The 136,316-nt window shown below is 42.6% G+C and overlaps 1 protein-coding gene across 2 annotated transcripts; it reads right to left on the reverse strand.

Moving 5' to 3' along the window:
• Positions 1-18,274: 18,274 nt before the first annotated feature.
• Positions 18,275-98,293, reverse strand: GNPTAB (N-acetylglucosamine-1-phosphate transferase subunits alpha and beta). 2 transcript variants are annotated; one of them, XM_055394089.2, is made up of 21 exons: positions 98,049-98,293; positions 67,314-67,399; positions 59,343-59,462; positions 58,258-58,299; positions 55,867-56,072; positions 47,855-47,919; positions 47,453-47,587; positions 40,418-40,579; positions 39,642-39,821; positions 39,250-39,420; positions 37,625-37,748; positions 36,397-36,600; positions 34,673-35,754; positions 32,398-32,597; positions 31,958-32,177; positions 31,203-31,316; positions 27,990-28,075; positions 27,651-27,749; positions 23,768-23,935; positions 21,582-21,672; positions 18,275-19,674 (listed from the first exon to the last, which is right to left on the reverse strand). In XM_055394089.2, exons 3-21 carry the CDS (start codon positions 59,447-59,449, stop codon positions 19,597-19,599), a joined length of 3,534 nt encoding a protein of 1,177 aa, XP_055250064.2. In that variant the 5' UTR covers positions 59,450-59,462; positions 67,314-67,399; positions 98,049-98,293; the 3' UTR covers positions 18,275-19,596. The 2 variants fall into 2 exon arrangements, with proteins under 2 accessions (XP_055250064.2, XP_055250063.2); XM_055394088.2 differs by having other exon boundaries at positions 97,982-98,293.
• Between the last annotated feature and the right edge of the window lie 38,023 nt (positions 98,294-136,316).

The raw sequence follows: 136,316 nt of genomic DNA on the forward strand, positions 1-136,316 counted from the left end.
TTCTTGTCTGTGGACTTGTGGGCTGTTTTCAGACTACAGCCTATATAAACAATGCTACTGTGAATATTCTAATCTCCTGCCTATATGCTAAAGTTTTTACAGAGGATCTGGGTGTGAAGTTGTTTGGTAATAGGCTAGATGAAATAAGGCCAAATTGGTTTCCAATTTATACTCCCACCAACAGAATGAGTTTCCATTGTTCAGTGTACTCATCATCAGTTGGTATAGTCAGATTTCTTAATTTTGCCATTCTCAGAGGTGTAAAAGGATATTTCTTTAGGGTCTTCTTTTGCATTTCTCCAATCACTCATAAGATTAAGCTCTTGTTATGCTTATTGGCCATTTGCATTTCCTTTATCCTAAAATACCTATTTGAGTTTCCTGCTCATTTTTCAATTGGGTTATGTGTTTCTTATTGATTTGTAACTTTTTATATATTGGGTGAGTGTTAATAAATATTTGTGACTGCTTTCTGTATCTTTTATCCTGAAGCCATTAAAAAACAAAAGTTTGAAGGTTTTATTTTTCATTGTTAAGCCTTTATTCATATAGAATTTTTGTGCCTGACAGGTAGGATCCAATTACTTTGCCTCACTCCCCACTGTGGAAACCAATTTACCGAATAGTGCATCCTTTCCCTTTAACAGCTACATCATCTGTCAAGTTTCCATATGTCCTTGAGTCTGCTTCTCTAGCCGGTTCCACTGGATCAATTTGCCTATCTCTGTGCCATCATTCCAGCTTTATTAAAGGTTTGGCATCTAATAGGGCAAGTCACACCTTATTTTTTCCTTCAGGAGCATCCTGTGTATTCTTGAACTTTGCTTTTCAAGCAAATTTTATAATCAGTTTTCCAAGTTCCAGGAAATAACAAAACCAAACAACGTATTGGATTTTAACTGGAATGGCAATAAATCTATAGATCAATTTAGAGAGAACTTAATCTTTCTATTCTTGAATGTAGCATATTTTCCATTTATTTAGAACGTCTTAATATAATTCAATAAAGTTAAATTTTTTTCTCTGTGCAGAGTTTTCACTTTTATTGAATTTTTTATAAATAACTTATTTGTCTCTATTTTGCTCTAATTGTTCAGTGGCTCAGTCGTGTCTGACTCTTTGCGACCCCATGGACTGCAGCCTGCCAAGCTTCCCTGTCTTTCACCATCTTCCAGAGCTTGCTCAAACTCATGTCCATTGAGTCAGTGATGCCATCCAACCATCTCGTCCTCTGTCGTCCCGTTCTCCTCCTGCCTTCAGTATTTCCCAGCATCTAATATCCAATTTATTTCTGATATGGGTCTTATTTCTTTTAAAATCTGCATTTTAAAAGTTTATTTATCTGTTTATACACATTGTTCCAGAAAGGGATTAAGGTGGCTTAAAAGACTCCATAAAATACAGGAAGGAATTAGTAATAGAAGAACCAAGAATGAAGCATATGAAAAATTCTTATACAATCCTACTCCTTTACTCTGAGTGAACCGACCATAGATTTGGCTCTAAGGTTTTTAGCGGGTGGGGTCGCTAAGGGTCGGACACAACTGAGCGACTTCACTTTCACTTTTCACTTTCACACATTGGAGAAGGAAATGGCAACCCACTCCAGTGTTCTTGCCTGGAGAATCCCAGGGATGGGGAAGACTGGTGGGCTTCCGTCTATGGGGTCACACACAGTCGGACACGACTGAAGTGACTTAGCAGCAGCAGCAGAAAAAGAAACTTAATTACATCATTTGCAGTATCCGGAAAACAAAAACCAATTACTCATGCTGCTGCTGCTGCTGCTGCTAAGTCACTTCAGTCGTGTCCGACTCTGTGTGACCCCATAGATGGAAGCCCACCAGGCTGCCCCGTCCCTGGGATTCTCCAGGCAAGAACACATGCAGAGCAGTGTTATTCCTAATATTAAGACAGAGAAAAATTTCTCTTGAGAGGTTTTATAAAGAGGTCAGTGAATGATGTAATTAATAATCAGTGTTCTCAGTAGCAACCTAATGGGAGACCAAAAATTAATTTCATAGTGTTCTTTCTTCAATACAGGCTGATGGCATCAAATTACGTCAACTTATTCTTTTTTCTTCAGGGAAAGCAATTTTATCATGACTCCATAGAAGTCCTGAAACCCTAAAATTCTATTCAACACTTTCTGAATAGGCGAGTTTGTTCTTGGCAGTGCAAACATAGTTTATCAGATGTACGCAAGTTAGGAATCATTTCTTTAGACAACTGAATTAGACTACAAATCATTCATGCTATTCACATACTTCTGGTTTTTTCTTAACAGCCAAGCTTTTTTTTTTTTAATTTCCTCTGAAAAAGGAACCTTTCTTGTTTCCATTTGGTGCCACAGCTTGGGTGAAGGTTTCAGAGTGGTTAAAAAGTTGCCTCCTGGCTGGAGGCAGCGGCTCTGGCAGAGATCTCGGGACGGGGGAAGGCACAGGGGTCCCGCCAAGGCCACCAGATTCCGGAGATGCCTAGTCGCGCTGGCAGGAGAGCCTTTGGAAGAGATACTCGCCCAGCCCGGCCTGGGGGCGGCCAGCCTGCACAGGTTGGTCGAGTGGACGCCCATCTTGATGAGCTTGATGAACTCGGAGAGCTGGGTGTCTGTGTTCGCAGAACCCAGGACGTGTAGATCCTAGAGAGAGCCTGGTTCGGGCTCTTCTCGGGGGCCGTGGCGGCCTCCGTGGCTTCCAGAGCGGTGCTGCAGTCCTCCGGGGCCAGCACCTACCGGTCCTGGACCAGGGCGCGGCGACGCCACTGCTTCCGCGCCTTAAGGAAAAGCTCGGCACCCTTGCACTTCTCTTTGGCCAACATCCAGAAGAAGCGGCCCACACCTTCCAGAGCCACCTCGTTGCCTTCGAAGTAGAAGCTCCGAGAGGTAGGTGGACGAGGCCCAGAGGTGTGGCTGATGGCGGCCTCCTCCTTGGTGGAAGAATTGCTCCGGATCTGGGCGCTCACCGTTAGTTAGCGGTGAGGACTTCTCTCCACTGTGTCCTGTGAGGCTGGTCCTGGAAGCAAGGGATCTGGGGCTTATTCTTCTATCCAGCATCTTGCTAACCACTGTGTTACTTTTAATGATTTGTCTGTAGAGTTGAGGCTCATATCTGTGAATAGTGACTTTTTTGTTCCTTTCTAGTTCTTAAGCTTTTTTTTTTTCCTCTCCCTTTCAGCTCTTGATTAGGCTCTTCAGTAGAAATATGAATAAAGGTATCAACATTAGACATCCTTTCTAATTTTAAAGGGCATATTTCTAAAGTTTCTATTAACAATGATGCTACCAAAACCTACGTTAAATCCGTTTCACCTGCCATCACTAATCAAAGTCGTTTTGAGACTCACAGGTCTTCTTGGCTACACTTTTCCCAAACAGTAAGGTGTCTGCCTAAGTTGTTTTCAGGAATTTGGAGTCAGCTGGAAATAATTTGAGCTGAGCTGTTTAAGTCTGGACCACTGACCCGTCAACTAGGCATTCAAGAGTGGTTGCTTGGTGACATTTTTGACATCAGAGGAGTGAAAACTCTACCCTTAAAACTTTCAGAGGCCTGTAGCCTAGTTAACAGTTGCTCAGAACAGCAGATTCTACACCTTTTCCCAGTCATCTTTCTCCACACTCCCCATGCCTTGGACCACCCTGTGTTTTTATTCTTTATCCCATAAATAACCAAGCTTCTTGCCTTGCAGAGGCAGAGCTGAGACTGGTTTTCCTGTCTCGTAGCTTGGCTATCTTGTGTATAAATTCTCTCTTGGCTGCAAACCTTGGCATCTCAGTGTTTTGTCCTGCTGGACTTCAGGCATGAGAAACCTTGTTCAGTAACAGTACTGTTTGTGTAACTTTGGTAGTTGCCCTTTTTGAAAGCTTAGTTTCTATTTTCAGTTGCTAAGAGCTTTCTTGCTTGTCTATCACTTTTTTAAAATCATGAGTAAGTGTTGGATTTTATTATTTTTCTGTATCTATTAAAATGATCTTTTTAATTGATAATGTGGTGAACAAAATGTATATATAGTTTTCTAAGGTTAAACCAAATTTACATTCCTGTGGTAAACCCAAGTTGATCATGAGGTGCTAACTTTTTTAAGCACATTACTATATTTGGGTTGTTCAGTGTTTTCTGTCCGTTTTCATGACTAAGGTTGGCTTGTGATTTTCTTTTGTCTGTGCTTGTGCTCAGTCGTGTCTGACTCTGTGACCCTTTGGACTGTAGCCTGTCAGTCTCCTCTGTCCATGGGATTTTCCAGGCACGAATACTGGATGGGGTTGCCATTTCCTCCTCCAGGGTATCTTCCCTACCAAGGGATCAAATCCACATCTCCTGTGTTTCCTGCATTGCAGGCAGATTCTTTACCACTGAGCCATCCAGGAAGTTTGTAATTAAGACTATGCACAGAGCTTGCTGCCTCTTCAGGTCTTTGCTTAAATGTCACTGTTCATCTCAATAAGGCCTCTCTGCCCCCATTTTTAGATACTGTAGTTGTAAACTCTGCACTGTAATTCCTCTTCTTTCCCTAGACCTCTTTCCCAGGTACCTTTGTTAGCTCTTTTTAATGTAATAGTATATAGTTTAATAATTTACTTAATTGTTGGCATCCAGTCCCATCACTTCATGGCAAATAGATGGGGAAACAGTGGGACACTTACTCCTTGGGAGGAAAGTTATGATCAACCTAGACAGCATATTAAAAAGCAGAGACGTTACTTTGTCAACAAAGGTCCATCTAGTCAAGGCTATGGTTTTTCCAGTGGTCATGTATGGATGTGAGAGTTGGACTATAAAGAAAGCTGAGTGCAGAGGAATTGATGCTTTTGAACTATGGTGTTGGAGAAGACTCTTGAGAGTCCCTTGGACTGCAAGGCGATCCAACCAGTCCATCCTAAAGGAGATCAGTCCTGAGTGTTCATTGGGAGGACTGATGTTGAAGTTGAAACTCCAATACTTTGGCCACCTGATGTGAAGATGTGACTCATTTGAAAAGACCCTGATGCTGGGAAAGACTGAGGGCAGGAGGAGAAGGGGACGACAGAGGATGAGATGGTTGGATGGCATCACCAACTCAATGGACATGGGTTTGGGTGAACTCCAGGAGTGGTGATGGACAGGGAGGCCTGGCGGGCTGCGGTTCATGGGGTCGCCAAGAGTCGGACACGACTGAGTGACTGAACTGAACTGAACTGAATTCCCATTAGAATATAAATTCCAAAGGGCCAACAGAATTGTCTATAGTGCGAGGAAGAGATCTAATTTCATCTTTTTGCAGATGCCTATCCAGTTATCCCAAAATCATTGACTAAAATGTCAATCTTTGCCCCCAGTGACTAGTAACACTACCTTTATTAAACACACTCGATTTCCATAGAGTTGGGTCTATTTCTGGATATTGTTATATTACACTGGTTTATCTGTTTATGTATCAGTACCACACTGGATTATACAAATTCATGAGTATATTTTAATATCTCATAGGCTACTTTCTTCCCCTCAGAGCTATTCTTTTTCAGGGCTTTTTCTAACTCATATTGGGTTATTTTAAAAACATGAATTTTAGCATCATCTTGTCTCTCTCCAAAAGAGGGGGGAAACTTTGGATATTTTATTGGGATTGCATTAAAATTTGTAAATTAAGGAAAAATGACATTTTGATAATGTTGAAATGTCCTAAAAAGGAAAAGGGATGTCTTTCCACTAGTTCAAGTTTGCTTTTGCATCTTGATGAAGCATTTATAGTGTTTTGAATATAGATTTTAAATGTTTATTATTTAGGTTATTCCTAAATATTTCATCGTTTTTGTAGCTAGTATAACTCAGGTTTGTTTCCATTTCCATTATATTTTCTAACTTGTAATCATTTGTGTGTATGAAGACTTCTGATGTTTTTAAATTTTTTATTCTTAATTTTTATTGGCGTATAGTTGCTTTACAGTGTGTTAGTTTCTGCTGTGCAGCAAAGTGAATCTATATTATTTTTTATTTTTTTTCTTTTTTTGAAGACTTTTGAGTTTCGTGTGTTATTTTCATGTCCTTCTACCTTATAAAATTAATGTTTGAGCTTATTCACTGAGTCTCTAGAGTTCTCCAGATGTATTTTCATGTCATCTGTAAATAGAGATGATTTTACTTCTTTCTGATTTCCATGTCTCTGTTTTCTCTCATCTCAATTTCATTGGCTAAAGTCTTCTGTACAATGTTAAATAGTAGTGAAGGTGGTGGTCAGTTTTTCTTTGTTGTTTAACTTAGTAGGAATGCCTCAGGCATTTCTTCATTTTTTAAAAAATTTTAATTTCTTTTAACACCAAAAACATTTCGTACTGGGGTATAGCTGATTAACAATGTTGTGGTAGTTTCAGGTGAACAATGAAGGGACTCAGTCATATGATGACTTTACGGGTGAATGTTTTAAATGACTATTAGATTTTTGTCAAAAGATTTTTTTAAACATCCATAGAGATAATAATACATTTTTTTCCTTATACCATTATTTTGGTAAACTATATTAAAATGTTAATATTAATCTGTCTTTGCATTTCTGGAATGAATTCTACTTGGCTATGGTGTATTATTTTCTTGTAGTATTGGAGTCTGTTCAGAATTTCTGCATTAACATTCATAAGGGATGAAAATGAAAGTTGCTCAGTCATGTCCTACTCTCTGCGACCCCATGGACAGTACAGACTATTGTATTCTGCAGGCCAGAATACTGGAGTGGGTAGCCTTTCCTCTCTCCAGCAAATCTTCCTGACCCAGGAATCAGACCGGGGTCTCCTGCATTGCAGGCGGATTCTTTACCAACTGAGCTGTCAGGGAAGCCCAATGGCCAGTAATTGTCTTTTATGTTTGCCCTTAACAAGTTTTGATAATAATGTTATACTTGCTTTGTAAAAATAATTTAAAATTTTTGTTTTTCATTTTCTATGCTCTGAAACAACTTATTAGTATTGGGACTCTTTGGTGCCAAATGTTTGAAATTCTTTTGTGAAACTTTGTGAACCTGATGACATCATATATATAATGACTCAAAAAAATTATTTCTTATGTAACAGTACTGGGCAAGTGAACAGGTCCTTGGGGCAGATTCTATGGGGCAGTATCTATGTGGTCAGTCAGGGGCCCATGCTGGTGGAAACTGCAGTCTTCAACATGTGACTTACAAGTTTGCCTTGGAAGTGGTCGCCATCCCAGACATCTAGAAGGGGAAAAGAATATGGAGGTTGTTATGAGCAAGGCTTGGAAGTGGCACAGATTATTTCTGCTCATATTTTATTGGTTAGAGCTCAGTCACCTGGTCAACACCTAGCAGCTGGGAAGGCTGGCAAATGCTGCCAAGCTGAGGACCCAGGAAAGGATGAATGAGTATTTAGGTTAGTATCAATCACTGCTTCCTACTAAGAGGAATTCCAAAAAGAATCTTAGAAGTATAATATTATTCAAGGAGAAACTCCATAAAAATGGTTTAAAATGTGACATGAAAATCTAGGACAAAATTAAATTTGGCTCTGCCACTTATTTGGAGGAAATGGCAACCACACTCCAGAATTCTTGCCTGGAGAATCCCAAGGACAGAGGAGCCTGGCAGGCTACAGTCCATGGAGTCACAAGAGTTCGACACGACTTAGCAACTAAACCACTGCCACTTATTAACTGTGATACCATGGTCAAATGACTTTAAGCCTCCGTTTCTTTCTTCACTAACATAATGGCTGTTAATAATAGTATTTATCTCATAGAATTTTTTATTTTAAAAAGTGAAATAGGGGGACTTCCCTAATGGTCCAGTGGTTAAGATTCCATGCTTCTGCTGTCTCTGGTCAGGGAAGCTCCACATGCCACAGGCTGCGGAAAAAAAAGAAAAGAAAAGTGAAATGATGCATAAAAAATCTTAGTAGGCACTCAGCATATAGCAAATAGTAGATATAATATAGCAACACTGATAATATAATGGGTACTTGAGTCTCTGGTATACTATTTCCTGAATATCAAACACCAACACCAGAAATATTTAACATAAAAAATAAAATGTCTGTTTTTAAAATTAGAATATTTAATCAACAGATGGATATTTCTTTTAGATGTAAAATACAACAGTTCTTTCAATATGAGTTACTTAGATTATATAGAACGTCACAAGGAATTTCAGTCTTTGAGGAAGTATTTCTCAAAAAAGATCTAGAAGTTGGCAGCTATTTAATGAAAAGGAAAATTGCTTGCATAGTCTGGTTTGGAAGAACCCTATGGTAGTCACCCTGCTCTCACAATCTTAAAACTAGTTTTGCACACATTGTCCCATCCAATTCTACCTATGATTGGCAAGTTTATGTTGATTTGTATTAAGCTTAGTGAACTGACTCTTTGCACACCAAACAGAACAACTTCCTAGATATCCCTTTAACTGGGGAGTCCTTCTCCTCTAAGGCCCCCTAGGAGAGCTTCAGGACAGCTGCCAGGCCCCTCCCACTGTGTCTCTTCCTTGCTCGCCTTCACTGTACTTCAGGTTTTCCATTTCCCCATTACCCTGGCTCTTCCCTTTTCAGTCCTTCTATCACTTTGTTTTGTAAACAACATAACTTTCTCATGCTTTTGCTGCATCCCCCCCATAACTCCACTCACCAAAACAAAGGAGCCTCCTAAGAAGGTTTGAAAAGGACAAATTTATATATAACTAGTTGATATTTTTGCAATCACAGTTTAATAAAATAAAGCTTAATTTGGAAAATTGAACTTCTTGGCAGACATTCCAATCAGCCTTGATAATTGGCCTCTTAGTCACCCCTGTTCATTCACTGAGTACTATGACATCTGGCACAGTCTTCTCAGCTTGACTCTTTCCCTCTTACTTTAGCCTCTCAGTTCCTTAAATGGCCCCCTACCCCTGCACTCCACGCAAAGTCCTCCAACTCCTATGGCTGCACCTGAAGCAGTTCCACCTTCAAAATTCCTTTCAGATATCCTACCCTCAAACCAATTCCTTCTACCTTGCCAGCTCATTTAGTTTCATCTGTTCCCACTATAACCATTTGCCAGATTCACCAGAACTTCCAGTCCTTTACCTTTTTACTTTTCCTCTCTTCATGTCTCAGATTCAGATTCCATCATTTCACTTAGTCTCTTGCTAATAACTACCTCTGCTTCCACTGCATTTGTCTGGCAAAGTGTTGCTTCTGCAGAAATCCAGTTATCTTTTCTCTGTGCCTACCTCAGCTTGGGCATCTTAGAATAAACTTACCCAATGGGGCAAATGTGTAACATATAAATTTACAAGTTCTAGCTTCAACTGAGCCCTCAATATTGCCCCCAGATTCTTCCATTTCCCTCTAGCTTATTCAGTCTCTCCAGTAAGTCTTTTCTACTCTGTTTCATGTTCAACCCTACCACTTCCCTTCATGCTTAGTATTTGATCCTTTTCATATTTTTTTCCTGAGGAAATAGTTCAGACTGAAACCCCCAAAACTCCTGCCACCCAACTACAGCCTACCTGCATCTTGGCCATCCGTTCTTCCTCTTAGACTTTTCTGTGATCTGGGACTTCCTGGATGGCTCAGGGGTGAAGAATCCACCTGCATTGCAGGAGACACAGGAGTTGTGGGCTCAGTCCCTGGGTTAGGGAGATCCCCTGGAGGCAGAAATGGCAACCCACTCCAGTACTCTTGCCTGGGGAATCCCATGGACAGAGGAGCCTGGCAGCTACAGTCCATAGGGTCGCAGAGAGTCAGACATGACTGAAGCGACTTAGCATGCATGCCTGCCTGTGATCTGAATTTTATGGCATCTTGTCTTCCAAGAATCTTACATTATCCATTATTTCTCTTTTTCTCAGCTCAGTCCCTCCTGTTAACATTTGTTGTTGTTCAGTTGCTAAGTCATGTCTGACAATTTGTGACCCCACAGACTATAGCATGCCAGGCTCCTCTGTCCTCCATTATCTCCTGGAGTTTGCTCAGATTCATATCCATTGAGTTGGTAATGCTATCTAACCATCTCTTCCTCTGCTGCCCCCTTCTCCCTTTGCCTTCAATCTTTCCCAGCATCAAGGTCTTTTCCAGTGAGTTGACTCTTCATATCAGGTGGCCAAAGTATTGGAGCTTTAGCTTCAGCATCAGTCCTTCCAATGAATATTCAGGGTTGATTTCTTTTAGAATTGGCTGGTTTGATCGCCTTGCTGTCCAAGAGACTCTCAAGCATCTTCCCCAACACCACAGTTCAAAACCATCAGTTCTTTGGTTCTCAGCCACCAACTCTCACATCGGTAGGTGATTACTGGAAAAACCGTAGCATTGACTATATGGACCGTTGTTGGCAAAGTAATGTCTCTGCTTTTAATATGCTGTCTAGGTTGGTCATAGCTTTTCTTCCAAGAAGCAAGTGTCTTTTTATTTCATGGCTGCAATCACTGTGTGCAGTGATTTTGGAGCCCAAGAAAATAAAGTCTGCCTCTGCTTCCATTTTTCGCCCATCTATTTGCCATGAAGTGATGGGACCGGATGCCATGATCAATGTTGAGTTTCAAGTCAGCTTTTTCACTCTGCTCTTTCACCTTCACCAAGAGGCTCTTCAGTTCCTCTTAACATTTACAAATACTCAAATCTCTTATCTTAAAAAATTCCTGAGCCTTATTTCCAAACAAACTGCTGTGCTCCTATCTCTGTCTCTTATCTGCCAAAATTCTAGAAAGAATTATCTAAGCTTGTTGCCTCAGTTTCTTTTCCTCCCATGTGTGGTTTAAGCCACTTTAAGCCAACCTTGACCCCTCCTACTTGACCCCACCATTTGAAATGGTGTCCACTCAAATGACCTCCATGTTGCTGAATCCAGTGGACATCCTCTGGTCCTCACTCACTTGACTCTTAACAACAGTCAAAGAAAACTTCCACTCCTTTCTTCCCTCATGCTGTCTTTCTTTGATTTCCATAGTTATACATTCTCTTGTTACTCTTCTTTTGGAAACTTCTCAGGACATTACTAACTCTTCCTCCTCTAATGGACCTTGAGATGTTGGAGTTCCCCAGGAATTGGTTTTGTTTTTTTTCCTCTCAATTTGCACTATGCTAAATGTTTTCATATATGCATATGAGTTCAAATACCAGTTTTTCAAATTGTGTTTCATAGGCCAACCTGTACCAGGATCACTTGCAGAGGATGAAGTGGGGCGTGTGCTGGAGTGGGAGAAAGGAGTGTTAAAGTTCAGATTCCCGGACCCATCCACAGGCTACTAAACTGTGTGGGTGGAGACTGGGAATCTGCATTTCAAATTCATTCTCCAGGTTATTACCATGCTAACTAAAATTTGGAACCACTAATTTGATTTGTCGCATTAACAAGGGCAGCTCAACATCTCCATCTGCTGACTTATTAAAACCATTGCCTATTTTCTCAAATGTTAGGAAACTTAAAAATGTGGGGAAAAAACAAGAACAAGGGAGATGAAAGAATTATCTGCCTTGTGAATAATCAAGACTGGGTGATGTCATCTTTTGACTTTCCCAGCTCCAAATGAGATCTCGTCTATATTTGGGTTTCAATTTTTAATCCATATCCCACTGTTAATAAATATGTAAGAACTGGAATGACTGTTTCATCATATAGTCTCCTAAAATGGAGCTAGGCATTTAAAGGATTTTCAAAATTAGCTTTCCTGGAATTGGCTGATAAAAAAGCATTGTACTTTCCACGAAAAAATTTAACATGGGTCATTATAATTCTACCTAATATTTACTGTTAAATTATTCTAGTTACAAAGTATTCATTCTAAAACAACTTTTAGAAATTATTTATGAAGGAAGTGAAATTCACTCATAATCTCAGTACCAAGAGACAATACACAATTTTAAATTTTGGGTATTATTTCTTCTCTACATATATGCATTTTCCCCCAGATAAATTAAAAGTATGTTTTGACTTTTGTACCTACCAGTTCTCCAACTTTTTTCCTGGTTTTAATCATGTATTTTTACCTCTTTAAGATTTGGCAAAGAGTTCAGGATTTTATTGACTGATCGCACTTAACTAACAAGTTCAAGTCTCAGCGCTAATCTTAAAAGATTGTATATTGTTAATACTTCTCCATACATGTTGTTGTTGTTCAGTTGCTAATTTGTGTCTGACTGTTTGCGACCCCATGGACTGCAGCAGACCAGGCTTCCTCCTTCACTATCTCCCTGAATATCATTGCCCAATTATTCCCTCTAATTACCTGGATTTCTGACAAAATGTTTCCTCATTTTCTTTTTTCTCATTGTTGCAAATTTTATTATTGAAGTATAGTTGATTTGTAATATTGTGTTAGTTTCAGGTGTGTAGCATAGTGATTCAGTGTTTTTGCAGATTATATTCCATTATAGGTTATTACAAGATAATAGGTATTATTTCCTGTGCCACACAGTATATCCTTGTTGCTTATCTATTTATAGCAGTTTGTATCTATTAATTCCATACCCCTAATTTGTCCCTTTCCCCTCACTTCTTCCCTTTGGTACAAGTTTGTTCTTCGTATCTGTGAGTCAATTTCTGTTTTGCATATACATTCATTGGTACTTTTTTTTAGAGTCCACCTATAAGTGATATCATATAGTATTTGTTTTTCTGTCTGATTTATTCTCTTTTTGAGGGCACATCTTTTTTGGGGGGTGGAAGCCATGCTGCTAGGCTTGTAGGATCTAAATTCCCCAACCAGGGATTGAACCCTGGCCCATGACAGTGAAAGCATTGAGTCTCAACCACTGAACCACCAGGGAATTCCCTAGACCACATCTTCTTTTTTATGTTTATTTAATTTTGGCTTTGCTGGGTCTTCGTTGCTGCTCCGCCTTTCCTCTAGTTGCAGAGAGCAGGGGCTACTCTCTAGTTGTGGTGCTCGGGCTTCTCATTGCGATGGCTTCTGTTGTTGAAGAACACAGGCCGTAGCGTGGACTGGCTTCAGTAGTTGCAGCTTTGGGGCTCTAGAGCACAGGCTCAGTAGTTGTGATGCACGGGCTTAGTTGCTTTTTGGCATGTGGGATATTCCTGGACCAGGGATCAAACCCTGCACTGGCAGGTGGATTCTTTACCACTGAGCCACTGGGGAAGCATCTTCTTTATCCAGGTGTCTGTTGATGGGCACTTGGGTTGCTTCCATTTTTTTTTTTTTTTACCATTGTAAACAGTACTGCTATGCACATTTTGATGCCTATATCAATTTGAATTAGTGTTTTCATTTTTTTCTGGGTGTATACTGAGGAGTATAATTGCTGGATCATATGGTATTTTGATTTTCAGATTTTTGAGGAACTTCCATACTGTTTTCCATAAGGGCTACACCAGTTTACATTCCTACCAACAGTGTATGAGGGCTCCCTTTTCTACAAAATCAAAATTTTGTTATTTGTAGACTTTTTAATAGCTATTCTGACAGGTGTGAGGTGATATCTCATTGTGCTTTTGATTTGCACATCTCTAATAATTAGTGATGTTGAGCATTTTTTCATGTGCCTATTGGCAATCTGAATGTCTTCTTTGGAAAAATGTCTATTCATATCTTCCCATTTTCTTGATTGGATTGTTTTTTTTTATATTGTATATTTTGGATACTGACCTTTTGTCAGTCACATCATTTGCAAACATTCTCTCCTGTTCAATTTTGAATGGTTTCCTTGGCTGTGCAAAAGTTTGTTTGGTTTTGCTTTCATTTCTTTTGCCTTAGGAGACTGATCCAAGATAACACGGCTACAATTTGTGTCAAAGAGTGTTCTGCCTGAGGCTTCCCCAGTGGTCCAGTGGTTAAGGCTCCATGGTGCCAAGGCAGGGGGCTAGGGTTTGATCCCTGGTCAGGGAGCTAAGATTACGCATGCCACAAGGCACAGACAGTGTTGGTGTTAGGAGTTGTCTGTGTTGTCTTTCAGGAGTTTTATGGGTTCAGGCTTCACATTCAGGTTTTTAAACCATTTCATTTTTGCATATGGTGTAAGAGAATGTGCTAATCTCATTGTTTAGTTTTGACACCTGTAAGTCTGTTTCTGTTTTGTAGATAGGTTCATTTGTGTCATATTTTAGATTCTACATTTAAGTGAATATCATATTGTATTTGTCTTTCCCCTTCTGACTTACTTCACTTATTATGACAATCTTTAAGTCCATAAAAGATCTACAGTTTCTATTCCCTTCCTCCACGTTTTTTTCATATCGTATTTTATATCTTCATGCTTAGACTAGACTTATTGTAGTTTATGTATTTACGGTTTATTGTAGTTATGGTTGCTTTTTTATTTTTAAAAATGTTTAAATCTGTGTACTGACTTATTTAAGTGATCTTCAATCCTTACTACATATATCTCTTTCCTACTAGGATTTTTTCCCTTTCCAGAGAAGACCCTTCAATACTTCTTTCAGGGTAGGCTCAATATTGCTGATTACTTTGTTTTTGCCTGTCTGAGAAATTCTTTATCTCTCCATCTAGCCTAAAAGATAATCTTGCTGGGTAGAGTATTCTTGGTTGCAGATTTTTCCATTTTAGTCTTTGAATGTTTTGTTACTCTCTTTTGACCTTCAAAGTTTCTGCAGAATAATCAGCTGATAGCCTTATGTGACTCTCCTTGTGTATGCCTCTCTCCCTCTCTTGCTGCCTTTAGAATTCTCTTTAACTTTTGCCATTTAAATTATATGTCTTGGTGTGGGTCTGTTCATCTTTTGGGGGACCCTCTGTGCTTTTTGTACCTAAATGTTTCCTTCTTTAGGTTTGGGAATTTTTCAACCGAAAGTTCTTCAAATACATTTTCAATTTCCATCTCTCTTCTCCTTTTGGAGTCCCTTATAATGTGGATATTGACATATTTTATACTATCCCATAGATCTCTTATGTTGCTGTGGTTTTTTTGTTTTTAATCTGTGCCTTTCTGCCGGCTGTTTCAATTGGGTGATTTCCATTATTCAATCTTTCAGATCACTTATGTGTTCTTCTGCATTATTTAGTTGTCTATCATTACTTTGAGTGCTTTTTATCCCAGAAATTGAATTATCTGTTTTTTATTAAGTTTTAAGTTTCCAGTTTTTTGTTAAAATTATCTGTATTTAGATTGATTCTCCTAATTCAGTTAGCATTTTTATTAAAAACATCTTGAATTCATTGTGTGGTAGACTGATTATCACTGTTGCATTATTTTTTCAGGGGTTTTCTCTCTTTTGAGTAATCCCTCTGCCTTATCATTTTACTTACCTTTCTCCATTTCTATGAATTTAGGTTAAACAGTTATCTGTTGTCTTGATGGGATGTTTTTATTTGGGAGCATCCCTGGGTAGACTTCCTGTGCCCAATGTCTTTGGTGTGAGGGCTGGATTTGACATAGATGCCAGCCACGTCTTTCCTTGATGTTGTACTGTCTACTTGATAGGGAGTGTGGCTGGTGTTGGCAGAGCTAGAGCCTGCACAGATGAGGTAGACGTCCTCTCTGCTCAGTGGCAGGGGTGGGGGTCTGTTCCCAAGTGACTGGAGTGGGTGTCCTGAGGGTCAGACTTGAGCTGGCTCTGCTCCATTTAAGGGTGTGTTTTTCCTTCTCCCTGCACTGGGATCTTTGCCCAAAGGAGGGTACAGCTGATGTGAGTATAGCTCACAGAGGCCCCATGTGCTGCCCGCAGCTCTGCTCAAATGTAGCCCAAGGTTGCATCTTCTCCCCTACTCTGGTTGTCACCGATCTAGAGCAAGGTTATGGTGTGGAATGGGCAGGGCTAGAGCATTTGCTTGGCTGGGGCTTGTGGTATTCTGGTTGTGGGAATTGAAGCAGCTGGGCCACTGTCAGAAGTGTGGCTTGCATCTATGATGCTGTTTCAGTAAGTGCCAGTGGCCTCCACCTACCTGGCCCATACCATAATCCCTGGACCACTTCTGCATCCTAGATCAAGTCTTTTCCCAGGACCTGGCTGCCCTAGGCCCAGTACCAACTGGTGGTGTGGAGTGAGAGGCTGGGATGGTCATTCAGCTCAGATTAGGGAGCACGGTGGGACAGCAGCCATTAGGGCAGACACCACTGGGTCTGGGGACAAGCCAGTGCCCTTGTACTTCTCAGGAGTGGAGTCTAGTTTACTTCTCGCCTCTGCATGAGATGCCTAGCTTGTGGCTCGACCCACACACTCCCCAGGAAGGGCATGTGTCTGCCCTTGTGATCACCCCTTCCCTTCTTTGTGAGTCCCATCCCAGGGCAACAGGTCTCTACCCGAAGCTTTCTTTTCTGTTCCACCCCACCATGTGGGCATCCTTCTTGCATCCTTGGTGTATAGGAATTATTCTGCCAATTCTGTTTTCCATGAGAATTGTTCCACACATAGATGTATTTTTCATGTGTTTGTGGGGGGAGGTGAGCTCCACATCTTCTTACTCCATCTTGATCCCCCTCCCTCTTATTTAGTCAGTGGGGCTGTAGAATCTTGTCAAGGTCATTTGAAAGCCTAAACATTATATCCCTTATTCCTTTAGTCATAGTCATAGCTAGTCTTATAGAAAATTTCTTAGTAGATCAGCTATTGATGATGGAACCTGGAGGTACAAGGAGTTTAACAGGTAAGGAAAGCACAGGTAAAGCAATAAGAATAGTATCTATAAGAGAACAGAGGCATAAAAGTACACAACGTTTTGGAAAATGAGACGTGTGTGGCCAGGGCAGGGAAGGAAAAGGCAGGAGGAAGATCAAGAACTTGAGACTAATTGTGCACCATTTTGGATCACTTATTACATGACAGCTACTGTATCCTGTATTGATATATTGATGCTTTCCATACATTTCTTTGAATCCTTTCAATAATGAAAAAATTATAAGGTCCACTGTATTCTTGCTTTCAAATATGGCAGCTTGCCTTCAACTTGACTCAATAGTCTAGAAACCTGGTTGTCTACATGTACCCAATCTCTGTTCCATGAAACTGGAGTGGTGTGTTTTTATTAGCCCAACACCCCTCCCCTCCTTTTGGTAAAAGTCTGCATATTCTGGCCACAGATGTGTGGACAGAACCTAGAGTAAGCCAATCACAGTAACTCATCTCCACCAGGGTTTTCACTACCTAAGTCAGAGAGGAAGTTTCCTGTCTCTCGGGTAGATGGGGGCCAGGAACTGCCACTTCTCCACCGTGGGGAGAAATGCTAACATGCAGAGAGGGGCAGGGATAGGCAGTACTGAGCCATGGTTCTTCAGGGTATGTCTCCTATACCCCTCTTTTCCTTAAGCAACTTGTTAGATTTGTGCATTTAGCACATAAAATGTGTTCAGTAGCAGAGCTGTTATCAAGGCAGATGGGAAAGAGGAGCAATTAGACTGATAAGAAGCCCTTCACCTCCCCTGTCTTCTTGTCTCTAGGATTTACTTTAAAATATACCAATGAAGAAAAATAGCAGAGCAAACAAATTGGCAAAAATGTTGAAAAGTTATTATCCTAGACTCTCAATTATTTCTTAGTCTCAATGGACCATGCTTTATTTATTTTTTTAATTGGAGGATAATTGCTTTACTGTGCTTTCTTTAAAAAGACTATCATGCAGTTTCCTTTTTTGGTCCTACTGATGTGAATTACACCAATTTTCAAGTGTTGGCCAACCTGCATTTACTAATGTTTCATTTGGAATTCTTATGAGGTAGACTGCCCTATGGTTTTCCTTTCTTGTTAAAATTCTTGAAGACACGTGACCGCCCATCACTTCTGAGGTTCCTTTGTTCTACTGATTCTACTGAATCATTAGATAAATGATTCTATACTGTAATTCTGTTATCCATTTCATTATCTATTAAGCTCCAAATAAAGTGTGGATTATGTTCACCTAACCAGAAATCTCCATCACATCCAAATGTTCATTTCTTGAACTTTTCAAGAATTCTTCACTTTAAGAATGATACCTAGATAACCCCTAAATTTTTACCACATAAATCCTATTTAGAACTTATTTTCCCCCATATAATGACATTCTCCAGGTAGTAATACTACCAACCTGTCCTTACACTATTTTCCACTTAATTTCAATTGTAGAAACTTAACTTCCACTTAATGTTTAGTCGCTAAGTCATGTCCAGCTCTTTTCTAACCCGATGGACTACAGCCCACCAGGCTCCTCTGACCCTGCTATTTTCCAGGCAAGAATACTGGAGTGAGTTGCCATTTTCTTCTTCAGGGGTTCTTTCCCACCCAGGAATCAAACCTGTGTCTCCTGCATTGCAGGCGGATTCTTTACCACTGAGCCACCTGGGAAGTTCCTGACATGCCATATAAGCACTCAGCTGATTGCTGAATCTAGATAACAAACTCACTCTTAAAAGATTAAAAATTAAAGCATCAGATAAAATTTAAGGTTTTATGAGACTTTTGAAATACGTACCTCTTACAGCACAAACACAAGTTATTTACACGTTCTTTTTACAAAATGTGTATGCCATTTTGAAAGAATACTGTTAAGATCATGATCTAAAATACCTGTCAAGAGTTCAAAAAGGACCCATGGAATCTGGTCTTCATAAATCCACAGTACAGTGACATAAAACACGGCTGAACGTCAAGGTTTACTTACACATAAGAATACTAATTCTGTTTCATGGCCTATGGCCTGGTTTTGTACAGCTGCAAGTTAGACATGGTTTTGACATTTTAAAAAGATTATTAAAACAAAAGCTAGACTAAGCAAAGACTATGCAACAGAGACCCATGTGGCTGGCAAATATTTACTCTGTGGCGTTTTAAAGAAAAAGTTTCCTGACCCTGCATTACATGAAGCTGATTGAAAGACAGCTACTGGAATATACTGATGAGTATTTAAAAAAAGACACCACTGTTATGTGCCAGTACCATCAGCACTACTCATTTCTAACATGAGGCACTTCTTTCTGAATATGTACATCTTCACAACATAATTACATCTAGCAAGTAGCTCTGCTACTGAACTCTAGCCCTTTGTAATCAGGTCTCCACATAAAATCACAGTATTCTTAGGGGCTGAAGAAAACAAGCACAAATATCAGATGTCTGTCATTGAGTTCATAAGTCATGGTAAGTAGGTTAAGATCACATAGTCTTCAATGTTAATAAAATTTATAATTTAGATATTGTCAATAGGATGTGTCACTGCTGCATTATTTAAATAATATCTATAAAAACATGTTACACATCCTAATTAATTGTTTTTGAAAGGAAGAATAACTTAGTTAACTTAGTAGTTACTTTAAAAATGAGAAATGGAAAAAAAGAACCCCTCCCCCCCCAAAAAAAAAAGGTAAAACCACAGCAAAAAGCTTTGGAATGCAAAAGACTGGGGACTCTTAGCAACAGCACTCAAGGTGGCTTAGGCGTCTCATTTTAGCTAGCTGCTCAGTTCCCATAGCAACCTCTGTCTCTCATCCGTGAGCCACTTCATTTAAAGAATGACAGACAGGTCCATGAGCAAATGTTTTAGAAGTAAAACCAGAGCTGCTCAACACGCCAGTCTTCTCTGTGTGGGGTAAGCAGTTCCTGGTCAGCAGGCTATGTTCACACCAGAAAACAAGTACTGTACTGGGTGTTTTCCCTTCTGCAGGCCAAGCTGGCTGAGCATCACATCATGAAGACATCTCTGATGCCGAGTTTTCAAATGCTCAGTGAATGCTGAGGTAGATTTTCTGATGGAAATCTTTTATACCCTGATTCGATCAGGACTCGCTTCTTTGTGTATCCTCCTCCTGGGAAATATCTTCCGCTTAAGTGCAATTAACTAAAGGATGAAAGACAGAAGATAAACTGTAATTCTCCAGGTTGACAAACTTTTTCTTGCTGAGGGTCATATGACCTTAATCTTTTCCCCAGTCCTTATACATAAAGAACAGATGGCAAACAAGGCTCCATCATTCCTCCCCTCAAAACAAAACAATGGCTTTTTATATGGTTCATATTATTTTTTCCCAAGTTTCTTTTTCTTTAAGACCTATAAAAACTACATATTTTTATATAATAATTACCACATGTATTTATTTTCAAGATGTCTGTCAAGTCTTTCCACTGAAGGACATTGACTCTTCTTCACCCATTAAGATACTGTCTCTGGGTTTGAAAACAACTACATGTGTAAGCTAGAATTTTAATTTTTTTTTTTTTAAGAATTCTATCACCATTGTTTTCCTGTACTTAGTAACCATATCAACAATCATTGGGCATTACCTGTATTTTCAAGTTTATGAATAGGCTGAAATGAAGAAGTTCATCTATGACTTAGTAGATTAGAACTTGGAATAAATACTTCTAACAGAAACAGTTTATCCATGATACATCTGAAATAGAAAATCTGACCACTGTTAGAAGAAAGTTTCAGTGAGAAAAATGTGTTCTTTATGGTTTCAATTTCTAATCTTCCATCTTGAGGTGAGAGCTGGGTGGTGCCCAAGCATGGACTACAGTGGTCTGGATGAGCTGGATTCTTAGGCAGAGGAAGGGGCAGCCTTGGCTTGTTTGTGAGTATGGCAGAAGGTAAGGAATTTGATTCAAGTTGGTAAAGAACAAAGTGCCAGGGAGGAGAGAGGATTTATTCTTCCTTTCCCCCTCCTCCTGCTGGTATAAACAACAGTGAGCAAAGACCCTCTTGTTCCTTCCACAGCCTCCAGCTGCTCCTTTTAGCAAGCACACAGCTGACCCACAGGCTCCTCACTGCACTCTGTTCTAAAAGCAGGCACAGCATAAGATTTCTTCCTAAGATTTTTACTTACCATCATGTTACAATGGCAACAGGATCAAGAGTGACGTTTCTATTCCCTGGGAGGTGGACAAAGGTGAAAGTGCTTGCCTGCCAGACCTTTCTTTCCCGAGTTTCCTTCCATCCGCAGCAGGAAGCCTGGGAGTGTTTATCCTAAAGCTCTCAGTTCTCAGGCTGCCGCTGCCTCCTCAGTGTAAGTAAACTCAGTGAAAACATCCCACCATGAAAGCCAGATAATCCTCACTCCAGAATCACCAGGAAGGAGGTTGAGGTGAGTTCACCTGCCTGGCACAGGTCAGGTCAGCCCAACACTAGTCCCCTTTCCTTGAATCCTTTTTCTTCTGTCTGAGAATTTCACATCTGCTGTGGACTGAAGAGGATTCTCTTATTCCTCTTTTGACCTCACAAATCTCCCTCTTACTTCCGGACTGTCACGTGAAGGAGGCTGTGTGCTTGCCTGCCTGGGGAAGAAATGCCAGCAATTCAAGGACGAAACATAAATGGGAGAGGATGACCTGGTGCACAAACCAGGCACCATCGACAGAACTAGGGGAGGCCTGCAGATAAAGACACTGTAGTCTCTTTTAGAAAGAAAGAAAATTGGAGACCCATAAAAAATTAGTATCAGATGCAGATTCTGGGTGGTTTTTTTGGTTTAAAATAGTTTGACTTGTAGACCTCAGGCTAAAAGCTGAAAGCTGAAAAGCTCTATCTATTGAACTCCACGAACAAAGAATATTGGTAATATGTTTAGAAGATATACTTAAAAAGGCAATTATGACTGCTGCCTGAATATTATGAAATATTTGACATATGAGCTATGAGCCAATAGGAGAAATAAACATTTTCTTGTTATGAATTTATATCATTTTCGTTAAAAAAAAAAAAAATAGATGCCAAGAAATTGACATCCACATAAAATTGATAAAACTTACCTGTTCAGCAAAAAATGAGAATACAGTAAACATAATCAATGTTGCTAGCACACAATGAGTCCAGAACTTCAATTTGTCTCGATATGCCCTCCTGTTCAGAGAAAAAAGAAAGCAAATATGTAGTTCTGTGTAGGGTTTAACTATCATTAGCTAGTAAAACTAACTATATAGTATTTACTAGTTTAGCAAATTATACTAGCTTAACAAAATGTTGTGGAACACAAAAACAAGGTCTGAAGGCAATTCTAAAATGTTAACATAATTATACATTTCCCATGTGAGTTCAGATTTTTCATTGTTATAGTAAATATTTGAATCAGTAATAGTTCCAGCCAGCTTGGCAAGGCTGGTCACCACACAGTGGCTTGAGCACCTAGCGTCCCCCCTCAACACTGCTGGACTGTTAAAATGCCTCTAACAGGGCTCAAGTGAACTGCTTGCACTTCAGCTTAGTGGAAGTATCACCTGGCAGCTGCAAGCAGAATTTTGGGCCATGTCTCAAGTTTCATAGGTATTGAGCTTAGAACTGCTCTTTCTCGACCCTAACAGAAGTTTTTGGAGCTAAGATCTTCATGTCTGCTGTTCAAACTGATGTCAGAGTGTGTGCGATTTGACTGTCATATTGAATTAGGGCTTCCCCGGTGGTTCAGTAGGTAAAGAATCTGCCTGCAATGCGGAAGACCTGGGCTCGATCCCTGGATTGGGAAGATCCCTTGGAGGAGGGCATGGCAACCCACTCCAGTATTCTTGCCTAGAGGATCCCCATGGACAGAGAAGCCTGGTGGGCTGCAGTCCGTGGGGTCACAAAAAATCAGACATGACTGAGCGACTAAGCACAGCACAGCACATTTATTCATGCAATCACCCAGTAAACACTTCCTGGATAGACAGGTGATGAGGAGAGGTCCCTGCTCTAAAGCACCTGTGAACCTGGGGAGGGTCTGATGTGCAGATAACCAGCCACCACACAAGGCAGACAGAAATATCTATTATCAAAAGCAGTCTTGCAGAGAAACAGTGAAATGAGGAGTGCGTCAAACAGATGGTGACACTTCATTTAAGCCTTGAAGTGGGGCAGGAAAGCCTGTGGATGAGAAAGGAGAGGAGCATGAGCAGAATGGCAACCTAGGTCCTGCAGAGCCGAGTCCAGTCTGGCCTGGAGGACACAGGGATGCGCAGCCAAGAAACAGCAGGTGGGTGTGGACTGCAGTTGTTCTGGAAAACCACACACTGTGGGTTGGACACAACGCTCTAATGGGAAGGGGGATGATATATAGTGTGTGTGTGTGTGTGTGTGTGTGCGCGCGCACACATGTGTCACAATCGGGATGGCTATTTGAAGGATGGATGTCACAAGCAGGTGACCAGAGGCAGGCAGTCCAGTTAGTCCAGGCAAAGGAAAGAATGAGGGCTGGATGAGGGCAGCGAGGATGGAAGGAACCAAGCAACATAAGAGACACTGAGGATGGAGTCAGACTAGGTGACAGGATGTTAAGGATAAAGGTGGCGCGGGGGCGCATGGGGAAGTATGGCAGGTTTCTCGTCTGTAATTTGGAAATAATAATTTTTTATGAAGATTAAATAAATGCTTAGCATAAGGCTTATAAGATATGCTAACAGCCTCTGCTGAGTTCCAGAGTCATTCACAGCCATCTGGTAGGGGGTGTCTCTATCCCAAGTCACATATCAAAATGGTACCCTCCCCTATACTGTTCTTCCTCCTGTGTTTCCTTTTTTTTACATTTATTTATTTCAATTGGAGGCTAATTACTTTACATTATTGTATTGGTTTTGCCATACATTGACGTGAATCTGCCGCGGGTGTACATGTGTTCCCCCTGTGTTTCCTACATTAAGAGGATCAACAACCAGCTCAGAGAGAAAATCACTCACTTCTATTCCTGTAACTCTCATCTCATCTGTGGCAGTCAGAGTAGCACTTTTCACTGTAAAGAGTAAATAAACTGCCCAGCACGGTGTCGGCTGTACAGCAGGAACTCAAGAAACAGGGAAGCCACTCTGACGGCAACGGTGATGAATAAGGCTCAGCAGATGGACTTGACCAGTTAGATCAATAAAAACTATACATGTCTTTTGACAAATAAATTAGAGAAAATAACACAGTAAAGAAACTTCATCGCTCTAAAAAAGAAAAATGTACACGTACATGAAACATGAACACTTACCATTCCCGCAGCTCATGCATATGAAGGAAACGGTTTCGATACTCCCTTGGCAGCTCAAACTGGGATGGGATGGGGAACATGGATTCGTAGAAGTCCCTGAGGACAGCCTTCACTGTCTGGGCATCTTTATGATTGTGGTCAATGTTGTCATTCAGACAGACAAACTTCCTGGAGACAACAGAGACCCAGGGTTGTTATTGGTTCTTATGAGGATGATCCTTACCTAACAAAACAAGAAGTATGGATTTGGAATATGTTTTAAATGGACTTATGTCCCAAGTTGTGGCATTTACTGATACTGATAATGATTATTTACTGATAATAGTCTGTAAAATTTTTCTTTAGATATTTCTCTCCTGTAAAACAAAAAGAACTAGGGATGATAGATAATTTTGAATATGCCTTCTAGCTATAGGAGTACATTATTTTAATTGCTGTTTGGGGTTGGCACGTGCTCAGTGTTAACTGACTGAAGCATTCTGTTAACATCCAGGGAAAAAACTAGTAAGTGCCTACAACTGAGTTCTCTGAACTGACAGAGTTACAACAGTCATGTAGATAGCTGAGACAGAGATGGTTCCTTTTAGCTACAGATTTTATGAGATTAATGACTTCTTAATATTGACACGTCTCCAACTAGGCTGTATGATTGAGTTTCAGCAAAAAGTAGATTACAGTGGTGCTTCCCAACTTGTTTCAAGCTCCTTCAAGCCAAAAGTCAATAAGGTGAGGGCCCATTAAGATGGTCGGTAGGGATAACACCACTTTTGAATTACATTTAAATTTTGCTTTTACAATTTCATTAAGTATAATAAAGTCCTCAGATCCTGCCACCAACAGGAAATACAGAAGACACAGGAATACATTAGATAACTAGGAGACAATCAGAAATATCCAAGGTTCAGGAAATCTACAGAATATGTAATCTGATTTCTTCATGTGCATGCATTTTAAGTTGCTTTAGTTGTGTTGGACTCTGTGACCCCATGGACTGCAGCCTGCCAGGCTCTTTTGTCCATGGGATTCTTCAGGCAAGAATACTGGAGTGGGTTTCCATGCCTTCCTCCAGGGGATCTTCCTGGCCCAGGGAGCGAACCCATGTCTCTTACGTCTCCTGCATTGGCAGACAGCTCTATACCAATGCACATGCAAAAATGTATATGGATTAAAAAAAAAGAGAGAGAGAGATGGGGGAACCTATAGGCATAAATGCAATTAATGTACCTGATACCATTTCAAGCCAACAAAGTTAAAAACATAAACGCTTACAAAAGACAACGGGGGAAAATGTGTACAGGGGCCAGATAGGTTATCATGTTAAGGAATAAATAATGGTATGGTTATTTTCAAAAAATCCTTTTAATTTAGAGATATATACTGAAAATTTTACAAAAAAAAAAAAGGATACAGTGACTGAAATTTACTTTAAAATAACTGGGAAGTGGTAGTGAAGGAGTGGGTGTGTTCAGATGAAACAAGATCAACTAGTTGCTTCTTACTGAAGATGAGTAAGTGAAAGTTCCTGGCCCTATCTCTTCTTTAAACTTGGGGAATGCTTTCGATTAAAGGATATTAAAGAGTTATGTCCACCAGATACAGTGCAGGAGCCCTGACTGTTTCCTAGACTAAAAACAAACAACAGCTGAAAAGGGCCTTGGGAGGCAACTCGGGAAATTTGAGTAAAGACCATCTATTTGATGGTATTATTTAGTTGGTGTTAAGGTTTTTGGATATGTGTGAACAGTCCTATGGTATAAACGAGAATGATTGTGTTTAGAAGACCTGTGCTGTGATAATGAGGGTAAATTAGGGTATCATTGTCTGCAACTGATTTTCAAATGGTCCAGCAAATGAAAAACCAAACCTGTGTGTTAATCTGTATAGAGAGAAGAAGCGAGATCAGACATAACAAAACACTAAAAATGTAAGAGTCTGAGTTTATTGTACTATTTTTTTCAGTCTTTTTGTATTTTCAAAATTTTTCCAACAGTTGGGAAAATGTAAAGAAGAAAAGTATGGGTATGAGACAAAGAGAAGGTGTGGATACAGGGTAACCAAAGCAGACCATGTTGGGTACCCAGCACACACTCCCTCTCTTTCCCAAGAGAACTTGCACTTGGCTCAGCATTTCTCCCCCTATGAATTGACTCAACCTCACCCGACCCAGAGTCAGCTTCTGACTAGTGTGAGTCCCCACTTCACAGAGACTGGTATGGAAATGGGGGAGGGAACAACACATGACACACAGGGAGGGATAGTCCCCTGCCGCCTCAGAACATGGCTGTGTCTGCAGGGATATAAGAACTGTGGCGCAGGCCTGCATCCCACCTTGGGATGGAGTGGCACAAGGAGGGCAGCAGAGCCCAGATAATACCGCCTATCCCGGATTCCCTGTTAATGCGATAAACCTGTGCTTAACACCAGTCAGTCAGAAGGCAGGTTTTCCACTCCTGACTTTAAAGTGAGCCTCAGAAAAGTAAAACAGAAGAGCTAAAAATGATAAAAATCTGTTCAGGGTCATGGGCGGGATCTGAGCCTAGTAGACAATGCTGGAAAAGCCTGTCTTGACTTGGATCTTCTTAGCAAAACCCGAACCCTTTAAGTTACATGAAGATGTCTGTGAATTTTCTCACCCAATGACTTTTAAACTAGCACAAGACATGAAAGTATAGGGTACAATTAAAAATACTATGTTCTCACTTAGTTTTACTACAGACAACCTATGACTGGGTGAGTACATTACCAGGATGGGGGAAGCAAAAAGCAAGTATCAAAATTGGCTCTTAGTTTTTAAAAAATGAGAGCAGGGCATTCTGAATAGGAAGAGCATATACAAAAAGCTGAGAACTGGGTGGTTCTTAATTATTATAACTTATTGTTTTCTTAGCTTGTGGGAAATGTTATTTTGTAGGAAATAAAATATTTTATGAATATACTATGTAAGTATTAAAAAACATTTTCATTTTTCTTAAAATTCTATAGCCCACCCCCCCCCAAAAAAAAAACAAGAATGAAATTTTAAAGAAAAATTCCCTGGTTTTAAAATGCCCGGAAATTTTACACTTCTGATCATGTATAATTAAAATCATAATGTAAATGAGGTGCAACGGAAAACTTCCAAAAGCATTTAAAAGAGTCAGATGAAAACATTCAACTTCACATACCAATGGTCTTTTCTCAAGAAACTAGTTCTATTTCCCATTGAAATTCAAGACTCAAAATGCAGATTTTAACCAATTTTATCAAACTAGGGCAACTGTTGGAGGCAAGGCTGGAAATTTTCAGGGCTATGTAAACCTGAACACCTCATTCATTCCCAAAGAATGACTGCAGTTTTCTGGATTAATTTTCACAACTATGGTAGCATTCCTTTTTCCTCAGAAGCTAATTTGAACTTTCCTTTGAATTGCAAAGACAGGTCTAAGCACCACAACAACTTCTCTGGAAGCCCCTATTTCTAAAAATAGAAATCTATTTTCTGTAACAGAAGTATTATTTTTTTTACTATAACAAAAAGAGAGAAATTGAAATTTCTAAGAGTCCCAGTCATGTGGCCTCACCTCCCCCACAACGCAGTTAACCCTCAGCCTCGCTGAACAGTCATGTTGCTGGACTCAGAGATACCCATGCCAATCCCTGTGCATGGGGGGGCTGATCTCAACTCACAACTCCCATGTCTTAATTCAAACATTACCAGCACCATTATAAGTTTCCATCTGCTCCAAACAAAACTAAGGCACTCCTTTCTCTCTGGTACTACTGCCTTTTTATTCACGTTTACTTGCATGATTAAAGATATTTTCAAAGTTATGGGAATTCTCTGTCCATTCTATTCAACTGTTCTATAAACCTAAAATGTTCTAAATTCAAAACAAAACAGTACCTGGGGTTTTTCCTTATATCATCCAACTGGCCAACTACATGAGAAACATTGGTACGAATCATCTTAAAAGCAATTTCTTCTTCTCCCATGATTTCAAACCTAATTATCAAAACATAATGAGTGCAAATATGTATATTAATATGTAAAACAAAATTTCAATAAGAAAGTTTTATAAAACTTTAAAGAACTCAACATTCTCAGGAGGACTTAATCTTTCCATATTACTAAAGAGAACAATCACATATAAATTTCAAAGAATGCTTAATAGACAAACTACGGTAAAATTATGAAAATACCACACATAATTATTCTTAAACAGAAAATGTATACAGTACTTACCTGTATTTGTTTTTGTCCTTATATGCTTTGTGGATTTTATCAGTTACTGGTTTACAGTTGGTTACTAGGCTTTTAGTGACTGGTGGCTGTGAGAAAACACAGACATTACATCAGGGCAAAGCTTGGGGTGAGGCAAGGGAAGCATTCATCTCAACTGCAAGTTTTAAGGGGGCATGAAAAGATGAACCAAGATGAATCAGTGATCAAGATGAGTATTTTAATGCAACATTTTTTAAAACTCAAATTGACATACTATGGCCCACATACTAATTGTCTATTTTTAAAATAAAGTTTTAATCACATATTACTATAGTCTTATGAGTTGTTTTAATTTTTTCAGAAAGAAAAGAAATTTCTAACAAACTGTAATGGACGGGTCTATAATGATACTCATAGGCTAAGCTATCATTCTTATAGTCTAATTAGAAAACACTTTATCCTGTGTGTAATCACAGGTAACTACAGAAATGAAGCCAACATCTGGCTAAGAGTTCACTCAAGTAATGTCAGCTAATGCTGCCATTATTACTAGAGCTTGTACTCCAAACAGCTTATTTGCATGAGCCTCAAGACTAACTTGTAACTGTGAGCAAAGCAGCCCCTAGTTAATTCTTAGCATTCAAAGGATATTTGCTGATTGTAAACCTTATGCCAGATTATTTGGTAAAATAATAAAATACTCTGCTAATAAATGAAGATGTATGTATTTCTTAAAGAAAAAAAACCCAACACGCTAAAATCCCTCAATAACCTTTCATCATGCCTATAAAAGGGCAAGATGAATAACTGCATAGATCATCTTCCTTAGAAAAGAATATGCTTCTGTAAGTTCTATATAAGTACAGGGGATTGGCAATTATACAGTCTTACTAGGAAGCCAAAGTTTATAGAGAAGGAAAGAAAGATAAGTGAAAAGATGGATATGGAAATAAAAGGTGGTGAAAAGACAAGCTTGGAGAGTGCCAAAGCAGGCTAGACCTGGGGTGATGTCAGTGGCCTCTAAGGCAACCTGTCAACACAATCTCAATGTGGTCCTGAGGACAGTGAAGACCAGAGAGGCCTGGTGCAGAGGAAAGGCTGAGGGAACATGGTTTAGGAGCCCAGCACACTTCCTCCTCGTGTCAATGCTCTGGGATTGCCCACCAAGAAGATACCAGAAGGGACAAATCAGGACAGTCTGGAACTCATGGCTCACTGTTTCCCTCCTGGGAAAAGGATGTACCCAGATCTTTCAGAGAACTTCAGTTATCTTGACACATAATAAAGGGTGTTTTTAAACCAGGACATTGACATCCAGATGATTCAGAGTTGATTATATTAGCTTTGTTGAGGGTAATTCCAAATTTGGGGAAAACAGAAAAAAACTATCACTGTTTCAAAGAATGTCTTTTAGTCTACACAACCTAATTTCTTTTTTTAAACTGTGATTCTGTTCTCTCAGGAAGCAGGGAAAACACCTACAATGATTACAAATGTACCTTTTTAATTTTTAAGAACACACTTGTAAAGAACTACTAACATGTGTAACAGTCTGGGTTTTACAGAGCACCTTTCACTGTACGGGCCTAACATCCCAGAGAAGCTGCTGCGCCTCACGAGACAAGCTGCTGATCTGTTATCAGCCAGGCCTCCCAAGAGCCCACAACCAGAGCCAGTCTCAGACTCTGGCTGCTGATTCTTGCCTGTTACTCCACTACAGCAAACTCCCTTAGGCTGACACCAGGTCTTACACCTTATCTCAGTTTTATTGATTTCATAGTTCTGAATATTTAGACAGCTGGTTTTCAGTGACACACATCTATATACCAACCCGTGTCATATGCTGGACTAACTAACCAACACACAACCAACTATACGTATAGTTTGTCCGCATATCCCAACAGCTGTCAAGGTGCCCCTCACATGTCTCCTCATGGGTGGGCTTCCCTGGGCTCTGAGAACATGAGTGAGAAACACCATCCCTGCTGTGTGCAGTGAGTGCTAAACGAATGACTGCCTTCTTTCAGAAATCAGACTTGTAACTGATTCATTACTCTTCTCTACATTCATTTGCAAACATTTTGTCTGCAGATAATTATAGGGCTTAAACATTTGCAAGGTGGTCAATTTTTAAAAACACATATTATTTTGGACTTCCCTGGTGGTCCAGTGGTTAAGATTCCCACGCTTCCAACACAGGGGACACAGGTTCGATGCCTGGTTGGGGAACTAAGATCCTGCATGCTATGTGGCCAAATAAAATTTTAAAAATTAGGAAAAAGAAAAGAACTACTTAGGTTTGAAAAAACGTTATTTTGATTATGAAAGTTATCTATTCACTACAGAAAATATGAAAATACTAGTGTGAAAAAACATATTAAGAACTACCAGTAAAAAAAATAAGCCAGATACAAAAGACTATATGATTTTAAAAGAAAACTACCTATGATTTAACCCACCACCTATTTTGTAAACATTTTTCCGTGTGTGTATATATATATGTATGTATATATGTATCAGTAAAATTAACTGTAAGCATCACATAAATGGCTGTATTACATCCTTGTTCCATCAATTCTAAATGCACTTTTTTTTTTTTACATTATCATTTCTTTGAAATTGGGATGCATGTTACAATCAACAAAGTCTTCCAACCATTTCAGCCAAGTGGCACTCTAATACACTTGTGTGCAGATCATCTATGGCCCCTACTGGTAAGATCCAGAACGTGCCATCATCAAAGCAACTTAGCTTTGAGGAAAGATGGGGTTCAATTTGATGAGCAGGTCAGAATACTGGAGTGCATAGCCTTTCTCTTCTCCAGGCGATCTTCCCGACCCAGGAATCGAACCAGGGTCTCCTGGATTGCAGGCAGATTCTTTACCAATTGAGCTATCAGGGGAGCCTGACTATTTCCTTGGTTAATGTTTAATAGGATTGCTCTCCTGAGCAATGACTATACTCCAGGGTTACCTTCTGCCATCCTTAGTAAATGGTTGTCTGCTTATAGAATATAAGCAACTAATCTCAATATCAGCTTAACATCCATTAGGGAGGAAAAAAAGATATTTCAAAGAAAAATATAAATTATTCTAGATTTTTGGTGCTACTGATTTCTACCAGAGACCTATAAATATAGAGCCAGCTTCTAGTTTTTGAAGTGCTATACAGAAATGATAGTAACACCCAATAAGGATGGACTCTGTTTTACATAAATGAACCCACATCACTCACCAGATTCGGATCATAGTACGCTTCCTGAGTTGGCGGGATGCCGTTTAGCTGAGTGATATTAGCAGGAAGCATTTTCGAACAATTTATTAACATGTGTTCCAGACCTGTTAAATCCTAACAAAGCAAAAATAAAAGGATAAACCTTCTACATACAAATAATGCTTGTGGTTTTAAAAATACGTTAAAGTCACCAAAGTGTAAGTGCTACCTTCAAAGACAGTTTGACTGTATGATTCTTAAAGACCCACTAAAAAGAGCAGAATGAGACAATACAAACAACTCATCTCTGCCTCAAAGCGGAACGAACAGGACCGGGAGGCCCACTGATACCAGGAGAGCCAGGGGACCAGCAAATGGTGTCCTGCAGCTGGAACCCTCTTGACGCTCTATTCCTGAGTGCCCCACTCCTGGGACCAGAGGAGGCCAAGGCAGAGGGGGCTCTGCAACACCACGGGTCTGGCTGAGGGCTCCACTCAGCCACATCTGAAGCCCCTGAATGAACCTGTCATGAGAATCTTAAATGCAGTTATGGTCTGCCTCTTCTCCACCCAACACCATAGCAATCCCTAATGAAAGTCTTAAAAAAAGTCATCCTAGTTATAAAACACAAACTTCAAAACTGATTTTAATCCTGGGATTAAAAATGGACTAGTTGTGAACACCATCATTTACTTGTGCTTGCATTAAAGAGAAAGTATCCAATTTAAAAGTTTTATTTAAAATGTCACAAAATTTAGGGGGGAGGATTACAATACCTGCAAACTTAAAGGCAAGTCATGAATTCTGGTGGCCAGCGTGCGGATTTCTCTGTCAGACAGGATGCCAGATTGGTCTGTGTCAACTTCATCAAAAACCTGAGATATGTTCAGCGGCTGAACTGCACTCATGAGATAATAAAAATAAGAGAAGGCAAACTGCATGTCCTCAGAGTGGCGCACTTTGTGAAATGACGTTTTGTCAAATTCTTCAGGGAACCTGTCCAAATGTAACACATTGTGAGATCTGGATACTTAACGATATATATGGTACCCGACACTTGTGGCATCAGAATCTTGCTTCCCTCCTGCTGAGATAATACTTTCAACACACTAGTCATCAAGTGTCAGAGACATAGATAGAGCATAGCGAGGATGTGAACTTCAAGCTGCCCTGGCTCTTAGCCCAAGCAGAAAATTCAGACATAAGCGAGACTTACATGTCCTGCAGTTCCTGCATGACGATACGGTCAATCATGTGAGGCATGTGTGCAGGGACTTTCCGAGATGTGAATCCAAACTTGCTGTTTAGAATTTTGTTCACGTATCGGAGGGAATCGGCGAATGTGTCTTTTAGCTGCCTCCCCGTGTGCTTGCTGTCAGTAAAGTAGGCCAGCTGTGTCTTCAGTGACTCTTCTTCCTGAAAGGAGAATTCCACCCAGCACAGTGTTACATTTACTGCACAAGTGTCCTGTGTTAACAAGAGACGGGGGTACTACTTCATGTCGCGTGGAAATAACTAGTCACTGTCGTGTGGGGAAAATGAAATGAGCACTAAACAGGTCTCCTTCTGCATCCTAAGACCAGGGCTGATCTGGTCAAGTTCAGTGAGAGTATCGCAGACAACAGCTGTTTATAGGGTTTTCTTCAGGGACTAGTCATTGACCATGAGATTTCACAGCCCATTTCAATGCAACATTTAGAAAATCGATTTACAGTCCATTTCAGAATGTTTTCAATATGAAGTTATTTCTACTGGTAAAATCAAAGCAGCAAGGACTTGAGTTTTGAAGCCACAGGCTAGAATACAAAATTGGTTTCACCATATAACAGTGTTAATATTATGAAATGTAATAAAAAACCACTAAGAGGTGAAACTGAATGGGCAAAGAATATTGGCAAAGAACCTGAACACACTTTACAGAAGATGAAATATTTTTCCTTCTCAAACTGATGAGAATATAGATTGATATTAACTGCTTTGGTTAGTCTGTGGGGAAACAAGCAGGTTTGCACATTGCTTGTCAAAGGAGGAAGGGGTGCAATATAAAAGGACACATTTTATACACACTAGACCCTCTAACCCAGCAATTCTACCTATAAAAATAAAGCTTCCCCAAGAGTAAGACATATGTACAAGAATATTTATTGCAACATTAGGTATCTGTAATTGCAGAACACTGGAAACAACTTACAGCTGTTAAAAAAACAATGGCAGTTTGCCCACATACTACCACATCAAAGGTGACTGCAGAGCAATGTAAGTATAACTTCACTGCTCCAAAACAAACTATATAGTTTATATATCTATAGGAAAATATTTGAAGAATACCCACCAAGCTGCACATTCAGTGACTGTCTCAAGTCAGGAGATTAAGGAAGGAAGGAGGAGGGGACCTTTTCCTTTTTTATTGCTTTTTTTTTTTTGCATCGCTGCAATTTTTACCACAAGTTTATAGTGCTGCAATTCAGAAAAAAGGAGGGTGGTGGTGGTGGTGAGGAAATCAACGCAGGCAAGAACTCTGCAGCCCCTCACTCAACCACTAGTAAATGCTACCGTGTCAGGGACAAAAACACCCTGGAGGCAGTGAAAGGAATGAAACTGCATCCCCTTCACCACTCTCCTCCAGCCGAACGTCTGCTCAGGCTGTGCTCTATTCATGACCCAACCTAGGCCACAAGGTTTTCCCTCGGTCTGCTGACTCCTCCCCTTTTCAAAGGTCCCACACTTCAGTGGATCCTTATCACACGGCCATAGTTCTGGCCTCCCAGCTTGCTCTTTGAGTCTCTAAGAGCACTGACCCTACTGACCATCCTGCACTCCTCGGTGTTAGCAGAGGGATGGCGCTCCTGAGATTCACAAAGGACCCCCGGGCATGGTGAAGGCTGTGGTACAGGAGGGAGAGCTCCAACTCTGAGGATCAGCTCACACTCATCTGCTGTCGTGACATAGGGAAAGCTAATGAATTTGTCTGTGTCTTAGGCTTTCCATTATTGGAAAAGTATGCGATCTGACTGCACAAGGTATGCAAAAGTTTTTGAAAGAACATGCCAAATGAAGAGAAGATACCATCACTGCTCTGCTAGGAACTCAGGGTATGCCCCTGGCTGATCTCTTACTCACTCACACAAAGGCTGCTTCCGAAACTGCAAAATGGGGACAACAATAGCCAAGACCCTTACAAGGCACTTTTATTGTTAGAATTATTGGGAAGACTCCTAGAGGAGGAAATGGCAACCCGCTCCGGTATTCTTGCCTGAGGAGAATTCTTGCCTGAGATCGCCATGGACAGAGGAGTCTGGTGGGCTACTGTCCGTGGGGTCACAAAGAGTTGGACACGACTGAAGCGATTTAGCCACATGTAAGAAAAGCGCTGAGTTCAGTGGCGGGCACAGGGAAGTTCTGAATAAACGGTAGCTATTACTTTATCACCACCACTAACAAGGTTACTATTTTCCTGAGCATGGGAAGGAATAAGGCTGCATGTAACTTACATCAAGCAGATCTTGGAAATACTTTTTCTTCTCCCATGGCAAAAAGCCCAGGTAACTGTCTGTGTATTGCTGCAGTTTTCTTCCAGGTACTACTTCTTTGCCACCACGGTAACTATTGGCATTTTCCTCTATTTTTTTCTCTTGTTCTTTCTCTGTGATTACCTTTTCCTGTGTGTCCTTGCTTTCCAGTGGGAAAGTCAGAGATGAAAGCTTTTCTCTTGACATATTTCTGCCTCCGACTTTTGGAGTCACAGTTATTGCCCTGAATCTTGCTTCCAGGGGTGGAATCTGGCTCTGGGAATGGTTGTTCACTGTCATTGTCACTGCTGGAAAAGGCGATGACCCCTGAAGTCTTTCAGATGTTCCTAAGTTGCTTTTGTGAACCTGTTTTGCCAATGGGGCCTCCAAACCGCCATTTCTTTGCTCTGTCGTTAGAGGATGATTTACCGTTAAATTTCCATTTTGTGGACTCATCAGAAAGGACCGCAGCAAGGCTGACTTGGACAGGTTGTATCCTTTCATGGTGATGTCTCCATGTTCTAGTTGCAAATCCAAGTTATTAAGGCTCAGCTGGGTCTCTTTTGGAAGGAGTGAAATATTGACCTGCGGAATTTCCACCTCCACTTGGAATCTTCTTGTTGTGTTCACATCATGTCTCTTGACCTTAGGGAAGCGTTTTTCTTCAGGGATATCCTCAAACAAGATTTCCGCCTCTGGAAGAAGTGTTGTGGAGCTCATCAAACTTTGGTAAGACTTCTGGGTTGTAGAATTCCGTTTGGGCTCCTCCCTCGTGTCAACCTCTACTACTATCTGGATTTTGAACTCCTCATCATTTTTACCTTGAAGTGTGAGATTAAAATGTATTGTGGTTGCGTTCATTCCACTGTGCATTAGGAGGTGGATGGTTTTCCACTTATTGGCAATAGAAGCATGTCGGATTATTGGGTTGTCACTATACGCACCTTCGATCCCCTTTTTGGCTATTTCTGCAAAGCTGAAATAAGGCAGGCATTCACCTTTTGGAATAACATAGTGAGTCTGGTTTGGGAGAAGAGTTACTTTATACAATTCATGAAAATGATCTAGAGGAAAAAACACAAACATGACTTTTAAAAAAAACTACACATTTTCCCCCTTTTCCTTTAATTCCTAGGGTTTGAGTTTTCACTTTCTATGAGTGATTTTAAGTGGACTTTAAAATAATCAGAAATTCTACCACAAAAGCTATTGGCTGAGGGCTCTTTTGTACTTTCTGAAGCTATCACTATCATTGACATGGAATGCTGGGGCTGGTTCACTACCAAGGTACGACACGATTCTGGACAGCAAATCCCAATGGTCAACTTCTATAAAAAAATAACTTTCTGACCAAAAGGACCTTCGTTAATAATCCAGCAACAAGATCCAGTATTCTATCATGCTTATTTAATCAACCACTGGTCTCTTTTTATTGTTCCCAATTAAACTTTCACTGGATATTTTCAACTAAGATAAATTTAAGAAAAAAAGCAGACTAGAGCAATAACAGGAATAGATGCAGCTTCAGTGTCTATGGCTTTCTAAAGATCTGTGTCCTTCTCTTGTAACTCACAATTCGTTTGGATTTCAGGCTAGGAAAGGGCTACCTAGAGAATAATTAAACAATAAAAGCGACCCAAATCCCCTCTATTTATCAAGTATTGTTATCCCCTTATTCTAAATATTTTTTATGGCAGTAAATATACCTTGCCCACAGTCGCCAGCATCGAACCCACAGGATAAGACATTGCAGGCTTGGTCACAGAACTTATCGGCCAACCAGGAATTTGCACATCCTTGGTTACAGTAAGAGACGCCGGTCATTCCAGCACCAAAATGCCAGGGCTGTCCGACTCCCATACTTCCGGTGCCCCCAGCTCCCGCGATATAGCGACTGGCACCACTGTTCCCTGGAGGAGGAGGAGAGAATCCTGTGGTGCTTACAGTCTCAGAGAAAAAGACAGCTCCTAGTTCTCAATCAAGACTGATGCATGAATTTCTACCAGGAAAGGTTCACCCTGTTCTTCAATAGAAGATTTTTATGTAGCTTAAAAAGAGACAGCCTGAAAAGGGGGTATCACCTGACAGTGGACTGGGTGTGGGGTGACCAGGCCTTGGCACTTAGAGCTGTGCAACTTACCAGCACAGGCCTTGGATATGCTCCCGGGGACACGTGTAGATGTGTCCGGAGAAGCAAATGATCCTGAACACTGTGACTCTGAGGACTAACAAGAGCACATCCTAATGCAGGCGCCAACCCCCTGCCTGAGTGTCACCGCTCTACGAGGGGCTGAGCTCTCCAGGCTTCACAGGCCCTCCTGCACGGCTGCATTCTCTGCCTGCAGCAGTGTGTATTTTTCAAAAGTGCCTCTGACGGATTGGACTGAAACACAAAGCTTTGCTTCTTCCAACACTCTTCACTTTCCCCCACCTGCTTCCTCACGTGGACTAGATGACAGTATCTGCTCTCTGTTCCTCTGGTGGCTGAGAAATTTAAGTGGATAATGGAGGATGCTTTCTAAGTTTACTTGCTTTATAAATTGAAAGGCAATAAATAAATGTAAAAACCTATTCCCTCGACAAGTCCAAATATAAGTGTACAAGACAGGAAGAGGTGCTAAGGGGACGAGATTGTTTATTTCTTCCACGTCTCTTTAGTCGTTCACTGACCTGGAGCAATCTGCTGACAGTCACTGGTCATGAACTACAAAAACCAGTGAGAGTGAGTGACTCCTGCTCTTGAGCTCACAAAATTAGGGGCAGGACTGATTTTCATATTTTTGAATAATAAAAGGCATTTGCAAGTGCAGGGTCAACATGGGAAAATGCCCCCAACAATGATAACATGAATAAACTAGGTCACGGGTCCAAGAATGATGACTAATGAAAAAAATTCCAACAACATAGACAAGTTACACCCGAACACATCCTCACCAGAGCAGTCACCACCGTCCCAATCACAGGCCGAATTATTACAAGCCTTGTCACAGTATCCGTCTTTAATCCAGGATCCAGGGCAGCCCTCAGCACAGTTGGGAACAGGCCATGTCAAATAAACCTATGATAAAGCCAGAGAGAAAATAAAGTGGTTTCTGACTTCTGACACTTATTAAGCTAGGATTCCTTAAATATTAAATATTCCTTAAATATTCCAAAGAATAGCAAGGAGAGATAAGAAAGCCTTCCTCAGCGATCAATGCAAAGAAATAGAGGAAAACAACAGAATAGGAAAAACAAGAGATCTCTTCAAGAAAATTAGAGATTCCAAGGGAACGTTTCATGCAAAGATGGGCTCAATAAAGGACAGAAATGGTATGGTCCTAACAGAAGCAGAAGATATTAAGAAGAGGTGGCAAGAATACACAGAAGAACTGTACAAAAAAGATCTTCACGACCAAGATAATTGCAATAACATGATCACTGACCTAGAGCCAGACATCTTGGAATGTGAAGTCAAGTGGGCCTTAGAAAGCATCACTACGAGCAAAGCTAGTGGAGGTGATGGAATTCCAGTTGAGCTATTTCAAATCTTGAAAGATGATGCTGTGAAAGTGCTGCACTCAATATGCCAGCAAATTTGGAAAACTCAGCAGTGGCCACAGGACTGGAAAAGGTCGGTCTTCATTCCAGTCCCAAAGAAAGGCAATGCCAAAGAATGCTCAAACTACCGCACAATTGCACTCATCTCACACGCTAGTAAAGTCATGCTCAAAATTCTCCAAGCCAGGCTTTAGCAGTATGTGAACCATGAACTCCCAGATGTTCAAGCAGGTTTTAGAAAAGGCAGAGGTACCAGTGATCAAATCGCCAACATCCGCTGGATCATGGAGAAAGCAAGAGAGTTCCAGAAAAACATCTATTTCTGCTTCATTGACTATGCCAAAGCCTTTGACTGTGTGGATCACAATAAACTGTGGAAAATTCTGAAGGAGATGGGAATACCAGACCACCTGACCTGCCTCTTGAGGAACTTGTATGCAGGTCAGGAAGCAAGTCAGAACTGTACATGGAACAACAGACTGGTTCCAAATAGGAAAAGGAGTACATCAAGGTTGTATATTGTCACCCTGCTTATTTAACTTATATGCAGAGTACATCATGAGGAACGCTGGGCTGGAAGAAGCACAAGCTGGAATCAAGATTGCTGGGAGAAATATCAATAACCTTAGATATGCAGATGACACCACCCTTATGGCAGAAAGTGAAGAGGAACTAAAAACTAAAAAGCCTCTTGATGAAAGTGACACTTCATCCATGTCTTTAAAGCATTACGTTGAGCTCAATTTGTCTTGGGTGTTTTGCTGACGTGGTGAGCACAATTTTGCTTTTCCCGCTGTTGCAGTAGCAGAAAACATACAGGGGGGTTTGGGTTGAGAACATAAAGAAGCAAAGTTCCTGCCGTAGGAACTTTTCTCACTCCCTGATTGTTACCTCTCCTGACCTTAGCACTCAAAAATGCTCATTTGGACCAATCTGAATGTGATACATACACCGATTTCCCTATGTCCCATCTACAACTTCTAAGTGACTCCTAGACCAGGCACCTATTAGCTACTCACCTTCTGACCTTTGGAATGACTGTAGAAATCATCTGGCCAGACATCCTTCCCGAACATGACATCATCATTCAGGTAAATGAACTTCTGGGACAGCCCTTCGATGCGATGAATGTGACTTTCAATAGCAGGTGAACTGAAGGTGGGTAAGTGGCTCAGATTTCGAAAAACATCCTTTTAATAGACACAAAGCAGACAAGACAGAAGAAGGGGAATGAGAAGGGCGTTTTGTTTTGTTTTTGGAGAGAAATTAGCAAAGGAGGTGAATGGAAGGATTAAAGGAAGGTGGAAGTGGAGGAGAGGAGAGCCAGGGGATGAAATGGGGGACCAGACAAACAAAAAAGGAAAAGATGGAACAGGAAACCGCAGCCTCGTGACACATGGCAAGTCTCTACCTGATGCGTGACTATCGTCACTCGGGGATTATCGAGGTTCAGCCAGGATGGAATCTGCCCGTTGGTGACAATGAAAATGTTCCGAACCCACGGTGCGTGCCTCTCGATAGATCGCAGCGAGTACCTCAGCTCTTCATTATCTTCAAAACGGCTGGCAGAGACATCTTCATCTTGCTTAGACTGAGGAAAGCATGGGGCACAGAAAGATATAAAATACCCCTAAGTCACACTGCCCCTCCTGACTGTCCCCTCTATGCTCAGGGAATGCCAGCAAATTTTCAAAGACTGCATCCAGCTTTTAAATTTAAAAAAAAAAATGCAGAACACTCAGCATATTTAACACAACAACACAAAAATAGCATATCTTTCACACACCTTTTTAAAGAAAAGGTTCTTGGCTCTGAATGTGGGTCATTTCAATTAGTATTAACCAACAGCAGTGACTGGGAATCAAGTCACTCTTCTGTAAGCCCTATTCCTTCTTCTAACATGTGCATGTGTGCTCACTCATGTCCAACTCTCCGCAATCCCGTGCACTGTAGCCCGCCAGGCTCCTCTGTCCATGGAATTCTCCAGGTAAGAATACTGGAATGGGTTGTCATTTCCTCCTCCAGAGGATCTTCCCAACTCAGGGATCGAACCCACATCTCCTGCATTGGTAGGCAGATTCTTTACCATGAGCCACCAGGGAAGCCCTCTTCTAATACAATGACTTATAAATCTTTAATAATCAAAATCCTCAGTTTGGATTCTAAAAGAATCTCTGCATTCCTTACCTGGCTGATGGCACTCAGATCCCATAATAAATATGCAGGACTTATGGTCAGTTCCTTTCCATTGATGGTCATATTCTTCTTCGTCTGCTTATTCAGTTCTTGGAAATCTTTGGGATTATTCAACTTTAGAAGTGCTACACTGGCCTCTGAATACAGCTGCAACTATAAAATAACAGGAGAGTTACATGTGGGAAAACTGAACAACAAAGAAGGCACCTTTAAATTCCCAGTTGATCCTTGATCTTAAATATAAATAACATGTTATTTATACTACATATTGTGTACTAACTATACTATGTGCTGTTTATTGTACCCATTAAATATATATTGCATATATTAAAAAGATTAAAAGTTTCATATATATATTTGAAACAGCAAGCCAATATCGTGGAGGGAAAACCTACACGGGCCAGACACATTTCCCAAATGAATGCAACAGACTAGCTATTTAGAAACAAGAGAGAGTTGGGGGCTGTGACAAATGGGACATCTCAGCCATTAGTCAATAGGGACAAAGGCAGATCTCTGGAGAGGCCGGAATCCCTAGTTATCACATGAAATCTCCCAGTTTTCAATGGTAGCTCATATAGTTTTGATTGTCATGCATACAAACAAAACACATCTGGTCACCAATCTGTGACCTCTGCTCTAGAATACCGCCCATCTTCCTACATTGGGGACAGTCCTGCCAGGTGATGGCACTGGAATGGTGGCAAGTGGAGAGCACCTCTGTCAGCAGGTGTCTCGCAGCACTTGTGCCCACACCTAGTCCTGGCAGGGCTGCTTGGAGTGCTTGCACAGGAAAACCACCTTGACGGGCAGTGTTTTCGAAGCAACCATAAATCCAAGCGGGAACATCACACACATCAACACATTTTACAAGCACACTTCCCCACCTCGACCAGAGTCCACACCACCCTTGATAAGATTGTTGTTGTTGTTGTTTTAATTCTGTATCATACAATTTCCTGTGAAGAGAGGCTTTCAGAACTGAAAAAGCAGGGAGAGGGTTGAAAACCACTCATCTAGGACAGCAACACCCTACTGGTGAACTTGCTTTCCTAATAGGGTCAATTTCTTTAATTTTTAGCCTTCTTAATTTATAAAACAGAGCAAGGGACTTTTCTGGTTGGTCCAGTGGCTAAGACTATGCTCCCAATGCAGGGGGCCCAGGATGGATCCCTGGTCAGGGAACTAGATCTCAGGTGCCACAACTAAGGTGCAGCCAAATTTAAAAAAATAAATAAAAAACAAAACAGAGAAAATACTTTGGGCTCACACTAAGCTTCCACATATGCTACATGACTATATTTAGGTCATCCTGCAAAGTTTCCTGAGTTTATGCAGGCCAAAAGTAGAGGACAGAGTTAGAATTTCATTTATATATCTTCCCCTTTGTATTATGTAGGCACTAGCTCTCACTGCAAATTGTGTGTGTGTGTGTTTGTGTGTGTGTGTGTGTGTGCTGTCCTCTTTACTGATCAACTTCTCTCACCTAACAGTATCTGGTATACACAAAGAACTCACCACAGACCTGCTCATACCGCTGTCACTGCTCTGCCTCACTCTGTAGGAGAGGGATGGGAGGCAGGCCATGCGGGGCAAGCGTCCTCTGTCTAAGTACCTAACAGTCTCCCTGTCCTCCCCCAGCCTCCCCTCCCACAGAGACACTCACAGAACCTCACAGGGCTCCCTGGAGTGCAAAAATCACTATTCCAGAATAAATAAATGTCGTACTTTAATATCCTAATTTAATTTTAAATTTATTGGGAAAGTGAAAGTCGCTCGGTCCTGTCCAACTCCTTGTGACCCCATGGAAGTGCATGGAATTCTCCAGGCCAGAATACTGGAGTGGGTAGCCTTTCCCTTCTCCAGGAGCTCTTCCCAACCCAGGGATAGAACCCAGGTCTTCCCCATTGCAGGCGGATTCTTTATCGGCTGAGCCACCAGGAAAGCCTAATTATGAAAGTGAAAGTACCCTTTATTAATCTCTTCTACTCAAGCTACTTTTATTCTAGAAAACTACTTTGAAATTTCACAGGGATTTGTCTAAGAGATGGAAAATTGGAAAAGAGATGAAAACTAAAGAGCTTAAAGGAACATTTGTATGTATGAAAAAAATTTTCTGTCAACCGTCTTGAGTGGTGTAAAGGATCCTCTGTTTGCCGCCAGGTGGCACCCTAATCCCAAATGCCTTAATTACTCTTCAGGGAAGAAACAGGAGGTGGTAAGGAAACTGCAGTGTGGTGAGTGCCTGAGGCTGGAGTTCTTAGCTTGGGAATCTGTGGGTCAACTGGTTCCATATATAACTTCTTACTCGAAATTACAAGTCAGTCTTAATTTTTTAAATTACAAGTTTGTCCAAGACAGAACAACTACACCCGCCCCCTGCAAACCCATAGCCAGACATGTAACATGACTGAGAAATGAAGTTTTGCTATTTTTTAAGCCACTGGGACTTTAGGATGTTTGTTACAATAACATTATCTAGAATGATGTGACTGATACACCTTTAGATGGCAGTGTGAGGTTAGGGAAAAAAATGTGCCAGCTAATGCAACTGAAAAACAAATTAGCTCTTTTTAGTAATTTCAGAACTCAAGCAACTAGGTCTTAATATGTCCTGGTGGTTTTCTAAAACTTGTATCGGTTTCAGAGGTGCCTATGTTTAATCTACCAAAATGCTCACATGAGGAACAAAATCAAAATAAAGGGTGCCTGAAAACGGTTTTGTTTGCAAAACAAACAAAATTGTGTATGCTTTAAAAGGTACACGAGATGGCTTCAGGGAAATCACTGGAAAAGAGGGCATTAGTACAAATATTACTACAATTTACTATGACCTTGAACATGTCGTGCCTTGAACAGAGGTTTGAGGGGTCAGAGTCCAAGTCAGATAGTATGCTGTTCCCACCTTGCCCACACTGTCCTTCCTGCAGAAACAAATTATCAATAACTGATCAGTCTTCGAGGATCCCATGTAGCCTCCTCCTCTTTGGAAACTTGTCTCTGATCCATGCAGATCTTTCTTGTCTCTAAAATGCCAACTCATCCTTGATAGCTAACCCCATACTATCCTGTTTTGCTACTTGACCACTACATATACATATGTATTGACTCCAAAATAACCTGAGGACAAGTGCATGTCCTCCATTTCTGCACACCCACTCAGCAACCAGCATCACTTAATTCAACCAAATGTGAGAATGCACTTGACAGCTTGGGGAAGATCTTCTGCCTGCTCTAACATATGTTAAAGTGAATAAAAACAAAACCCAAAAAAACAAATGAAAAATTCACCATGAATGAAAACGTCCAAAAAGAAAATGATTTAGAGGAAGCTGAAAATAAAGACCATGGATATATGCTGCTGCTAAGTCGCTTCAGTCATGTCCGACTCTGTGCGACCCCAGAGACGGCAGCCCATATATACTAGTATAAAATAAACTTTTTTAAAAAGACCTGATTTCTCAAAAGTTGAATTCTATGTCCATCACATAAAAAAAAAAATTCTACAGCAAAGTTAGAGGGTAATTAATCAGATCACAAAAGGACTCACATCTCAAGGTATCGGGTAAAAAGTTCATCTGAATTTTCTCTTAAGATGATAGGATTCTTCAGGCAAGAATAATGGAATGGGCAGCCATTCCCTTCTCCAGGGGATCTTCCCCACCCAGGGGTCAAACCTGGGTCTCCCCCATTGCAGGCAGATTCTTTACCATCTGAGCACACCAGGGAAGCCCTAAGATGTTACAGAGAAACCCAAATAAAATTCTTGGCCAACCCAGTATCTCAAACTAGAAAGTTTTCAATAGAGAAGACTGCTTGATTTGCAAGATTTTAGCCCACAGAAGAGTTTTCATGAATTCGAATCTATCACCTTGCAAACAAAACCATTTTCAACTAACTCCCACTTCCCCTGATGGGGGTAAGAAGGGAATCTTACCTTGTTTTTCACTAAACAAGATGATGAAGGCCAAGTTGTTGGCTGCATAAAATCATGACATCAAAAAACTAAAAGACTCCTTTGAACAATCACTCCACTAAAACGGTTCCCTTTACATCCCAGGACACTGTATAAGGCGGCTGTCAGAGTCTTGCTTCTTACTCATTCTCTCAACAAGGCCCCCTAAATGCCAGGCCCAGAGATGATCACTAGGATACAAGATGAGCAAGCAGGCAGTACCTGTCCTGAGATGCTCGCAGCCCGCTCAGGGTCTCTGGGACAGAACTGAGCCCTAGGTGGCTTTGGAGGTCACGGGCCTTAGCAAAGGCCACCTGGAGGGTCCTGGGAAGGCACAGTAGTTCAGCCGTTCAGGTCCTGAACAGGAACCAACATCTCAGCCCTTCCTCCCACATGCCACAGGGCACCTCCAATGTATTACCCCAAACTGAGCTTTCAGTTTCCTTCCCCAAATCTTACTTCTCCCATGAAGCTCTGAGTGTGGTTCATGTCATCATGTCTATCTTCACTGGTTCACATCTACTTCTCCTTTCATTTTTCCTTCCATGTCCTCCAGGAGCTAATAAGTCATTGGGTCAGGCTGAGGGTTTCTCAGATGGTTCTGGAACCATTCTCATCACTGGCACCGCTGCCAAGGCACTTGTGGAACCTGAATGTCTTGCTGGGCTGTGGCAGCAGTGGCTGGGCTGGTTTCACTCGGTTATCCTTGGCACAGTCCCTGGCACATAGCAGGTGTTTAATCAATGCTAAACTGGGAACCCAGGGGTTGGAAACTTCATTCTCAGGGTGCCCGCAATAGAACCAGGAAGTACGACCCAAGAAAAGACAGTGCCTTGGAGAACCAGGCTGGAATGCTGACACCACCATCTTTCTGTGCTTCCTCTTTCTCATTTTCCCTTGAGCCTCCAAAAATCAGAAGCCTTTATTCCTGAAGCCAATCACAGGTGCTGGCACTGTGACAATGAGCTGCAGTAAATACTGTGAATACCTGGCTGGACCCCCCAGGAGGTGCCAGCCTCCACAACAACAGGTCTGCGGAATCCAGATCAACCTCCAACCGGATGAATGGTGGAGGAGGGGGCGTCCCCGTGGACAGTGCCTGGGGTCCTACTGCCTAGTTCAATCCTGCCCCTCCCTGCCTCTCCTGGCACTCACCACTCCGCACTGCCCCCAACTAGCCTACCAAAGAGGTGACCACGACTCGGATCTTTTGGCAGGCCACACCCACCCAGCAGTAGATTTCCTGGTCAAAAGTACAGACAGTAAGTCTACACCTGTACAACTAACAGCTAGGAAGCCAAGAAGCCGAATAAATGCTGATCTATGGTTTTATCTGCCCAAATCAATACTAAAAATAATTCAGGGAAAGGAGGAATATAATTATTTATTTTAAGAAAAAAACTAAAGATTAAGAAATAATTCAACCCTCATCGGGCTGGGCAATACCGTATTTCCAGGTACCAGGAAGAATGGGGGATAATATGAAGAAAAGACAGAAATGCCAATCATATTACCAAGGTATTTACAAAGGTAATACAAAGTATCTTAAAACAGTGAGACACTTAAGGGGAAAGGAAACAAAGGGAACTTGGACAGGCAGATAGAAAACACGGTCCAGACATAAACTCAATAACCCCCTAGTCACAGCTCTCCCCGCCACTACCTCCACCTCCATCCTTTCACATCCCCATTGTTCAGTTCAGTTCAGTTGCTCAGTCATGTCCGACTCTTTGCGACCCCATGAATCACAGCATGCAAGGCCTCCCGGTCCATCACCAACTCCCGGAGTTCACTCAAACTCATGTCCATCGAGTCGGTGATGCCATCCAGCCATCTCATTCTCTGTCGTCCCCGTCTCCTCCCGCCCCCAATCCCTCCTAGCATCAGAGTCTTTTCCAGTGAGTCAACTCTTTGCATGAAGTGGTCAAAGGTTTGGAGTTTCAGCTTTAGCATCAGTCCTTCCAATGAACACCCAGGACTGATCACCTTTAGAATGGACTGGTTGGATCTCCTTGCAGTCCAAGGGACTCCCCATTGTTAAATGACATCTACAGGAGACAGAGGGAAGAAGCAGGAAGCTAAAAACAGTGGCAGAATTTAGAGAACATTTCTTTGTGAAATCAGGAGGAGTAGAGCCTAGCAAATTCTGAACCAAGACCTTTATGCCCTCCATCCTGAGGGAGGAAGCATTCATACTGTACAACCCAGGCTACTGCTGACAGAACAGCCAGCGCCCTGACAGAAGGTCGAAAGGATGGTACACCCACACAACCTGTGCCCGACGTCAATCAAACACATGGCTCTAAGGACAAGAAAGGTTAACACATGTCACAGCCTCCAAAATCAACTCTAACGGATGGGCTCGGTGTTTAAGTGTGAAGAGTTAACATGTACAAATACTATACACGTTTGTGGCTCAGCTAGCTATTAAGGAATGAAGGGCTTCCCATTATCAAATTTCCGAGTATCTGCAGCATTCCCCTGTGTGAGTGGAAGCTCTGAGTAGGTCCGCAGGTTGGGGCCTGTGTGTACCTACGAACACGTGCTGGATCTCCCCCACCCGCTCCTTCCACACTCACTGCCACCAGGACTTCCTTCTGTCCACTGCTACATTCTCAGCAGCTGGAACAGCACCTGACACACACAGACGTGCCTTTGTGAAACAAACGAATCCTTATTCTGCCTGGGAAACCTACAATCCAAATCAGACTCCTAAAATCTGGAATTAAGAGTAAAATTAAGAGTAAAAATCCCAGAATCTTCTACAAATAAAAAGCTGTCTTCATGACAGCATATGTGACAGAATGGAGAATCTCTTTGCTTCACTTGGGTTTTTTGGTTTATTTTTTGGCCACACCACCCAGTTTATCAAATCTTAGTTCCCCAACCAGGGATTGAACCTGCACCCTCAACAGTAAAAGCACAGAGTCCTAACCACTGGACCACCAGGGAATTCCCCCTCTGCTTCTTGTTGTCAGCTATACTATTAATATAACGGAAGGGGCTGCCAAGAAGAGGCATGCGTTAAATGGAATGTGCTATACTAATTGCTCTATTTTCTAAGCTCTTACCAGTTTTATTTTAGAAGAAAGATTTTCTGGCAATTTTGCTTTTAGTTGATTTGTTTCCTTGAATGTCGGTGGAAATCCACTCAGGAAAGCCAAATCTTGCATTAGCACTAGCCCAGGGACTTCCTTATCTGTCGTCTAAAATAAGAACAGGAAAAACAGCTCACTTTCCACATCATAAGGCTGGTGAAAACTTACAGCTGAGAAAACTAGGAAAGATCTATTACTGCATCACAGAAGCTTCAAAACAAGAATGTTATGATTATTTAAATCAATACTAGTACTGGAAAGCTAGGCTTTAGAGGAAAAGTAAACATTAAAAAGCCTCTCAAAGTAAAACAGCTTTATTTCTCACACTTTTATTCTAATGGATTGCAAAAGTACAGCTAATTTGAAGTAACATACCAAATAGCCCCTCCAAACTGTCTGTCTGCTGTTTCCTTTAAACATTCCAGCCTGGGCATCTTCAACTACAACAGAGAATACAATAAACAAGCATGATTTTAATGAATACTTAACCATGATGTCTGGCAGGACACTGTACAAGGCATTTTGAGAGCTGTCAAATTTTCCAGTAGTCATGTACAGATGTGAGAGTTGGACTACAAAGAAAGTTCTGTGCCAAAGAATTGGTGCTTTTCAACTGTGGTGTTAGAGAAGACTCTTGAGAGTCCCTTGGACTGCAAAGAAACCCATCCAGTCTATGCTAAAGGAAATCAGTCCTGAATATTCATTGGAAGGACTGATGCTAAAGCTGAAACTCCAATACTTTGGCCACCTGATGCGGAGAACTGACTCATGTGAAAAGACCCGACTCATGTGAAAAGACCCTGATGCTGGGCAAGATTGAGGGCAAGAGGAGAAGGGGATGACAGAGGATGAGATGGTTGGATGGCATCACCGACTGGATGCACATGAGTTTGAGTGAGCTCTGGGAGTTGGTGATGGACAGGGAAGCCTGGTGTGTTGCAGTCCATGGGGTCACAAAGACTCGGACATGACTGAGCGACTGAACTGAAGTGAAACCAGTATAATACATGGTCTCAAGAAAAGGTAGTTGGGGGAGACAAAATTAACCCATCCAACAAAAGGGAGTTACTGTAATCCACTGTAATTCTGCTGTACTGAAGGAGAGGCTCCCATGTGCAGAGGAAACAGAAATGATAGATTGACAGGAATCACAGAGGTAGGACCAAACATCAAACATCGACAAGTTTCATCTAAAAAACAAAATTGTTTGACCAGAGTAAAACATTTGGGAGTGGTGGGTACGAGGAAAAGAGGGCAACCAGAAGGGGCCCTTGAAAGCCAGGCCAGTGGCATTTATTGCTAGATGGACGGTGGGGAGCCACTGTAGGTCCTGGGGATTCCCCCAGAGTCACAGTGAACTCCTGTAATTCATCAGGTAATGTGATTAGAGCAGATTATGTTGGGGGTAGGGAGGGCTTCCCTGGTGGCTCAGAGGTTAAAGCTTCTGCCTCCAATGTGGGAGACCCAGGTTCGATCCCTGGGTCGGGAAGATCCCCTGGAGAAGGAAACGGTAACCCACTCCAGTATTCTTGCCTGGAGAATCCCATGGATGGAGAAGCCTGGTAGGCTACAGTCCACGGGGTCGCATAGAGTCGGACACGACTGAGCGACGGAACAGAACACAGAACAGGGAGGGTGATAGGCTTCCCAGGTGGCGCAGCGGTCAAGAATCCGCCTGCTAACACTGGAGACCTGGGTTCAATCCTTGGGCCAGGACAATCCCCTGGAATAGGAAATGGCAACCCACTCCAGTGTTCTTGCCTCGGAAATCCCCTGGACAGAGGAGCCTAGCAGGCTACAGTCCTTGGGGTCATCGAGAGTTATACATGACTGAGCAACTAAGCATGCACAAGCAAGGAAGGTGACGACACATGCCTACCAGGAGACAGGTGTCAAGCGATGGGGACAAATGATCAGCAAACCTGCTGACATTTGGGAATCACGGAAAAAAGGAGAGATCAGAAGGCTGTAATTCTCATTCTCAAAACGGACACAGAAAGCAGGGTCTACAGATTATAGCCTGCAAGATGGATGTCAACCCTGGGCAAGAGTCTCAAATGTACCATAAAAATATGGTTGGTGAGTACTGGAGAAAGTCTTCACGATATACTGTTTATCTTTAATGGAAGCAGTGAGTGCTAACAGCATGAGTTCATTACGGATAAATTTATCAGATACACACATCACTCTGTCCCCATCTGCCTCTCCCCGTTGATAAGGTGAATTCTATACTGGTAGATCATTTCATGGCAAACACACGTAGGAAAAGTGGAAACAGTGACAGATTTTATTTTCTTGGGCTCCAAAATCACTGCGGATGGTGACTGCAGCCATGAAATTAAAAGACGCTTGCTCTTTGGAAGGAAAGCTATGACAAATCTAGATGGCATATTAAAAAGTAGAGACATCACTTTGCAGCAAAGGTCCATATAGTCAAAGCTATGGTTTTTCCAGTAGTCATGTATGGATGTGAGTGTTGAATCATAAAAAAGGTTGATCACCACAGAACTGATGCTTTCAAATTGTGGTGCTAGAGAAGACTCTTGAGAGTCCCTTGGACTGCAAGGAGATAAAACCAGTCCATCCTAAAAGAAATCAACCCTGAATATTCACTGGAAGGACTCATACTGAAGCTGAAGCTCTAATGTTTTGGCCACCTGATGCAAAGAGCCGACTCATTGGAAAAGATCCTGATGCTGGGACAGATTGAAGGCAGGAAGAGAAGAGGGCAACAGAGGATGAGATGGTTGGATGGCATCACCGACTCTATGGACATGAGTTTCAGCAACCTCCGGGAGTTGATGATGGACAGGGAAGCCTGGCGTGCTGCAGTCCATGGGGTCACAAAGAGTCAAACATGACTTAGCAACTGAACAACAACAATACTGGTCGATCAGACAATTAGAAGAGTTACACAATATGTATTTGTTCATAATCTCAGGAAGGCAGCCAAACAACACCTCATGTCATCTTTATGAGTCTAACAGAGACTAGATCTCAAGTTAGGCAGGTTATAACCAATTCTGACCAGAGAGTATAAAATTATAAAAGCTACAGTCAACCCAGAGAGGGGTTTGGAGGTCTGCTATAGGTTCTGTCTTGTTCAACAATCCATCAAGGTTTTGGAAGATACAGAAGTGATGCTTCTGAAATGTGTGGGCTTACAGGAAGTCAACAGAGAAGTTATTACCCTGGGTAACAGACCAAGGGTTCGTTCCCCCAAATCCTTGACTGTTTAGACCCATCACTCGAATCTAGCAAAATAAAGTCTCCTGCAAACAAAGGTAAGATCTTTAACTGGGCAACAAAACAAAACCAAGTATAAATTAAAACGAATCTTTGAAGAAAAATCAAAATTAAAAAAAAATTAAATAAAATGGGTATTTGAGTTAGTAAATGTAAGTTTTTAAAAAAGAGGAGTTTTAGTTGACAGTGAGTTCAGGATGAGTCAGTAACGCTAAGGCCGTACTGAATTTCCTCCTAACGTTGTGCTTTCAAGCAGGAGAGGGCTTAAAATAAGAAGGGTGATATTCCCCAACACCACCCCATCAGGAAACCCTATTGAGTTGACCTTCAAAATGTCCAGAGTCTAACCACTTCTCACCACCACACTGATCCAAGCCCCTTTCCTTCTCACCTCAATTATCACAACCTTTGCCCCTCCTCAGTCTATTCCCACTATAGCAGCCAGACTGATTCTTCTGGAACATAAGTCAGATCACAAAACCCTTCAATGAGTGATTCCTCACCACACTCTGATTTAGAAGCAAAAGCCCGTCATGGCTACCCTCAGCCTGTGCCGTTTGGTGCCTGTTACTTCTCTGGGCTCATTGCTTGCTCTCTCCTCCTTGCTCACTCTATCCTAGCCACACTGGCCTCCCTGCTCTTCTTCAAACATGTCAGACAGACTCCTGCCTCAGGGGCTTTCCACTGGCTGTTCCACTCACCTTTTATATGGGGAATATATGAAGAAGCACGGCTTGCCCACATACTCATGTGGCAGGCTCTCTCACCTCCTTCAAATTTTCATCAAAAATCACCTCCTCGGGGAGTCTTCCCTACTCCCTCCCTAATTTCCCTGTCCTGTTTTTCTCTACAGCATTCATCTTCTACAAACTATAGGATTTAACCTGTATGCTGTATCAGTTGTCTGGTCCCTGTGCCAAGATGTAAATTTGATGAGGGCAGAGATTTCTGCCCATCTGTTCACTTCTGCATCTGGCATATAGTATGCACCTGATAAACAGTGAAGAAATAGTCCCGATATCTTTGAAGACTGAACCACATTGGAATAGTGTGGTTCCAGCTGAAACACTTTAAAGGTAATAGAAACCTAAAGTTCATTCTTACAGGAGCAAACTAGGGAGCAGTCAAGTACCTAAGAGACAGCTAAAGGAAAAAGAAGAAATGTTACACAGGACAGGGATTAGCTCCATAGGCTCCCAAGGGTACAAACTGAACCAGTGTGAGAAAGATATAAGGAAGCACTCTCTAGTTCCTCATAAAAATCAATGTAGTCCAGAGGCAGAATCAATTGTCACAGGAGGAAATTCGTTTCCTAAACATCAAAGGAGATAAGCTTGACTGGAAAACCCATTTTGCTGAGGAGATGCGGGTCCTAGCTGCAGGGCTGGACTGTGTGACTGCTGAAATCCTGTCCAATCGGCAGTCTAGGACACAACGGAAGTGGTAGGGTGATCAGGAGAAGGCAGAAATGACATATTTCAGAAGGAAAAAAAACAAAGCAAGAGATCTCAATGATTAACTGTAAAGAGGTTAAATGAGATTATCTTTAAAATGCCAAACATGGCTAAAATTTCTTAATCTAGATCAGGGTTTGGCAGTCCATGGTCCAAAATCTAGCCACTAATGGATTCAGCATGGCCCCAATCTAAAAACAACGTTAACATTTTTAAATCGCTGAATGTTTATACAAATACCTGCATGATATCTGGCATTTTGCCTCTTAGCCCACAAAGCCTAAACTATTTACTACCTGGTCATTTATGAAACAATTCTGCTATCCGTGATCTAGATACCTAAGCATGATAAAAGAGTGAGTTTGTGGCCTACGAAAAATGGAAGCTACATGGAGGTAGGAATGTGCCCTTTTTTCCTCTGTTGTTTGCCTAAAACAACCACCAAGTCAGAGCAGTGGCTCAACAAATATTTACTAAATGAGTCAATGTGATAAGCAGGACAGTCAAATAAAAACCCCAAGTGAAAATTAAAAAACAGTGTTTAAGAGACGATTATTTACTGTGAATCTTACCTATATCACACTTTACAATCTTTTTTTTGGGGCACATATGGGATCTCCGTTCCCTGACCAGTAATCAAACCCACACCCCCTGCATTGGAAGTGTGGAGTCTTAACCACTGGACTGACAGGGAAACCCCAAACTTTACAATCTTTTACATCTTTGACATGTCATAAAATGAGTAGAGGAAAACCCAAAATTCTCTCCATCGACTTTATAACTGAGTTATAATTGCTAACATAACATCATTCCTTTTTCTCTTCTAGTGAAGTGTTATCAGAGTAAACTGCCAATATCCACTGGATCACTGAAAAAGCAAGCAAAGTACAAAAAAACATCTACTTCTGCTTTACTGACTACTCCAAAGCCTTTAACTGTGTGGATCACAACAAACTGTGCAAAATTCTTAAAGAGATGTGAATGCCAGATCACCTGACCTGCCTCCTGAGAAACCTGTATGCAGGTCAAGAAGCAACACTTAGAACTGGATATGGAACAACAGACCAGTTCCAAATCAGGAAAGGAGTATGTCAAGGCTGCAAACTGTCACTCTGTTTATTTAACTTATATGCAGAGTACATCATGTGAAATGTCACACTGGATGAAGCACAAGCTAGAATCAATTGCCGGGAGAAATATCAATAACCTCATATATGCAGATGACACCACCCTTATGGCAGAAAGCGAAGAACTAAAGAGCTTCTTGATGAAGGTGAAAGAGGAGAGTAAAAAAGTTGGTTTAAAACTCAATATTAGGAAAACTAAGATTATGGCATCCAGTCCAATCACTTCATGGCAAACAGATGGGGAAAAAATAGAAACAGTGAGAGACTGTATTTTTTTGGGCTTCAAAATCACTGCAGGTGGTGACTGCACCCATGAAATTAAAAGACGCTTGTTCATTGGAAGGAAAGCCACGATCAACCTAGACAGCGTATTAAAACGCAGAGACATTATTTTGCCAACCAAGGTCCGTCTAGTCAAAGCTATGGTTTTTCCAGTAGTCATGTGTGGATGTGAGCGTTGGACTACAAGAAAGCTGTGTGCTGAAGAACTGATGCTTTTGAACTGTGGTGTTGGAGAAGACTCTTGAGAGTCCCTTGGACTGCAAGGAGATCTAGCCAGTCCATTCTAAAGGAAATCAGTCCTGAATATTCATTGGAAGGACTGATGCTGAGGCTGAAACTCCAATACTTTGGCCACCTGATGCGGAGAACCGGCTCATTGGAAAAGACCTTGGTGCTAGGAAAGACTGAAGGCAGGAGGAGAAGGGGCCGACAGAGGATGAGATGGTTGCATGGCATCACTGACTCGATGGATATGAGTTTGAGCAAGCTCTCGGAGTTGGTGATGGACAGGGAAGCCTGGGGTGCTACAGTCCATGGGGTCGCAAAGAGTTGAACATAACTGAACTGAAAGCTAAACTCAGCCAAACAATAAATCATGTAACTTGTTAAATTTGTCAAAAATCATCCTTTTACTTTCCCTGTATATTTAAAAATATAGTATAAATTTAAAAAATAAGTTTCTATACAAAATAGTTCAGAAACAGGTTGGTAATGTGAAGGGGGAGGTGTCTGCACTTGGACCTTTCAAATCGCAAATAATAAGCACCAGGAAATTAGCAGTATGCTAGACACTGTTCAGTACACAAACTGGTGAGGAGGTTTCTGCTCTGAAGAAATTATATGAGAACCCCATAAATTCCTATGCAGTCAAAAACTAAGTTGTGAGTTAGATTACAAGTACTACAGGGATACAGAAAAATAAAATCATTGTGAATGTACTAGTCCAGGATCCTCATGGAGACAGAACTGGAGATGGGGCTGGAAAGAACAGGAGACAGTGGGAATTCCCTGGTGGGCCAGTGGTGAGGACTCTGTGCTTTCAGTGCTGAGGGCCAGGGTTCGATCCCTGGTCACAGAACTAAGATCCCACAAGCCATATGGCACAGCCACACAGCCACACACACACACACACACACACACACACACACACATAACAGGAGATGGGCTGGGAGAGGAAGAAGAATGGGACAGGCAACCCCACATCGTGTGAAGACACTGACAGTTGTGAGGAGATGCAAGGAGGGCTGGGAAGCAAGGGATGACGGGCAGGACCAAGGCAATTAAACCTCGATCTGGACCACCAGCAAGACAGTTTGTATCCATGTAAAAAACAAATACAAACTACTATGATTCTCTCCAAAGAAAGAGCAACTGTAAACAGATTGGAAAATGCTGATTTTATCAGTTATGTGCTGGACAGATCTGAGAAGAACTGCAGAGGCAGACAGAGCACACAGGACTCTATTCCCGGAACTGAGTGAAGAAATTTGGTCTGCTGTAGAGGAAATCTGATTAAGTATGAAAGATAAGATTCTTGCAAAAAAAAGCGACTCACAGAATGCAGCTGATTACTGATTAGATTAAGAACAGGTCAAAGATAGTTCCAAAGATTTAAGCTGGGAGGTACAGCCTTGAAAGAATGAGAACCTGAGAACAGAACTGTAAAGGGAATGAGGCAGCATTCATCTTACACAAGTGAAAACAGAGCTTCCAGGGAGAGTGGCTCAGTGCCGAGGAAGAATAAGAGATGAGAGGAAGGATTACTGAAGGAGACACAGGCGTGGGGCTCCGCAGCCCAGTGGCCAGTTGGGAGGACGGGATCTCTAAGGATGTGGGTGCAGGTTTTATGCCAAGAATTACAAATTTAATGATATTATCTGGCCAAATCAACTGCATAACCAGACGTTTCAGAACACTCAGCATGAATGCTCCAAGTATGGTCAGTCCAAGCTGCAGAAGACAACCTCGTTGAGGAATTGCATGGTTTAAAAAAAAAAAAAAAAGCCTCCAGAATAACTCAGAGCCAAGGGAATATAGTAAACGTGAGTTCCAGGTTTCAGGACCTGACCTCAGCATTCAGGCTGGCATGTGTATTACATAGAATGAAATATATATAACCCCTTTCTCAAATACAATGGCAGCTCTTCTGTTTCCCTTGTTATATTTTTAGTTTATCAGGCATTTTAAAAAAACTTAATCAATTCTGTTCCATTCAAACTTTTGTTATCCCAGCATCCAATGATATCAAGACTTTAAAATACCCACAAGAAGATCTTACCGTTCTTAGTACTGTCGAAAACAACAACTGAGACATTAGTGGAAGGGTTTTTTGGTTTTGCAACGTTGAACACATCACTGGCAGAATGGAAAGAAGGATAAAGAGACGGCAGGTCCTTCAGTGTGATGTTGGCAGGCAGGGCTGGGTCCAGGACAAGCATTGGCACCTTAATGCAGTGCGTCAGCAAACACTCCAGAGGCTTCTCACTGGAACGACACGAACATGCTCACAACTACGTGCTTGAAAAATGTAAACAACGCTGAGAAGTCCACTGGTTACTTAACTACTAAATTTTACAGATGTTTCTTCTGTTTTATTTAAAAATCATAAATGCTCAATAAACAAGGAGTTCTATTTCAAGAATATAAACATTTAGTAAGTTAGCAAGTATGGTAGAAAATTATTAAACAAGTACAACTCAAAAGATAGAGCTTTCAAACTCCTATTAATAAAATAAGACTGCCACAAAATTTACTAACTCAAAGGTGTACAAGAAATTAAGCATTTCATTACTATTGTTTTCAACATTATCTGCAACTCCAGTAAAGCCCATTATTAGACAGATAAGAAAGTAGACAAATTCTGGTTAACAATGTCATCTTATCAGATACAGTTTACCAATTCCAACTAGAATACAACTGAGTACACTGAATATAACAGGACACAATGCAAACAAAAGCAAATGTGACAAGGTGTGATGAATTTACAAGAAATATCCCTGCCTAAACATAAGAAATACCTAGAATAACAGTCAATGGAATTCAGAAGGTAGGAGCTATGACCAATTAATAAACAATACATGAAATTGTGCAACCTCATCAATGGTCAAAGAAATGCAAAGAAAACGATGACCTTTAGCTTACTAAATTAGCACCCCTCAAAATATGAAAAGGCAATGTTCGTCCAAGTGTAGCATGCCTACCCTTCTCAAACTCTGCAGTGTCTCCAGATGAATTCCCCATTTCCTCTTTGCAAAAGCAATTTGCTAATATATACACATATATTATTTATACCTATGGCTTCCCTGGTGGCCCAGATGGTAAAGAATCTGCCTGCAATGCAGGAGACCTAGCTTTGATCCCTGGGTCAGAAAGATACCCTGGAGAAGGGAATGGCAACCCACTCCAGTGTTCTTGCCTGGAGAACTCCTGGACAGAGCAGCCTAATGGGCTACAGTCCATAGGGTCACAAAGAGTCAGACAAGACTGAGCGACTAACACACACACACACACACACCCTCCCCAACACTTAGATCAGACCCATGAAAACACACATATGCTTCTTCCTAAGTAGTTTATGTCCAGGAATGTAGTCCAAGTAGAAGAGAAACAAAAACAGGAAAAACAAACAAACCCTCACACAGAAAATGCCACAGACCCACATATAGCATCAATAATGAAAATACAGCAGTTCCCAACATTTAGCAAATTAGAGTATACTTTATGGAATATTATGTAACTATTAAAATGGGTAAGTAAGAAGTAGTAAGATAACATAGAAATATGTGTGATTACATAAAACAGAAAACAGAATACAAAACTGTACAGATTAGAAATTGTTTGCTATAAAAATGTGCATGAAAAGGAAATAAGGAAACGATCATAATTGTGGAGTGAGGGCCACAGAATTATGTGAGCTTGTTCTTTTCTTTCCTCTTGACCTTTCTGTAAAGGATGTTGCATCACAACTTTAAAAGTCATTTAAAAATAACAGTATTAGCAATAGATATTTATAAATAAATATTCATAATTAACATTAAGAGATGATTCAGAAGGCACTTCTGGATCACTTCTATGAATAACTCTTCTATTTTAAGTCTGATGGTTCAGTGGGCAAGTGGCAGTTAACAGATTTCCACTTGTTCGTGAGACAGTCTTGTGTTAAGGGCCTATTTAGTGTCAGGTACGAGTCCAATGAAGAGAAATAATCTGATTCTTGTCATTGGGTTAAATCTCCTTCCCAAATCCTTAGATATAAGACAAATGATTATGTTTGCTTTCAAAGATAAGGAAATATACATTGAACACATAATTAAACAATGGACATAGATTCTATAAATGAAAACACTAGGTATAAGTTAGAGTTGAATGGACCAAGAGAATAGCACATCAAGACAGATGAATAGAAAGGGCAAAGAAGAAAAACGTTACCTAATGCAACTAGAAACAATAAAGTTTTGGTTACCTACAACAAGAATAATCAGCGTTCTCAATCAACTCTGCCTTTGTGTTCTCATCTGATATAACCACTTAATTTAGGGAAGAGTGACTGAACAGGACCAACAGAGTAAGCAAAAAATACTGTGTAGCCAACCAAGCAAGGGAGAAAAATCTGGACACTTCACTTCACTCCTTTGATTTTTACTCTTGAGAGGAAAATCAAAATGCTTACCTCTTCTTGGTTGGTTCTGTTGTGTTCTTCCCAAGGATTTCTCTAGTGAAAGGAAACAGATTTCATTACACACGCATGGACAAGTATTAGCCTTACATGAGAATATGAGGGAACTTAACAACATTGATTTTCCTGGTTACTCCACAAGGACCAACCAGTAGGTTAAGAAGTACTGTACTGCGTATAATATTTATGCATAATAAATTCTACATTTTAATAAGATATGATCAACAAATATTATCATGTCCCATCCATAGTAACCAGGAAAATTTACTAAAAATATAAGCTTTTACATTTTACTAGTAAAGCTGGCATGAGGCTATCAAAGTCATTTTCATGCACAGAGAGAACAGAGAGACAGACAAATGTGTTACAGTATAACAGGGCCAAAGACCTGAAACTGGGGTGCACCCATAACATTTACAAAGACATGAACAGGGGAATTCTCAGTAAATACTCCTGAGGAATCAAAGGGGAAATTACATCAGCCAGAACTCTGGTTCAGAAGGTTCTCCAGAAACCCACTGTACTTTTCCCAGATAAAGTAAATAAAATGATCAAAATTCCATTAAAACAACTACCCAGGTTTCTAATTCCATAGTGTACTGTTTGATATTAAAAAGGGTAACAAATATACTTTTTACGACCTTTATCAAATGGAAGAAAAGTTATGTCTGCAGGTCTGTTTTATTTTCAAGGGACTAATCTAGCTGTCTTGCATAACAAAACCTTACTTCATGAAACTATCACACCTGGGACTCAGGCTAAATGAGAAGGAAGACCCGGGCTCCCTTGGGTGGCTCCTCCACCTTTAGGCCCTCAGAGATCCAGAGCACCACATTTGTGAGACAGTGGCTGCCTGGCAGGGTGAGGCCAGGATCTCGCCAAAGTGGCCAAGTCCTCGTTGGGCACCAAGAAACAAGGGTCGGATGCATGACTGCCAGAATCCTGTAACAGCATGAACTTGAGATGCAGATTCTTGTTTGAACAACAATGTGAAGCGTCATCTTACCTTCTGAAATGCATTGTTACTTATAACTGTAGAACGTGCTGTGTTCTGTTCTCTAACAATCCAATCAGTTTACCTCATTGCTTTCTGCTCCTCCTCCATCTGTTCTCTGACTTGCTGCAGCTCTTTCAGCAGTTCAAGATCTGTGCCATTCACCCAGGTGTAAACCACGTCAATCGGCATGGGCAGACAGAGCCTAGGGAAACCCATAAGTCCTCCAGCTTATACGCATTTTTCCAATATATTTGGATATAAGAAAAGCATGCAGGGATTAAGCTCAGAGGTTATGGAAGAATATCAACAAAAAGGTAATCCAACCATGGTGCATATCTCAGACTTGCATGTTTTGAAACTGGGGCTGGGGAAGTAATATTTACTGAGGACCTTCTCTGTGAGCTGCATTCTGCTAGACATTTGATGTAGTTTTGCATCATTTGATCATCACAACCACCCTGTAAAGAGGCTGCTGTCCTTTCCATTTTAAGACTGTAGAGGAGGTCTTGGAAGCTCAAAATGCTACATTCTCAGTTTAGCAAATGAGGAAGCTGGGATACAAATACAGCCAAACAAAGAAAAGAAATTAGAAGCTTAAACAAAATGACCCCCAAAAAAGTCAGCCAGCAGTCCACAATGCTGGGGCTTCCCTTGTGGCTTAGTTGGTAAAGAATCCACCTGCAATGAGGGAGACCTGGGTTCGATCCCTGTGTTGGGAAGATGCCCTGGAGAAGGGAAAGGCTACCCACTCCAGTATTCTGGCCTGGAGAATTCCATGGACTGTATAAGCCACTGGGTCAAAAAGAGTCAGACACAACTGAGCAACTTTCACTTTCACTTTCCACAACGGGGATCTACCATTTAATGTTACAGACTTCCCATTCTCTGTTGCCCCCAGGTTGGGCCCAATCTTGTTTGCTGGACTTTTTTTTCTTTTTTCATAGCAGTAATCTCCTAACATTAAATAATTGACACGCTACATATACTGGTAATTCATGTGTGCCTCCCCTAGAATGTTAAGCTCCAGGGCAGCAGGAATCTCACCTGCTTTATTCCCTAAAGTACCCTGCAGACTAGGATTTGTGCCTGGCAGGTAGGAGCTTGATGATTTACTTTAGACACTAGCATAGAAGACCTTCCCAAACCTGCTCGATTTTTCGCTTACTATCAATCATATCCCTGACCTAAGGAGTCAGTGAAGTGAAAGTCACTCAGTCATGTCTGACTCTTTGCGACTCCAGGGACTGTAGCCTGCCAGGCTCCTGTCCATGGAATTCTCCAAGCAAGAATACTGGAGTGGGTAGCCGTTCCCTTCTCCAGAGAATCTTCCCAACCCAGGGATCAAACCCAGGTCTCCCACATTGCAGGCGGATTCTTTACCATCTGAGCCACCAGGGAAGCCCAAATGTCAGGCAGTTTCTTCCTCCTTTCCTTCATCAGCTTACCAAGATCCCACCCATCTTTCAGAGCCTGCTCTGGAGCTACACTACAGAGCTCATGGTAACATAAGACATATTTTGGATGATTCTGTTTCAGGTTTGATCTTTTCCAAGGAACACTACACTTCAAGGGTTATTTTTTTTAGGGGGTATGAGGGTGGTTATTTTATTTTTAGGCCAAGGACCCAAGCTTACCCTCCTTTTTGTCTTCCTCACAGGTCAGGCACAGGATCAGGCCCACAGCGTACAAAGGGCTCCAAAGACTAAAACGTTTAACAATCTTTGTTTTGGCCACAGGTTAATAATCTCAGGGGGAAATAATGCCGTTTGGGGGATAAATCATTCAAATTATGGAAGGAAGAAAATAAGAGTGATAATCAATTCTAGCTTAAAAGAAGATGAGATGACTGGATGAAAGAAGTATTTATCCACTGATTGCATAACTGTTTCCTGAGCGCTAGTACGGGCCATGCCAGGCACTGTTCTAAGTGCTGGGGACTCAGCACAGACCAAAATGCATGCCTTCATGAAGCCTACATCCTAGAAAGGTGAAGACAGGAAATAAACCAAATAAATGAAGGCAGATGATGTTCAATGTTATGGAGCAGAAAAGGAGGATATACAGTGTGTCTAGGTCTTGTGTGTGGCGGGGGGGAGTCCGTTTTAAATAGGGAGATCAGAGATGGCTTTACTGGAAAGGTTGGCATTTCAGCAAAGAGGTAAAGGAAGAGAGGAAGCCGCCATGTGGGCAATTGGGCAAGCAGAGCCGAGAGAAGGGAAATGTCCTGTGCAAATGCCCCGAGGTAGCTGCTTATCTGGCATGGTTAAAGAATGAAAGGCCAGTGTGACAGAGACAAACAGGAGCAAAGGGAAGAACCTAAGAAGAGATGAGAGTCAAAGAGGTACCAGGGGACCCAGTTTCATGGGGAGAAATGTGGAGTCAATCACCTCATTTCATACTCAGGCACAAGTGACAGCTGAACATCTACGAGTCCTCCCATCAAGGTGCATCACTGCCTGCAGAATGAAATCTAAACTCCTTCATAATCCATACCTCGTGCTCGAGACGTGCTAGCTATATGCCCTTACTCAAACAGGGTAAGAGTTTGCAGGCTTCTGTACCTTGAACACACTTCCTCTGCTTAGAATATCCTTTCTCTCATGTTTCTTTTAACTACTTCCTCATTCTCCAAACGCCCTCTTCCCTCACCTTTCACAAAGAAAATGTACTGTTTAACAGGCAACTTCCACTGTACACCATACTCAAAGGAGTCCTTAGCATACCAGTTGTGCTATTTTTCCGTCTTCCACTACACTGAGCATCTCTAAGGCAGAAATCGTGTCATGCATTCTGTGCCCATCTTCATTAATTACCTCCTCTCTTTCCCATACACTCTCAGGCTCTCTCTCCCTACTGTCATGATATGCAAGCACTACCTTCTCTTGATTTTCTTCTGCATGTTTCTATGTGGATGGTTCCAAATGTCAACAGACATGAGAAGCACCTAAAGGACTTGCTGGACAGGTGGCGAGGCTCCATCTACAGAGTCTCTCATTGATTAGGTCTCGATTGGGGGCCCCAGAAACTGCATTCCTAACAAGTTCCCAGGTAATGCCAATGCTGCTGGTCCAGAAACTCACTTTGAGAACTACTGACTTATATGTAGATTACAGCTCACATTTTTTAAATTAAAACAAATAAATAAATAAAAGCCTTCCCCACTAAAATTTCACTTCTGTGTGAGGTCAATGAGTTCCTCCTGTTCAACACTATGTGCCTAGGAATAGTGCCTGAGACACAGTGGGGTTTAATATGCATTTATTCTCTAAATAACTATCAGTTCATTCCCTCAACATAAACAGTGGCGTCTTCTATTGAAAAAAAAAAAAAAGCTTCACATTACCCACATGTAAGTTAGGTCACAGGCGGTCTATGTATAGACAAAAAATTAACAACAACAACAAATCCCACTTAAGTGACATATTTTAGAAAGGCTTTTAAAAATGAAGGAGAAATATGCACATTCCAAAGTTTTCCTGTACAAGTAACTATCTGCTATTAAAGATTCTTTTAATAGTCAAGAAAGGATCTCAACAAGCTCAACCAAGGAAAGCAACATTAAATATATAATGCATTTACGTCCTGGCTCTTCTAGTAAAACCGTATTACATCAACCTAACTCTCTGGTGTTAAACTGACAACCCTAAGAAGATCCTGTGATCTGCCCCTGGCCAGTGAGTCAGTTGTTTTTCTACTTATTAGACATGGTCACAGTGAGTCTGAGGCTTTCATTCTAACCACAGACCACTATCTTAGTCTCCAGATGAGAAGGAAGTCTTTATCTTAGAGCTGAAGACTAAGTAAGTGATCTATGATTCAGAACCAAAGCCGTGGTGACAGCAATACCACTCTTATTTTAATCACTTTAGTTTAAATGAATATGAAGGCACTTAATAGTCTCTTGGTTCTACACTCCATAAAGCAGAGAAGAAAACTTAGAACATAAATAGCATCTGAGAACCAAAACTGGAAGAGATTTTACTCTTAATCTAATATCTGCATTGTAGAGATGACAAAACTGAGCCCCTAATTTAATACCTCACAATTAGTAGCAGTACATAATTTATATATTCACTTGATACTGGCATATAGAATGGGATTTTTTTTCATTCAGGGACAGTATTAAAAAGACACGCAGAAACACTAGCAAAACACTGAAAACTTCCTATAAAAATTATGGCTATTTTAAAACATACTAGAACATATGATGTTATGGTGTTTTACTTCAGTTGCTAAGTCATGTCTGACTCTTTGCAATCCCATGGACTGCAGCACACCAGGCCTCCCTGTCCCTCACTATCTGTCAGAGTTTGCCCGAGTTCATGTTCACTGAATTGGTGAGCTATCTAACCATCAACATCCATGTAATATTACCTTTTTTTGTCATCATCAAAATAGTTAATTTTGAAATATTCATAAAAATCAAACTACATTTTAATGCAACCTAAACTTAGGAGGGGCTTCCCTAGTTCCTCAGCAGTAAAGAATCTGCCTGCAATACAGGAGACTCATGTTTGAACCCTGGGTCAGGAAGATCCCCTGGAGAAGGAAATGGCAACCTACTCCAGTATTCTTGCCTGGGAAATCCCACGGACAGAGGAGCATCGTAGGCTACAGTCCTTGGGGGTCACAAAGAGTTAGCAACTAAACAACAACAAAATTATAAGAAGAAATACCGAGAACACACACGTACTCTTTAGAAAGACAACATGATTAAGAGAGCTGACCTCAGTATCCAGATTGTGTGAGCTAATTTTCCTTCTAAAAGTTTTCAGGCTCTGTCAAGGCTAAGAGGTATGCGTCAGTGCACAATCAGCATGCAGCACAGCATCACACAGAGTAGGCTGAGTACTCACAAATGTTGGGGTGAAAAAAGACAGCCATTTTGAGCTTTTCTTAGGACAATCAGCATTGTTTTAAAATAAAAACTGGAGAAGTAGAAAATTATGTCTCATTACGAATCCGTTAATGCAACAGATCTCATAGTGTGGTCACCAAAGCAGCAGTTTCAGTATCACCAGTGAACTTTTTAAGACATGAAAATTCTCTGTACCCCTGAGACCTACAGATGCATGAACTCTGGAGGTGGGGAGAAACTCCATTTTGTCAAGCCCTCTGTGGAATTCTGCTGCACACTGAAGCTTAAGAACTGCTATGTTAAGGAATGATTTTCAAACTTCTTAGGGGCCAGACACTTCACACTCTTAAAAATTCTTACGGAGCCCCAAAGTTTGTTTAAAGGTTGTAAATACCCACCCTTGCCATTTTCAAAAGTTAGTCAGACATTCAAAAAATATGAATTCATTTTAAAACAACAGTAAATCCCTTCATGTGCTGTTTTAAATGAAAACAGTAGTACTTTTCAAAAAACAAAACAAAAATTCAGTGAGAGGCATTGCTTTACATTTCTCCACATCTCTTTAATGACTTAGGAGAAGCAAGGAAGCGTCTCAATCTTCAGTATTCAATCTGTTCCCAGATGTTGTTTGGGTTGAAGAAAACTCAAGCTTACAGATACGCAGTTGGAAAGGGAAGGGGTATTTTAATAGCCTTTTCAAATAGTGGTGGAATTATCTGATACCACACCAAAGTAAGTGGTAGTTTCTTAAAAAATCAGCTGCAATGTATAATCTGAAACCATATTAATGAACTTTTTGTGCTTTTACATTAAAATCCATTCATCTTTCTTGCACACTGAATGGCTTTTATCTATGTAAAATTCTACAACATCAATACATTGGTTATCTGGAAAACAAAAGCTTACTGAGTTACGCAGCTCAGACAAATGGTGACGTATTTCCTTAATTTTCTTACATAATATTAACAAATGTGATTTTCTTGGATAATGCTGCAAATCTAATCAAAGAAGTCTTTATATAATATTGTGAAATATTAGGCTCATGGGGTGGAAACAAGTTTTCTTAAATTCTAATTTTCACTTGAAAGCTCAAATTTTATCATTGGCAATAATGACTTTGTTTCTTTCCTTTCAAACACAGGATTGCTTTGTTCACTGCAAAGAAAATACCTGCCAAATATAACCAAGCCTGAGTACTGACACTGTCATCTGTCCTTTCAAGTAATAACAATGGTGATCCATGACATAAACCAAGTTCAGGTTGCAACTCAGAACAACTGCATGAGGGCTTCTCCTCAAGACAGTCACCATGTGGTGCTTGAAGCATGCTTTCCATTGCATCCCACACAACATTAAGAAAATGTGTACTCAAAGGGTCAAGATATAATCAAATTAACGTTTCAGGAACACGCTTAAGCAAACTCGGCATTTTTCTGACCCCAGCAGATACGTGGTAATGGTATTGTAATTTTACCCACCGTGGCTTTCACACGATGAGTGCAAATGTCAATGCAATAAAAAAGGCAAATAACACCTCAGTGTTGTCATAAAAGTAGCTTTGGTTCTACTGCCCTAAGACCTGGGTTTTGGAAACTGCTGTTTTAAGAGCTCCTAAGAGAAAGATCTAGAGTTTCCCTACTTCCTCAGGTACTTGTTGATAAGCTATCTCCCCTACTTGCCTGCAAAACGCTTTATAGTAGAGCATCTAAAACAGAGTAGGGCTCAAAGATTCAACCTTAATTGAAGGAGCTAATTCATACACAGGATGCTTTAAGGACTGAAGAGTAAAGCTTTAAATGAACTCAAGGAATCCCACAGCGCTTCCTCGCTGAGATGTTCAGGACTATAATAGTGCATACATCTAAGTCTAATTGCCATAGCTTTTTTAAAAAACTACTTATTTGATAGGAACCACATAGGTACTCATAACAAGTGGATGGAGGCGCCAAGAAGTAATTCTAAACAGAAACAAGAGCTTCATATAAATTGCTGATGTAGTCTAGAGGCACTCCCAGAAGATGTTCAAGGTGCACCAATCAACACCAATTACTAGTTATACTTTTACTAGGTTTTCTGGTTCAGTGAAGGTAAAGAGGAGGACTCATGGAGTCTATTCTCCAGGGAAAATAAATAGCATCTAGAGAAATTACTGATTATGGTCTTTGATAGTTAGATAAATGTCCTCTAAGAGGTTAACTAGCTTTATTGGCTACCCCATGTTTGTTTGGTCACCCCCTGCTCCATGCCCTACAGTGACTAGCCTTGTGCCATTACAATGGAAAGGAGTCAACAAATACTGCATAAAGTAAGTCAAAAAGGAGACAATTCTGTTTTCCATTCTTTTTTTTTAGGTTAAAAGGACAGACACCAGAAGAATCCAAAACAAAAATTCATTTGCCATGGTTGCTCTGGGTCAGGGGAAATTCAGAATGAGACAGAGAGAGGCTTTACTTTTTACTTTTCTGTACTGCTTGAACTGTTTTCAACCACAGACATATATTGCTTTTATGATATAAAACAATGTAAGTAACAGTTTTACAGGCAAAACAGGAAAAGAGCCTGTGTGATTCATTTTAATTGCAAGAAGGGAAGGAGGATGTTGGAAAAGATTTCTTGCACTCTGAGGTCTGCCTCCTGAGGCAGGAAAAAATCTCCAAGGAAGAGGAAGGGTGAAGGCAGCATTCAGGAGTGGCTGCACCAAGAAGCTTGGCCTTAAGGAGAAAAAGACCCCAAGTGTGAGCTTCTTTGCTCCTCCCCATAGCGAGGCAGCAAGGTGTGGTGACCACAGGGGCATGTGAGGGTCCTGGTGGATGCCATAGCAGATGCCCTGGTTATCAACACAGTGATGGGCAAAACACTGGCTGGGGCTTAGAACTGGCTACAGAGTAGCCATCTGGCTTTCTCATCCTAGGGGGATGGAATTATCTTTACCTCACAGAAGTGGGTCAAGGACAGAGTGAGCTCATGTAACTTAAAGTACTCAATACTCAGCAAGGCAGGATTGCTCTTTGAGAATCAAATTTGTCATCCCTAGAAACGTGAGGATGGATTACAAGGTTCCGTCACGTGAGACAAGCTAAATCATACCTACAACTTGGAAAGACCCCTTCAACTGTTTCATATAAAGCATAAGTGATTTCACAACTTATCATTTGAGCCCAAATAAGCTACTCTCCAAAAGTGGTCTCTTCTCACCGATTCTGAAAGGACTTCCCAGCAATGTTGTCTCTGTAGGAATCAAACAAAACATGGTATTGATCCCGGCTCCATTCCAGAACCACCTAGGGAAAGAAAGAAAAAGAAACAATGTTTACTTTGCATCAAATATTGAGAGTATATAACTTTCATTTCATCTTAATTTCATTAAGGATTGCTAAAGGACTCCCAAGGCAATAGAAATAAAAGTAAAAATAAACAATTGGGACTTAATCAAACTTACACGTTTCTGCATAGCAAAGAAAACCATAAACAAAATAAAAAGATAACCTATGGACCGGGAGAAAGTATCCACAAATGATGTGACCAACAAGGGCTTAATTGCCAAAATTATGTATTTTGTTCATGCAACTCAACAACAAAAAACAATCCAATTGAAAAATAGGCAGAACTAAATAGATATTCCTCCAAAGAAGACATACAGATGGCCAACAGGCACACGAAAAGGTGTTCAACACTCCTAATTATTAGAGAAATGCAAATTAAAACTACAATGAGCTACCACCTCACACAGTCAGAATGGCCATCATTAACAAGTCTACAAATAACAAATGCTTGGGAGAGTGTGGAGAAAGGTGAACCCTCCTACACTGCTGGTGGGAATATAAGCTGGTGCAGCCACTATGGGAAAGAGTAGATTCCTCAGAAAAACAAGGAGCTTCCTCAAAAAACCAAAAATAGAACTGCCATATGATCCAGCAGTCCCACTCCTGGGCACATATCCAGACAAAAATATAATTAAAAAATAAACATGCACAGTTATGTTCACAACAGCACTATTTACAATAGCCAAGACTGGAAACAACCTAGTATCCATTAACAGATGCATGGATAGAAAAAATGCAGTTTTATATATATATATATACACCATGGAATACTACTCAGCAATAAAAAAAAAGAACAAAATAACGCCATTTGCAGCAACATGGATAGAACTAGGGATTTTCATACCAAGTAAGTCAGAAAAGGCAGGCAAATACTATATAACATCACATACATACACACACATATGTGGAATCTTAAATATGACACAAATGAACTTTCATGAAACAGAAATGGACTCACAGACATAGAGAACAGACCTGTGGTTGCCAACAGGGAGGGGGTGGGAGAGAGATGGAGTGGAAATTTGGGTTAGAGGATATAAATAGAACAGGTAAACAACGAAGTTTTTACTGTATAGTACAGGGAACTATAGTCAATATTCTATGATATGATAGATATGATATGATATGATATTCTATGATATAGTCAAAATTCTATGATATTCTAAGAATGTATATGTATACATATGTATAACTGAATCACTTTGCTGTACAGTAGAAATTAACATTGTAAATCAACTATATTTCAATTAAAAAATTTTTAATAAAGAATTGCTAAAGAAACAGGTAAAGCAATCAAAATTCATCTGTTCACTCAGTGCCTGCCCTATACTGTGCTTCATCCAAATGAATAAGCTACAATACAAGGATAGTTAGGGACAGACCTGGTGATCCAGTGGCTAAGACTGTGCTTCCAGTGTAGGGGGTCCATGGGTTCAATTCTTGGCTGGGGGGTCTAAGAGCCCACATACCGTGTGGCAAGGCCAAAAAATAAAATTAAAAAAAATTTAAAAGGATAGTTATATAATTATGTAAATTAAAGCTACAGCTTCTGGCCTGTGGAAGGGGAAGGGGAGTCAAAGGGATTTAGTGCATTGTGATATGAGGACTGGGTCTTGGAGAACAAGTTCACCAGGCAGGGAGAAAAGGTCAGTGCCAGGAGGGCATGTTCAAAGGTTGAGAGGCAGCAGTGGGGGTTGTTTGAGGGCAACTGTTCCGCTGGCTTTGGCTGGAGCACAGGCAGTACCTAAAGAGAGATGGGGATGGGAAAGGGAGCCAGGCCCTGAAGGTGACCTGCCATGTGTGCCCTGGGAAATGGGGGCAGTGGAGGACTTCAAGGAAGCTACATGGTCCATCCAAAACATGGGGAACTTTTCACAGCACAGAACATGAGTTACAACAGAAGGGATGGACAAGATACAGGGGATGGTGACCTCACAGCTGACCTTGCTCAACATTTCAGGAGAAAATGGAAAGCTTTAGATAAGAGCTCCCTCATTTGTGCACCCCAAATCTATAAACCTATCTGCACACGTGCCCCAGTTTCTTCTTCACTCCCTTTACCAGAGGAAGTGTCCCCCTTCCTTGCAAACACCCAATCTCTCTCTGGATCTCATCAACTCATCTTCTCAAGACCTTGCCTCCTTTCTCTTTCCCTCTCAATAGGATTATTCCCATTAGCATATCAGCATATTCCAGCATCTCAGGGAAACGATCCCTCCTCTCCAAACCCCCTCCATCTTAGTCACTCTACTCTGAACTTTCTCTTTAAGGGCAGCTATCTTCAGAGAGACATCTCCTATCCACCATCCAGCCATTGCAACACCACTTCCGCTCTCACCACTTCACTGTCCCCACCAAGGCTTCCACATTGTCAAACCCAATGACAATTTCTTGGTTGTGATCTTACTCAGCTCCTTTTCAGTCTCCTTTGCCAGCTCAATCCCATCTATCTGACCTTTTAATGTGCCCTTTCATTCTGCTCCTCTTCCAGGAAGGCCTTCGTTCTTGCCAAGGCTTCTTCTGGGGTCCTCCTCTACCAACCCTAGGACGTGGCCCTGATACACTAAGATGACTGTGGGAGCCCCGGTCACTTAGATTTCACTCCAGCCAACAGAAGAGGAGAGCGAGGGAAGACAAGTCCCTCTTTCAAGGAGACTTTCAGAAGCTGCACCTACCCCTTCCATTTTTATTGGCCAGAATGCAGTCACATGACAACATCTGGCTGCACTGAAGGCCCCGTGGACCTAAATGAGCTACAACTGCTGCTAGCTTCTTTTTGTGGCATTCAGACTTTTCAAGACCTGGCCTCTGTCTACCTTCACAACCTCACTTCACTGGGATGTTTCATAAACACCACAAAGTAACTCTCCCACTCAAAGCACTGATTTAAAAACAACTGATTTTAGGGACTTCCCTGGCAGTCTAGCAGTCAAGGCTCCGCACTGCCACCGCAGGGAGAATAGGTTCAACCCCAGATGTGGGAACTAAGATTCTGAATGCTGCACAGCACAGCCAAAAAAAAATTTTTAGAAGAATAAAAAAAATCAAAAAATAAATAAAACCACTCATTTTAAAGTGTGTTGAGTCTAATGTGCCTGATATTTACAAGGAGAATTAAGCTAAGTTACCTGATCTCAAGGAACTACAGTTGATTATTTTTAATAAAGAACTTTATTGCAGGCTACAGCTGCACTGAAGGAGCACCTGACTCTTTCCAGGAAGACACCAGGAAAGACTGCCCTGAAGAAGCAACATTCAGTTCAGTTCAGTTCAGTTCAGTTCAGTCACTCAGTCGTGTCCAACTCTCCGCGACCCCATGAATCACAGCACGCCAGGCCTCCCTGTCCATCACCAGCTCCCGGAGTTCACTCAAACTCATGTCCACAGAGTCGGTGATGCCATCCAGCCATCTCACTCTCTGTCGTCCCCTTCTCCTCCCGCCCTCAACCTTTCCCAGCATCAGAGTCTTTTCCAGTGAGTCAACTCGTCGCATGAGGTGGCCAAAGTATTGCAGTTTCAGCAACATTAGCAGAGTCTTAAAGGATAAACGGAAGTCTGGCAGCAGTTCATCTGGGAAACAAGGAACAGTAGAGGGATCTGCTCCCAGATGGGAGAGGGGAGTGAAGAAGAGAATCAAGGTGATCGCTAGGTTTTCAGCGTTTCTAGAATGAGTATCTGAACATAGACTGCTGCTGCTGCTGCTGCTAAGTCACTTCAGTCGTGTCCGACTCTGTGTGACCCCATAGATGGAAGCCGACCAGGCTCACCCGTCCCTGGGATTCTCCAGGCAAGAACACTGGAGTGGGTTGCCATTTTCTTCTCCAGAACATAGACTAGGGCCACTTAATGACATGGGAGGAGCAAGTACAGTGGGGATGAGAGCTGGTGGGATTCGAGAGTCCCACTTTAGTCATGGTATACTTGAGGCTGTAAGTGCATACAACAGGCCTGTCCACCTGGACTTGCAGATTCCCAGAGGAGGAGAAATGGGCTCTACCTTTGATATTGAACAGCACCAAACCAAGGACAGGCACATAGTTAAGAAATGCCATCTGTTTTGCTAAATATATAACAGATTATGTATCTATATTCAGTAATACAATCGTATGTATCTGTATCAGCTTATGAGCTCCAAAGGAAGCGATTCTCCATCAGTATTCCTCTGTAGCTTGCAAAAGGACAACCAGTGTATCTATTTTTCTTATAAAATAAGCCACAAAAAAATAAAGCTCAATATAATTGTCCTCAGTTAGTAGGGCCACCTGGAAGGTGCAGAGAAAAGAGCAGAGAGCACGAGCTTCACCAATGTCCGGGCAATGCTGATGTGCTGTATCTGAACACAACGTGCCTTCCTTCATCAGATAAATTAATCTCACCATCTCTACACCACTCTAGTGTGCTGGAAAGACTAGCAACAGTGAAGGGTCCTTCTCTAACACATTTAGGAACACTCTTCTAGTGCAGAGTTCTCCACTCTTAGACCCTGGAGGAGACGGAAGGAATGCTGGGTTATTACTTGGGATGCGGGTTTTCATCCCAGCTCTGTCACTTTGAGTGACCTTTGCATGCATGTGTGCTAAGTTGCTTCAGTCGCGTCCAACTCTTTGCAACCCTAGGAACCATAGCACCCCAGGCACCTCTGTCCATGGGGTTCTCTAGGCAAAGAAGACTGGAGTGGGTTGCCATGCCCTCCTCCAGGGGATCTTCCCAACCCAGGGATCAAGCCTGCGACTCTTGTCACCTGCATTGGCAGGCGGGGCTTTTTACCACTAGCACGCCCTGGGAAGCACATGAGTGACTCTGAGCAAGTTATTTAGCCTTTTTGGCTATTCCTTCATCTGTAAAATGAAGGAGGCCTGACCAAACTGTCTTCAAAATCCCTGCCGTTCCTAAAAGTCTAGACTTAAGGAGGCACCCAACTGTGTGGCTATCAGAGTGTCCTCCCTATGCCCACATGTCAGCTCCAGAAGGACACTGGGTCTCTTCCTGTCCACACCTCCTCCCTGGGTCTTCTGTCCTTGGTCCTAAGTCCATCAACATTTGAACTTGATTCTCTTCCATCATAACCATTTCCCTTTCTGCTATTCCTGTCAACTAAACATTATTATGAAAATCTTTCCAAACTTTTTTAGATGAATGAGTATTATGCTTTATGAGGAATGATAAAAGGAAACTTGTAAATCAAATAAAATTCATCTAAGGGTTAGTGTCAAATTATTTTCTTAATACTATCAAGAGTAGAAATTTGTGCAATTATAAAATGGTTTGTTCTAGGGTAAACTGTAAAATTATGAACACCTTCCAAACAACAAGGAAGTGAATAAAAAAAAAAGGACTTACACGTCGAATTAGTTTCCAGCAATTATTGGTAGTAAACAAAAGACAAATGGTTAGAGAAACACTGCCTACTGTAAGATCAAGCCTCTGTTGGCACAAATCCTTTCCATATTCTTAGCCCAATCTGAATGCTTCCTCCTCAGAACTCTGAATAACTTCTAGTTCTATCACTTATTTGGAAATCAGTTGCCCACTGCCTTGTAAAACCTCTGGTCTTGCGTCATTTAGTTTTTTTATCGTTACTTGCCTTTCATCCCATGTTAGCATCTTGACAGGCCAAACTGCTTGAGGGTAGGGAAAGACTTACAATTCTGTTAACTATACACTCATTTCCAGCACACTACATACCATTTTCTTCTTAGTAAATATTACCTAGCTACTGCAGAAGTGACGTAAGAGAAGGCTGGATCTGAGAACTTGGGAGACTCCTAAGAGAACCTCCCTGCTCTCTGGCTTGGGAGCTGTGCAATGCTGGGTAAGCTACAAATGTGTGGGCCTCAACTTCCTCAACTAGGAACTGAGTACTCAATCTGTTTCATCAATCCACTGTGCTGCTAGAGCAGGACGGTGATTCTGCCATGACGTGGGCAAATAAAAGGTAGAGGGAGCATGCTGTGCCCAGTGGACAACTGGTCTGTCCACCTGGAACTGCAATTACCAGAGGAGGAGAAATGGGTTCCACCTTTGATATCAAACAGCACCAAACTAATGACAGGCACACAGATAACAAAGGCCATCTATTTTGCTAGAAAACAAGGGTAAGCAAGTGTAACTTACTGAACAACATTTTTATAATGGCAAGGCATTTGAAACATTATATTGGTAGTAATGCAAATATTTTATGGAAAACTCATGTGATAAAAATACAAGATATAACACTGACCTTCAAAAAATGTCCTACTTGCCATTTTGAGCTATTCACACACAGACACACACACACACACACCCCTACACTATTCTTCTCAGAGTACTTTTCTCAGTTACTAACGGTAGTTCATTGGTAAAAATTTAAGACACGATAAACTAAAATGCTATTTATTAAAATACTGCATGAACTCTGAAATATTACATGAGCTCTGAAATAACACATAAACAATGTATTATTAACAATTTACCTAAAAATCATCTAAAGGTAGTTTATTCTACTAATCCAAAATGTTTTTCACTTATAAGACTCCATTTTAATAATCATGGCATCCAAGGTATTCAAGATCAACTGCTGGTTAGTTTTACAAAATGGCAGCCAAAGTGAGTCTCAGCGTGCTGACTGCAGAGCAGAAAGGGCACACACACACACTCACAAGCTCCATCGTGCCACCACGCCCTCCCTCTCAAATGAATCCCTGGAACAAGGTACCAACTGTGAGGCAGGGACTACAATGACCCAAAGAGATGCTCCAGGCCAAGAAGCAGTGTGTGCAGTGGTGCTGAGATTTAATCAACCCAAGACTGTAGCCCAAATGTTCCTGTTTAGCTTGGCCCAGGCTCTCTGAGCGTTGCCCGGCTGTCACCTGGCTGCCCCGCCAATGCTTATTTACACAGAGCCAGCTCTGTTCTTGCCTGGAGAATCCCAGGGACAGGGGAGCCTGGTGGGCTGCCGTCTAGGGGGTCGCACAGTAGGACACGACTGAAGCGACTTAGCAGCAGCAGCAGCAGCTTTGTCAAATACACATTCATGAATGTGATCATTTAACCAGTTGAAACTGGTGTGTTTACCATCCCTAATTCAATGGCCCCAAACTGTTTCTCCAGCATGTTTATAAATAACCACAAGTCAAAAAATAAAAGTTGTGTTTCTCCTTAACATTTGTAGAATGTCTAATAGTCCTTTAGCTGGTTTTTGCCCACAAATGCTACAATTTTCAGTTGGTAAAACTTTCTTCAGTTTTAAAACCGATGCACACTTTTGCTGACGACTTTGACGGTCCTGGAAGAGGACTGAATGCACACCTGTGTTAGATCATAGAGAATGAAGTGCAAGCTCTGTAATCCTTTGGGGGTTTCCCAGTTAAGGAAAGGAAGAAGGGGGACTTCCCTGGTGGTCCAGTGGCTAAGACGCTGAGCTCCCAATACCGAGGAACTGGTTCGATCCCTGGTCAAGGGAACTAGATCCCACATGCCATGATTAAATATCCTGAATGCAGCAACTAAGGCTCAGTGCACCCAAATAAATAAACAAAAATAAACCTTTTTTTAGAAGAGGGAGGAAGAAAGTAATTATTAAGAAGGGAACTGGTATACAATGCAAGGATCATAAGATTTACAATCAGAAGACATGAGTTTAAATCAGGCATTTAATAATAAAATCCAGGGCACTTCTCCATTTTCAACTTTATCTTCTATAGAATGAAGATATCAACAGCACCTAGTTCACAAGATTGTTTTGATGAAACATGCAAATCCAACAGAGCTGTCTGTACAATACTCCTGCCAACTGCTCGCAGGTCTCTTAGAGACATGGTACATACAATATAAGCTTTCACTTGTTTAAATATCTGTCTACACCTCTGTGAGCAACTCAAATCCAGGAACTTGATCTCTCTCTCTTGTTTTTAGTCCCACAACCCTGCACAGTGCCTGGCACAAAAACTTTCTAAAATGAGTGATTATGGCTACTAGTTTTATAAGACAAAACACCTTAGAACAGCTTACTGTTCCATGGTTTCCCATCAGAACTTCCTGCTTTCAGATCCAGTCCCAAATGGTTTCCCATCAGAACTTCCTGCTTTCAGATCCAGTCCCAAAGAGTCAAGGTAAAAGCTAAAGGCTGGAGGCACAGAGAGGACAGCACACAAGGGCACAGAACTCTCTCCATTAGAGCGCATGTCCCCTCCTCAGCGCCTGAAGTGTAGAAACGTGACACGCGACCTCGTAAAACTTCAGATGCTGAGACTCTCCAGTCTCAAGCAGCAAGAACTCTAAGTAACTCTGACAGAGATTTTCATACACTGATAATCACATCAGAAGTTTATAATATTCCTAAATTACAAGTTCTTCACAGTTTCTGAGAACCAAATATACTTTGCATTAAGAGGCGCTAAATGAGAGACCAAGATAAGAGATATTCTATTTTTTTTTTTAACTAATCCACCTTCTCCTTTGATACCAATCAGAAAGTTAAATCTGCTCATCACCAGCAGCGTTTTCTAATCACATCTGATGAAACATGCTCATTTTCCTGCCTCGGTTCATTAGAGCTTCTCTGACAGAATACTACAGACTGGGTGGCTCATAAACAACAATTTCTCACGGTTGACCACTATTTACTCAAGTAGTAGTAGTAGTAGTAGTAGTAGTAGTAGTAGTAAAGTCGCTCAGTCGTGTCCGACTCTTTGCGACCCCATGGACGGTAGCCTACCAGGCTTCTCCGTCCATGGGATTCTCCAGGCAAGAATACTGGAGTGGGTTACCATTTCCTTCTCCAGGGGATCTTCCCGACCCAGGGATTGAACCCGGGTCTCCCGCATTGGAGGCAGACGCTTTAACCTCTGGATACTTTCCTAGACCACTTCTACCGTTTGTGAATTCTTCACATAATTAGACACACAACATACATTTGTTGACCATTTTAAAGGGCACAAAATGGGAACCAGGGCTCTGTTCTCAGGGAGCAGACATCCTGTTAAGGATTAATCATTGACTTGCATGAAATGATTTATGAATATTTACTGTTCAGCTTTTAAATGAACACAGGTTAAAATAGATTACTGTTGGAGAAAAGGAACAATCAAGGACAGGGTTCAACGTAATAACTTAACAAAATCTCTCTCCTTTTCCTGGGAGAGAAAGCTGAGATTTTTAAGGGAATAAAGGAGCAAAGAGAGGGAACTCCCTGGTGGCCCAGTGGTCAGGACTCAGCTTTCACTGCCAAGGGGCTGGGTTCAACTCCCTGGTCAGGAAACAAGGAACAGGAAAAAAAAACAAAGAGAAAGGGCTGCCACTGAGGGAAGAGGAGACAAAATAATAAAGGAACTTGTATTAAAACACAGAATTAAGTCTCTGCGTGTCCCAGGTGGTCCAATGGTTAAGAATCCTCCCTGGAATGCATGGGACGTGGGTTTGATCCCTGGTTGGAGAACTAAGATCCCATATACCATGGAAATTAGCCCGTGCACCTAAAATAGAGTCCAGGTGCTGCAGGAAGATTCTACATGCCACAACAAAGCCCAGATACAGTCAAACAAATAAAATAAATAAGAAGATCCACTATTTAAAAAGTAAATAAAACACAGAATTAAGAACGTTAAACCTTTGACAGTACACTTTACTATAAAAAGTTTTATCTAAACGGGAAAAAATAATCTCCTCAACCACACTTAAATAAAAAGGAAAAAAAAAAATTAGACCAAAGATGGTTTCAGAAGTATTCAAACCAACTTCCTGGGTACATATATGCAGGTTCACTTGTCAATAGTGCAGAGGTTACAGGATCACAGAATTGTACGGGGGCTGGGGGGGGGGCACACTTTAAACTCAGTGCCCTGCTAGTTACTCCACCTAGGAGTTTAGACTTGCACTGCCCAAAAAAATGGTATCCCTGCTGGCCACACATAGTTATTTGAATTAAGAATAAGTTGAATTTCAAACTCAGCACATTAGTCACACTAGACATACATAAGTGCCCACCAGCCACAGGTAGTCAGTGGCTACTATACTGGACAGCTCACAATTACTGACCATTTCCACATGGCACAAAGTTCTCTTGGACAGCATTGCAGCTATTCATTCCTTAAAGATTAAGTTCTGGTCACAAAAGGAGGCCTGAACCTTAGCCCCCAGTTTTGTGATTTTAGTAAGACACTTATAGCCCTGTAAGTTCCAAATGTAAAATTAAAATAATAATCCCTTATCCCAAAAGATGTTGTTATAAAAAAAATCAAGTGAGCTGATATAAATTCATCTATTCTAATAACTACAAAGTACTAAAGGAAATATAAGGTATTAAGACAATGAAAGAACACTGAACATATTTAGTCCTTCAAGGGTCTCACAGCCTATTAGGGAGACAAATATGAAACAAACAATTACCATATATCATGTGAAAAATATATCCAAAGTATATACATAAAAGTGTAGTTGAACCTGGTAAATATTTCTATTATAACAAGAAGTCAAAATTAGTCAAACTTAAGTTTCACCTCTTTATTTTAGTAAAATTTAATTGTCCTAAGAAAGTTTAGTGAAATGAGACAAGAAGTTTTACAAAATATCTGCTTGTAGTGCTTACTGCAACTTACTTCCACCAACAACTGAATTTTATTTTATTTTTTTGATCTTTATTTATTTTTTTTTTATTTTACAGTATTATATTGGTTGGTTTTGCCATACATTGACATGAATTCGCCCCAGGTGTACATGAGTTTCGCCTCCTGAACCCCCCTCTCACCTCCCTCCTCCCTTTATCCTCCCTCTTGGTCATCCCCGCACACCAGCCCCGAGTATCCTGTAACATGCATTGACAACTGAATTTTAATCTCATACTGTTACTTGGATAAAAACATTTTTTAAAATTCACCAAGCAGAGTTCTCTTTTTATGAGTTTGCTTTGCAGAGAAGTCATAAATTAGGCAAGAATAATGTTAAATATTTTTAAATAGCTGTAAAGTCATTTTAAAAAACCCTTTCCTGGGGGGCAATTAGCAATATAATTCAAAGGACCAAAGAAATGCTCATATCTTTTGTTCTGGCTAATTCCACTTCTAGAAATACATGCCAGGAAAATCAACATAGGTGTACCCAAAGACTTCTGTAAAAATATGATGATAATCACTATCACTTGTATAAATAAAACCTGAAGATAGTTTTAAAAATTAAACAATAGGTAATTGGGTAAGTAAATTAAGGTGCAGTCACACAAATATTACAAAGCTATTAAAAATCATGCAGGTTTCAAACTGCTAAAAATTAGTAACTTAATTCAGTCAACGAGTGGATATTATGTGGCACCATTCCAAATTCTGACACACAGCAACAACCAAAACAAAATGTCTTCCTTTATGGAACATACAGACTGGTTAAATGGTAAAATGTTTGATAAAATATTATGTGAAAAAAGCAACAACCAAAACTATCATCTTGGAACAGAACCTCAGCAAAATAGCAGAGCGGCAACTCCAATCTCTCATCCCCTCAGAAACACTGAAAAACAAGCAGAAACTCCAGAACAAGAAAAGACAAATATTGTATGAAATGTCCAGAAGAGGCAAATCCATAAAGACAGGAAGTGACCAGAGGTGACCAGGGCCCAAGGGGAGAATACAGCGCTACTACTTACTACCAAGTTTCTGTGTGGGGTGATGGATACCTTTTGCAAACAGATACTAGTAACAATTACACAACAAAGAAAGTGTAATTAATGCCATGGAGTTGTTGATACACTTAAAAATTATTAAAATGGGACTTCCCTGGTGGTTCAGTGGCTAAGACTCCAGACTCCCAATACAGGTGGCCCGTGTGATCCCTGGTCAGGGAACTGGATCGATTGTAACTAAGACCCTGTGCAGCCAAATAAATAATTTTAAAAATCATTAAAATGCAAATTTTGTTGTCTGTGTTTTACCACACGATTTTGGAAATCACTACAATACTCCTCCCAAAGGAGTAATAAAGGAACATTATGAACAATTCTATGATCACAGATTTGATAACTTAGATGAAATGGACCAAATACTTAAAAGATACAATCTACCAAAGCTCAAACAAGGAGAAATATATAATCTGAATAGCCTCTACTTATTAAATAATTTGAATCAATAAGTAATAACCTTCCAAATCAGAAAGCAACAGGCCCAGATGGGTTCATTGGTGAATTCTACCAAACATTCAAGGAAGAAATGACACCAATTCTCTACAATTTATTCCAGAAAAACAGAACCAGAGTGAATACCTTCTAATTCATTCTATAAGAAAAACTACAAACTGATAACTTTCAAGAATATAGATGCGAAAATCTGTTATGAAATAAAATCTAACAATGCAGAAAAAGAATCATATAATATAACCAAGTGGGATTTATTCTAGATACATGTTTTTGAATGCTGGTTCAACATTCGAAAATCAATTAACGTATTCCATCACATTCATAGGCAAAAGAAGAAAAATCTTATGATCCTATCAATAGATATAGGAAAAGTGAGAAAATTCAAAACCCATTTTTTATTTAAAATAAATAAAAACCTCAGCAAATTAGGAACAGAAGGAAACTTCTTCAAATAGGGTATTTCCAGGTGAAATTAGACTAGTAAAGCAGCTTGCCCTCCTTCCTAATGTAGATGAGCCTCATCTAATCAGTGATGGCCTAAATAGAACAAAAAAGCTGAGTATGACAGAATATCCTCTGATCTGACTGCATTGAGCCATAACACCAGTTTTCCTGCCTTCGAACGTGAACTGAAACATCAGCTCTCCCTGGGTATCGGTGCAGCCAACTTTCACGTAGGAACTACACAAATGGCTTCTCTGGTTCCTGGGCCTTTTGGACTTGGACTGGAGCTACATCCCTGGCTCTCCTGGGTCTCCAGTTTTGCTAATGCAGATCCTGGAGACCTGTCAGCCTCCACAATCCTGTGAGTCAATTCCACATAATGTCTATTTCCATACACACACACACATGCCCACAAGCATGCAGGTACATATATACATACATCCTATTGGTTTTATTTCTCTGAAGAACCGTAATATAATTACATATCAACCAATATCACTAAACCTATATATTTTCCATTAAGGCTCATTTTAGACACTGATCACTCAGGGGACCTTTCCATGTTTAGATACTAGGAAAAAGTATCTTAGTGCCAGGCTCTATTCCAGGGGCTGAGTATATTGTGGTGAATAAGACAGAAACCCTCCTCCCACAGAGCTTACATACTGGGGAGGGGAGAGACAGAGATGAGGCATTAAATACACACATAAACACTTTCAGACTGAAACTAAGTACTGTTTTAAAAAAGAAGAACATGGGACTGTAAACAGCAGTGACCTAGTAAAAGAGGCTGCTCGAGGCTGGGTGGTGGGGAAGGCCCATCCAAGTAGGAGTCCTGAGCTGAGACAGGTGGAACATGGGGGTCTGTGGACGGTGCTCTGCAGGCTGACAACAGTGCCAAGGTCCTAAGAGGGACACAAATCTGATGTGTTCAAGGAACAAAAGAAGGTGAACGCCCCAATTCTGAGTCTCAACCTCAGGTAGGTTTGGAAGTATCTGCCTGGTTTTTGTGCCTTTCCCACTGCCCTGAGAAGAACATGCCCAGGCTGGCCCGCTGGTCTCACGAAGATGAAAGATACGTGGAGCAGAGCCAACCAAGCCCAACCCAAAGAAGCCAACTCCCCTCCTACCTGCACATCCCAGAGAAGGAATAATTTTCATTTTAAGCCAGGGACTGGGACTTCCCTCTTGGTCCAGTGGTTAATAATCCGCCTGCCAGCGCAGGGGACAGGGGTTCAATCCCCGGTCCAAAAGATCCCATGTGCCTTAGGGCCACTAAGCCTGCATGCCCTAGAGCCTGTGTCCCCAATAAGAGAAGCCACCACAATGAGCAGCCTCTGCACTGCAACCAGAGGAGCCGCTGCTCACCTCAGCTAGAGAAGTCTGTGCGCAGCAACGAAGACCCAGTGCGGCCAAAAATAAATAATTTTAAAAGTCAACATGCAACCCCGCTGACTGCACACCACACCCAGTGTGGCAGGATCTCCTGGATCCCTATTATGCCCCACAGTTTCCACCTCCCAGCTCTCGGCCTGCCTGCAATTCATCACCCATATAACCGCAGAACAACCATTCTAAACACAGATCTGACTCATGGCTCTCTTGCTTAAAACCGTTTGAAAGGTCCCCATTTTCTTCAGGAGGAATCCAAATTCTTTGGAGTCACTCTACAGGCAAGTCCTAAACCAACCACCGCCTGCCTCTCCAGCATCACTCCCAGGTACGCTCTGTGGCTCTTCAGAATTGTCGTGGTCCAGGCGCAGGTTGGAAAAGTTTCCAGACATGAGACAGAAGAGGAGGGAAATTAAGTTTATTTGAGTGGGAGACGCTGTTAGAACAGTGGGCCAGCTCAAGGGAGAACTTACATTGAACAGGGGTCCTTAGTCCACTTTTATACCAGGTACAAGGAGTGGGATAGGGGTCTTGTAGGTCATTTGCTGATTGGAGAGGCACATATACTGGGTGCGGGGTGGGGTTGGAAGAGAAAGGCAAATACCTTCTCCCTATGAGGTAGGAGGGGAGACAGGTTACAATGCTCAGGAGAACCTGAAATACATTAATAATTACCACATGGGGAGGGAAGGACGATAAGGGTCTGGTTTTTCCGTTCCTACATTCCAAGACCCTCCTTGGTTTTATTTGCTCTTTCGTCCTTGGGTCACCGCAAGAACCACTTCTGTTCTAGAAGGTGAGAGTTACCTCTCATCCCACACCTTTACACCTAGGGCTTCCTTCACTTACGAGGGGGCTGGGGAGTAGCAAGGGGGCTCCCCTTTCTTCCCTCAGCCATCTCCTTCACAATCAAGCTCAGATGAAAAACTTCCCCTGACACCCAGGCCTAGCTCTTCGACTTAATTTATCACAATGCATCTTAAGTTTGTTTGCTTGGCCTGACTGGACAGTTAGTTCCTCAACAGCAAAAAAGAAAAGTAACCATCTTTGTGTCTTTAGGCAGTACAGTACCTAGCCCAGGATGAGCACCTCCACTGATCTCTGCTGAGTGGATGGACGCGGGAAAATTTGGTAAAGAAGCTTTATCCAATTAAGAATTAGTCAAGAAACAGAAATGAAGTTAATGGAAAGAGGTAATGAAGGGGGGATAAACTAGAAACTAAAAGAAGAAGCAATTTTAAAGGGCGTAACACAGCTTTCAGTCCGATCACAGAATTCGTTTTGTCCGATCACAGACGCACTCCCTCCCCCAGCACAAGAGTGACTTAGATGTAACATTTCGGAAAGATCACTTTTTCCCTTGCTTAATTTAGTGTATATATGAATCACACACAGGCTGACTAATCACCTGCTAAAGATACTGCATGTGGATCACAAGACTGAAGTCATCTAAAGACGGTAAGGACTTAAAAAGATATATTATGAATATACCTAACCGATCACAGTTACACTTGTTTGTCACATTTCATAAGGAACTAAAATAACATACGTTCCTGTAAAGTGCAGGCTGTATTAAAGTAATATGGAATTGCCCCCTATGGTTTCATATCAACCACTATAAAGCATACTTGGGTAAAGAAATCACTGTGAACTTTTCTACTCTGTCTCTAAGAAGAGATGAATATACTCTTCAGTGTGACCTTGGACGTCAGCTCAGAAGGTAGGTCCCCTGCCGTCTTACGGAGAGCACTGTAGTCAAGGGAACAACAGCGCTAGGACGTGGCACTGGGCATTTAACTGGCGTTTCCTGAGCACCCTGCACCAGGCACTATGCAAGGTACCTCATATACTTGAGGCATCTCTTTTAAACCACCTTTCCTCACAGGCTCAGTCACCGTCAGTGAGCAAAAATAATCACTTGTAAGTATTCATTCAACCAATATTCACTGAGTACCTATAGTTAGGGTGTGGGAGGACAAATGAACTTGTCTGTCTTGCTTAGTTTAATCCCAAGGTATCAGTGGAGTGTCTGGCACGTAATGAAACATAAAGGCCAGATGATTCTGCCTCCCAAATCTCTCAAATCTGTCCACTCCTCTCTATCTGCCCTCCACCAGCCTAGTCCAAGGCCCCTGATTACATCCTGTGATGGCCAGGATCCCAGCAGCATCCCTGGCCTCCACTCCTTAGATGCCAGTGCACAGTAACCATGAATGGCATCTACCAGGGGCTGCACCAACCTCCCCTAGAGCACACTTTCTCTTGCTCTCCAGCCTCATGGGCCTTCATTAACTTCAAGACCTCTGTGCTGTTTCCAAGGCGGGACACAACCAATATTTGGGGCTGGACCATATTTGCTTGGGGTGGGGGAGGGTGGGGGGTGGCTGTGCTGTGCATTGTAGAGTGTTAGCAACATCTCTAGCCTCTACTTGCTAAATGTCCCGGTCAGGACAACCCAAAATACCTCCAGACTTTGCCAAATGCCTCAGAGGGTGGAGGTGAGGCAGCAACATCACTCCCAGTTGAGAACCAATGGCCTAGAATGGACTTGCTCTCCTCGGTCCTCTGCCTCAGTAATTCTGACCCTTCTGAGCTCCAACGATGTCAAGAAAGCTTCTCCTGACCCAGCCACTACAGGGTAGGTTCTCCTGAGGGTCTCTCTCACAACGCTCTCCCCTTCTAGCATCTTTCACAATTGTAAATAAATCGCATTTAATGTCTTACTGCACAACCAGGATATAAACTCCTTGTCTGCAGGAACCTGTGGGCTTTGTTCACTTCTTTACACCCAGGGGCTTGGCACCGTGTTGCAACAGAAATCTTCCTAACTAAATGAATGATTTAAGTGCTTTGCTGGGGCACAGGGATTCCAAAATCAGAAAAGATAACATCTTTGAGTCCAGAAAGCTGAGTGCAGAGACGGCAAATAAGTTTCATCTCCTGGGCAAGTTCAATCAATTGGTACCCGCACTGAGAAGTTACATATCTAAACATGTTTCTTCTAAGGTACCAGAATACCATATACCACATTCCCAAGTGATGTGCAGGACCAAGATTCAAAGTTTCCTAAGGAGGTGGTTTAAAAGTCATCCAAATCACGGCAGCAAGGTTCAGAGGACAGCTTTCAGAAGCGGCTGGCATTCTGTTAATCCTGCTCCACCTCATCTAACAAAGAGGCGTAGAAACCTCTTTCCCATCCAGGAAACCTCAAGTCCAGGAAAAAGACTCAGTTAGGATCACCAAAGGTGGAAACCTCCGGTTCACATAGTTGGGTGGTTGTAACATTTGCCTCACACCTGAGATCAAAAAGTGAAAGTTGCTCAGTCGTGTCCGACTCAGTGTGACCCCATAGACTATATGGTCCATGGAATTCTCTAGGCCAGAATACTGGAGTCGGTAGCCTTTCCCTTCTCCAGGGCATCTTCCCAACCCAGGGATCGAACCCAGGTTTCCCGCATTGCAGGCAGATTCTTTACCAACTGAGCTATCAGGGAAGCCCCTTCAGAGATCAGAAAGGGCTACCTCAAAATATGGCACCTTGGCAAACTGAGGACTTCAAGCTGAAGAAAGCTGAGAAACGGCAGATAAAAAGGATTTTCTGGCCTTCCCCTGAAGCAGATCATAAAACTTTCCTTCAGAGGGACCCTCTCCACACAGGAAGGAGAAACCCTTATCTAGAAGACAGAGGGACGCCACAGGAACCCGAATGAACAGTCCCCGTGTCTCTGAGCTCATACCCTTTGTTGCCCTGTCACATTTTCCCGCTCCTCTACTCTTCATCAAACCTAGAGCTACAGCACTCGGGTTTAACAGCCTCTTCAGTCTTCATTTCCTTACGAAGGCTCCAATGTCATGTAAACCTCACCTAAAATAAATGCGTATGCTTTTCTCTTGCTGCTCTGTCATTTGTTATGGGACTGAGAACTGAGGAAAGGAGAGGAAAAAGGCATCGTTCCTCTCTTACAAAGGATGAAGGTCTCTCGTGCAAGAGACATGGGCCGTGTACAAGAGAGTACCGCGGAGGGTCACTTTAGACCAGGTCTGTGGGCCCCTAGAGCAGCAGGCACTGAGATAAGGTCACAGCGTTGCCAGATTCCTGGGGGCTGAGGAAGGAGCAAGCAGTGAACCCAAAGAAAAGGACATTAGTTCTCAGCAGAATAAAACCAAGTGACAGTGCTCAGGGTGGGGTCTCTAAAGGATGCCTTTGAAAGCACTTGGAAGAGAATGAGCTTTGACACCAGCGAATCCCAAAGCAACAACACCTGTTTAGGAAGGGCTTTCCGGCCCTCATTTCCTGTCCTTCATCCCAGTCCTCTAACCCAGAAACAAGTTCCTGGGCAGAGAGAAACAACCCACCATGGCCACACTGCCTTCTTCAGTCGTTGGCTTTCTACCTGGAGCAGGCCTGGGCCAGGGAGGCAAGAAGCTTCAACTTCAACAGGCTCAAAGGTCTGTTTGGACATGTGACTGCAGGCTTTTAATGCTGACCTAACACTATGTTATGTCACCTGAGGCAACCACAGAACTTCTTCTTACCTAAGAGTGAGAGAAGAGCAGGCTGAGTTAGGCCCACCAGAGGTCTCATCCAGGGGCAGAGGCAGAGCTAACCCTACAGGAAAGGGCAGGTGGGAAAGCACCGGCTGTGCTCACCAACATGACAGTCACAGACAGGAGCCCCCAGAGACACAGAACTATTCTTTCCCGGTGGAATTCCACCTTCTCATAACAGATCTTCAGGAGACGGGTCCCCACTTTATGGGAGGAATCAGATGGGTCAAAAAGCAATCTCTTCCTTCTGCCAAGGTTATCTGTTAGGGGTGGTTCTATGATCCGACTGAGGTCAATTTCTGGAAAGGTTTGCTGAGGTCTTAGAGCAAGTCCTTCCTCTATGTTCCGAGAAAGCTCAGGAGCCAGAAGAATCCCACATCATTTAAAGGATTATTCTGCAGTCATGTCTGGGGGCAGTAAGAAAGCACCAGGAGGAGTAAGCACCCTGTGTCACAGGGAGGTACAGGGACGTGGCTGGGACATGGCTGCACGCAGCCAGGAGGAGGTATGCAGCCAGGCCTGGGAGCAAGGCACTGGAGATGGGGAGCTGTTGCAGGAAGAAGCCAATTCTGACTCCATGTTAGAAGGTGTTTCTTTGACTTGCTTTTAGTTGCTGCTGTTATTATAATCATAAAGGCCTGTTTCAAAGGACCCAGCCCCTGGGCCTGGCTGTTAAAGTGCCTTTGTTCAACTCTTAAGGAAATAAATCTGACCCCACCCATCTGTGAATGGCCACAAAAAAAGAAGAGATTAACACACCCCCTTCCACAGCCTGGCCCTTCCTGGAGATGTTTTGCAAGACTGAAGACCCTTTTCACTTGACTTCCTCACTGCCTGTCCCTCTCTATTCTGCCTTTTGACTTCAGCTCTCCATTGCTTCTCTCTCTCTGGCTCTGTAAAAGAACCCGCATCCAGACCCCACCTAGATAGTTATTTTGAGTCTGCCATCTTCTCAGTTGGCTGGCTTTCCAAATAAAGTCGTATTCCTTGCCTCAACAGCTTGTCTCTCAGATTCACTGCCCTATCATGTGGTGAGCAGAGCAAGCCTGGACTTGGTAACAGAGTCACAAGCATCAGGACGGGGGTCTGAAACATGACAACCCCACCCAAGAGAAGACGGCCAAGGAGCAAAGCCTGGGGAGACCCAGCATTAAAGCCTGAGAAAGAACAGTGAATGGAGAAGAACAGAGAGGGGGGGTCTACTTGAAGAAAGAGGGAGTGAGCATTTCTATCTGCAGGGGGTGACAGATGCTGCAAAAAAGTTGGGTTAAGTTTTTCTCTCTTAATTTCCTACTTAATGTCATTAATAAGGTCAACACTATTTAGACCTCAAGAGTAAGTCAAGTTGAATACAACTATTACCCATTAAAAATATATATTGAATCGTTACTAAAAGATTTTGAGGGCACACTTGCACTGTGTTTAACAAAACTCCACATTAATATGCCCACCCAAGAATACAAGTTTCACAGATAATAACAACATGATATTAAAAATGAAAAACATGGTAATTTAACAACATGACATTAAAAATGAAAAACGGAAACAACCCACTTTCACATCTTCCAGAACAAGGTAAAGGGCTAAAGGCCGACACATTCACAGGGTCAACGTGTCCATGTTAAGGCCAGGGAAAGGGAATGGGCTTTGTCTCAGCCAGTCGAGGACATTTGCAGCTCTGGCCCTTTTTTGATAGCAGCCTCCTAATTTCCCTCTGGGGAGCCCCTCTCACTTCACCTGGTTTAGTTGAAACTGAGAGTCCCACCTATAACCAGAGCTCCAGGGATGATCGAGGTGGTTAACGAGGGCACAAGGGCACTCACTCCCCAGAGAGGCAGGCCGTCCTGGGTCTAGCTGGCACTGATGAGGAAGGTTACTAAACTGGAAGACTAGCTGCTGGAGTTGCTGCCAGCAACCTTGGCTCCCATACGGGGAAGGCCTGTCAGAACCAAACTCACTAAACCCTGCAGAGCAGGAACAAAAACTACTCATGATAACATTCGAGCACCTCGATCTGATCCAGCCAGAAATTTCACCCTATATTTTTCAATTACATGAATCAAAAAACTACCTTTTTTCCTAACCCAGGTCCGAGGTGGGATTCTCTCACTTGTAACCGAGTGCTGCTGACTAATACCAGTGACAATTTTAAACCCTTAATAATTCAAAAAGAAAAGGCTCCCACCTCCTTATAACAGTCTCAACTTCCCCTAGAATGTTTCGACCCATAATTTTCTCCCCCTCCTCTGATTTTCTAAGCCATTACTGTGTACCTACTCAGGCTTTCAATTACCTACTCTCTTGTACTGTTACTCACAGGTGTATCACGGCCTCATCTCAACCTGACAAAGATGGCCAAGGATGAGCTGTACAAAATTCTTCTTATCTGACAGTATCTTCCACCATGTAGGGTACAACCTGATCAATCATGTCTGAGAAATAAAAGGCAAGTACAGACGATCTGCATCAGAGTAGAAAACTTAGCTTTACTGGAAATGAGCTTAAAGAGATGTTGGTTAAGATCACCCCAATTCATTCATTCACCCATCAAGCATTTATTTGGCACCTACTGGGTACCAAGCCCTTTTGAGGTGCTAAGAATACAGCAGGGAAAAATGACAAGGTCTCTGCTTTGACAGCAAGAGTATGTTTCTCTTCCAAACCACCCCCCCACAACAAAAAAAAAGATACCATTTAAAGAGAGGCTCAGTATGGGAATTCCTTGGCCATCCAGTGTTAGGATTCTGTGCTTTCACTGCCAAGCACAGATTCAATCCCTGGTCAGGGAACTAAGATCCTGCAACCCTTGTGGCATGGCCAAAAACAGAGGCTCAAGGCAGCCAATGGCATTTTTTCTGTAGCACAAACTCCATTACAGTTCATGCTTCCCCATGTGAAATATCCAATAAATGTAAATTCACAGAACATTAAAGAAAAAATGCAGGTGTCAGAAATCCAATCTAGAAATTTTAAACCTGTCAGAATTAAAAAATTAAAGTTTTTAATAATGAAAGCCTTCTCCACCCCCAAAAGGAATCTACGCAAAGCAATACCACTGAGGGTCAGTGTATGGTGGAGCTAGAAGCAGGCCAGAGGCTGCCTCCCAGTTCTCAGTCCAGGTTCCTGTAACTTCACCTACTTCTTGCCTTTGGCAAAGAACACAATCAAAAAGTATCTGTTTAATGAGGGAGCTAATCAAATACAAACATAACTAATTTCTTTCTTGAAACTGAGCCAGTATGAGAAACTAGAGTTGGACCCAGTTTTCAGTCTTCTTTTTCACTGAACAGTATCTGCTGCTACTGCTAAGTCACTTCAGTCGTGTCCGACTCTGTGTGACCCCATAGACGGAAGCCCACCAGGCTCCCCCGTCCCTGGGATTCTCCAGGCAAGAACACTGGAGTGGGTTGCCATTTCCTTCTCCAATGTGTGAAAGTGAAAAGTGAAGTCGCTCAGTCATGTCCGACCCTTAGCGACCCCACGGACTGCAGCCTACCAGGCTCCTCCATCCATGGGATTTTCTAGGCAAGAGTACTGGAGTGGCTTGCCATTGCCTTCTCCGGAACAGTATCTAACTAATTCAAAATTATAAGAAGGCCAAGTGAGCAAAAGAGAAGGAGAGAGGCCAGGGAAAAGTTACTGCCCCACACAGGCAGATTCTATCTGAACTTGTCTGACTTCCTCATTGAAGTTCATTTTCGGATACTTCTTTGTTTCCATACTTAGGAATGTATCACTTCCTCAGACACGTAAAGGAAGTGATATATTTTATACACACGCATGCACAGTGATACTCACATACCCAGAGGTGATCTACAACCCTTTATTCACAACCTGAAAATCCAAAAAGCTTTCAACACTGTATATCTTTATTTGGTAGCAAAACCTGACCTGACCTCATTTGGTGGCAAAACCTGACCTAAACTGACTTGAAGTTATTTACAGTCTTTATTTTCCTAACTGACTGTGAATACTCACACGTTTCATTCTGAAAGATACTGAGGTAATTCAGTAGAATTTTCAGATATGGGATTGTGGATTTGCATATAAAATGTACTAAATAATGATGGTGACCCTGAAATAACATCTTTTACTTCAAAAGCAAGTGTTAAAGTCTACACAGGGACTTCCCTGGTGGTCCAGTGGTTAAGACTCTGCACTTCCACTGCAGGAGGCACAGGTTTGATCCCTGGTCGGGGAACTAAGATCCCACATGCCACCTGGCATGGTCCAAAAAATAAAGTCTACACAATATCAACAGAGGACAAACATTTAAAATCAGAAGTCTCTGAGCTAAAAGGGATAATCATTCATCTATAGATGAGGAAACAGGCTCCCAGAGGCCACAGGTCTTGCCCAGATCAACTAGTTTACCTGCTACCATCACCTAAGGCAATGCACTTCAGTGGACATTGGTCCCTATCCAGAGGGCCCTCCCTGTGGGTTTGTATTGGGTTCTACTTTTGTTCAATCAGAGTTCCCAAGGTCTCTCTAGAAAGTACCTGACTCAAAGGGAAAATATATATATATGTGTGCTTTTAATACTTCCCTCCCTCAACTCCATTTTTCTTCCTAAAAATTTGGACGAGTGTACAAATGGCTTACCAAAAAGTAGCAGCCAATACCACTTACCCTAAGAGAGAGAAAAAAGTGGTAATTAACAATGATTAACAATGATCTTCTTCATCCTTCTATCCATTACAATTAGTGAAGCTATTATTAAGTTGGTAATATTAACTGTATTGGTTTTCCAGGTGGCTCAGTGGTAAAGAATCTGCCAGGCAGGAGAGATGGGTTTGATCCCGAGGTTGGGACTATCCCCTGCAGAAGGAAATGGTAATCAACACCAGTCTCCTTGCTTGGGAAATCCCATGGACAGAGGAGCCTGGTGGGCTACAGTCCAAGGGGTCACAGTCACAACTGAAAGACTAAACCACCACCACCATTAGCTGTATTATGAGTGTATTCTACTTCAAAGATCTGTTTCAAATTAAGTAGTAAGGGCGTAAGATAGTTGGTGACAATAAAAACAGCAGATGAAGTTCTACCACTTAATGAGAGCCTGTCATATGCCAGGAACCGAAAGGTCTTTTGCAGACATGACTTATTTGATCCTCACTATTCCCAGGTGGTGCGAGTGGTAAAGAATCTGACCTGCCTGCCAACACAGGAGAAGGAAGAGATAGGGGTTCGATCCCTGGGTCAGGAAGATCCCCTAGAGGAGGGCATGGGAACCCACTCCAGGCAGTATTCATGCCTGGAGAATCCCATGGACAGAGGACCTGGCAGACTATAGTCCATGGGGTCACAAAGTGTCAGACACAACTGAAGCAACCTTGCACGCATGCATGAACTCTATGAAGAAAGTAATTCTGCCTCTTTTTTAAAGATGAGGAAGCTGAAGATTGGAAAAGTTAAATATCCTTTTGAAGATCATACAAGAGATAGCACAGACTATTTGAGAAACCACAGACACAAGCTTAAGAGTTCCAAACTTTAAGATCTGTGGCCATTTCTAGACTTTCTTTTGATAAATAAATAGCCAGGCATGGAACACACAAAATTTAAAACTTAAAAGTACTCAGGCCAAAATAATCTTGATAGGGCCCACATGGGGTCTCATTGATAAGACGGCTAGTTATGTCGACCTTGCAAATGAAGAATAAAATCACAATGATCTGTGTTCAGTTCAGTTCAGGAGGAGCCATCATAGTCAACAAGAGTCCGAATGTAGTACTTGGATGCAATCTCAAAAAGGACAGAATGATCTCTGTTCATTTCCAAGGCAAACCATTCAATATCATGGTAATCCAAGTCTATGCCCCGACCAGTAATGCTGAGGAAGCTGAAGTTGAACGGTTCTATGGCAACCCACTCCAGTGTTCTTGCCTGGAGAAGCCCAGAGATGGGGGAGCCTGGTGGGCTGCCGTCTATGGGGTCGCACAGAGTCGGACACACGACTGAAGCGACTCAGCAGCAGCATGAAGACCTACAGACCTTTTAGAACTAACACCCCAAAAAAAGATGATCTGTGAGACTGACCAAACTGCCCAAATGCATCCCGTTATCTCACTGGCGCTTATCTTCTCAAAGCTGCAAGACCACCAAATTACAGACCTCTGGCTATGTGACCATCCCTTCAGAGACTTTTTCATTGGTAGGGTATAAGAAGGACTCCGTCAGAAAGGGAGAACGCTGGTTCTCCTTGAGAGCCAGTCACCCTCTCTTTCCCCTGTAATAAATTTCCTTTTCTTGCCTGACTGCCCGGCTCGCTCTCTTTCTCTCTGCACTCACCTCACATTCTGGGGCCGGAACCCAGGAGGGAAGATCCACCACAACTGGGTGGTCCCCTCCCCTCGGACCTTGCCGAAAAACTGAGACGAGCTCCTGGACGGGACTCTCCACTTGCCTTGCTGGACTGACATACACACACCGGCCCACATTTCATCCACCCGTTACAAGGGTGAGTGAAATCCCATTCCCTCGGATCCTCTCTCTCGCCTCCTTTCCAAGCCCCAGCACTAGGCGGGAGGACCCCCACGGCCCTCGGGCCAACGTGCCCGCGGTCTTGCGCCCCATCTGACTTTGAAATAGGGGACGCCCATTTCAAAGCAGACTATTTTTACTCTCTGAGAAAGTCCTGAGAATGGGGACGCCTTTTCTCTCGGAACTTTCTCCTTGCTTTCTCTTGCCCTTGTCTAACCTCCCTATTCGGCCACAATAGGAAATTCTCAATCCCAGCCCTCAAAATCTACTCCTCTAAGATGCCTTCTCCGAAACCTAAAAGCTTCAGCCTTCCAAGGGAGAGATAAGACCAAAAAGACTTATTTACTATTCTAACACTGTGTGGGCAGAATACAGACTCGATAACAGGTCCCAGTGGCCAGAAATGGAATTCTTGATCATAATACTCTATGGGGCCTCGATAACTTCTGCCACCGTAATAGCAAGTGGTTAGAAATCCCTTATATTCAGTCTTGCTTTGCTCTTCGCTCTCAATCCTCTCTCTGTGAATTCTGTCCTACTTCTCAAATACACCTAGCCCACTCTGGGCCACATCCTCCTAATACAATGTCTCCAGATCCCTGTTCAGACTTTTCTTTTTCTTCCTTCAACCCTTCCGACCACAGCCCACCTCCTATCAATCCCCTTGCAGCCACTCCAGATCCAGCTCCACAACCTCCCCTCCTCCCTCCCTCTTTCTCAAGCCACAGCTCCCAACCCCACTCCCCAGCCTGGGCCTGAGATAAGCTCGGAGACCTCAGCCCCACCCTCTACCCTGAGGGTCCCAAGGCTTTACTCCCTAGATCCCCTCCCAGTACCCGGTCTGAACAACTTTAAAATAGGAAACTTCACTGCAGGACCCCGCTCCTTCCCCTGCCCACCCCCCTCCCTTTACGGGAAGTAGCTGGAGCAGAAAGCATTGTTCACGTCCCATTCTCCCTCACCAACCTATCTCAGACTGAAAAGCGCCTTGGCTCCTTCTCCTCAAACCCGGATAATTATCTAAAAGAATTCAAGTACCTTACCCAGTCTTATGACTTAACCTGGCATGATATTTGCATCATACTTTCCTCCACTCTTCTCACAGAAGAAAAGGAACAAGTATGGCAAGCCTCTCAGGCGCATGCTGATGAGATACACAGGACAGCTGACACGAGGCCTGTAGGGGCGACATCTGTCCCCCGAGAAGATCCCAACTGGGATTATCAGGCAGGGAGACCTGGACAAGCAGCCCGTAATCACATGGTTGCTTGCCTCACTGTGTGCCTTGAAAAGGCAGGGCATAAAGCCATCAACTTTGATCAGCTCCAGGAAATAACTCAAGGGCTAGATGAAAACCCACTACAATTTCTATCCAGGTTAATAGAAGCGCTACAAAAATATACAAATTTAGACCCCACTTCAGCAGGGGGCACCACTTTCCTTAACACCCATTTTATCTCCCAGTCGTCCCCAGATATCTGAAAGAAACTAAAACAGGCAGAAAGCCCTCAAGCCCCTCAACAAAACCTTTTAAATTTAGCCTTAAAGATTTTCAATAACCGAGAAGAACAGGCAAAGCTAGAGAAGGCCCAATGAGATCAGGCCAAACACCACCTTTTAGCCACTGCCCTACATGGCTCCAAGCCTCCATCAGCCAACAAAGAAAGGAAGCCACCTGGGCCCTGCTTCAAATGCGGCAAAGAAGGCCACTGGACCCACTCATTCCTAAAGTCAAGGCCCCCTCCAGGTCCATGTCCCAGCTGTGGCATAAAGGGACAGGGGAATGTCGACTGCCCAAATCCCCCTCCAGGGATCCGGACATCCCCTCCTGGTCCGGGACAGGAGTCCTCAGACCCAGCTCTGCCCGGCCTTCTCGGACTCTCCACTTTAGACTGAAGGTGCCCAGGGCCCCAGGCCCCGACTCTCATCACCTCTAAGGAGCCCAGGGTAACTGTTACAGTGGCAGGTAAACTGATCTCCTTTCTCATTGACACAGGAGCCACTTAGTCTCCTATGCCTGCCTACTCCGGAAAAACCAAGGTCTCTCAGGTCTCTGTTATGGGGGTTGACGGTTTAATATCTACACCACGAATAACCGAGCCTCTATCTTGCACACTTCAAGATACCCCATTTCCCCATTCTTTTCTCATACTCCCAAAATGCCCCACTCCTATTCTTGGGAGAGACCTTCTCTCAAAGTCTCAATTACTATCCCAAGCCCACCCTCTGATCTAGCCTGGTTACTGCTCCTTAACATCCACCACTCTGACATTCATCTACAACAGGCTCCTTTCTGTATTTCCAGACAAAACTCTAAGAACAATTCTTACCCCCAGCTAGGAACTATACTGACAAACCTCTGTAGTCATACTTCACATTTCTCCTTCCCTTCAGGCCGATCTGTCTATCATGTCTCAGGAACTGCAGGACATTCTCTTACTTTCTCAGGCAGACTCCCTTCTGCATTTGGTGTAAATGCTCCTCTTGTAGGGGCTACACTGGTGAGTTCACTGTCAGTTTCACAGACTACTAACAATTTCCCAGGAAGACTCCTATTTGCTATTGATTTCAGCTGCTGTCTTCTTACTCCTGGAATATTTTGCTTATGTGGAACCACTACTTATTTATGTCTTCCTACTAACTGGTCAGGAACATGAACCCTGGTATATCTGGCCCCAGATATTTCCATTGCTCCTAACAATCAGACCCTTCCTATCCCACAAACTCATAACTGACCCAGACAGGCAATTCAATTCATTCCTCTATTAATTGGTTTAGGAATAGCCGCTGGGATTGGGACAGGGACCGCAGGACTCACAACCTCTTTTAATTACTATCAAAGCCTTTCTAAAGACCTCACTGACAGCCTAGAAGAAATAACTAACAGCCTTATCACTATCCAAAACCAGCTAGATTCCCTGGTAGCCGTAGATTCCCTGGTAGCCGTAGTCCTCCAAAACAGAAGAGGATTAGACCTCCTCACAGCAGGAAAAGGAGGCCTATGCCTATTTTTGGAGGAAGCCTGCTGTTTCTACACCAATAAATCAAGTGTTGTAAAGGAAGCAGCAAGAAATCTGACAAACAGGGCCTCGAGAATACGCCAACACCTCAGTAATTCATGGGAAAACTGGTTAAGTAATTGGAACTGGATGCCCTGGGTCCTACCTTTTCTAGGCCCTCTCCTTCTACTAACCCTTATTCTAACTTTCAGCCCATGTTTAATGCATCTTTTTTCAAAATTTCTTCAGGACCACTTGCAAGCCTTCACCAACTGAACTACCCATGAGCTACTTCTACGCACTCAGATTATCAAAAATTTTGACCCCATACAAATCCCCTTGATCTGCATTCCAGACTTTTCTTACTTTACCCTCACGAAGCCCCTGTCCCGCAGGAAGCAGTTACAGATGATTGACCTTCGGCCCTTATCCTAAATCAAAAGGCTGGAATGACAGGGCCTAAATGGGATCTCATTGATAAGATGGCTCTTTATGTCGACCTTGCAAACAAAGAATAAAATCACAGTGATCTGTAGGACTGACCAAATTGCCCAAATGGCATCCCATTATCTCACTGGCGCTTATCTTCTCAAAGCTGCAAGACCACCAGATTCCAGACCTGTGGCTATGTGACCATCCCTTCAGACACTTTTTCATTGGTGGGGTATAAGAAGGACTCCGTCAGAAAGGGAGAACGCTGGTTCTCCTTGAGAGCCAGTCACCCTCTCTTTTCCCTCTAATAAATTTCCTTTTCTTGCCTGACTCCCCGGCTCGCTCTCTTTCTCTCTGCACTCGCCTTACAAATCTTCTATCAGCAATGGGACACGACTCGGTATACATACGATCACTGTATTAAAGTGCAATATATGAAACAAAACAGAACAGCAGGTGGTACAATATTAGGTACATATTTCACACTTGGAGGTCTGGGTCGCTTTCACAACCCTTACTTAAGAAGACTTCTTTTCATCAGTCCCTAGACCAAGAACTACTAAAACTGGAAACCTGGAAACTGTCCCATATAATTTATTCATTCATCAGACAAATATTTAGACTGTATACTCTGGCATTACCTGGCACATTGCCTGGTCACAGTGGTTAAAGACAGCACCCTCTCTTATGGAGCCCAGAATCCAGCATGAGTCCAGACTTTATGTTGGAAATGCACATATATTCTGTGCACATAGCATATGTATAACGGGGCATTTCTGAACAGCACGCCATAGCACTTTTCCATTTGGTGAAATTTTAACTGTTAATGTTTTTGGCATTGTGCTTTATACCATTTATTAAATAAAAATTTAAAAAAGTAAAATAAAACGCTTTGCAACCTCTTACCCACCCCCTCCCAAAATACATATACATGTATTAAAATGAAGAGATGGATTTCTAACAACCTGAAAACACAACTTTCTTCCAGGTGCTACGGCCACATTTTAAAATGGGGTGTTCTCTAAAATCACATCCAGGTACACTTTCAGTTCTCGCCTACTCAGTCTCCTACACATTTGTTTACAACAAAGAATACCGTATTGGATGATCAATCGTGAAATAACTATGCAACCTCAACCAAAGGGCTCAAGCCAACATTTCACTCAAGAAAATGTTTAAAGTCCATATCCAGAGGGGCGCAAAATCTACTAAACCTCGGTGTTTCCACCTGCCAAACCTGTTGCTTGGACCCTGTAGGGTTTACAATCATACCGAGTTACTTTATGCATTATCAACTAAGAGCAGATTAGAAAAGGTTGGGCTTGTGTGATCCGGAATCTAAGTTATTAGCATATCCCATGACCTGAAGGCTTGTGCTGGTTTTCAAGAGATTGGGTGCTGGAGTCCAAGATGGTTAAGGGCATCATGGTCACATGAAGGGGCCCTAGCCTCAGCTATCTTATGATCGAGAAAAGCAGGAGCTGTCAGGGTCGCTCCCACACCAGTGTATGTACATCTACCAGTACAGCCTCTAAAGGTTAACAGATTAAGCTGTTTCAAAAAAGACAACAAAAATGTAAGGGAAAAAAAAAACCTTTCACGTGTAAATCCTTTAAATTTGGGGCCAGTACACTCTCCCCGCAGCAAATTCACGGGCCAAGAAAACACCCCTCTTGGACAAAGTTTTGAGATCCGGGAAGAAACGGGATTCAAGAATATAAAGCTACTCTGTAAAGGGAAAAGGTTATAAGGGTGACACTGGAGAAGAAAGCCGCAGGAGGGGCAAAGACTGAGAATTCGGTGAAATTTAGGAATTTTGGGTCCCGGGAGGGGGGCTGCGTGCAGAACAAGGCCTTTGGGAGAAAGTCAAATGACTCGGGGACTCCGCTGAAGGCAGCCGGAGGGAAAAGGATTCGGCAGAAGGAGCGCGGATCTCCCGAACCGTAGGGAGGCGAGATCTGGACCCCAGATGCTGAAGCCGCAGCCCGGAGAGGAGCTCTGCCTGAGTTGACGGCGCCCCCGAGGGAAGGGCAGGCGCGGGGCTTAGCCCCGCGTCCGCAGGGAGGATGGGGAGGCAAGAGTGCAGCGCGCGGTCGGGCCGGTCCAGGGAGCCCTGCCGAGGGCTCCCGCGCCGCTACTCACCTCTCCGAACTGGAAGGCGGAGACGATGGTGACAACGACGCCCACGAAACAGACGTAGAGCCCATACCTGTGGGACAGGCAGGTATAGGTCTGTCTCTGCAAGAGCTTGAGCAGCATCACCCCGGCCGCCGCCGCGCCGCGCCGCGCCCGGGGAGTCGGAGACGCCGCCGCGGCCGCCTCAGCGAGCCGCCATTCCGCGGCCCCCGCAGGGCCGCCGCGCTCAGCTCACAGCCTCGGGCCGCCGCGCATTGCCGCTCCGGGGACCGACGCCCGCTCGGCTCCACGCCGCGGCCGCCGCTTCCGGGAGCGGAACCCACGCCCTCCGAGCGGCGGGGCGGTCGCGCGGCCCCCTAGGCAGCCGGCGCCGCCCCAGTCTAGCAGGGTTAAAGACGGCGGCGGCAGCGGCGGCGGCCGGGCCGGCAGCGCCACCTGGAGGGCGGAGGGGCGGAGGACAGGCGCGAGGCCCCGTGACTGCGCATGCGCGATGCGCTCTTCGGGCCTGGCAGGGATCCTTGAAACTGAGTTGTGCCGGCGACCAGACAGGACAGGCCGCTGTAAGGAGGCCGTGCCCCAGACACTGGTGCATTGGCACCAGTGTTTTTATGCACAAAACCCTTCCTGCATTTACAATGATTGGCAAATCATGGTTTTTCACCACGCTGAGAGGAGACGCTGTTATAGATCTCTTTTCCCCTCCTGCTATCTAACCATATTGTTGAAAGAGGAATTTGAAGGACCCAGTTCATTTCAGTTCAGTCGCTCAGTCGTGTCCGACTCTTTGCAACCCCATGAATCACAGCACGCCAGGCCTCCCTGTCCATCACCAACTCCTGGAGTCCACCCAAACCCATGTCCATCGAGTCCGTGATGCCACCCAACCATCTCATCCTCTGTTATCCCTTTCTCCTCCTGCCCTCAATTTTTTCCCAGCATCAGGGTCTTTTCAAATGAGTCGGGTCTTTTCAAACGAGTCAGGTTTTTGCATCAGGTGGCCAAAGTATTGGAGTTTCAGCTTCAGCATCAGTCCTTCCAACGAACACCCAGGACTGATCTCCTTTAGAATGGACTGGTTGGATCTACTTGCAGTCCAAGGGACTCTCAAGAGCCTTCTCCAACACCACTAAATGTGCCAAAAATTAAATTCATTCATTCATCTATTTATTAAATATGTATTTAGTGTCCAGTGTCTGGCAGGGTGCTTGATGTCAGGTATTCAAAAATGAACTAGAGGGAATTCCTTGGCTGTCCAGTGATTAGGACTTCTCCCTTCCACTGCAGGGGCCTAGGGCTACATCCCTGGTTGGGAAACTAAGATCTCCCAGTCCCCCGTGTTGTTTTTCAGGCAGGGCCAAAAAAAGTCAGAAATGAACTAGATCTGGCCACTGTCCCCACAGAGAATCTAGTTGGGAAGATAAACACAGAAACCACTAGATACTATTTAAAAAGAAAAAAAGTTGTTACAACAGACGTTGTGTGTGCCATGTATTGGATGGGAACCCATACAAAGGAGGTCAGTTATTTCTACTTTAGCACCAGGTGATTTTTAAGAGGGCCTTCAGATAGAAGAGGGGGTGTGGACAGTATCCGTGCATGCATGCTCAGTCGTGTCTGACTCTTTGCAATCCCACAGACTGTAGCCCACCAGGCTCCTCTGTCCCTGGGATTTCCCAGGCAAAAATACTGGAGTAGGCTACCATTTCCTACTCCAGGGGATCTTCCTGACCCAGAAATTGAACCTGAGTCTCCTGTGGCTCATGCGTTGCCAGGCGGGTTCTTCACCACTGAGCCACCTGGGAAGCCTGTGGACAGTGTTGTTGTTGTTTAGTCGCTCAGTCGTGTCCAGTTCTTTTCACCCCCGTGGACTGCAGCACGCCAGGTTTCCCTGTCCTTCACCATCTTCCGCAGTTTGCTCAAACTCATGTCCATTGATGCTGCGCAACCATCTTGTCCTCTGTCACCCTCTTCTCTTGCCTTCAATCTTTCACAGCATCAGGGTCTCTTCCAATGAGTCAGCTCTTCGCATCAGGTGGCCAAAGTATTGGAGCTTCAATGTCAGCATTGGTCCTTCCAATGATTATTCATGGTTGATTTCCTTTAGGGTAGACTGGATAAAACGAGAGGACTTAAATCTCAAAGAGTTTGCAATGACAATATTTCCTATCAGGACACACAGTTTTCTCTTTCAATATTTTATTAACACTCCTTGTGTCTCTTTCCACCCCTCATCCCAGGAGAGGAGGGAGGTACCTGACTGGCAAGGTTGCAAGAAATTGAGCTTTTCTGCCAGAGGCAGAAGTTCTCATCCACCATCTGCCAACCATAGGAGCATCTATGGCCCAGCCTGGGCCTGGGCCTAGAAAGTGTGTTTCATTCAGAGAGAAAATATTAGCTGCTTGCTGGTTCAAAGAGGTGAACAACATTCTTCAATTAACCATATCAGCACTAAAGCCGATGCATCCATCTCCATCTGTCTGTATCTTACACCATATTCTCAATGAGTTTGAAACTCAGGAGACAGGAATGCTTTAAGTGTTGGGCACCTAAACACCATCTACCTCTGAGTCACCTTTTGTTCAGTCTTGATGAAAAATGAACAACCAAAGTAAAACAATCCTACACAATGAAGAGCCTCTTGCCCTGGGCTTACAAAATATAAACCTCAAGTATAGATATGGTGTACTCGGAAGGCATACCTTGAGCTTGATAAGAAAATGACCCTAAACAGAGAGCTTTAACTAGTTGATTGATACAAAGTTGAAATAACTCCTGATATGTCTGTATTTAGCTTAGTCTTTGCTTTACTCAAGGTAAAAAGATAAAAATGTTAACATTATGAAATACTTGTACTTTTTAGCTTTAGGCTTGAAAAGCTTGCTTGTTGTCAGAAAACATACTTTAATTTTGTCCCCTTCCTTTCAAGATAAACAGTGTGCACTCATAAAACACAAGTCTATTGTAAGTGACTTTATGCCTTCCTTTTTTTTTCTAAAAAAGAAAGCCAAGATATCTTTTATTTTTGAAAAATAATAGCTAAAGCGAATTATTAAGAAATTTCATTGCTTCTGATAGAATCCCAAGAGCCAAAACATAACATGGCCCACTGCTTATTTTTTTGTGAATGCAAACATATCATGTATATATAAACAAATACACATAGTTATCACATAAGTGGGGCTTCCCTGGTGGCTCAGGTGGTAAAGAATCTGCCTGCAATGCAGGAGACCTGGATTCGATCCCTGCATTGGGAAGATCACCTGGAGAAGGGGATGGCAACCCACTCTAGTATTCTTGCCTGGAAAATCCCATGGACAAAGGAGCCTGGTGGGCTACAGGGTCCCAAAGAGTCGGACATGACTGAGTGACTAGCGTGCGCACACACACACATCTCTGCAATACAGACATCATAAAGGCAGGAGACTAACCCATCTTATTCATAACTATATCCCTACCCTCAGCATTCCCTGTGTGGCTCAGACAGTAAAGAATCTGTCTGCAATGCAGAACTGACACAACTGAGCGACTTCACTTTCACTTTTCACTTTCACACATTGGAGAAGGAAATAGCAACCCACTGCAGTGTTCTTCGGAGAAGGCAATGGCAAGCCACTCCAGTACTCTTGCCTAGAAAATCCCATGGATGGAGGAGCCTGGTAGGCTGCAGTCCATGGGGTCACTAAGGGTCGGACACGACTGAGCGACTTCACTTTCACTTTTCACTTTCACACATTGGAGAAGGAAATGGCAACCCACTCCAGTGTTCTTGCCTGGAGAATCCCAGGGAAGGGGGAGCCTAGTGGGCTTCCATCTATGGGGTCACACAGAGTTGGACACGACTGAAGTGACTAGCAGCAGCAGCAGCAGTGTTCTTCGGAGAAGACAATGGCAAGCCACTCTGGTGCTCTTGCCTAGAAAATCCCATGGATGGAGGAGCCTGGTAGGCTGCAGTTCGTGGGGTCGCTAAAGGTCGGACACGAGTGAGCGACTTCACTTTCACTTTTCACTTTCACACATTGGAGAAGGAAATGGCAACCCACTCCAGTGTTCTTGCCTGGAGAATCCCAGGGACGGGGGAGCCTGATGGGTGTGGGGTCACACAGAGTTGGACACGACTGAAGGGACTTAGCAGCAGCAGCAGCAGCATCTAAGTTTCTAAATCTCTGTCATGTTTATTGTTACTTACTCTGTGTCATTTTGTATGTTACTTTGTACTGTCTCAACTTTTTGCTAAATAATTTTTTTCCCTTATGCTTTGACTCATTCTATTTTTGTATGGTCTTATATTTCATTGATTTGTGCCTTTATCTTTGTAATTTCCTTTCCTCTTATTCTCTTAATTTACTCCCTTCCTCTTTTTTTTTTTCTTTTTCTTCAGGATACACCGGTGGGGCATTTTAGTTCTGCCAGGAACCTCGGCAGTGCATGAAATGCAGATGTACACTGATGTAGGTACCCCACCTTGGGCACACCGTGTCCACATCAGGGGAACCGAGGCAAGATGGTTCCAGACCGAGGCTAAGGCGGTAACCTGGGTTCATCTGGGCGTGCATGGCTGGGGCAGAGCAGAACTGTATCTCCACACACTGGTACACTCACCCACCACGCAGGACGTGGAAGAAAAAAGTGAAAATCACACGCTGGAATCAGGAAGCTCCCCCTTCCTCCCTGCAATAGCCCTCCACCGCCCTCTACTGGCAAAGTTTAGGATCACACTCACTACGAAAGAGAAATGCTTAGTTCAAGTCCATTAGCACAGAGACTGTTCTGAGCGGATGAATTTGGAGCTGAGAGGCACCCACTGATAACCAGCACATCCCTGAAACTAGGGTTCTGGGTGTAGTTTAGATTCTCTTCAGTTAAGTTCAGTTCAGTTCAGTCGCTCAGTCGTGTCCGACTCTTTGAGACCCCATGAATCACAGCACGCCAGGCCTCCCTGTCCATCACCAACTCCCGGAGTTCACTCAAACTCATGTCCACAGAGTCGGTGATGCCATCCAGCCATCTCATTCTCTGTCGTCCCCTTCTCCTCCTGCCCCCAATCCTTCCCAGCATCAGACTCTTTTCCAGTGAGTCAGCTCGTCGCATGAGGTGGCCAAAGTATTGGAGCTTTAGCATCAGTCCTTCCAATGAACACCCAGGATTGATCTCCTCTAGAATGGACTGGTTGGATCTCCTTGCAATCCAAGGGACTCTCAAGAGTCTTCTCCAGCACCACAGTTCAAAAGCATCAATTCTTCGGCGATCAGCTTTCTTCACAGTCCAACTCTCACATTCATACATGACCACGGGAAAACCCATAGCCTTGACTAGACGGACCTTGGTTGGCAAAGTAATGTCTCTGCTTTTTAATATACTATCTAGGTTGGTCATAACTTTCCTTCCAAGGAGTAAGCGTCTTTTAATTTCATGGCTGCAATCAGCATCTGCAGTGATTTTGGAGCCCAAAAAAATAAAGTCTGACACTGTTTCCACTGTTACCCCATCTTTTTCCCATGAAGTGATGGGACCAGATGCCATGATCTTTGTTTTCTGAATGTTGAGCTTCAAGCCAACCTTTTCACTCTCCTCTTTCACTTTCATCGAGAGGCTTTTGAGTTCCTGTTCACTTTCTGCCATAAGGGTGGTGTCATCTGCATATCTACGGTTATTGATATTTCTCCCAGCAATCTTGATTCCAGCTTGTGCTTCTTCCAGCCCAGCGTTCCTCATGGTGTACTCTGCATATAAGTTAAATAAGCAGGGTGACAATATACAACTTTGATGTACTCCTTTTCCTATTTGGAACCAGCAAATTTGGAAAACTCAGCAGTGGCCACAGGACTGGAAAAGGTCAGTCTTCATTCCAATCCCAAAGAAAGGCAATGCCAAAGAATGCTCAAACTACCGCACAATTGCACTCATCTCACACGCTAGTAAAGTCATGCTCAAAATTCTCCAAGCCAGGCTTCAGCAATATGTGAACCATGAACTCCCAGATGTTCAAGCAGGTTTTAGAAAAGGCAGAGGCACCAGAGATCAAATTGCCAACATCCGCTGGATCATGGAGAAAGCAAGAGAGTTCCAGAAAAACATCTATTTCTGCTTCATTGACTATGCCAAAGCCTTTGACTGTGTGGATCACAATAAACTGTGGAACATTCTTCAAGAGATGGGAATACCAGACCACCTGACCTGCCTCTTGAGAAACCTGTATGCAGGTCAGGAAGCAACAGTCAGAACTGGGTTGTAGTGAAGGAAACTATAGACAGTTTATTTTGCAGGACATCAGGCAAGGAGACCAGGTACTCCCTGTTGGCAATGGTTTTTAAAGGTAACATTAGGGTGAAGGTTGCAGGATGTGTGATCAGCTAGTGGACATTCTTCTAATTGTTGGTGGTAGTGAGGTAGAGACCACATGTTACATACCTATTCCATCTACTCAGTCGTGTCTGACTCTTTTCGACCCCATAGGCTGTAGCCTGCCAGTCTCCTCTGTCCATGGAATTTTCCAGGCAAGGATACTGGAGTGGGTTGCCATTTCCTATTCCCGGAGATCTTCCCAACCCAGGGATCAAACTTGCATCTCTTCCATGTTCTGCATTGGCAGGCGGGTTCTTTACCACTGGCACCACCTGGGAAGCCGTGGTGGTGAGGTAACAAGATAATATTTCTGGAACCTCAATCCTCAACTTTCTAGTTCCAGCAAGTCTGGTTAGCATTTTCTATTCAAAGAGGGTCCTGGTGTCCATAAAACAACTCCAGGATATGCATCAGATTGTTCTGTATATCTGTATGTCTATAGCCTTTCAGGGGGAACTGAAAGAAACCATGCATCTCAGATTGGGACACAAACCCGGGCAAAGCCCATGATCTTTTAACTGAGATCACACACCAGGCTTCAGCACTTACAGAAGTTCAGGTTCTCTCTCTCCCTCTTTTTTTTTCTTTTTAAAATATTTATTTATTTGTTGGCTGCGCTGGCTTTTCTATAGCTGCGGAAAGTTGGGACTGTTTATTGTGGCTTCTCATTGTGGTGGCTTCTCTTGTGGAGCACAGGCTCTAATTTTCAGGGCTTCAGTAGTTGCAGCAAGTGGGCTCAGTAGTTCTGGCACACAGGCTTAGTTGTTCCAAGGCTTCTGGAATCTTCCCAGACCAGGGATTGAACCTGAGTCCCCTCGTTGTTGGGCAGATTCTTATCCACTGAACCACTAGGGAAGTTCAAGCTCAGAGTCGTGACATTTCATCACAAAGTGACAGGTAGGAAGTGTCTTTATTTAGAGAAACACACTCCATAGAGTGTGAGCCATCTTAGACATCAAGAGTGGTGCCAAAATATGGTGTGGTTAGTTTTTTTTTTCCCAATAATTTTATTACTTTATTTTATTTTTGGCTGCACTGGGACATCCTTGCTGCAAACAGGCTTTCCCTAGTTGTGGCGAATGGGGTTACTCCCTACTTGCAGTGCTCTGGCTTCTCACTGCAGTGACTTCTCTTGTAGAGCACAGGCTCTATAGTGTGGGTTTCAGATGTAATGTGTGGGCTTAGTCACCTCTTGGCATGTGGGAGCTTCCCAGATCAGGGTTTGAACCCGTGTCTCCTGCATTGGCACACTGAGCCTTTAAGGAAGCCCTGGTATGGTTAGTTTTGTTTTGTTGGGTTTTTAAAATGTTTTATTTTATTTATTTATTGGACATGCAGCATGTGGGATCTTAGTTCCTTAACCATGGATCGAACCCATGTCCCCTCCATTGGGAGTTCAGAGTCTTAACCACTGGACCACCAGGGAAGTCCCATGGTTAGTTTTTATGGGCTGGATAATTTCACAGGCTAATAAATGGAGGATTATTCCAACTATTTCAGGGAAGAGACAGAGAATTCCAGGAATTGGGCCACCACCCACTTTTTGATCTGTGATAGTTGTCCTCAGGGAAACCCTTGTGGCTCAGACAGGAAAGAATCAGTCTGCAGTGCAAGAGACCTGGGTTCTATCCCTGGTTCAGGATGATCCCCTGGAGGAGGAAGTGGCTACCCACTCCAATATTCTTGTAACAGGAGGGAAAGGGGTAGGGCACAACTTTTGAAAGAATGATATAGCCCATGGACACACAATAAACCAAGAATGGCACCAAGATGGGAGAGTAGACCTTGATCCGTGATCAGCAAGTCATATGACACACCCAGAGGTGCCATGACAGTTCCAAGGCATTGTTAAGAACAAGGAGTGGGTAATGGCCCAAATCCTGGAAATATCCACCCCCTTCCCAAAAATCAGTTCAGTTCAGTCGCTCAGTCATGTCCAACTCTTTGCGACCCCATGGACTGCAGCATGCCCGGCTTCCCTGTCCATCACCAACTCTGGAAGCTTGATCAAACTTGTGTCCATCGAGTGGGTAATGCCATCCAACCATCTCATCCTCTGTCCCAGCCACATGGGTTCAAGTCCCAAAAATAGTGGGAATAATCCTCCCACTCGTTAGCATATGAAATTACCCAGGCTAAAAAAACTAACCACGCCAAACTTCAGAGCCACGCTCGCCCTCTGTGATAGCCCACACTTTCTCTGTGGAGTGTGCTTCTCTCTGTATCTGAATAAATCCACTTCTTACCTATCACTTTGTCTCTCACTGAATTCTTTATGCGATGAGACACCAAGAACCTAAGCTTCATTAGGTCCTGAAACCAGGTACTGTGAGTTTGGGCTGGGTTTGAGTACCAGCCATGTGGGTTCAAGTCCCAAGCAGGGTTTTGGCTGGATTTGAGTCCTAGCACGTGGGTTCAAGTAACAGTCTGTGGTAAATGGTTTCTTTGTTGCCTAGAGAATTCCATGGACAAAGGAGCCTGCAGGGCTACAGTTCATGGGGTTGCCAAGGGTTAGACAAGACTGAGCGACTAACACAGCAGCAACAACAAAGTCAGAAAGGAATGAGCGACTAATGCTTTCATTTTCAGTCAGCCTCAGAACTGTCAGGGCCCTGGTGGGTGTGTCCCTTTAGCTTGCTGATGTGTTACAGTGAGAATATACTGGGGCTCAGGCTTCCTGAATGGCTCACAGGAGATGTGGGTTCAATTCCTGGGTTGGGAAGATGCCCTGGAGGAGGAAATGGCAACCCACTCTAGTATTTTTTTTTTTCAGATGCACCAGATCTTTGTCTCGGAATGTGGGATCTTGTGGCTTATGGGAATTAGTTCCCTGAGCAGGGATCGAACCCAGGCCTCCTGCATTGGGAGTGTAGAGTCACAGTCATTCGACCATCAGGGAAGTCTGCACTCCAGTATTCTTGCTTTTCTTGCTCAACTGCTTTTCCTTTGTTTCTGCATTTTCTTAATCATTAATCAAGTCAGCTCTTTGGAATTCTGCATTCAGATGGATATATCTTTCCTTTTCTCCTTTGCCTTTCACTTCAGTTCTTTTCTCAGCTATTTGTAGGGCCCTCTCATACAATCCATTTTGCCTTTTTGCATTTCTTTTTTCATGGGGATGGTTTTGACCACCACCTCCTGTACAATGTCACAAACCTCCCTTCATAGTTCTTCAGGCACTCTGTCTATCAGACCTAATCCCTTAAATCTATTTCTCACTTCCACTGTATAATCGTAAGGGATTTGATTTAGGTCACACCTGAATGGTCTCGTGGTTTTCCCTACTTTCTTCAATTTAAGCCTGAATTTGGCAATAAGGAGTTCATGATCTGAGCCAGTCAGCTCCTGGTTTTGTTTTTGCTGACTGTATAGAGCTTCTCCATTTTGGCTGCAAAGAATATAATCAATCTGATTATAAAATCACTGCAGATGGTGACTGCAGCCATGAAATTAAAAGATGCTTGCTCCTTAGAACAAAAGTTATGACAAACCTAGATAGCATATTAAAAAGCAGAGACATTACTTTGCCAACAAAGGTCCATATAGTCAAAGCTACAGTTTTTCTAGTAGTCATGTGTGAATGTGAGAGCTGGACCGTAAAGAAGGCTGAGCACCGAAGAATTGATGCTTTTGAATTGTGGTGTTGGAAAAGACTCTTGAGAGTCCCTTGGACTGCAAGGAGATCCACAGTCAATCCTAAAGGAACTCAATCCTGAGTATTCATTGGAAAGACTGATATTGAAGCTGAAGTTCCAAAATTTGACCACCTGATGAGAAGAACTAACTCATTAGAAAAGACCCTGATGCTGGGAAAGGTTAAAGGCAGGAGGAAAAGGAGACATAGAGGATGATATGGTTGGATGGCATCATGAACTTGATGGACATGAGTTTGAGCAAGCTCCGGGAGTTGGTGATGGACAGGGAAGCCTGGTGTGCTGCAGCACATGGGTTTGCAAGGATTCAGACTGAGCAAGTGGACTGAACTGAACTAGATATGAGGAGATGCAAGGATTGAAATCATAAAATCTGTTCCTAAAAACATCCAACTACCTAAAGACCTGTCCCACAAGATTCCCTGGAGCACAGAGTGCCTCACTCCTCCCTGAGCTCTGACAGGGGTTGTTGAAGGACAACAGTTATAGCTGCATGGGGTTCTATCTCCATAGAGGCAGATGGCAAATGCCATTGTTCAGTCATTGGCAATGCTCTTGGTAAGTGCCAATTTGTAGTTGACAGTAGCATGCAGGATCTTAGCTTCCGACAAGGGATTGAACCCATATCCCCTTCACTGAAAGATGAACTCTTTTTTTTTAATTAATTAATTTATTTTAATTGGAGGCTAATTACTTTACAATATTGTAGTGTTTTTTGGCCATACATTCACATGAATCAGCCATGGGTGTACATGTGTTCCCCATCTTCACCCCCCTCCCACCACCCTCCCCATCCCATCCCTCAGGGTCATCCCAGTGCACCAGCCCTGAGCACCCTGTCTCATGCATTGAACTGGATTGGCAATCTATTTCACACATGGTAATATACGTGTTTCAATGCTATTCTCTCAAATCATCTCACTCTCGCCTTCTCCCACAGAGTCCAAAAGTCTGTTATTTACATCTGTGCCTCTTTTGCTATATTGCATATATGGCCATCGTTACCATCTTGAAAGATGAATTCTTAATATTCTTAACCACTAGACCAGACCACAGGGAAATCCCTATTTCTGTGAATTTTAATATCTTTTTGTTTTTAAGTAAACCTTAGCTTGGTTTTCTTATTATAAAAGTATTCTGTTTTTAGTAGGTCAAAGAAGACAAAATCTCCTACAGCTCTGGTACAATTTCTTTTCTCTGTGAGTGTTTCATCTTACTTTTTTGCTTATATGTTTTGCATATTGACCTTCGTTGTTGACTTATCTATTTTTTAGATGTTTATTATTCTATCAGCGAATTCCCACAAATTGACCTTTAAATTTATTGTTCCAAAACAATTCATGCTCATAAAAATAAAAATAATGACTGAATAAGGTAAGAAGTTAAAGACTTCCTTCCCTCCAAAGCTCTGTTTCCAATCTCAAGGGGTAACCCTTGTTAACAGCAGGATGCATATTTTTCCAGACGATTGTTTTTTCAGATTTTAATTATGTTTTTTTAAAGTTGAAGCTTTTCTTGTTGAAAGTACAATACATATCCCCCACCTTCTCATCTAGTTCCTAAAATTCTACAATACTATTAACATATTGCCTTACTTGCTTTCATATATCTATTCAAACAGTTATGTCAATTTCCATTAATTAATCCATTTTTAAAAAAATAAGTTGCAGAGATCAGTATATATTACCCCTGAACACTTCACCATTACATTACATTTAGAACTTCCCTGATGGTCCAGTGGTTAAGACTCCGCCTGCCAATTCAGGGGACATGGGACCCATCCCTGGTCTGGGAAGATTCCATATGCCACAAGACAACTAAGCCCAGGCACCACAACTACTGAAGCCCGAGCCCTAGAGCCAATACTCCACAAGAGAAACCACTGCAGTTAGAAGCCCATGCACTGCAACTAGAGAAAACCTGCATTCAGCAATGAAGATCCACCATCTGGGAAGTCCTGATGAAGCCCCAGTTCAGTTCAGTTCAGTTCAGTCGCTCAGTCGTGTCCGACTCTCCGCGACCCCATGAATCACAGCACACCAGGCCTCCCTGTCCATCAGCAGAGCCTAAAATAAATTTTTAAAAATATGGCTTAGGCTGAAATGGCTTCTGTTATGCCAAGAAAGCCATTCCTGTGTCAACTGCAAATCGGTGCTTTCCAATAGCATTTGCCATCTGGCTCTGCAGAGACTGAACCCTGTGCTGTTGCAGCTCCTGACCTTTGACATGCTCTGAAGGGAGTTCAGAGTGGAGAGTGAGGCACTCTGTGCTCCAGGCAAACTGGTTGAATAGGTTTTTAGATAGTTAGATATTTTCAAGAGATGATTTCATATCCAAGTCTTGCATCTCCTCTTATCTAGAAAAGTACTAAATCCTTCCATGGTGACAACAGCTTCTTGTGACTGCAGAAAACCTTTAATAAAATAAGGGCTTGATTACATTGAACTCCCTCTTCACCAAAATTATATATATTGACCTTCCCCCACTACCTCTTTGGAACAGTTTCTCTGAGCTATCTGAGGTGCTGTCTCCTGGGCTGTAGTCCTCATTTTGCCCCCCAAAAAGCTTAACTCGTAACTCTCATGTTGTGCATCTTTTTTAGTCAACACTTTGTTCTCTTTCTCTGGGGACTCCCTAACCTATCTGCTTACAGTAATGATAATAACAAAGCCAGCAATAATAACTTATTGTTGTTTAGCTGTTAAGTTGTGTCCAACTCTTTTGCGACTCCATGGACTATGTAGCCCACCAGGCTCCCCTGTCCGTGAGCTTTCCTAGGCAAGAATACTGGAGTGGTTTGCCATTTCCTTTTCCAGGGGATCTTCCCAATCCAGGGATTGAACCCATGTCTCCTGCATTGGGAGGCAGATTCTTTACCATTGAGTTACCAGGGAAGCCCCAGTATAATAAAAATACTGATAATTATTATTATAACGATAAAGTAGTATTTCTTATGTGTCTGACTGTAACCCTGACACTGTTTTAACTACTTTGAAAATATTAACTAGTTTAACCTTTTGGAGTAAGAACAATTGAAATCTTCAATTTGGAAATGATGATGAAACCAAGCAGGATACAAATCCTTTCTATGTCCCCTGTTTCTTTTTTTGTTGTAGTTCTTAGGAAAAAAGGTTTAGGCCTCCTAGACCTTTTCCGAGTACTAAAGGGCAGATTCAAACAGAAGTTACTAAGCAGGAAAGTGAGGGAACGCAGGAACGAAGGAGGAGCAGTCCAGAAAGAATGGCGAAACCTTGGGGTAGGTCTGGTTTCCTCCTGAAGGGATATACATAATATCTTTGAGCTCTTCTGAAGAACTAAAACCTACACTCAGGTGGAGGATGGTAACTTTAGGCTGAGCACAAGATCCCTGGAGCCACAGCCCTGTTACCTTACCACCATCCAATCAGAAATAAATCACCCAGGAGCCCTAACCTCAAATTGTACCTATGAAAACTTCTCCCCCAAAACCAAGAGTTTGAGGTGTTCATTGCATGACCCTGCAGCAAACCTTTCTCTACTCCAAACGCCCAGTGTTTTCGTTCCTTTGGCCTCACTGTGCATGGGGCTTGCCTTGGGCAACAGAAAGAACCCCTGGATGATATTGAAATGAGGTCTGTGTGTGTGTGTGTGTGTGTGTATGCAAAGACACAATCTTTAAAAGAATGACATAACTGTTGAGGATGTTGTAGCCACGCATTCCGGGAAACAAACTCACTCAGAAGGACAATGCAGATAGTGGAGTGCAGTTTACTACACCGGTGGGCTCAAGGCAGAGTTTCCTCTTAGCCAAGGATGCAGACCAATTTTTGTGAAAACCTTATATACCCTATGGACTTCCCTGGTGGCTCAGATGGTAAAGCATCTGCCTACAATGCTGGAGACCCAGATTCGATCCCTGGGTCGGGAATATCTCCTGGAGAAGGAAATGACAACCCACTCGAGTACTCTTGCCTGGAAAATTCCATGGACAGAGGAGCCTGGTAGGCTAGAGTTCATGGGGTCGCAAAGAGTCGGACATGACTGAGCGACTTCAGTGTCATGTCATATATACCCTAAGTATACTTGCTCAAACCCACCTCCCCAAATTCTTTGAAACTAGTCTGGACAAGTTAAAAGAGAGATTCAATCAAAATTAACCCATGATTCATGTGTCACAAGACTAGATCAACAGTGGATATTTATCAATAGGCCTGTGGTCATATCCAGATATATAATGGAATTTACCACTTTGTTCTGTTACAGAGATAATTAGCACTTTCTTTTAGGCAACAGAGAGTCCAAGTACAAGTCCTGAGGCTCTTTTATCCAGAGGGGTCTGGTTTTCCACTGGTATGCCATGTCTATAGACACCGGGCACAAAGTTCAGAGTCCTTTGGGAGGGTGACCATGCATGTAGCTTAATGCTCGCAGCCTGGCCTAAGACGGAGTCCAGCTCTGTCTGTTTCCTCCTTCATTCCCCCCTCTTGATGCTCTTAACTCATATTATGAGCATCATTCATAGGGATATATTACACTCTGGCTCTCCCACCGCCAGTTTGGGAGAATGACATCAATCTTCGGGATACAAAGTTCATAATACATTGTAAAATTCAGGGTCCACAAAGCAGAACTATCAAGGCAACTATAACAGTGGTAAATATAGTTTTCCACCAATCGCCCTTCACACAAGATAGGACCGAAGTCCAGAAAGGAATGTTTTCATTTGACATTGCTTTTACCTGGTTTTTCATGTCATTTAAAGCAGTTGATACATTGCCAGATAAGGCAGGAATGCATACACAACATTCAACCTTAATTATAGCACAGGTCCCTCCTTGAGCAGCTGTGTGTCCAAAGCCATTCTATTTTGAATTACCGCTTTTCTCATTTGGATTTGCTCTTCATTAAAGACTTGGATGGCTTTTGTTCTATCTAGGAAGGCCTGTTTTGTGAAATTAGTCAGGGCCTCTACTTTAATCATAATATCTGTTGTCCCTGTAGAGGGTACAAATAAGGCAGCAATATACTCATACCATTGAAACACAGATCTTGTCCACCTAGCATGTAAATACGGTATATTTACTGGGACTTATCATGTGTTAGGCTTTTGTTACACTGGCATTTATATCTGTAGGTCTAGCTTATACCAAGAGAGAAAGGAGAGGTTATGATTGACAAGAGAGAGGAAAGTCTCTTTTTGTTGTCCCAGAAAAGAACAGAGTGGTTTAAAATCTCCTTGGCAGAGCGGTGACATACACCAAGGAAGTCCATCCATCACTGACAGGGCATAGCCCCACATACCCAGCAGTTGGAAGTGTTGTTGAAGTCTGTGTAGGAATGTACCCAAGAGATAAAAACGTTGTCCTGAGTTGAAACAGAAGTTAAATTCAAAATCACATTGATGAGGCCAAGCAGCAGGAGTTAATTGTGCAGCTTCATCCTGAAGGGGCTTGTGTGGGATCTTCTTTTCTTTCTTCTTCTTAAAGATGACTTTAGTCTCTCGAGGGTCAGTGGGGTCCCTCTGCATAGTCCGCTCAGCGTTTTCTGGGTCTGCGTGGTATATTCTCTTCACCCTCGTATGATGGATCCAAGGGGCAATACCTGCAACTTTAACTGCAGTAGGGGTAGTTAGAATAACAGTATAAGGACCCATCCACTGAGGGGCTAGTGAATCATGTTTCCAATCTTTGACCCATACTTGGTCACCGGGCATAAACTCATGAATCTGTTCTCCCAAGGGGAACGGCACTCTTTCTTGTACAAACTTAGTTACCTGACTAATTACCTTACCTAACTGCTCCATCTGCCACAAAATCCCATCCCCCCTTACCTAAGGCAGATTGGTTGACACCTGTTTTATTATGGGAGGGGGTCTCCCACATACAATTTCGTACAGAGAGTAGCCATGGAACCGTGGGGTCATCCTGAGTCTGAGTAGAGCCATCAGAAGCAAGTCCACCCAGGAGCAGGCAGTCTCTATGATCCATTTGGAGAGTGTCTCTTTAAGTGTCCGCTTGGTCCGTTCCACCACCCCAGAACTATGGGGTCTATATGCAGTGTGTAGTTTCCATTTGATGTTTAAAGTTTTACTTACTTGTTGTACTAAATCAGCTATGAAAGCCGGGCCATTGTCCAATCCAATGCTGGTAGGAAATCCAAATCTGGGGACTATCTCCCTAAGGGGGCACCGGGCTACTTCTGATGCTCTTTCAGTCCAGGAAGGAAAAGCTTCTACCCAACCTGAGAACGTACATACCATGACCAGCAGGTAACGGTAGTGTTGGTGAGGTTTCATTTCAGTGAAGTCCACTTCCAGGTGTTCAAAGGGCAGCGTGCCTTTTAGCTGAATCCCTGGAGGTTTCTGTCTGTGCCAAGAGGCAGCATTGACCTGTAAGCAGGCAGTGCAGTTCTGAGATTCTGTTCTGCATAGGGAAGAGAGGCGGGGGACCAACAAATATTTTCGAATTAGCTCTTTCAGTTTATCAGGCGTAGGTGGGTCACTTGGTATGTTTGGCTTACCAGAGTGGGTGCCAGCTCCTCTGGTACCAATAATTTGCCACTTGGCAATTTCCACCATCCCTTTTCAGTCTTAAGAGCCCCTTCCACTTTGGCTAGTTGGTTTTGGGCTTCAGTGTATTTTGGAGAGTCCAATGCTAGCTCAGGCAGTTCTGTCAATATGAGCGCTTTAATAGGGGCCTCACTTGTTATCCCCATGCCCTCAGCTGCTTGTTTAGCAGTCTTATTCACCAGTCTTATCCCCAGTCTGTTTCCCCAAACCTGGGGGGTATCCTCTTTTTGATGTCCTCGGCAGTGTATGACTGCAACCTTTTCTGGTTCCCAGACAGCATCTAATAGGGTCAGAATTTCTTCCTTATTTTTGATATCTTTTCCACCAACTGTCAAGAGTCCTCTCTCCTTATACAGAGCCCGTGTACATGTAGTGTGGCAAAAGCATACCTGGAGTTGATGAAGATGTTTACTCTCTTGCCTTTTGACAGCTGGTGTGCTCGAATCAAGGCCCATAACTCAGCTCGTTGAGCAGACCAGTGTTATGGCAAGGAGCCAGCCTCGACGATAGTCTTTTCTGTGGCTATACATAACTAGACAGCCACTGTCCTTGTTTTATCAGGCTAGTGCCATCAGTATATAGGACCCAATCAGGGTCCAGAATCAGTTGGTCTTGGAGGTTGGGTCTACTAGCGTGGATGTCTTCCAAAACTTCCCCACAGTCATGAGAAGGTTCACCCTCTCTGACTAGAAGGAGTGTGGCTGGGTTTAAAGTCTGCTGCTGCTGCTGCTAAGTCACTTCAGTCGTGTCCGACTCTGTGTGACCCCATAGATGGAAGCCCACTAGGCTCCCCCTTCCCTGGGATTCTCCAGGCAAGAACACTGGAGTGGGTTGCCATTTCCTTCTCCAATGTGTGAAAGTGAAAAGTGAAAGTGAAGTCGCTCAGTCGTGTTGGACCCTTAGTGACCCCACGGACTGCAGCCTACCAGGCTCCTCCATCCATGGGATTTTCTAGGCAAGAGTACTGGAGTGGCTTGCCATTGCCTTCTCCAGGGTTTAAAGTCTGGCAAGGCTCAATGCTGGAGGTTAGGGTTTTCACATAACAGCCCTTGATATTGAATAATCTGGGCGTTTGATAGCCATTTGTGGGTATCTCCTCGTAAGAGTGTGTTGACCTCATGTGGGACTCTTACGACCAGATCTTGGCCTAAAGTCAATTTAGTAGCTTCTCGTACTAGTAGGGCAACTGCGGCAATTGCTTGCGGGCATCCAGGCCACCCAGTGGTGAAATTGTCAAGCTGCCTTGAGAGATAGGCTACAGGTCTGTCTCACGTTCCCACAGTCTGAGTTAACACTCCCCTTGCTGTTTTGTCCTTTTCAGTTACATATAAATGGCTTGGCAAGGTCTGGCAGCCCTAAAGTAGAGGCTGATATAATTGCCAATCTTAGTTCATCAAAGGCTTTTTATTGTTTTTCAGTCCAATTTAGTGGATTTTCCTCAGGCCCTGTCAGGCGTTCATATAAAGGCTGGGACATTTGGGAATATCTTGGAATCCAAATTCTGCAAAACCCAGGAACTCCCAAAAACTCCTGGACCTGCCGACAAGTCTTAGGTGTTGGGATTCTCAGGATCACCTCTTTTCTGGACTGGTCTAATAACGTTGTGCCCTTCTTCAAAACAAACCCCAGATACCTTACCTCCTCCTTGCAGATCTGTGCCTTCTTTGACACCCGGTAACCTGCTTCCATCAGCAGTTGGAGCAGTGCTTTCATCCCTTCCTAGCATTTTTCCTTGGTCTCAGCAGCCAGTAGCAGGTCATCCACGTATTGTAGGAGCCAACATCCATACTCTTCCAACTGGAATGAGTCCAGGTCAGAAGCCAAGGCTTCCCCCAGAACGGTTGGGGAATTCTTAAACCCTTGTGGGAGACAAGTCCAGGTGAGCTGTTGTTTGGTGCCCTTGACTGGATCTTCCCATTCAAAGGCAAAGATGGGTTGTGACGCTGGGGCGAGGCATATACAGAAGAAGGCATCCTTGAGATCTAGGCAAGTATAAACTTTAGTTCTCGGTGGGAGGAGACTAAGTAAGGTGTAGGGGTTTGGAACAGTGGGGTTTAAAGTCACAGTAGCCTGGTTGACTAGCCTGAGATCTTGTACAGGCCTATAGTCCTTTCCTCCTTCCTTTTTGACTGGCAGGATCGGTGTATTCCAAGCTGACTGGCACTCTACTAGAATGCCCGCTCGTTTCAATCTATTGATGTGGGGTAGTATGCCAACCCAGGACTCTATTGGTAGCGGGTATTGGCGTTTTCTTATCAGAATGGCGCCTGGCTTGAGTTTTTTTTTAATCACTGGGGCTTGATGTTTAGCCAGCCTGGGGCGGGATTGTCTTCCGCCCAGACCTCGGGGAATAATTGAGTTAGCTCTCTTTCAAGTTCTTCCGGCCCACCTGGTTTTTCCTTCGGAGGCTCATCCCACCTCCACTCATCTTGGGGGGGCAGGTATTGAGAGAGAGAGCAAATAAGTCATAGTGTCCACCCAGAAGGTGGGCCTCTCCTTAGTACTGAAGAGAGATGTCCATAAGTGCACGACATCATCCCATGTTGGTCGATGGGTGCGAAAGATGGTTTGCATCAATCTAGTCATACCTCATGGCTCTTCTGAGTAAGGGGGTATGCTTTTGCCAATTTAGTATGTCAGTTGATGAGGAAGGTTGGTGATAATAAGCTATAGGAGCTTGATGGTAATTACCGTCCTCCCCTTGCACCGGAGGTTGTTGGACTTCTCTAAGAGGCATCTGTAGTGCCTTTCCCTCCAGCTCTCTGGCAGAGCGCAGTCTCTGCTTAATTCCAATGTCTCCCTCCCCTTGTACCGTAGTACTTACTGGGAGTGGAGGCTTGAGCTTGGGGTGTATGACGTCAGCAGTGGTTGAATCCGGTGGGTTGTAGCCTGTTGCCCCTTCAACTAAGGTCGGAGCTTGCCGGAATGGCAGCTCTACAACCTGTGGGGCTGTCGGGAGGACTGGTGAAAGTGGAGGCTCTGGGAGGCTTACTGGCCTCTGGTCGATTTCCTGTGGGGAAGCTCTCAGCCCCGTAGGAGCCTTGGTTGGTGGGATCATCATCCAGTACGGTGGCGGGGGAAGTTCTTCCCCCTCTGGATCCTGTAAGATTTCCTTCTCGTTGATGTTTTAGATGTCTTTCTTGTCCTGGAGGGCCTAATTTGATGAGAATAAAAACACAGATGAATTAGATACCCCACGTCCCAGGCTTCTCCTGGAAAGGCCAATTCGTACTCACTGATATACTTTTTTTTTCTTTCTACCCTAACTAGTTTGAGGGGTTGAGGGTTTCGCAGCAGATAAGGCACCTTCTGGGGGAGGGTAGAATACGAGCACACAAGGACTAAGTTTCTACTCCTAAAAATCCCCTGGCTATTGCTTGGTAATAATTTTCCCCAAGATGGCGTGGACACACCTCCTAAATGACCTTCACAAATTTCTTTCCTAAACCCTAACATGCTTGTCAACCTGTGTACCAAGAAATCGCTGCTGCCTGCCTATTCCAGGCTCCTGAGGGTCTGTGCCCCTTCCAGGCCCTCCCAGGGGGGTGATCAGGCCCCTCCTCCCCACTGCCGGGTGGGTTCCTCCTCACCGGAGTGCTCAGTTCCCCTGCTGCTGTCCACGACCTGCTAACGTGAAAGGTCCGGGTGTTGAGAAGTAGAATCCTTCCAGAAGGGCGAGGCACCTTCCCCCCTCTAGAAGATTCAAGCCGCAAGGCCTCGGAGTAGTCCCAAATGGGACTTGTCTCCTCAAAGTGAGGAGTTTCCTGGCCAACGCACCAAATGTAGCCTCATGTTCCGGCAAACCAACTCTCTCAGAAGGACAATGCAGATAGTGGAGTGCAGTTTACTACACCAGTGGGACCAAGGCAGAGTCTCTTCTTAGCCAAGGACCGCAAGGAGTTTTTGTGAAAACATTATATACCCTAAGTGTACTTGCTCAAACCCACCTCCCCAAATTCCTTGAAACTAGTCTGGATAAAGTAAAAGATACGATCAAAGTTAACCCATGATTCATGTGTCATAAGCCTAGATAAACAGTGGACATTTATCAGTAGGCCTGTGGTCATATCCCGATAAACATAATGAAATTTACCACTTTGTTCTGTTACAGGGACAATTAGCATATTCTTTTAGGCAACAGAGAGTCCAAGTACAAGTCCTGAAACTCTTTTATCTGGGGGTCTGGTTTTCCATTGGTATGCCATTTCTGTAGACACTGGGCACAAAGCTCAGAGTCCATTGGGAAGCTGACCATGCATGTGGCCTAATGTTTGCAGCCTGGACTAAGGTGGAGTCCAGCTTTGTCTGTTTCCTCCTTCAAGGACACATGAAAACTGGTTAGAACCACTACAGCCCAAGATGGTGGCAGATTCAAATTCCAGTAGACTTTGAGCCTCCTTATATGCCTGTGCATGCTAAGTCGATTCAGTCATGTCCAACTCTTTGCAACCCGATGGACTGTAGCCCATCAGGCTCTGCTGTCCATGAGATTCTCCAGGCAACAATACTGGAGTAAGCTGCCATGCTATCTCCGACCTTCCTGACCCAGGGATCAAACCCGCATATCTTGTCCATCTCCTGAATGGCAGGCAGATTCTAATGGCAACCTACTCCAGTACTCTTGCCTGGAAAATTCCATGGACGGAAGAGCCTGGTAGGCTACATTCCATGGGGTCGCAAAGAGTCAGACATGACTGAGCAACTTCAGTTTCTTTCTTTACCACCAGCGCCACCCAGGAAGCCCATTATATGCTCACTGTAATGCATTAGTGTATACTAAATGCCACACCCACAGATCCCAAGACAGTCCAAACATCAGTTTAGTTTAGTTCAATCACTCAGTTGTGTCCAACTCTTAACCATAGTTCAGTTCAGTTCAGTCACTCAGTCATATCTGACTCTTTGCGACCCCATGAATCACAGCACGCCAGGCCTCCCTGTCCATCACCAACTCCCGGAGTTCACTCAAACTCATGTCCATCGAGTCGGTGATGCCATCCAGCCATCTCATTCTCTGTCGTCCCCTTCTCCTCCCGCCCCCAATCCCTCCCAGCATCAGAGTCTTTTCCAGTGAGTCAACTCGTCACATGAGGTGGCCAAAGTATTGGAGTTTCAGCTTTAGCATCAGTTCTTCCAATGAACACCCAGGATCGATCTCCCTTAGAATGGACTGGTTGGATCTCCTTGCAGTCCAAGGGACTCTCAAGAGTCTTCTCCAGCACCACAGTTCAAAAGCATCAATTCTTTGGTGATCAGCTTTCTTCACGGTCCAACTCTCACATCCATACATTACCACCATAAAAGGCCAAAAAATGAGCAGTGAATTTCTAATTTCCTGGAAATCCCCACCTATTCCCCAAAATAGTTGGAATAATCCTCCCATTCGCTAGCCTATTAAGTTACTCAGCCCATAAAACCTAACCACCCGAACTTCAGGGCCTCTCAGCTTCTGAAATGACCCACACTGTCTACGGAGTGTGTATCTCTCTCAATAAATCTACTTCTTACTTATCACTGTGCCTTTTGAGACATGAAGAACCGAAGCTTCATTAACTCCTGAGACTATATGTGAGATTTTAATTAAAAGACGATTGGTTCATGGGAATTCCCTTGTAGTCCAGTGGTGAGGACTCCAAGTCTTGGGTTCAAGTCCCAATCTGAGTTTTGGCTGAGATCCAGTCCCATCTGAGATGAGGTGTGTGGTTTCAATAGGCCCAATCTAAGCACAGGCTCAGAAATTACAAGACCAAAACCGAGAAACTAAAAGAATTTCTGGAAATGAAATACACTTTTGTTCCTATTCATTTTTCTCCTCCTCTACCAAGACCTTGTTTCATCACTTACTTCCTCTGCTAATTAGTCTTCAACTTCTCCCTCAGACTGAATTCTGTCGTAACCCATCAATGTGAACATCTTCCCGTTTTGTATTCATGTACTTCTCTCTATCATCTGGGAATCTGAAACTTAAATCTACTACTTTCAGTTCAATGCAATCAAACTTCTGTTTGTACCACACTTCTGAAATTTCTCTCATAGAGACAGATGTTCATTGACAGTTTATCTGCCCAAATCAATCTTTTTCCTTCTTGTGCTTGGCGTCACAGGGTCATTTACTCCCTTGGTGATCTCACCTATTTCAACAGTGTACTGCTCCCGCCCCCCACCCTCAGTCCACTGATGTCACCTAAATCAGTTTCCAACTACCTACCTAGCAGTCCTAGGTTTCCTAGAAGCATCTTTAAAAAAAAATTATTTAATTTTGGCTGCACAGCGTCTTCATTGCTGCATGTAGGCTTTCTCCAGTTACGGCTGCTCTTCATTGCAGAACATGGGTTTCTGATTGCAGTGGCTTCTCTTGATGTGGGGTACAGGCTCTAGGGCAGGAGGGCTTCAGTAGTTGTAGCACATGGGTTTAGTTGCCCCAAGGCATGTGGGATCTTAGTTTCTGAACCAGGAATGGAACCCATGTTCCTTGCATTGGCAGGTGGATTCTTGACCACAGAACCACCAGGGAAATCCTCCTAGAGCATCTTAAACTAATCATTAAACTGTTGTTGTATCTAAAACCAAACTCAAAATTAAATTGCTGTTTCCTGGTTCAATTCATGATTCATAGGCACTGAGCCTCGCAAGCAGGAAATCAACTCCTTTTCATCTTCAGTTCTTTTTTGTCATCCCATTCATTCAGTTGGCCACCAAATCTTTTTCTCCATCTACAATACACTACCTTAGGTTGTTATTCAGTCACTAGGTCATGTCCAATTCTGTCACCCCATGGACTGTAGCATACCAGGCCCCTCTGTCCTGCACTATCTCCTGGAGTTTGCTCAAATTCATGTCCTTTGAGTCAGTGATGCTATCTAACCATCTTATCCTCTACTGCCCTCTTCTCCTTTCCCCTTCAATCTTTCCCAGCATCAGGGTATTTTCCAGTGAGTCAGCTCTTCACATCAGCTGGCCAAAGTATTGGAGCTTCAGCTTCAGCAACAGTCCTTCCAATGATTTTTTTTTTCTTGCAATGAATTTTAAGGGTTGATTTATTTTAGGATTGACTGGTTTGATCTCCTTGTAGTCCAGAAGACTCTCAAGAGTCTACTTCAGCATCACAATTCAAAAGTATCAATTATTCAGTGCTCAGCCTTCTTTATGGTCCAACTCTCACATCCATACATGACTACTAGAAAAACTATAGCTTTGACTATATGGACCTTCGTTGGCAAAGTTATGTCTCTGTTTTTCAATATGCTGTCTAGGTTTGTCATAGTTTTCCTTTCAATGAGCAAGCCTCTTTTAATTACATGGCTGCAGTCACCATCTGCAGTGATTTTGGAGCCCAAGAAAAAGACATCTATCACTGCTTCTGCTTTTTCCCCATCTATTTGCCATGAAGTGATGGGACTGGATGCCATGATCTTAGTTTTTCAAATTTTGAGTTTTAAGCCAGCTTTTTCACTCTCCTCTTTTACCCTCATCAAGAGGCTCTTTAGTTTCTCTTCACTTTTTGCCATTAAAGTGGTATCAGCAAATCTGAAGTTGTTGGTATTTCTCCTAGCAACCTGGATTTCAGCTTGTGCTTCATCCAGCCTGGCATTTCTCATGCTGTACTCTGCAACAGTTCAGTTCAGTCACTCAGTCGTGTCCGACTTTTTGCAACCCCATGGACTGCGGCATGCCAGGGCTCCCTGTCCATCACCAACTCCTGGAGTTTACTCAAACTCATGTCCATTGACTCAGTGATGCCATCCAACAATTTTGTCCTCTGTCATCCCTTTTTCTTCCCGCCTTCAATCATTCCCAGCATCAGGGTCTTTTCAAATGAGTCAGTTCTTCGCATCGGGTGGCCAGAGTATTGGAATTTCAGCTTCAGCATCAGTTCTTCCAATGAATATTCAAGACTGATTTCCTTTAGGATGGACTGGTTGGATCTCCTTGCAGTCCAAGGAACTCTCAAGAGTCTTCTCCAACACCCCAGTTCAAAAGCATCAATTCTTAGATGCTCAGCTTTTTTTATAGTCCAACTCTCACATCCATACATGACTACTGGAAAAACCATAACTTTGACAATATGGACCTTTGTTGGCAAAGTAATGTCTCTGCTTTTTAATATGCTGTCTAGGTTGGTCATATCTTTTCTTCCAAGGAGCAAGCGTCTTTGAATTTCAAGGCTGCAGTTAACATCTGCAGTGATTTTGGAGCCCAGAAAAATAAAGTCTGTCACTGTTCCAATGATTCCCCATCTATTTGCCATGAAGTGATGGGACCAGATATGAGCTTTAAGGCAACTTTTTCACTCTCTTCTTTCACTTTCGTCAAGAGGCTTTTAAGTTCTTTGCTTTCAGCCATAAGGGTGGTGTCATCTGCATATCTGAGGTTAGTGATATTTCTCCCGGCAGTCTTGATTCCAGAATGTGCTTCATCCAGCTTGGTATTTCACATGATGTACTCTGCATATAAGTTAAATAAGCAGAGTGACAATATACAGCCTTGACATACTCCTTTCCCGATTGGAACAAGTCTGTTGTTCCATGTCCAGTTCTAATTGTTGCTTCCTGACCTGCATACAGATCTCTCAGGAGGCAGGTCAGGTGCTCTGGTATTCCCATCTCTTGAAGAATTTCCACAGTTTGTTGTGATCCACACGGTCAATGGCTTTGGCATAATCAATAAAGCAGAAGTAGATGTTTTTCTGGAACTCTTGCTTTTTCGATGATCCAGAGGATGTTGGCAATTTGATCTCTGGTCCCTCTACCTTTTCTAAAACCAGCTTGAACATCTGGAAGTTCATGGTTCACGTATTGCTGAAGCCTGGCTTGGAGAATTTTGAGCATTACTTCACTACCTACCATGTGAGCCGAGTGCAATTGTGCAGTAGTTTGAGTATTCTTTGGCATTACCTTTCTTTGGGATTGGAATGGAAAACGGACCTTTTCCAGTCCTGTGGCCCCTGCTGAGTTTTCCAAATTTGCTGGCATTATAAGTGCAACATTCTCCATAGAGGTTAATGGCAAGCCACTCCAGTACTATTGCCTAGAAAATCCCATGGATGGAGGAGCCTGGTAGGCTGCAGTCCATGGGGTCGCTAAGGGTCGGACATGACTGAGCGACTTCACTTTCACTTTTCACTTTCACACATTGGAGAAGGAAATGGCAACCCACTCCCGTGTTCTTGTCTGGAGAATCCCAGGGACGGGGGAGCCTGGTGGGCTTCCATCAAGGGATCACACAGAGTTGGACACGACTGAAGTGACTTAGCAGCAGCAGAAAGTTGCTCAGTCATGTCTATTTTCGACCCCATGGACTATACAGTCCATGGAATTCTCTAGGCCAGAATACTGGAGTGGGAGCCTTTCACTTCTCCAGGGGATCTTCCCAACCCAGGGATCAAACCCAGGTCTCCCGCATTGCAGGCAGATTCTTTACCAGCTGAGCCACAAGGGAAGCCCAAGAATACTGGAGTGGGTAGCTTATCCCTTCTCCAGTGGATCTTCCTGACCCAGGAATCAAACTGGGGTCTCCTGCATTGCAGGCAGATTCTTTACCAACTGAGCTGTCAGAGAAGCCTTGACATACCCCTTTCCCAATTTGGAACCAGTCCATTATTCCATGTCTGGTTCTAACAGTTGCTTCTTGACCTGTATATGAGTTTCTCAGAAGATAGATAAGGTGGTCTGGTACTTCCATCTCTTTAAGAATTTTCCACAAGTTTGTTGTGATCCACACAGTCAAAGGCTTTAGCGTAGTCAGTGAAGCAGAAGTAAATGTTTTTCTGGAGCTTTCTTCCTTTCTCCCTGATCTAATGAATGTTGGCAATTTGATATCTAGTTCCTCTGCCATTTTAAAACCTAGCTTGTATATCTGGAAGTTCTCAGTTCACATACTGCTGAAGCCTAGCTTGAAGGATTTTGAGCATAAACTTGCTAGTATGTGAAGTGAGTCCAATTGTGTGGTAGCTTGAACATTTTTTGGCATTGCCTTTCTTAGGAATTGGAATGAAAACTGACCTTTTCCAGTCCTCTGGCCACTGCTGAGTTTTCCAGATTTGCTGACATATTGAATGCAGCATTTTAACAGCATCATCTTTTAGGATTTTAAATAGCTCAGGTAGAATTTTGTTACCTCTTCTTGCTTTGTTTGAAATAATGCTTCCTAAGGCCCACTTGACATCACACTCCACAATTTCTGGCTCTAGGTGAGAGACCACACCAGCATGGTTATCTGGGTCTTTAAGACCTTTCTAGTATAGTTCTTCTGGTTAGCATTTCTTAAAAGAATTGACCTGTCCTTAATTCCCACTACTATCTGGAGTCCATTCACCCAAGGCCTGCAGGAGTTTCACCACAAAGAATAAACCATGCTACTCATGAACTTTCTCCTTTTTCTTAAAGTTTTTTTCCATGTTATATTCAATCACATTACCATGTTGATGCATATCCCTTCACAGTGTCATCCCAGGATCTCCCAGCCTTATCTTCATGAGTTCCAGTCACACAGGACCACTTTTCTTCCCCCTAAGCAAAACAATTTTATTTGAACACCAAACCATTAATTTCAGGCACTGAGAGTTCACTATATGTATCCTTAATCTCAAAGCATGTCTGTCAACTTGTACATCTTCAATCAATGTTTGTTGAATGAATTAACCACAAATCTTGAGTAACTGGTTCTTTAATAAGACATTGAGTGAGTGAGTGAAAGTCACTCAGTCATGTCCAACTATTTGCTACCCCATGGACTATACAGTCCATGGAATTCTCCAGGCCAGAATACCGGAGTGAGTAGCCTTTCCCTTCTCCATGGGATCTTCCCAACCCAGGGATCAAACTCAGGTGTCCCACATTGCAGGTGAACTCTTTACAAGTTTAGTAAGTAAAATAATTGTAAAGGACTGTCTTCTTCAAAAAATTACTTTTTGGGAATTTCCTGGCAGTCCACTTGTTTGGACTCGGTACTTTTCACTGCTGTGGGCCAAGGTTCAATTCCAGGTCAGGGAACTAAGATCCCAAAAGTCACATGGTATAGCCAGAAAAAGAGAAATTACATTTTTTTTTTTTTCAAATGAGTGGGAGGCACACAACTGTCTGCTGTCCTAGTATTTCTTCTATTATCCTAGTCATTTTCAAATCTTATCTAATTCATGTCAGACTATCAAAAGCAGAACAGCTTTGACAAAATCTTTTCCCCCCTTTCCTGTAATATCTTTACTATGTACAAGAATAAATTCATGAGATCACAGTAAACACGAGCATATACCTTAGTTTTTCATAGATTATGACAACTAAAGCATAAACTACACCTCCTAAGAAAAATCTATGTAGGACTATTGAAGTAAATATTTAAGATTAGCTAACTTGAGAAAACTGAACTGAACTGAACTGAACTTGAGAAAGTCAGATCATATGAGTTCCTATATTCGTAAGTTAATTTAGAAACTATTCATAAGGGGAAGGAGAAAAAAAAAAGACTTAAAATTTCTAAGAAATTCTCACTCTTTTTGTTGTAATGGAAATCCCCAAATTTCTCAAATACTTTCTTTCTTCTGTATCTCTGGGAGCCTAAAAATACCTGTTAGGAAATATGATGAAACTGAAGAAGTTTCTGGTTCCACTGCCCAAACCTGTAGTAACTTGTAACGAGCAGATATCACTCCCACAAAGGGCTCTGGCTTCTCTCTCTTTGAGTAACCTGAATTTCTAAACCTTTGCTGAGACTTTCCCATCTCTGCACTTAGTGATATGGGGTTAGTAGTACCTCTTCAGTTCAGTTCAGTCACTCGGTCGTATCCGACTCTTTGTGACCCCATGGACTGCAGCACGCCAGGCTTCCCTGTCCATCACCAACTCCTGGAGTTTACTCAAACTCATGTCCATCCAGTCGGTGATGCCATCCAGCCATCTCATCCTCTGTTATCCCCTTCTCCTCCTGCCTTTAATCTTTCCCAGCATCAGGGTCTTTTCAAACGAGTCAGTTCTTCGCATCAGGTGGCCAGAGTATTGGAGTTTTAGCTTCGGCATCAGTCCTTCCAATGAATATTCAGGACTGATTTCCTTTAGGATGGACTGATTGGATCTCCTTGTAGTTCAAGGGACTCTCAAGAGTTTTCTCCAACACATTTCAAAAGCATCAATTCTTCAGCGCTCAGCTTTCTTTACAGTCCAACTCTCACATTCATACATGGCAACTGAAAAACTATAGCTTTGACTAGACAAAAATTTGTTGGCAAAGTAATGTCTCTGTTTTTTAATATGCAGTCTAGGTTGGTTATATCTTTTCTTCCGAGGAGCAAGTGTCTTTGAATTTCATGGCTGCTGTCACCATCTGCAATGATTTTGGAGCCCCAAAAAATAAAGTCTGTCACTGTTTCCACTGATTCCCCATTTATTTGCCATGAAGTGATGGAACCGGATACCATGATCTTCATTTTTTGAATGTTGAGTTTTAAGCCAATTTTTTCACACTCTTCTTTCATTTTCATCAAGAGGCTTTTAAGTTCTTCTTTGTTTTCTGCCATAAGGGTGGTGTCATCTACATATCTGAGGTTAGTGGTATTTCTCCTGGCAATCTTGATTCCAGAATGTGCTTCATCCAGCCTGGCATTTCGCATGATGTACTCTGCATATAAGTTAAATAAGCAGGGTGATGATATACAGTCTTGACATACTCCTTTCCCGATTTGGAACCAGTCTGTTGTTCCATGTCCTGTTCTAACTGTTGCTTCCTGACCTGCATATAGATTTCTCAGGAGGCAGGTCAGGTGCTCTGGTATTCCCATCTCTTGAAGAATTTTTCAGAGCTTGCTATGATCCACACAGTCAAAGGTTTTAGCATAATTAATAAGGCAGAAGTAGATGTTTTTCTGCTATTCTCTTGCTTTTTCGATGATCCAACAGATGTTGGCAATTTGATCTCTGGTTCCTCTGCCTTTTCTAAAACCAGCTTGATCTAAAACCAGCTTGAACATCTGGAACTTCGTGGCTCATGTAGTTGAAGCCTGGGTTGAAGAATTTTGAGCATGACTTTACTAGCGTGTGAGCTGAGTGCAGTTGTGCGTAGTTTGAGCATTCTTTGGCAGTGCCTTTCTTTGGGATTGGAATGAAAAGTGACCTTTCCCAGTCCTGTGGCCACTGCTGAGTTTTCCAAATTTGCTGGCATATTGAGTGCAGCACTTTCACAGCATCATCTTTTAGGATTTGAAATAGCTCAACTGGAATTCCATCACCTCCACTAGCTTTGTTTGTAGTGATGCTTCCCACGGCCCTGCGACTTCACATTCCAGGATGTCTGGCTCTAGGTGAGTGATCACACCATCATGGTTATCTGGGTCAAGAAGGTCTTTTTTGTATAGTTCTTTTGTGTATTCTTGCCACCTCTTCTTAATATCTTGTGCTTCTGTTAGGTCCATACCATTTCTGTCCTTTATTGTGCCCATCTTTGCATGAAATGTTCCCCTGGTATCTCTAATTTTCTTGAAGAGATCTCTAGTCTTTCCTATTCTATTGTTTTCCTCTATTTCTTTGCACTGATCACTGTGGAAAGCTTTCTTATCTTTCCCTGTTATTCTTTGAAACTCTGCATTCAGATGGGTATATCTTTCCTTTTCTCCTTTGCCTTTTGCTTCTCTTCTTTTTTCAGCTATTTGTAAGGCCTTCTTAGACAACCATTTTGCCTTTTTGCATTTCCTTTTCTTGGGAATGACCTTGAGCACTGCCTCCTATAAGCCTCATGAACTCTCTCCATAGTTCTTCAGGCACTCTATCAGACCTAATCCCTTCAATCTATTTCTCACTTCCACTGTATAATCGTAAGGGATTTGATTTAGGTCATACCTGAATGGTCTCATGGTTTTCCCTACTTTCTTCAATTTAAGCCTGAATTTGGCAATAAGGAGTTCATGATCTGAGCCACGGTCAACTCCTGGTCTTGTTTTTGCTGACTGTATAGAGTTTCTCCATCTTTGGCTGCAAAGAATATAATCAATCTGATTTCTGAATTGACCATCTGGTGATGTCCATGTGTGAGTCTGGTGAGTCTGTCTTCTCTTGTGTTATTGGAAGAGGATGTTTGCTATGACCAGTGTGTTCTCTTGGCAAAACTCTGTCAGCCTTTTCCCTGCTTCATTTTGTACTCCAAGGCCAAATTTGCCTGTTACTCCAAGTATCTCTTGACTTCCTACTTTTCTATTCCAGTCCCCTATGATGAAAAGGACATCTTTTTTTGGATGTTATTTCTAGAAGGTCTTGTAGGTCTTCATAGAACCATTCAGCTTCAGCTTCTTCAGCATTACTGGTTGGAGCTTAGACTTGGGTTACTGTGATATTGAATGGCTTGCCTTGGAAACGAACAGAGATCATTCTGTCGTTTTTGAGACTGCACCCAATTATGGCATTTCAGACTCTTTTGTTGGCTATGAGGACTACTCTGTTTCTTCTAAGGGATTCTTGCCCACAGTAGTAGATAAAATGGTCATCTGAATTAAATTCACCTAGTCCAGTCTATTTTAGTTCACAGATTCCTAAAATGTTAATATTCACTCTTACCATCTCCTGTTTGATCACTTCTAATTTACCTTGCTTCGTGGACCTAACATTCCAGGTTCCTATGCAATAGTGTTCTTTACAGCATCAAATTTTTCTTCCATCACCAGTCACATCCACAGCTGGGCATTGTTTTCACTTTGGCTCCATCTCTTCATTCTTTCTGGAGTTATTTCTCCACTCTTTTCTAGGAGCATACCAACCTTGGGAATTCATCTTTCAGTGTCATATCTTTTTGGCTTTTCATACTGTTCATGGGGTTCTCAAGGCAAGAATACTGAAGTGGTTTACCATTCCCTTCTCCAGTGGACCACGTTTTGTCAGAACTCTCTACCATGACCTGACCATCTTGGGTGGCCCTACATGGCATGGCTTATAGTTTCATTGAGTTCGACAAGGCTGTGGTCCATGTGATCAGTTTGACCAGTTTTCTGTGATTATGGTTTTCATTCTGTCTGCCCTCTGATGGATAAGGATAAGAGGCTCATGGAAGCAGTGTCTCTTAGGAGTTGTTAATGTCCTGATGGTACGTATGACTGTATAAAGACCAGGTTCTCTCGGTAACAGTATTAAACTAGTATCAAGAATTCATTGGTACACATTTTTTCAAAAACATTTATTAACCGTTTATTTTGTGCTAGTGTGTATTGTAAGCCCTGACCATTTTTTTTTTTCTTTTTTGTGATCCAAGAACTTGATTCTTTTTCTTTGCCCATTGCCACTCAGCATGCAGGATCTTCATTTCCCAACCAGGAGTTGAACCCATGCCCCTACAGTGGAAGTGTAGAGTCTTAACCACTGAACTGCCAGGGAAGTCCCCTGACTTTTTTGGTCACCAAGGCATCCAAGGATCACCATCTCAGATAAACATATTACTAGCCACACAGTAGATAAAGAGCCACGTTTCTTTGTTTTAGAGGTCTTGATTGACTTCAATAACTGACCATGTGGACTATTTGTTTTTTTTCTCTTCCCTTGATTTAAATTCCTGCTCTGTGCTATCTTTGCAACTTTTCCATGATCTAAAATTATTCCAAAATATTTATTAAAATTGCAGGAATCTGTCCCACCCCAATAAAAGCAGAACCGAGGCTCATTTGTGCCCTCTCTCTGTCACAGGTGTGCTTCTGACTTCACAGGTGTGCTGACCTCACAGGTGTGCTGACTTCTCTCTCTGACTTCACAGGTGTGCTGTGTGATTTCCAGGTCTTATAAGCAATAACCCCTTATCTTTTCAAAGTTCCCTGATGGTTATTGCTAAAGGGCATCTTGCACTCAAAATAACCACACAGGCTGGTCCAGCCACATTGGTTATTGATACAGCCTGAGACCAGCCCAAATAGTGCTGGAGATACAAATATAGGAAGGTTTAGTTTCTGCCTAAAGAATTTTGAATCTAGTGGGTAGCCTGAGATGTTACATTGTGAAGTATATAATGGAAGTAGCCCAGATGCTTCCAGATCCAGAAGAGTAGCACGGAGGGAAGACTTCCTGAAGAAGGTCACTGTGAGGTGAATGGATTCAGCAAGTGTTTATTAAGCACCTATGTCAAAACACTGCTCCAAACCTGGGAGTAGAGCAGTGAACAAAGCAGAAAGAATACTCTTTCTAGCTATTCTAGGAGAATATATCGAAGAATGTTTTCCAGAAAACAATTTAAATAAAAACAAACAATATATCTTCAAAGGTTAATTATGTATTGATAAAAGTGAGTAAGCTTAGGCACCAGAAAAATCTGGCTCACTGTGTAACATTTCCTGCCTTTGTGTACAGAGGTGACTTCTCTCCATACCTGGGAACAGGGCTCAGAATCTATTCACAGTTCAGGGATCGCTGCCATAATAAACACAGACACACACACACGCACACACACACAGTGTGGATCACTCAAATGGTGATCAACACCCCAGTGGTAAAATCCCCATTATGAAAATGTCCCTTTGCTAGAGCAGGAATATAGGAAAGAGATTCTACTTAGCCCCTACCTCTAAGAGCATATTTTAAGTTCTTCAGTATCATAAAAGGGACATTGGAAGTTATATATGGTGCTTCTTAAAGAGATGGTAGACATTAGTATGAATATGAGTTGAACTATAAAGAAGGCTGAGCACTGAAGAACTGATGTTTTTAAATTGTGGTGCTGGAGAAGATTTTTGAGAGTCCCTTGAACAGCAAGAAGATCAAATCAGCCAATCCTAAAGGAAATCAACTCTGAATATTCACTGGAAGAACTGTTGCTGAAGCTGAAGCTCCAATAATTTGGCCACATAATGTGAAGAACTGACTCACTGGTAAAGACCCTGATGCTGGGACAGATTAAGGGCAGGATGATAAGGGGGTGGCAGAGGATGAGATGGTTGGGTGACATCACTGACTCGATGGACATGAGTTTGAGCAAACTCTGGGAGACAGTGAAGGACAGGGAAGCCTGGTGTGCTGCAGCCCATGGGGTCACAATGAGTTGGACACCTCTTAGCAACTGAACAACCACCACCTTTTGTTCAGATAAATTTCCTTGACTGTTTCAGAGACTCTTGGAAGGAGAAGGATGGTGACATTCTCTTGGGTGGGATGGTCCCTGAGGCCCTCCCATTCATTGAAAAATACACTATTTTGATTTGATTTTGAATGTATTGAATAATAATCATCTTTTATTCACTTTGGCTCTCCTATGTTTGTTGTCCATAGCAGTGTTTGTTAACCTCTGCCTAACTTTCTCTGGGAATTTAGAGATACAATGTGAATAGTTCAGATGAGTTAAAGAAGGTGGGAGAGTCAACTTAAGCATATGTATATATTGAGAAGTGGGCTTCCCAGGTGGCACAAGTGGTAAAGATCCTGCCTGTCAATGCAAGAGACGTGGGTTCGATCCCTGGGTTGGGAACATCCGTTGGAGAAGGAAATGGCAACCCACTCCAGCATTCCTGCCAGGAGAATCCCATGGCCAGAGGAGCCTGGTGGGCTATAGTCCACAGAGTCACAGAATCAAACACGACTGAGCATGCACACACACATACATTGAGAGATGTGAGCTGCTGTAGGAGATAAACCCAGAAATCTCAAAGACTTTAGTTTCTCATTTATGTAGACCCAAACCAGTGTTTCTGAATGGTTGGGCACTGGGGTTTGGATGGAGTTCTCTGCCTCACAGAGCCGTTCAGGGATCCAGGTTGGCAGTCTCTATCCATACAAATGACTTCCAACGTCACCATGGGCACTGGTATCCAGCCAGCCAATGGGCAGAGAAAGTGAAAGAGGCATACCCACTCTTTCACTGGGAAGTGACTCACCACCTCCATTGGTAAGAACTAGGAAATAAAGGTCTTGCCTAAGGAACCTCTTCCCAGCAAACACTAGACAATGGAAAAGAAGCAGGAATCTTTCATTCTATTTTTTTTTAACTTTTAATTTTATGTTGGAGTATAACTGATTAACAATGTTGTGATAGTTTCAGGAGACTCGCCATACACACGTATGTATCCATTCTTCCCCAACCTCTCCTCCCATCCAGACTGCCACATGACATTGCACAGAATTCCCTGAGCTATACAGTAGGACCTTGTTGGTTATCCATTTTAAATGTAGCGATGTGTACATGTCCATCCCAAACTCCCTAACTATCCCTCCCTACCACCCTTCCCCCCTGGCAACCATAAATTCCTTCTCTAAGTCTGTGAGTTTGTTTCTGTTTTGTCAATAAATTCATTTGTATCTGTTCTTTTTAGAGGCAACCTTCATTCTAGGTGAACATCTAAGCATACTGTATGTTCTCTACTTCTGCAATACAATTGAGAAAAGCAACATGATTGTCAAAAGGTGACTAATGGAGTATGATATTCTAAATACAAGATCCTAAAATAAATAAATAAATAAATACAAGATCCTATTGAATTTTGGCAAATACTTTACTGCAACTTTTAAAACAATTTATTTTCAGTTGTTCTGGGTCTTTGTTCTGGCACACACGTTGCATGCGGGCCTTCTCTAGTTGCAGCGAGGGCGGACTACTCTCATTGCCAGGGCTTCTCTTGTTGCAGAGCACAGGCTCAAGGTGTATGGACTCAGTAGTTGTGGATCACAGGCTCTAGAGTGTGGGTTCAGTAGTTGTGGCACGTGGACTTAGTTGCTCTGAGGCATGTAGAATCTTCCAAAACCAGGGATAGAACCCACGTCCCCTGTCTTGGCAGACGGATTCTTATCCACTGTACCACCAGGGAAGTCTGCAACTTCAAAAAATATTTTGGACTAATTGCAGATCTATAGAAAAGTTGCAAAGATAGCACAGAGAATTCCCACATACCCTTGACCCAGTTTCCCCTAATATTAACATGTACCATGGTACACGTACCAAAACTAAGAAATTAACATTGGCACATTACCATTGCCTAAGCTATAGGCTCGATTCTGGTTTCACTAGTTTTTTCACTGAGGTCCTTTCTCTGCTCCAGGATCCAATGTGGGACACCGTATCACGTTTAGATGCCATGTTTCCTTTGTTCCTCCAGCCTGTGACAGTTTCTCAGTCTTTCCTTGTTTTTCATGACTTTGACACTTTTCAAAGTAGCAATCAGGTATTTTATAGAGTGGCCTTCAATTAGGGTTTGTCTTGTTTTCTCATGAGTAGATGAAGCTGGGAGAAGGTAATGGGCTTTGGGGAAAATACCACAGAGGTGAAATACTTTCTCATCACATCAGGGTATCTTATTATATCAATATATAGAATATATTATTATTATATCAATCTGTGGGGCTTCTCCGATGGCTCAGCAGATAAAGAATCCACCTGTAATGCAGGAGAAGCAGGACCCCTGGGTTCAGATCCCTGGGTCAGGAAGATCCATTGGAGGAGGAAATGGTAACACACTCCAGTATTCTTGCCAAAACAAATCCCATGGACAAAGGAGCCTGGTAGGAGTCCAAGGCTTGCAAAGAGTCAGACAAAACTAAGTGACTGAGCATGAACACAGCTCATATTAATCTGTAGAATACAGAACATCAGTTTACTACTGGTGATGTTAACTTTGATCATCTAGTTAAGGTGAAGTTAAGATTTCTCTCTGTAAAGATACCTTATTTCTCCTTCCAAACCTTCATCTTCAGAAGTCAGTAAGTTCAGTCCATATTCATGGAGAGGGGACACTGCAGCTTTTAGAAGAGAGAAATAATTGAGGCTTTTCAGTTCAGTTCAGTTCAGTTCACTCAGTCGTGTCCAACTCTTTGTGACCCTGTGGACTGCAGCACGCCAGGCCTCCCTGTCCATCACCAACTCCCAGAGTTTACTCAAACTCATGTCCATTGAGTTGGTGATGCCATCCAACCATCTCATCCTCTGTCATCCCCTTCTCCTCCTGCCTTCAATCTTTCCCAGCATCAGGTCTTTTCAAATGAGTCAGATCTTCGCATCAGGTGGCCAAAGTATTGGAGTTTTAGCTTAAGCATCAGTCCTTCCAATGAATATTCAGGACTGATTTCCTTTAGGATGGACTGGTTGGATCTCCTTGCTGTCCAAGGAACTCTCAAGAGTCTTCTCCAACACCACAGTTCAAAAACATCAATTCTTCGGCGCTCAGCTTTTTTTACAGTCCAACTCTCACATCCGTACGTGACTACTGGAAAAACCATAGCTTTGACTAGACAGACCTTTGTTGGCAAATTAATGTCTCTGCTTTTTAATATGCTGTCTAGGTTGGTCATATCTTTTCTTCCAAGGAGCAAGCATCTTTGAATTTCAAGGCTGCAGTCACTAACTGCAGTGATTTTGGAGCCCGCCAAAATAAAGTCTGCCACTGTTTCCACTGCTGCTAAGTCACTTCAGTCGTGTCCGACTCTGTGTGACCCCGTAGACAGCCTCCCCCATCCCTGGGATTCTCCAGGCAACTCCCCATTTATTTGCCATGAAGTGATGGGACCAGATGCCATGATCTTAGTTTTCTGAATGTTGAGTTTTAAGCCAAATTTTTTACTCTCTTCTTTCACTTTCATCAAGAGGCTCTTTAGTTCTTCTTTGCTTTCTGCCATCAGGATGGTGCCATCTGCATATCTGAGGTTACTGATATTTCTCCTAGTAATTTTGCTTCCAGCTTGCCTGTGAATAAAAACATAGAGATTAAGTAAAGAATGGTGAGGGAAATGGAATTAGCAGTTCTAATTTTCGTACTTCTTTTCTGATAATTAAAGAGCTGCGTAATGACAAATGACCAAGATACTGAACTGTGAATTCTAAAAAGCTGCTTTTGCAAAAAAAGGAAAAAAAGAAAGACAAGGACCTAAAACAATGCCTCAACTGCGGCTTATAAAAACGCTGGACTAGGAAATTCTGACAACTGAAAAATCTGGGGAAATATAAAACCATCTTAAAAGCATCAGATTTAACCAAAGGATAAGGAGTTACTGGACAAGACCTCCAAAAAGAATAGAAATCCAGAGGTGTGGGCCCAGCTCTGGGACTGTCTTTGGTTAGGGTCATCTACCCTGAGTAAGTGCCACTGAAATTTTAGGCTTTGAACCACCTTCTAAGTAAGGAACTAAAGCCTTAGAAACCAGGGCTGTGGGACCAAAGTAAGGGTGAGCAAGAGATAACCAGCCCCCAGGACTTCCCAGGCGGTCCAGCAGCTCAGACTCTATGTTCCCAACGCAGGGGGCCTGGGTTTGATCCCTGGTCAGGGAACAGGATCCCTCATGCCATAGCTATGACCTGCTGCAGCCAAATAAATAAACATTGAAAAAAAAATACAGAAATGGAGGTGGTATATGATGAAACTGCAATAGGTTATTAAAGCAATGAAATTGGTACTACAGTTTCAAATAATTTAGAATGTTAACATGGATTTTTTTAAATGTTTGTATTGTCCTTTAACAGAGCAGTCCCATGCATGGGAATTTATCTAAAGTGAAAAGAAAAGCAGAAACCTGAAATGTTTGTAGAATGTCATTTAAATGCTATCTGGATGAGCATAATTTATTTCACTGCCCCCAGTATTTAACAATTTGGGGCATGAAATAAACTATAACTCATTAATTCAGTGGATAAATACCAAGTAAAAGTGGTAACCTGAAGAGTGTAAAAACATGGAACAGGTGTTTCATACACAAAAATAATCAAACTACACACTTGTAACTACAATTTGATTTTGACACTACCCTTATGGCAGAAAGTAAAGAGGAACTCAAAAGCCTCTTGATGAAAGTGAAAGAGGAGAGTGAAAAGGTTGGTTTGAAGCTCAACATTCAGAAAACAAAGATCATGGCATCTGGTCCCATCACTTCAT

The sequence above is a fragment of the Moschus berezovskii genome, chromosome 6 (genome assembly GCF_049115385.1).
Source record: "Moschus berezovskii isolate FMDL1 chromosome 6, NW_MosBer_1.0, whole genome shotgun sequence".
Lineage (NCBI taxonomy): Eukaryota > Metazoa > Chordata > Mammalia > Artiodactyla > Moschidae > Moschus > Moschus berezovskii.

Excerpts from the sequence above, each read along its gene's own strand:
- GNPTAB (XM_055394088.2), bottom strand. The coding sequence starts at position 98,098 with ATGCTGCTCAAGCTCTTGCAGAGACAGACCTATACCTGCCTGTCCCAC. Across the intron at positions 67,400-97,981 it reads CCGCCTTCCAGTTCGGAGAG|GTGGTTCTGGAATGGAGCCG; the intron begins GTGAGTAGCGGC and ends TTCTTTCCCTAG. Across the intron at positions 35,755-36,396 it reads TGCTGGCGACTGTGGGCAAG|ATCATTTTCATGAATTGTAT; the intron begins GTATATTTACTG and ends TTTTTCCTCTAG.